The sequence below is a fragment of the Pristiophorus japonicus genome, chromosome 2 (genome assembly GCF_044704955.1).
Source record: "Pristiophorus japonicus isolate sPriJap1 chromosome 2, sPriJap1.hap1, whole genome shotgun sequence".
Classification (NCBI taxonomy): domain Eukaryota; kingdom Metazoa; phylum Chordata; class Chondrichthyes; family Pristiophoridae; genus Pristiophorus; species Pristiophorus japonicus.
In genome coordinates, this window is record NC_091978.1 from 353,163,426 (window position 1) to 353,278,233 (window position 114,808).

Sequence of the window (114,808 nt, forward strand, 5' to 3'; positions counted from 1 at the left end):
AAATTCATGGCACAGAAGGAGGCCATTTCGGCCCATTGTGTCCATGCCGGCCGGACAAACAGCTATCCAGCCCAATCCCACTTTCCAGCTCTTGGTCCATAGCCTTGTAGGTTATGGGACTTCAAGTGCACATCCAAGCACCCCTTTAATGTGGTGAGGGTTTCTGCCTCTACCACCCTTTCAGGCAGTGAGTTTCAGATCCCCACCATCCTCTGGATGAAGAAATTTCCCCTCATATCTCCTCTAAATCTCTTACCAATTACTTTAAATCGATGTCCCCTGGTTGTTGACCCCTCTGCCAAGGGAAATAGGTCCTTTCTATCCACTCTATATAGGCCTCTCATAATTTTATACACCTTAATAAGGTTTACACTCAGCCTCCTCTATTCCAAGGAAAACAAACCCAGCCTATCCAATCTGTCCTCATAGCTCAAATTTTCCAGACCAGGCCATATCCTGGTAAATCTCCTCTGTACCCTCTCCAGTGCAATCACGCCTTTCCTGTAATGTGGTGACCAGAACTGCACACAGTACTCTAGCTGTGGCCTTACTAGTGTTTTATATTCAAGCATAACCTCTTGTATTCCATGCCTCGACTAATAAAGGCAAGTATTCCATATGCCTTCTTCACCACCTTATCTACCTGGCCTGCTACCTTCAGTGATCTGTGGACCTGCATTCCAAGGTCCCTTTGTTCCTCTACACTTCTCAGTGTCCTACCATTTAAAGTGTATTCCCTTGCCTTGTTAGCCCTCCCCATGAATTCCAACTCAGGAAACTGGGTCAAGGCTCCGGCAGAGTTGGACAGGTGAGGGGAGGTGATCTTGAAGATGCTAAATTTTCGTAAAAACCCAACTGGTTCACGAGTGTCTTTTATGGAAAGAAGCCTGCCGTCGGACCTATATGTGACTCCAGTCCCACGCCAACGTGGTTTACCCTTAACTGCCCTCTGAAGTGGACTAGCGAGCCACTCATTTGTATCAAATCGCTACCAGCGGTTCAAGAAGGCGGCCCACCACCACCTTCTCAGGGCAACTAGGGATGGGCAATAAATGCCGGACTTGTAGGCAATACCCACATCCCGAGAATAAATATTTAAAAAAACCTTGCATACAGTTACTGAAGAATTAATTGTACCAACTGTGTCTTCATGGAGGTGAACTGTCCTCTGAAACTAGCTGTTAAGTATGCAATAAAGGTTCAAACTGAGTACTGTTTAACTAAGCAAGGTGCAACCTTGGCTCTGCTTTATTTAGGCCCAAAGTGCCTGACTCTCAAAAATGGCTAGCCTTTTATAGCTGAGCAGCACCATGTGTGTGCTGCTCAGTGGCCTCCAACAATGACGCCATCTGGTGACTACAAACAGAATGTACATACATGGCACTAGCCTGCTCTCACATGGAGACAGCAGTTAACAGAGGTCAGTTTAAACCTCTCCTCAACGATAGAATGCCTTCATACTGTATGTATTTGCACTGCTACAGACTCTCAAACGAAAACATGTTTCCATTTTTAAAAATCACAGAGCCTAGCCTCACTACAATTTAAATTTAAAGATAAAATATAGAAATTTTACTAGATAAGGAGGAATTTCTTCTCTCCGAGGGTCGTGAATCTTTGATATTCTCTACCCCAGAGAGCTGTGGAGGCTGGGTCATTGAATATATTTAAGTTGAAAATAGACAGATTTTTGAACGATAAGGGAGTGAAGGGTTATGGGGAGCGGGCAGGGAAGTGGAGTTGAGGCCAAGATCAGATCAACCATGATCTTACTGAATGGCAGAGCAGGCTCGAGGGGCCAAATGACCTACTCCTGCTCCTATTTCTTATGTTCTTATTTGAATATACATTTGGATTCTCACCTCTATCGCTCCGCACCCTGTTCCCCACCAACAAATCCGTTAATTGTTAGAGCCACTCACGTGGATTTGGTGAGCTTTATCTCAGGTGTCTTGTTCAAGTAGAGTGCCCAGAACAATGCTAACAAACCTCTCCATTCCATGGGACGCATCGAATGTACCTGAAAAGAATGAAGCTCCTGCAATCGACTGCACTAATAATTGGGCCTAATGTGAGGCAGAGAGGTTAGGTGCCTGGTCCCTGGCCCTTTAAGAAGGATCTTACCCCACCCTGAAGATTGGGATCAGACTGCCCTGCGCAACACTTGGCTTCCGAAATACCAAATTTCCCACAAGACAAAGCTGAAATCTTGAAAAATCTGAACACTTTTCTCTGATTACTACCTTGCAGCCATTCAGTGGCTCTCGCTCTCTCTGGATTTTAAGGTGGAGAGAGCAGAATGATAGATCCGTTGGGGAATGCCACAAATTATTATTTTCCAATTACTCCCACCTGATAGCAATTAGACAATGAAGCAAATGGTGTTTGTGCTGCTTATTCGAATACAACAACAACTTTTATTTCAGTAGCAGCATTGACGTAATAAAATGTCCCAAGGTGCTTTGCAGGAGCGTTATCAAACAACATTTGAAACTGAGCCACATAGGGAGATACTAGGACTGGTGAGAGGTAAGTTTTAAGGGGCGTTCTAAAGGAGCAGCGAAAGGCAGAGCGACGGCGAGGTATAGGTGGGGAATTCCAGAGCTTAGGGCCCAGGCAGAATCAGGAATACGCAAGAGGCCAGAATTGAAGGAGTGCGGAGGTCTCGGAGGGTTGTGGGGCTGGAGTAGGTTTCAGAGATAGGGAGGGGCGAGGCGGTGGAGGAATTTGAAAATAAGTTTGAGCATTTTAAAATGACACAGGGAACTAGCATCAGGGAATAGCAGGGAGAGAAGGACACTGTGCTGTGACTAAGATCTGCTCCATTTTCCAGTGTGCTGGAACATTTCCAGACACCATTACTTCTCAAGCCTCACATATTAGACATGTGGCTTATAGGCCTTAAGCCCCTGTCATGCTCTCACTTACAAATGTGCAACTCTTATGCCTAACCACTACTGTAGTGAATTAATTTGATCTCATCAAGTAAAACAACCTACAGTGTGTTAAATGCTTTGTTACACTGTGAAGTTCCAACCGACCATTGCCGTAGCTAACTCAGCACAAATCACGGTTTCAATCTAGGCCTCCCCTAGTCTCACTCTTTGCCCTCAAACGCACAATAAGCTAGTAAATCAGCTTATTTACTTAATCATATCAACCTGCTGAAACAGGGAAGTTTTAAACTGCATCTTTCTTACAGCTTTTGTGTGTTTTTTTTTTAGCATTGATCAATGTTTACTAACAGTCACTATATCGGGATGAATAATGTGGCTTACTAAATGCCAAACCCACTACAATGAATCCCACTATGGGTAGAAGGGTATAATATTGCTTAATGATAAACAAAGAAAGACTTGCATTTATATAGCACCTTTCACAACCACCAGACGTCTCACAGCGCTTTACAGCCAATGAAGTACAGTCACTGTTGTAATGCAGGAAACGCGGCAGCCAATTTGCACACAAGCAAACTCCCACAAACAGCAATGTGATAATGAGCAGAGAATCTGTTTTTGTTGTGTTGATTGAGGGATAAATATTGGCCAGGACACCAGGGATAACTCCCCTGCTCTTCTTCAAAATAGTGCTGTGGGATCTTTTACGTCCACCTGAGAGAGCAGACGGGGCCTCGGTTTAACGTCTCATCCAAAAGACAGCACCTCTGACAGTGCAGCACTCCCTCAGCTGCACTGGAGTGCCAGCCTAGATTTTTCGTGCTCAAATCCCTGGAGTGGGACTTGAACCCACGACCACCTGACTCATAGGCAAAGGTGCTACCCACTGAGCCACGGCTGACAATGAGTGGCATAATAGATGGTTTAATGGTGCTCATCCAGCAATGGAGCTGTGAGCATTTCATCAAGCCGTTAAAGAAGGCCTTTGCCAATGCAATTGGCTGTTCATACAGTCTCAATGGGGTGAATACTGGCAGCTCGTGGACAGTGGGATGAGACATTTTGTGCCACAGTTCTAATTTCTTTAGCAGGAGGGAAGAAGCCTGAACAAAGATTTTTTGAAGAATCCTTGAGATGTTTAAAACAGAAAGGGTTTTCTTACAATAAGCATCTTATGTCATTGCTTTTTTTGCTTTAATTTACTGCCAAGGTTTATTAGAAATGATTAACATGGTGAGGAAGCTGCTTTGCAGGTTTGCTTTCAATGTTCAATAATTCTGGCGATGTCTCATGGATTTTCCCATTTGCTTTTATGCATTCTCCATTATGCCCCATTATTTATGGGTAATTAAGGAGCCTGCTTGAAATATTGTTCCTTAAACTATGCCGTGTGGTTTCTTTGCAATTAAAGATAATTTACCGGAGTACAGCACATAATTGTGAACCATGAATTTACCAACCATATTTTGACTCAGCTGCGTTTCATTTAAACAGAACCTCTGCCAGCTAAGAGGATTTGCATTGTTGGAGGTGCCGTCGTTCAGATTAGACGTTAAAAGGAGGCCCCGTTTGCCTGTTTGAGTGAATGTAAACGATCCCATGGCGCTACTCGAAGAGCAGGGAAGTTGTGCTGCTGGTCCAGCTTTCCTGAGCTGTAGAACCTTCTATAAAGTACCCCATTTTTCTGCCGTGCTTTAATGGAGGAGCTGACTCGTGCTGGCCAGGACATCCTGGCCAACAGTTTATCCCTCAACCAACACCACCCAAATATAGATTACGCAGTCATTTAGCTCACTGGTGTTTGTGGGATCTTGCTGTGCACAACACATCTGCTTACAGAACAATAACTCACACTTCACATTGCTGTGAAATTCATTGGCATCTCCCGAGGACATGGAAGGTGCTATATCAATAACATTTCTTTCATTGCTCTGTAAAACTCATTGCAAAATGTAGTTGCCAGATTAGTTCATGAAAGCCCCCCTCCCCGCCCCAGGAATTCAGTGGAACAGACCGTTGCTTGGTTTGGGAGGAGTTACTTCTCAGCCAGGGCACCAGTAGGGTCAGGGAGGCCGAGAAACCAAACCACTCAGAATACTTGCTCCTCTTAGCTGCTCAGTGATCACTGCTGGAAAACATGAAAGTGTCAGTGTTGGGTGATGGCAAGATCAGTAACACTGGCCCCATGGGCAAAGCACCTGCTGGGATGCCTGTTTAACTGACCCGCAGCGTAAGTCAGCCCCCCCCCCAGCACGGGTCAGCCCCCCTCCCACACCCGCCACGGGTCAGCGCCCCCCCCACCCCCCAGCACGGGTCAGCCCCCACCACCAACCCCACCCCAGCACTGGTCAGGCCCCATCACCCCCCCGGCACGGGTCAGGCCCCATCACCCCCCCCCCAGCACGGGTCAGCCTCCACCACCCCCCAAGCACGGGTCAGCCCCCACCACCCCCCCCCCCCCAGCACGGGTCAGGCCCCCTCCTACACCCACCACGGGTCGGCCCCCCCCCCACCCCCCAAGCACGGGTCAGCCCCCACCACCCCCCCCCCCCAGCACGGGTCAGGCCCCATCACCCCCCCCCCAGCACGGGTCAGCCCCCACCACGGGTCAGCCCACCACCCCCAGCACGGGTCAGCCCCCGCCCCCGGCACAGGTCAGACCCCCCCCTCCCCCAGCACGGGTCAGCCCCCCCCCCCCCCAGCATGGGTCAGCCCCCGCCCCCGGCACAGGTCAGCTCCCCCCCCTCCCCCAGCACGGGTCAGCCCCCCCCCCCCCAGCACGGGTCAGCCCCCGCCCCCGGCACGGGTCAGCTCCCCACCCCCCCAGCACGGGTCAGCCCCCGCCCCCGGCACGGGTCAGCCCACCCCCCCCCCCCCCCCCCCCCAGCGTGAGTCAGCATTTTCAGTAAACACACAGGAAATATGGAATGGGGTACGTTATAGAAGATTATAACGCTCAGGAAAGCTGGAGCAGCAGCACGTTCAATGCCCCACACAGTCTATGCCTGCCTAGGGACAGAAGATTGCATCCAGTTTGGAAAGTATACAGAAAAAAATACCTGGGTCCTATTCCATGCTAATGACAACCTATATCCAGCCTGTCAGTATGTGAGGAGATTATGAATGGAGCAGCACCAGTTGATATGGGGGTACAGGAGCTGCTGCTGAACCCTACTTGCTAAATCCATCCAATAACTCAGTATGGATTGGCAGGGACAAACCCTCTCATACTGCTGAAGTGGATAGTCCCCCCCAGAGAGCCACACCATACTCAGTCACCGGTGTGCAATAACTCAAATACAATGCTCAGCATTCACTTGCTGAGCCAGGGTCACCAGAGCAGGTATTAAACCCCAGCAAATACCCCCTGGATAACCCAATGGCGCAACTCTGAGCTTCCACCAGTGTCATCTCTCTGGGATACACGTCCTTGTTACAGTTGCATCCATTCTTTGTGCTACCTTAGTGCCTCAAGTCAAAACACATTTAATCTGTCTCTGAATGGACTGATTCTCTTAATTACATTACACAACCATCAGTATCATGATCTCACCTTTTTGCAAAGTGTGCAGAAAGATACAGGTCAAGTTCACCAGCTGAAGCAGCAGCCAATTCAACACATTCTTTTGATTAAAGTCTTTGAGTCAATGTCAAGAATATATCAACTTTAAGTTGCAGTGACTTCAAGTTCAGTGCAACTGAACTTCTTCCTGCTATTCCTAAACTAAGAAAATTATTGCAGGGTGCATTCACAACAACAACTTATATTTATATAGCACCTTTTAATGTAGCAAAACGTCCCGTGGAATTTCACAGGATTCTCATCAGACTAAAGTTGACACCGAGCCAAAGAAGGAGTTATTAGGGCAGGTGACCAAATGCTTAGTCAAAGAGGTAGGTAATAAGTAGCTCCTTAAAGGAGGAGAGAGCGGTGAAGAGGCAAAAAGGTTTGGGAAGTTAATTCCAGAACTTAGGGCCCCAGGCGGCTAAAGGCATGGCAGCCAATGGCAGGGCCAAGGACTTGGGGGATGCACAAGAGACCAGAATTGGAGGAAAGCAGAGTTTTGGGATGGTTGTAGGGCTGGAGGAGGTTGCAGAGATAGAATGGGGTGAGGCCATGGAGAGATTTGAGCACCACAAGCCTATAGTCAGTGTGATGTGTTTTCACTCTGCACCAATACTGTAATTATAGTATAAATGCAGCCAGAATCCACCAGCATTGCAACACAGTGGAGTTAGTCTCCCTGGACAGGGAGTTTCACACCACCCTGTGTTAAAGTCACTTTCGGTCTTTATACCTAATTTAAACTCCACAAACTTAGCATCCCTGCAAAGAAAAACTCAATAACATTTTGACAACATTCGTGGTGTTAATCAATAACACGCAACAGGAACACAACGTGAAGGTTCCCATCGCCATTTAATCCTGCAGCTCACCGGAAAGAATTCGGTTGTGTTCCTCCCAATCCCTTTTCAAGACGCTGCCTAGGATTTGAGTACCATAAGTTCATAAGTAATAGATGCAGGAGTAGACCATTTGGTCCCTCGAGCCTGCTCCGCCATTCAATAAGATCATGGCTGATCTGATCATGGACTCAGCTCCACTTCCCTGCCGTTCCCCATAACCCTTTACTCCCTTATCACTCACAACTCTGTCTATCTCCGCCTTAAATATATTCAAAGACCCAGCCATGTTGGGTCAATATTTATAATGTGCTTACATGAGTTTCATGAAACCCTGGCAGGAGACGAGGCATTGAATCATTGAATTGTTGTATGCTGGATTGAATCCAGTCTTGGTTGAGATTTATTAATACAGCAGAAGTACAGTTTAGTACTCCATAGCTCAGCACATTGGTTCACCAACCCGCTGTGTCACAAGACCAAGCCCATAAATAAGTACATTTCTTCAGAACTAAAGTCAAATATCAGACACGGACCGTAATAGTGATGTATGGATTACTTTCATTGCAATAATAAAAGCCAATGCTATTAGGACTGGTAATAACGTAGTTAAAAAGTCCCAAGGCATGACACTGAGCCACATAAGGAGATATTAGGATAGATGACCAAAAGCTTGGTCAAAAAGGTAGGTTTTAAGGACAGCCTAGGCCCCCCCACCATTCCCCCCCCTCCCCCCCCGACTCTCGAATGCCAGACATGAGACTCCCAAAGCAAGCGCTCTACTCAGAATTCCTTCACAGCAAATGAGCCAAAGGCGGGCAGAGGAAACGTTACAAGGACACCCTCAAAGCCTCCCTGATAAAGTGCAACATCCCCACTGACACCTGGGAGTCCCTGGCCAAAGACCGCCCTAAGTGGAGGGCGTGCATTCGGGAGGGCGCTGAGCACCTCGAGTCTCATCGCCGAGAGCGTGCAGAAATCAAGCGCAGGCAGCGGAAAGAGCGTGCGGCAAACCTGCCCCACCCACCCTTTCCCTCAATGACTATCTGTCCCACCTGTGACAGGGACTGTGGTTCTCGTATTGGACTGTTCAGCCACCTAAGAACTCATGTTAAGAGTGGATGCAAGTCTTCCTCGATTCCGAGGGAGTGCCTATGATAATGATGAGGCAGTTGAAGGCACGGCCTTCACAGGATGCGCAAGAGGCCAGAATTGGAGGAGCGCAGATATCTCAGAGGGCTGTAGGGCTGGAGGAGGTTACAGGGATAGGGAGGAGCAAGGCCATGGAGGGATTTGAAAACAAATTTGAGAATTCTCTCATCTTCAATATTTTTAAAACTAAAAAAGTGTTCGAAGAAAGTGGGAAAAATTCACAATTGTGTTTAATGCTCTTATTTTTCTCCTGGGTTGCTCGCAGCAGTGGCTTGGAAAGGAAAGACTTGCATTTATATAGCGCCTTCCACGACTTCAGGTCATCCCAAAGTTCCTTACACCCATTAAAATACGTTTTGAAGTATAGTCACTGTTGTAATGTAGGAAACACATCAGCCAATTGACACACAGCAAGCCCCCACAAATTGCAATGTGATAATGACCAGATAATCTATTTTAGTAATGTTGATTGAGAGATAAATTTTGGCCAGGAAACCAGGGAGAACTCCGCTACTCTTCTTCGAAATAGTGCCGTGGCATCTTTTATGCCCACCTGAGAGGGCAGATAGAGCCTCGGTTTAACGTCTCATCCCAAAGACGGCACCTCCGACAGTGCAGTGCTCCCTCAGCACTGCACTGGAAGTGCCAGCCCGGATTTTTGTGCTCAGGCCTCTGGAGAGGGGCTTGAACCCACAACCTTCTGACTCAGAGTAGAGAGTGCTACACACTGAGCCATGGCTGAGATGAATCTTCCCATTCCTGGAGACTTCAGGACAATCTTGGGAGGCTCGGCACCTTACTGCTCCTTTCAACGTATTGTACGACGTACTTTGCCACCAACTCTTCCCAACTCACTTCATCCTCTTAGAGAGGTACACACAAGAGGAGATGCTGCAATTTACAGGTGGTGAAATGGTGGTCCATGAAAACAATAACAACTTGCATTTATATAGCGCCTTTAAAGTAGTGAAACGTCCCAAGGCACTTCATCGGAGTATCAGGAGATAAAACATTTGACACCGAGCCACATAAGTAGAAATTAGCGCGGTGACTAAAAGCTTGCTCAAAGAGGTATGTTTTCAGGAGCATCTTGAAGGAGGAAAGAGAGGTAAAGAGGCAGAGAGGTTTAGGCAGAGAGTTCCAGAGCTTAGGGCCCAGGCAACAGAAGGCACGGCCACCAATGGTTGAGTGATTATAATTAGGGATGCTCAAGAGGGCAGAATTAGAGGAGCGCAGACATCTTGGGGTATGTGGGGCTGGAGAAGATTACAGAAATAGGGAGGGGCGAGGCCATGGAGGGAACAAGGATGAGAAGTTTGAAATCTGGGCGTTGCTTAACCGAAAGCCAAAGTAGGTCAGCGAGCACAGGGGTGATGGGTGAGTGGGACTTCGTGTGAGTTAGGAGACGGGCAGCCAAGTTTTGGATCACCTTTAGTTTACGTAGGGTAGAATGTGGGGTGCCAACTAGCAGTGTGCTGGAATAGTCAGGTCTGGAGGTAACAAAGACATGGATGAGGGCTTCAGCAGTGGATGAGCTGAGGCAAGGGTGGTGACCGGCGATGGTACGGAGGTGGAAATAGGTGGTCTTAGTTATCCTGTGGATGTGTGGTCGAAAACTCATTTCAGGGTCAAATATGACACCAAGGTTGTAAACAGTCTGGTTCAGCCTGAGACAGAAATTGGGGAGAGGGATGGAGTCAGTGGCTAGGGAACGGAGTTTGTGGCGGGGACCGAAAACAATGGCTTCAGTCTTCCCAATATTCAAATGGAGAAAATTTCTGCTCATCCACACAGGCTTTGTTGGATCTATTGGCTCCTTTCCCTGTCCCAAAATATATGTCATTCTTAGACATTTCACTTTACATAAAATACGTCCCAGTTGATTATAGGCAACATTGTGCACATTGCAGTCTTAAAAAGGACGACTTCTTAAATCACAAAACCACAATATTGGGGGGAAAATTGCGGTCGGAGATTTCCTTCGTACGAACGCCTCCGACCCGAAAAAAATCTACGAAAGTACCTGGTGGTTTTGGAAGAACCTAGGATCCCAGTTGGAGGCCGAGATTTGCTGCGCAACGCATGGGAAAATGCCTTTCAGGTACAAACTGGAGTCACGTGGGCCTGGACATTATTCTCATTGATAAAAATGGGAGCTCTGTTTGTACAGTTCCCATTGCAATCAATGGGAAAAACACTTAAACCACCAAAACACAGAATAAATAAATAAAATGCCGCACATATTTAAAATGAATTGTATTTAAATGCTTACAAAAATGCTTTTTTAAATATTTTTTCTATATGTGTTTTAATAGGGCTAAAAATGAACTTAGAAATGAAATGGACAGGGTTTTTAATATAAAAATGAGTGTTTAAATTTAATTTTTATATGTTTTAAAAGTGTTACGTGTAAAGTCCTTGCACAACACCACAAATCCACACGGGGCACATTCTATGGACAAGGTCACTCTGTGACCTGCACCTTTATTCACAGGACCAAGAAGTGATGACCCTGCGTGGGACCTCCCTTTATATACCTGGATGACCAGATGAGGAGTGTCTCCCACAAGTTCACCCCTGTGGTCAAGGTGTGCATTTCTCAAGTATATACAGTATTGCAGTGTTGTTACATGAAGGTTACATACGTGACATTATGCTGGTAAAAGCAGTCGATACGCCTGCTTTACCAGGCGTAAAAATTTGAAGGACATTCACTGGGCATGAGTTGGGCAGATAGCCCAATCTCTCCCACACGGATATCCTTCTCCCGCGGATGCGGAGATTCTGTCAAAAGAAATTTTGATGGATCGGAAAAGCCGCTTCTCGGAGCAAGTGCATCGCAGCCCGAGAACCGGCCTTTGCGAGGCCTCGCCGGGTCTGTGCACACTCCGCACAGACCCAGCAAGGCCACAATCTTCGGCCCATTGTGATATTTTCATCATGTGGCAATCGACTGCCAGGCTGTGTCCAGAAGCTTAAACTCTTCATTCCCTTGTCAAACATAGATTGAGCCAGTCAACAGCGAGAAGTATATTTCTGTACAAATCTTTTTAAACAGGAAGCGATATTTTTTTAATAAAACATGATACTTATATACATATAGAAAAGCATTTAATTTATTGTTTGATATAAAATACAAAGGGTGTTGAATATTTGGGTTTGAATATTTCCCCCTTCATTTCACTGACTCATCAATCTATCAATGACAACAGTTTGCATTTATATAGCGCCTTTAACATGGCACAACATCCCAATGCTCTTCACAGATGTGCATCAGTCTCAGTTATGACAAAAGTAATTTCCTGAAAATGAATACAACGAAAGATAAATACAAACATTGTGGAGTGTGGAACTCTGGTTAAAAATGCTCAATTTAATCACTGGATGGCAGGTACAGCTTGTCTGCACAATGTCACGTCATCACATCACCATGATATCGTGGTGTGTGTTCACTTTTCCACATTTAAAGTCAAGCTGAGCAGAAAAGGCCACCAGCAAGGAAGTGGGCGATGTAACATTGAGCAACCAACTCATCACAAACGGCTGACTCCTTTCTCGTGATGCTTCACAAAATTGGTGTGCGTGCATGTGGCCATGCCTTCAGCTGCCTGGGCCCGAAGTGCTGGAATTCCTTCCGCAAACCTCGCCAACTCTCTCTCCTCCTTAAAACCTACCTACTTGCTGGGTTTTGGGGGTTTTGGGGCGAAAACGTAAGCGATGTGTGAAAATTACTGTTTTCGCTGCGTTACCAATTTAAGGCCCAACTTTCAGCCTTTGGGGTCTGCACCAGGCAAAAGGAGGTGTTGCACAATTACTCGCGGTGTCCTCGCCAACTTTAGTGCAGGGCCAGGAGCGCTGAGAGAGGCGCCTTCGGAGGGGGGGAAAAGAAATAAAAAATTTTAAAAACATTGCCGAGACCCTTACCTAATAAATCGCTAAAACAAATATGTAACTTACCTTTTTTGCAGGTTTTCTATCTTACCGCTGCCGGTAGGGCTGCCCCACTAGGTTTTACCTGTCGCTGTTTTGGGCAAGGCGTACGGGTCGGGCGAGAGCCGAAACTCGCACGGTAACGGAATCCGCGTCGTTACACGTCCGGCACTGCTCTCCCTGGCGGTACTTTCGAACTTCGCCGCAAACGAGGAGCCGAAGATCCCGCCCGGGCTTTGCAACCCGGGTTTTCGCCACGGAGGGTTAAAACGCGGCGAAAACCCAGTCGCAAAGCACCCGGAAATCCAGCCGTTTGGGATATTTGATTCATCTGTCCTAATATCTCCTTCTCCTTCTTTGGCATGGTGTCAATTTTCATTTGCTTTACACTCCTGAGAAGGACCTTGAAGGCACTATATAAGTACAAGTTGTTGTTGTGCGACTATCTACACTTGCATCATTGGTGACATGTTAGCTGAAAAGCTATAATCCAATTGAGAGATTCTGGCAATGTCCGAGAGTACAAGAGTGAAATTTGAATAGTCAGCATTAAAGGATAACACCTTTCAACAGTCTCCTTCGTACTTTGATACATTTTAAAGTAGAAAGGTATTTCAAAGTTATTGGGCAATCTCAGAGTTCAACAAAAGGTATAAATGAAATTAACTTGAGCACAAAAATCTAGGCTGGCACTCCAGTGCAGTGTTGAGGGAGTGTTGAACTGTCAGAGGTGCTGTCTTTCGGATGAGACATTAAACCGAGGCCTTGTCTGCTCTCACGTGGACGTAAAAGGTCCCATGGCACTATTTAGAAGAAGAGCAGGGGAATTATTCCTGGTACCCTGGCCAATATTTATCCCTCAATCAACATAGCTGTTATATATGCAGACTATAGATATACTCTCTGTGTAGTCACTGTATAGTTGCATAAGATGGAGACTTGTTTACCTGATGTACTATCAATAAGGTTTGCACTGTGTATATACATGCCGGCACCTCTAGAGGGTGCAACTGGTGCAGACCGGGGTTTCCTGCCCTGGTGGCAGGGGCTGTATAAAAGGGGAGCCACCATGCGACTGCCTCACTCTGGAGTTACGAATAAAGGACCAAGGTCACTACAGTTTGAATACAACGCATTGCCTCGTGGAGTCATTCATAAGTACATTACAGATATAACAACAAAAACAGATTATCTGGTCATTATCATATTACTGTTTGTGGAAGCTGGCTCTGTGCAAGTTGGCTGCTGCGTTTCCTACATTACAATAGTGACTACACTCCAAAAGTACTTCATTGGCTGTAAAGAGCTTTGAGACGTCCGGTGGTCGTGAAAAGCACTATATAAATGCTTTCTTTCTAACTTGACACACTAATAAGGTGGTCTTCTGAATCACACCACTGGGTTATGCTTTTAACTATTTCTGCACACACACGGCCCCTTATATTACGTGCACAGGATGTTTATTGATCCATTGGATCAAACTAATCCAAGAAGTCAACCCAAACCCAAGCATTCGGCATTTATGCAGAACTTGGGTGATCTTGTTGACTAAATACTCCATCCAACGGGTGCCTGACCCATTTCCCTTTTGAGGCCCCAGTTTTTATAGGAATACTTTTGTGTCTTTAAAATATTACAGGGGACATCCTATGGGGCTTCTCATGGAATCTGAGAAATTGGAGTGGAGCCCGGAAAAGAAGCTGAACATTGTAAACAAGGTGAACTAGGACAGCCAGCTGCAGGCTCGCTGTCCACCATGATCACACACGTGTCACAGGGAGAAAAAGCACCTCCCGCTATAATCCTGGTATTTGGCCTTCCACACACACATTCTGCATTATGTCCAACAGCTCTTTTAGTACACAAGCATATCACAGTCAGGCGCAGAGACTGAAGGGAGGCCATTTGATCCATCCAGTTCATCCTTCCATTTAAACATAAACCCCCGTCACTGCATTGAACTGCCGCTAGATTGACTCCAGAACTTTAACTCCACTATCCACCTCAGATATCGTTAATCACTTTCCTGACCCCAATCCTGAACTTGCCTTTGACTAACTGCACCAGGTCCTGTTGTTCTGCAGTTAAGCTTTAACTTATGTAATGTATTTTCTTCATGGGTTCTTTGCTTAAGAATATATAGCAATACATTCCTTTTAAGAACTAGTTGGTTTAGGATCAAAAGGTTTAACAATCACACTACATATTACCAGTTCATTCACCAGGCTCACAAGCACCTGCCTCATCGTGGATCCCTGAACCCAACTGGCTGGGGTTTTATTTACTCTTGTGGACATCACATGACTGGATAAGCCATTCCCAATTCAACAGTTCTACAAACTGTTGTGTCTCTGCACCTTGTTACAAACTCTCACGAGGCATGGATATATCAGACACGGTCACTCTGTGACCTTCACTTTATTCCCAGGACTAAAGAGTGCTGATTCTGGGTGGGACCTCCCCTTTTACACCTGGAAGCCCAGGTGAGGAGTTCACTCCCTGTGGACAGGGTGTGCATTACAAGGGTACAGGTACAGTATGCATGAGTTACAGTTACATACTTATAGTCATTGCAAGATGGTGAAATACATGACATCATCTCCCCCCTTAGGTCTTTAGTTTCAGAGGTTAAGTCTATCGGGTGGTCGACGCTCTCTCGTGGAGCGCCGCAGTTGTGGCTCTGGTGGCTGACCCTCAGCACGCGTCTCTGTCACTTGAGGTGATTCCGGCCTGTCCGGGCTGGCCGCAGGGACTGTGCATGCTGAGGGCTGTCTTTGTTGCTCGTGCGCTGGCAGTGGTGTGGGTGCTATCTCATCATGCTCTTCTTCCGGTTCCTCCGTGTCTGCACTGAACCTTGTCTTTACTTGGTCCAAGTGTTTGCGGCATATCTGCCCATTGTTTAGTCTGACCGCCATGATCCTGCTTCCTTCTTTGCCAATTACTGTGCCCTCAAACCATTTGAGTCCCAAAGCATGGTTAAGAACAAATACCGGATCATCTATTTCTATACACACGTGTGACCGGGCAATGGCCTTCATTAACACAATGCCAGGGTGCTCGCTGCGGAGTTCCCTGATGAACGCTTCCCTTCCTTCCTGGGGCCTGACTACCCGGCTGCCCCATAACAGGCAGTCGGCTTGGACGGAGAGTTCATCCATCCGTTTCTGAAACGGCCTGACTTCCTCGGGGCATGCCCTGTGTGCGGGCGCCCAGTCCCCAGTCAGGACACATTTCTTTATCATGGATAGGAGGGGGTCCCTGTTGGTCCAGAGTTTGATCTGGCAGGCTGTGATGAGGGAGTCCGCAGTGTCAAAAGCCTCAATGGCCATGACCATCTCGGTGCTCTGCTCCGACACCCCCTCGGTGGTGGCCAGTGGGAGCCTGCTGAGCGTGTCAGCGCAATTTTCGGTGCCTGGCCGGTGCCATATGGTGTGGTCATACGCAGCCAGCGTGAGGGCCCATCGCTGTATGTGAGCTGACGCATTAGCGTTGACAGCCTTGCTGTCGGACAATAGGGATGTTAACAGCTTGTGGTCTGTCTCTAGCTTGAACTGTCTACCGAAAAGGTACTGGTGCATCTTTTTCACACTGTACACACGCGCGAGTACCTCCTTCTCGACCATGCGTATCCACGCTCTGCCTGGGAGAGCGACATGGAGGCGTAAGCCACCGGTTGGAGTCGGCCGTCATCGTTACCCTGCTGCAACACACACCCAACCCCGTAGGATGACGCATCGCATGTTAAAACCAGTTTTTTTTACAGGGGTCATACAAAGTCAACAGTTTGTTGGAACAAAGCAGGTTCCTCGACTTATTGAAAGCCCGTTTTTGACAATCCCCCGAAGACCATTCACAACCTTTATGGAGGAGCATGTGTAACGGCTCCAACAATGTGCTTAAGTTCAGCAGGAAGTTCCCAAAATAGTTCAAGAGTCCCAGGAATGATCGCAACTCCGACGTGTTGCCGGGCCTGGGCGCCCGGCGAATCACCTCAGTTTTTGATTCAGTGGGCCGGATCCCATCTGTGGCAACCCTCCTGCCCAGGAACTCGACCTCTGGGGCCAAAAACACGCACTTGGCCTTTTTCAGCCGCAGGCCTACCCGTTTCAATCGGCATAGCACCTCCTCCAGGTTGCGGAGGTGTTCCTCAGTGTCTCGACCCGTTATAAGGATGTTGTCTTGGAACACAATCGTTCCAGGGATGGACTTGAGCAAGCTTTCCATGTTTAGCTGAAAGATAGCCGCTGCTGAACGAATGCCAAACGGGCACCTATTGTAAAGAAATAATCCTTTGTGTGTCGTGGTGGTCAGAAGCTTGGATTCTTCAGCCAGTTCCTGAGTCATGTACGCCAAAGTGAGGTCCAGCTTCGTGAACAGCTTACCACCTGCCAGCGTGGCAAAAAGGTCCTCCGCTCTCAGGAGTGGGTATTGGTCTTGCAGCGACACTCGGTTGATGGTGGCTTTGTAGTCGCCCCAAATCCTGACCGAGCCATCTGCTTTGAGGACGGGAACAATGGGACTTGCCCAGTCGCTGAATTCAATGGGTGAAATTATGCCCTCTCTGAGCAGCCTGTCCAGTTCACTTTCAAATTTTTCACGCATCACGTACGGCACCGCTCTGGCTTTGTGGTGCACTGGTCTGGCGTCCGGAGTGATGTATATCACTACTTTGGTGCCCTTGAACGTTCCGACACCGGGTTGAAAGAGTGACTCGAATTTTTGCAATACCTGCGAGCATGAACTTCGCTCCACGGATGAAATGGTGTGCACATCCCCCCATTTCCAATTCATCTCAGCTAGCCAACTCCTCCCCAAGAGCGCGGGGCCATTTCCCGGAACATTCCAGAGTGGCAGCCGGTTCTGTGATCCATTATGCGTTACCACCAAGTTTGCACTGCCCAGCACTGGGATGATCTCTTTGGTGTAAGTACGCAGCTGCTTCTCAATGCATTCCAATTTGGGCCTGCTAGCTCTATGTGGTCATAGTCTATCAAATTGTTGGGCGCTCATGAGTGACTGGCTAGCTCCGGTATCCAGCTCCATGTGCACCGGGATGCCATTCAGTAAGACTTTCATCATCATGGGTGGCATTTTGGTGTATGAGCTGTGGAGGTCAGCCACATGAACTCTCTGAACTTCAGCATCCATGGTTGTTCCCCAGGGCTCATCCTGCATTTCAGACCCCTCGTCCGGTTCCTCTGTCTCGCAGACTAGCCTCGCTACTGTCTTTTTGCACATCCTGGCCAGGTTTCCCCTTGACATTACAAATCCTACAGGTGTAAAGTTGGAACCTGCAGAGTGTGTCTGCTCCCACATCTCCAACATGAGCTGAGATTGCTGTTAACAAAAGGACTATTCCCAGGCATTTCTCTCTGATGGCCCTTTTGGCTGTTTCTAAGCCTTCTGATGGGGGGTGTTAATTGTCCCATCACAGAATGTATTGTTCCTCGTGATGGCATGAATTGCTGATCCCCTTTCCATTGTCCCTGTTGCCAGGAGCTTGTTGCTACCTGGGTGGTGTTGAATTGCCCTTGCCTGCCTGCCTGGACAGTGTCGAATTGTCCTTGCCTGCCTGTGGGGTTGTGTGTCATTTTTATAACATTGATTCCCTGGTTCAACGCAAGTTTAAAACCAGGGCTGTGTGCGTAAATTAGCTTGGTCTCGTCTTTCCCTGCCATAAAGTTCTGAGCTATCAACGCCGCCCCTTCGAAAGTCAAATCCTTCGTCTTTATGAGCTTCCTGAAAATGCAGGCATGATTAATGCCCTCGATGAAAAAGTCCCTCAACATCTCCCCCCTGCAGGCATCGGAGAACTTACAGAGACTGGCCAAATGCCGCAGTTCCGCCACGAAGTCCGAGATGTTTTGACCCTCGACCCGACGACCCGACCCGACGACAGTGAGAGTAGAACCGGTGCCGGGCCATGTGTACGCTACTTGCCAGCTTGAGATGCTCACTGATCAGCTGGCTGAGCTCTTCGAAGGGCTTGTCCACTGGCTTTTGGGGTGCGAACAGGTCTTTCATTAGCGCATACGTCTGTGGACCACAGCTGGTCAGTAGATGCGCCCTCCGCTTGTCAGCCGCTGCCTCTTCCAGCCAGTCTTTTGTGACAAAGCTCTGCTGGAGTCTTTCCACAAAGTCATCCCACTCCTCACCCACACAGTGGCATTCCTCTGTGCTGCCGGTGACCATCCTCGTGGTTCGGTGATTCCCGTTTCTCGTCGCCAGATGTGGTGTCTCTGCACCTTGTTACAAACTCACACGAGGCATGGATATATCAGACACAGTCACTCTGTGATCTTCACTTTATTTCCAGGACTGAAGAGTGCTGATCCTGGGTGGGACCTCCCCTTTTATACCTGGAAGCCCAGGTGAGGAGCTCACTCCCTGTGGTCAGGGTGTGCATTGCAAGGGTACAGGTACAGTGGATGCATGAGTTACAGTTACATACTTATAGTCATTGCAAGATGGTGAAATACATGACACAAACCTGTGAGCATACTCACGGGTGCATAAATTACAACTTAAAATAACATTCTGGATTAAACTTTGATTTCACTTTTCTATAACCTCCCCTCTCATTCACCTCCATTCAAGACTGGGGTCCTAGTTTCTCCAACTTTTCCTCATAACTCAGTTCTCTATCCTTAGCCTCATTGCTCTTCCTACTGGTGTTATTAAAACAATTGCTCCATTTGAACCGCACATAGTTTTATCAAGGCCAGGCCAGCAACGCTGAATAAACATCAGTCGAACTGGCAAAATATAAATATTTCTCAGGAAATCCAAAGTCACCTATGATAACCTATGCATACACCTGGACCAGTATTGTATAAAACCAAAGCACATAAATAACATTACAGTCCCATGTTTTAACCAAGTATTTTTAATTTGAAGCATAGCTTTAAACATTAATATTTGGTCTTTTTCAGCTTATTCTGTATATCTGTTTGAGCAAAAATACAAACTCAGATTTCCTTAGTCTTTGGGGAGAGCCTAATCAGAGCAGCAGCTTAATTGACTAGCCAATGAATCGATGGTCTCATTCCTTTAGGATCTGGGCTTTTAAGATGGAAATCAAGGGATAGAAAACTTGAAAAGGTTAATTACATTTTCTTCTTTTTCTGATCTTTAACAGAATATTGGGAAGACCGAAGCCATTGTTTTCGGTCCCCGCCACAAACTCCGTTCCCTAAACACTGACTCCATCCTTCTCCCCAACTTCTGAGGCTCAACCAGACTGTTTGCAATTGGTGTCAAATTTGACCCTGAAATGAGCTTTTGCCCAGAGGCTGGGTCATTGAATATACTTAAGGCAAAGATAGACAGATTTTTGAGCGATAAGGAAGTAAAGGGTTATGAGGAGCGGGCAGGGAAGTGGAGCTGAGTCCATGATCAGACCAGCCATGATCTTATTGAATGGTGGAGCAGGCTTGAGGGGCAAAATGACCTACTCCTACTCCTGTTTATGTTCTTATAGTCTTATAACTAAGACCATCTATTTCCACCTCTGTAACATCGCCCGTCTCCGCCCTTACCTCAGCTCATCCACTGCTGAAGCCCTCAACCATGCCTTTGTTACCTCGAGACTTGACTATTCCAACATGTTGCTGGTTGGTCTCCCACATTCTACCCTGCGTAAACTAGAGGTGATCCAAAACCCAGCTGCCCATGTCCTAACTTGGACCAAGTCCCGCTCACCCATCACCCCTGTCCTCACTGACCTACATTGGCTCCCGGTTAAGCAATGCCTCAATTTCAAAATTCTCATCCTTGTTTTCAAATCGCCTCCATGGCCTCGCCCCTCCCTATCTCTGCAATCTCCTCCAGCCCCACAACTCCCCGAGATGTCTGCGCTCCTCTAATTCTGCCCGCTTGAGAAACCCAGATTATAATCACTCAACCATTGGTGGCCGTGCCTTCTGTTGCCTAGGCCCTAAGCTCTGGAACTCCCTGCCTAAACCTCTCCGCCTCTCTTTCCTCTTTCAAAACGCTCCTTAAAACCTACCTCTTTGACCAAGCTTTTGGTCACCTGCCTTAATTTCTCCTTATGAGGCTCGGTGTCAAATTTTTTATCTCATAATACTCCTGTGACGTGCCTTGGGACATTTCACTATGTTAAAGGCGCTATATAAATGCAAGTTGTTGTTGTTGTACTTAGTGTAACTTAAAACAACTTAAAAAAAATACTTAAATTCTGGAACAGAAACAACAAGTTCTGATACAAAAGCAAAATACTGCGGATGCTGGAAATCGGAAATAAGAACAGAGAATGCTGGAAACACTCAGCGGGTCAGGCAGCCTCTGTGGAGCGAGAAACAGAGTTAACGTTTTGGGTCGACAACCCTTCGTGTTAACTGGGAAAAGTTAGAGATGCAACAGGTTTTAAGGCAGGGAAATGAGGGAAAGGGGAGGAAAGCACAAAAGGGAAGGTCTGCGATAGGGTGGAAGGTAGGAGAGATTTGAGAGACAAAGGGATGGGTGATTGTGCAAGGCAATAGGGCGTGGTAATGGGACAAGTAAAGAAACAAAAAATGCTGGAAATCTCAGCGGATCAGGCAGCGTCTGTGAAGAGAGAAACAGAGTTAACGTTTCAGGTCGATGACCTTTTGTCAGTTCTGCCTTTCATTTAAATTCTAGATGCTGTGAGAACACTGGGATTGATACCCCTGGCAAGAACATTCATCAAGGGCACCAAATGAATCCTTACTTTCTCTTCACAGATTCTGCTTGACCTGCTGAGATTTACAGCAGTTTCTCTTTTTATTCCAGATTCCACTGATGGGGGAAGAGTAGAACTAGAGGGCATGATCTTAGAATAAGCGGCTGCCCATTTAAAACTGAGATGAGGAGGAATTTCTTCTCTCAGAAGGTTGTGAATCTGTGGAATTCGCCGCCTCAGAGAGCTGTGGAAGCTGGGACATTGAATAAATTTAAGACTGAAATAGACATTTTCTTGAACGATAAGGGGATAAGGAGTTATGGGGAGCGGGCGGGGAAGCGGAGCTGAGTCCATGATCTTATTGAATGGCGGAGCAGGCCTACTCCTGTTCCTATTTCTTATGTTCTTATGTTCTTAACTCCTCGTCAAAGAACTGTCATGTATCTCACATTACTGTACATAACTGTATCTTACCATGCTATACATGACTGTAACTAGAGATGACCTGTAACCACAAGCTTACCTTACCACCAGGGGTGCACTTGCAGGAGACACTGGATACCTGTCCCAGACAGGTATATAAGGACAGGTCTCAGGCAAGTGTGGCATTCGAGAGCTGTGTAATAAAGGTGCAGGTCCTGAGTGACCTTGACTTCAGCATGTGCCTCGTGTGAGTCTGTACTACAGGGACAGGACTTTAGAAGAACCATCTTGGGTTTATCACCTAGTCTATGCCTCAGATTCATGATACCTAAATTTTGGCTAGCCGAACTTCTTTACATCAACCAGTTCAGATTATATCACTTACACTTCCAACTTCCTATCAGGATTCGTACAAGCTGCTGAGTGAAGGAATTAACTCTTTTTTTTGCCAATTATCAAGGAAATCAGACAAAATCAGGAACTAACAATTGTTTATTAACCTTAGAATGATAGTTAGCAGCACTTACACAATGAGTATGTAAATAGTTAGTCGATAGGGTTAATAAAAAATAATTAGTAACGGAGGTGATAAGGGTCTCAGTAATTCAACATTAACTAATTATAAATTTGCAGTGGAAATCAGTGGATGAGATTGAGATAAATTGGTGAGATTAATTTTCGATTAGACTCCTTAGATAGCTGACAGGTGAACAGCATTCGATAGACAGTCTATTGAATAGATAGTCTATATGCCTGCAGTTAGCAATGTTCCCAGAACTTACACAACCTCGTCCTTATGAGCTGGCTCCGGATGAACTGGTTTGCCTTGCCTTGCCTTTTCCTGGAAGGATAAACCTTGTGAGATGTCAGAGTGATGAACCTCTGTCTATAGAGGTCCCTCCTGGATCCTCTGCCCTCGATCAACTCTCCTTCCACACTAGTAGCTGTATCTGGACGAGGTGGCTTAAATCTCACCTTCCTTGATCTCAGAGAAATGTATACATCTATGTGACAGTCTTATATCTACCCTTATCTGGTTGGTATGGCCACACAATCTTAACTTCTCTCTGAGAGATGCACTTTCCAATTTTGCAGAGGTGCCTTTCTACATATATTAGACAAAGAATTCCTATACCTCTTACTATAAAGACTACTACAAGAACTACAAAAGGAGCTGGAACTAAAGTAAGAGCTGAGGACATTAGTGCCAAAACACCATCTTCTATATCATTAATTTCAAAGAAACTTCGTCAATTCTATTGACCAATGTGTTAAAAATGTTCAGCCCTTCTGATGTCAATCACCTCGCCCTGTTGGTACCACGATATCCTCCAAATCAATAAATCATACACATGCCAGGTTGCTCACTTGGGGCTCAATTTTCCTCAGTGATTTGCGCCGTTTTTTTGGCGCACGCCGCTTTTTTTGGCGTATGTTTAAAAAATGTAAGTTTCGCCAAGGAATGTGCACCAGCGTAACTCAGTTAGATATGATTTTTTTTTGGTTCGTTTTTTTTGTGTGTCATGGGGGCATAACCTGATGTCTGCGCCAATTTTTGTCAATTATGTAAGTTTGCCCCCCAAAATTCTCCTAGGTCGGCTATGCGACCACTCCCGAAAAACCTTCCGGTGAGTTAAGAAAAAGCAGCGCGCATTGAAAACTCGGCGCAGAAAGACGCCATTGTTTTTCAGCGAAGTTTTGGAGGGAGTCAAGAACACTTAAATATACATAATAAAGATTAAATGTTTTTACCTTATAACGCAGTAAATGGAAGTTTGATGGAATTCTGTAAGTTTTCATTTTTTTCAACTGTCACGCCCCCACCGAACGTCTGCAAACAGGACTCGAGGGTCAGAGCATCGGCCGGCAGAATCAGCCCTGCACCTAGACACGGAGACACGGGGGCTCGGGGCCTTGGCTGCAAAAGCCCGGGGGGGGGCAGGGGGGCCGTGGAAGGCATACGGAAGGCATCAGAAGCCTGCACTACGCATCAAATCAAACCCGGGTGGGTGGGGTGTTGTGGAAGGCATACGGAAGGCATCAGAAGCCTGCACTACACATCAAATCAAGCCCAGGGGGTTGGAGGGTGGGGTTGGTGTTCCCGATCACTGCTCAGACCTGGGTGTGGTCCATACAGACCTTGTGGGGAGAGAGAACAAAGAACCTTGTCCTGCCTGCCTGCCTTTCTGAGCTTCTTGCAGAGGTAAAATTTAATTATGGGAGCAATACTGACAATGCCATACCTTGTGCAAGCCTTTTGCATGATGGTGCTGCGGAGGAGACAACTGCATGAGGTGTCATGTATTTCACCATCTTGCAATGACTATAAGTATGTAACTGTAACTCATGCATACACTGTACCTGTACCCTTGTACACCCTGACCACAGGGAGTGAGCTCCTCGCCTGGGCTTCCAGGTATAAAAGGGGAGGTCCCACCCAGGATCAGCACTCTTCAGTCCTGGGAATAAAGTGAAGATCACAGAGTGACCGTGTCTGATTATATCCATGCCTCGTGTGAGTTTGTAACATGGTACAGAGACACTACATCTGGCAACGAGAATCGGGAATCACCAAACCACAAGGATGGCCACCGGCGGCACAGAGGAACGCTACTGTGTGGGTGAGGACTGGGACAACTTTGTGGAAAGACTCCAGCAGAGCTTTGTCACAATGGACTGGCTGGAAGAGGCAGCGGCTGACAAGCGGAGGGCACATCTACTGACCTGCTGCGTTCCAACAAACTGTTGACTTTGTATGACCCCGGTAAAAAACTGGTTTTAAGGTGCGATGCGTCATCCTACGGGCTTGGGTGTGTTTTGCAGCAGGGTAACGATGACGGCCGACTCCAAGCGGTGGCATACGCCTCCAGGTCGCTCTCCCAGGCAGAGCGTGGATACGGCATGGTTAAGAAGGAGGCACTCGCGTGTGTGTATAGTGTGAAAAAGATGCACCAGTACCTTTTCAGTAGACGGTTCGAGCTAGAGACGGACCACAAGCCGTTAACATCCCTGTTGTCCGACAGCAAGGCTGTCAACGCTAATGCGTCAGCTCGCATACAGCGATGGGCCCTCACGCTGGCTGCGTATGGCTACACCATACGGCACCGGCCAGGCACCGAAAATTGCGCTGACACGCTCAGCAGGCTCCCACTGGCCACCACCGAGGGGGCGTCGGAGCAGAGCGCCGAGATGGTCATGGCCATTGAGGCTTTTGACACTGCGGGCTCCCCCATCACAGCCCGCCAGATCAAACTCTGGACCAACAGGGACCCCCTCCTATCCATGATAAAGAAATGTGTCCTGACTGGGGACTGGGTGCCCGCACACAGGGCGTGCCCCGAGGAAGTCAGGCCATTTCAGAGACGGATGAATGAACTCTCCGTCCAAGCTGACTGCCTGTTATGGGGCAGCCAGGTAGTCATGCCCCAGAAAGGAAGGGAAGAGTTAATCAGGGAACTCCACAGTGAGCACCCTGGCATCGTGTTAATGCAGGCCATTGCCCAGTCACATATGTGGTGGCCGGGGATTGACTCAGAGCTGGAACACTGGGTTCGCAGGTGCACGACGTGTGCCCAAGCTGGGCAATGCCCCCAGGGAGGCCCCACTCAGCCCGTGGCCCTGGCCCTCCAGGCCATGGTCACGTATTCACGTGGACTATGCGGGCCCGTTCATGGGAAAAATGTTCCTGATCGTTGTCGATGCATACTCGAAATGGATCGAGTGCATCATACTGAACTCGTGCACGATATCCATCACTGTGGAGAGTCTGCGTACGGTTTTCGCGACCCACGGCTTGCCGGACATCCTGGTCAGCGATAATGGCCCGTGTTTTACCAGCCATGAATTCCAGGAGTTTATGTCGGGCAATGGGATCAAGCACATCCGGACAGTGCCGTTCAAGCTGGCCTCCAATGGCCAGGCGGAACGGGCGGTCCAAGTCATAAAGCAGGGCATGCTATGCATCCAAGCACCCTCCCTTCAGTACAGCCTATCGCGCCTCCTGCTGGCCTACAGGTCCCGGCCGCACTCGCTCAAGGGAGTCCCGCCAGTGGAACTTCTCATGAAACGCACGCTCAAGACGCGGATGTCCCTCATTCACCCAGCCCTGGCAGACATTGTTGAGGGCAAGCGCCAGTCCCAAACCGAGCTCCATGATTGATACTCAAGTGGGAGGTGTATAGAAATAGATGACCCAGTATTTGTTCTTAACCATGCTTTGGGACCCATGGCTTGAGGGTACCATAATTGGCAAAGAAGGAAACAGAATCATGGTGGTCAGACTAAACAATGGGCAGATATGCTGCAAACACTTGGACCAAGTAAAGACATGGTTCAGTGCAGACACGGAGGAACCAGAAGAAGAGCATGATGAGATAGCACCCACACCACTGCCAGCGCACGAGCAACAAAGACAACGCTCAGCATGCACAGTCCCTGCGGCCAGCCCGGACAGGCCGGAATCACCTCAAGTGACAGAGACGCGTGCTGAGGCTCAGCCACTAGAGCCACAACTGTGGCGCTCTATTTTGAGCTTCTTGCAAAGGTAAAATTTAAGCATGGGAGCAATATTGACAATGCCATACCTCGTGCAAGCCTTTTGCATGATGGTGCTGCAGAGGAGACAATTGTATGAGGAATCTCATAGCACGTAGGGTACTGGGCAGGAGGCCTTGCCCATATTGGGTATATTGAGACAGGCATTCGTACCTGCACTTGAGTGATGCAGACTGTGTCAGAAGACTGTGTTACTGCAAAGCAGTTGTAACTGAGATCTGAGAGTTAGTAAAAGCAGACCTGCAACCTAGAACCATTAGGAGGACTGCTATGTCAGTTGAAGTGAAGGTTACAGCCGCACTTTCATTCTATGCATCTGGATCATTCCAAGCTACAACTGGGGATGTGTGCGCCATCTCTCAACATGCAACACATATCTGCATTCGGCAGGTGACTGCTGCTCTATATGCACGGAGGAATGATTACATAAAGTTCCCCATGACCGCCTAGGCGTGACAGGGCTGTGGGCTTCTCCAGGATTGCTGGCTTCCCAAAGGTACAGGGCTGCACTGATTGTACCCACATCACCTTACGAGCACCTTTGGGGGATTCCGAGATGTACAGGAACAGAAAAGGCTTCCACTCCATTAATGTACAGCTCGTGTGTGACAACATGCATCATATCATGTCAGTCGATGCAAGATACCCTGGAAGCACCCACAATGCGTTAATCCTACGTGAGAGCGTTATAACTGCCATGTTTCAGCAGCAGCCAGAAGGGCAGAGCTGGCTACTGGGAGACAAAGGGTACGGCCTCGCCACCTGGCTCATGACGTACCCCCACATAACCCGGACGGAAGCTGACCAGGAATATAACATGTCGCACATTGCAACGCGCAGCATAATAGAGAGGACAATTGGCATCTTGAAACAGCGTTTCCGATGCCTGGACCATTCCAGAGGCTACTTGCAATACTCCCCTAAGATTGTCGGTCAGTTCACTGTTGTGTGCTGCATGCTGAATAACTTAGCCATCATGAGGCAGCAGCAGCTGGTAGTCGAAGACCCACCTGAGGTGAGAGTGGCTGATGATAATGATGAGGAAGATGCAGATGATGAGGAGGAGGAAGCTATGCAACTACCTGAACCTGGAGCACGACGGTGGAGGAGGGCGAGCCATCGTTCCCCTTTAACGATTGCTCGAGCCTTGTGCCAGCAGCTCATCCATGAACGCTTTGCTGCCTGAAGGCTCAGCGGCAACTATTGCACATGGACCATGTTTACTGTTTGGACCTGTTCCGTAATGTTGTGTTGTGTTAATGGAACAAATAATGGAAATTATTCTTGTTTACTTCAAAAAGTTGTGTTAATAATCAAACAAATAATATAAATGATTCAGTTATAATTTAAAATGTATTTTATTCAAAAGGTTTAACAAACATTTGTTTGTACTTAACATAACTTTAATAAACATATTCTTGTATCAAACTTTAAAGTTTACACTTAAGATCACTTAGAAACTTTATTACAAACTCTAAGATCACTTAAAAACTTTTAAACTTGTAAATTTACATAACTTACAAACAACTTTTAACAGTTACAACAGTAGCAACAATAATAATAATGACAACAACAAAGAAAATCTGCACCCATCTCTCCTTCATCCTATTCTAAGACCGCCCGCTGCGCTTGGTCTTGGTGACTCCACCCCTGCCCGTAGGCGGTGGTGCAGCGTTTCTCGGGTTGGTACCAAGCTTATTCTTTCGAACATCTCGGGTAATGCGCACTTGTTGATGCGGGCGGGGTAGCAGCCAGTAATGTGGAAGGCTCGGCTTGGGCCTCTTCAGAGGCTGGTCTGGGGATTGGAGTGGGAGTAGCAGTTGATTCTGTCAATGGGCACAGGGTCTGGGCGTGTTCCCTTATTGCAGCAGCTAACTCCAACATTCCCTCCCTCATGTTCTTCAACAGTGTCTCACCTACCTGTGACATGCCCTCCCTCATGTTAAGCAAAACTGTGTCAACTACCTGCAACATTCCCTCCCTCATGTTCACTGACAATGTTTGAACTACCTGCGACATTCCCTCCCTCATGTTCACTGACAGCGCATCAGCTACCAGCGACATTCCCTCCCTCATATGCACCGCCATTGTTTCTGCTGACTGAGATATTCCCTCCTTCATGTTCCCAGACAGCATTCCCATTTCCGTTCCCATTAGATGAAGGGACCGAGTGTAATGTAGTTAAGTTTGCTGATGATACAAAGATGGGTGGGAAAGCAAATTGTGAGGAGGACACAAAAAATCTGCAAAGGGATACAGACAGGCTAAGTGAATGGGAAAACATTTGGCAGATGGAGTATGTTGTGAGAAAATGTGAGGTTATCCACTTCAGAAGAAATAATAGAAAAGCAAATTATAATTTAAATGGAGAAAAATTGCAAAGTGTTGCAGTACAGAGAGACCTGAGGTCCTTGTGCATGAAACACAAAAGATTAGTATGCAGGTACAGCAAGTATTCAGGAAGGCAAATGGAATGTTGGCTTTTATTGCAAGGGGGATAGTGTATAAAAGCAGAGAAGTCCTGCTACAACTGTACAGGGTATTGGTGAGGTCACATCTGGAGTACTGCGTACAGTTTTGATTTCCGTATTTAAGGAAGGATATACTTGCATTGGAGGCTGTTCAGAGAAGGTTCACTAAGTTGATTCCGGAGATGAGGGGGTTGACTTATGAGGATAGGTTGAGTAGGTTGGGCCTAAACACACAAGTTCAGAAGAATGAAAGGTGATCTTATTAAAACTTATAATATAATGAGGGGGCTCAACAAGGTGGATGCAGAGAGGATATTTCCACTCATAGGGGAAACTAAAACTAGGGGACAGAGTCTTAGAATAAGTGGCTGCCCATTTAAAACTGAGATGAGGAGAAATTTCTTCTCTCAGAGGGTTGTAAATCTATGGAATTCTCTGCCCCAGAGAGCTGTGGAGGCCAGGACATTGAACAAATTTAAGGCGGAGATAGACAGATTTTTGAGTGATAAGGTAAGGGCTAAGGGCAGGGAAGTGGAGCTGAATCCATGATCTGATCAGCCATGATCTTATTGAATGGCGGAGCAGGCTCGAGGGGCCAAATGGCCTACTTCTGCTCCTATTTCTTATGTTCTTATGTTCCTCGTGAGAGTGTTGTTACTTCTCCTGACGGTTCTGATACCTTATCGCCCACCCCACTGATGGTATCCAGGAGTGATCGGGTAAGGTCAATGCTCTCCGCGCTCATTGCCATCAATGTGAACCACATCTGTTCGATCCTGCACCTCAGGAGAGTGCGGTCGAGCACTCCTTCCCCTCATCACCCTGGGTGTGGCTCGCATCATCCCAGTGGGACCCGCAGCCTAGGACAGTGGGGGCCTGCGTGTGCCTCACTGCATCCCACTGGGACCCGCAGCCTGGGGCAGTGGGGGCCTGTGCGTGCCTCGCTGCACCCCACTGGGATCCCCAGGTCCATGGAATGTCCCACCAACACTCAAACCACTACTCAGGGAAGGGGCTGGCACCTCAATGGGTGGCACTTGCACCTCTTCCAAAGTGAGTACAACAGTGGGGGCTTTGTCCATCCCCTCTCCCTCCCCTTCCTGGTCTGGAAGGTGGGATCGGAAGATGTTCTCCTCTTCAGGCTCGTCCTCGTCTGAATCTTCTTCTGCATCATCAGGGTTGGCCTCAAGTTCTGCAAAATATAACAGGACAAATGGTTAGCAGCAGAGGAAGGGGCAGGGTGGGTGACATGAGTAGGCTCAGACAGCGCAGGCAGCAGGCTGATTGGAAGGACCACGATGAATGATAGCACATTGCATCAACCGAAGCGTAGGTGATGGAGACATCCCCATGAACCGAAGCATGGCTAGCCCGCTCAGTATTTAACATTTAGCAAAGCCAGACTGTGGAATTTGCAGGACTTACCCTCTCCCTCGAGTGTGGGCCCAGCTTGTGCAGTGCTGGTTGCTTTTCTCCAGGCACGACCCATCAAAGCAGCAACCCAGTCTTCCAAGGGTGCAGATTTGCCGGGCCTCCTCCTGTTCGAGTTCTTTCTTGTTTGTTGTGTGCCACTTTCCTCTGCAAAGATGAAAATATAACTTTTTAGAGAGGGTGTCTTTCTGCTGGGTGGGACATACACAGATGGTCACATTTACAATTCCATTGAAAAATGAAAACATTACTTACACTAACTACTTGACCAAGGTCTTGCCACTTCTTTTTGCTCTGGCCTCCAGACCTCGGGGTGGTCACCATTGCACAGTAATCTTCTGCAAGTTGGTTCCAGTGTTTCTTCATTTCTTTGGGTGGTACTTTTATGTGACCTCTGCTGTATCCAACTCTTGCCATCTCTCCTCACTCACAGTAACTAGTACCTTCAATTCATCCTGTAAGAAATTTTTGGTCCTTGCGCTGTGTTGCATCTTGTATTACAGCTCCGATTTTTCCAATTATAATTAAAGTTTTCATGCAGCACTCAAAGTTCTCACACGCACAACTATCTCTTTAAAAATGGCTGATTGCATGCGCGGCCATAGGAATTACGTCAAAAACATCCTTTTTTTTGCGCATTGTTTTTTTCGGCACAAACATTAGGCCCCTCCCCCATTGAGCAGGGAAACTTGCCACATTTATTTTTGGAGCAGTTGTGGCCTAGAAAAACGGGCGTAACTCTGGTAATATGCCGAAAAAGGGCTTTGGGCAAAATTGAGCCCATAGTCCTTAGCTTTTCAGGTCTTTGCTCACAGAGGGACTTCAAACAGGTCTAGACAAGGAAGGACATCTTTATGTCTCACTTAACCAGCTTAAAGCCTGTGATCTTAATTTCTTGTTTTCTATCCCTGGTAAGAAATGTTTTGTTTGTTTGTAGTAGCCTGTGTGGTTTAATTAGCATTAGCCCTTTCCTTTCCCAGCATTCAATGTGACTACATTTTAAAGACACATTTAAGACAATTCTTAGGACATCCCTCAGACAACTTTTATTCAGAAACTGTTTCCAAACTTGAATAATGATACAAGCCTTCTATTTGCTGCTCTTGTATATACTTGCGATTGCAGTCCCAAACTGGAAAAAATATACAGTTTATATCTTTTGTTTCAGTCAGAGAAACATTAATTTAAAAATGGACTTCATTAGCTGTGGCTGCGACAGACTTTTATGTCTTGGTGTCATAGGAGAAAAACACAATGTATTAAAAGAGAGATAGGTCTACAGGAGGCAGTAGCCTCAGTTTTGGCAGTCTGATCCGAAATAAATCAGGCTAAGCCTTTTTCGTTAGGCTCCTCACACTTTTGAAATGATAATGTATATAAACTTGCGGACTCACGACAGCAGGAATGGTTTTAGCTATGGTCAGGTGGCCTGTGCAAACATATTAGCAGCTATTCACCCCTGACCTGTCGCTGTGGTAGAAATGATTCATTGGACCGATGACTGAGAAAGCGCCATTTTGCTTTTGGGTGTCTTTGGAGGTCCCAGAAAGTTACACAAGAGCCTCCTCGAGTCCCGACACCACATCGCAGTTATGGGATGCCGACAATTATATGGGCGAATTGCTTCAAGGAACAACACAGACAAACCAGGACAGACACACTAATCATCTGCCAGTGGATCAGACAGATTTGCCACAAAACAACACACAGACATGTTTGGATCTTTGTTATTTAAAGCTTTTGTTCTATTTGGGACTCAATGTATAAATTTGCTCAGGCTATAAAAATAAAGAGAAGACATTCATTGAAAACCCCAAGTGACAGGAAGACGTAAACAATGGCCATCAGGAAAGGACTGACGGACTAACATCCTCATTTCTCTTCAACTGCTTTCCTTCCCAACGATCATCTTGCTGTAGTATTTCTGCTGCTGTTCCTTCAAGTTGTCTTTAACTTTGGCTCTTTTCAGAGCTCCATCCCTAGACAAAAGGAAATAGTCAATCCCACCTTCCGAGATGTAGGAGTTTATAAGAACAAGGCTTGGATTCACTGGAAACCTCTAGTGAGAACATTTACTCCACATTAATACTGTGCCAGATACTCATCCAAAGATCAATTGTGATGACATCCAAATGCATTTGAAACAGTAATTTTTTGTTAGCTTCAGGATTAGGAGATTGTGCTACCCATGTTTGGGAGAATTTCCAGAGAGCTATTAATTGTGCCATCACAGTGATAACTAGGTTATTTAGCACAGTTTAATCTTCCACATTATTTTTAGATTCTCTGTCTCCACTACAGTTCTCCTCACCCTAGAGCATGGCAGAGGCTCCTTGTTTTGGGAGGGTGAGTGACAACAATTCAATATGCCCAGTATTGCACTCAGAAATGAAGTGCACTGGATAGCACTGGCAGAGACACAAAGCAACTTGGTGCCAGAGCTTGAGAGACTATGCTATCATCGCTTCAGCAACGCAAGGAATAGAACCGTGCTTCGCAATGGGATTCTTTAAAAGTTAATGGAACAAAGGAGGAAAAGCAAACTGACAAAAGTAAACATAAGTAATCAAGTGTGGGAAGGGAGAAATGGCTCTCAGACACTTGCTGTGGAGAAAATAAAACACAGGCAGTTCATCCTGAAAGATGATAATTGCAACAACTTGCATCCTTAACGCAAGGGATATCCCGAGGTGCTTCACAGGGTTTAAGGAAAGCATACACTGAGCCAGGGCAGGATGAGGTTAGTAGGGGTGATGGACAGCTTGGTTGAGGTGATGGATTTTGAGATTTTTTTTTAACGGAGGAGACAAGGGTAGAGAGATTTAGGGAGGGAATTTTACAGTGTAGGCCTCAAGGTGGCTGAAGGCCTAGCCACCAGTGGTGGGATGAATGGGCCGGGGGGGAGGGGGGGGGGGCGGGTAGTGAGTGAAGCACAAGAGGCCACAGTCAGAAGAACGGCATGTGAATGGGATGAGGAAGAGCTAGGGAGATTTCAGAGATAGGGTGGGGCATGGCCATGGAGGGCTTTGAAGTCAGGGACAAAGGTTTTAAGTTTAAGGCGTCGGGTGTGATATCTTCTTACGTCATCACTAAGAAACACAGTACACAAGATGGCTCCGATACAGAAACTATCATGTGATTTTGCCACATGACCCTTTTAATGTATTTACATCAGTAGTTGCATTACCACAGTATCCCACTAGTTGGAGCTCTATTACACTGAGGAAAAGGGAGCTAATGTCGATCAGCGAGTAAAGGGGTAATGGGCGAGCAGGACTCGGTACAAAACAGGATACGCCAGCAGAGATTTGCACAAGTTAAAGTTTATGGAGGGTGGAGTAAGGAAAGTGTTGGTGTCATTGTGTTTGGAGATGACACAGGCATGGATGAGTGTTTCAGTGACAGAAAGTTGTGGTGGGGGCAAGGCAGGTGACATAATTCCTCAGTGTACTGAGGAAAGATCATGAACTTGAAATGTTAACTCTATTTCTATCTCCATAGATGCTGCCTGACCTGCTGAATTCTTCCAGCATTTCCTGATTTTATTTCTCATTCCCAACATCTGATGCTATTTACATACAACAACAAACTTGTATTTATATAGCGCCTTTAACATGGTAAAACGTCCCAAGGTGCTTCACAGGCGCATATAGGGACCACAGATATTAGGGCAGATGATCAAAAGCTTGGTCAAAGAGTTAGATTTTAAGGAGCATCTTAATGGAGGAAAGCGAGGTGGAGAGGTTTAGGGAGGGAGTTCCAGAGCGTATGACTTTGGCAGTTGACGGCACGGCCACCAATAGTAGAGCAGTTAAAATCAGAGATGCTCAAGGAGGCCAGAATTAGAGGAGCGCAGATATCTGAGAGTTGTAGGGCTGGAGGAGATTAAAGATCATGGGCTTGAGTTTCCTATAAGCCCGCCAACGCCCGATTGCCGCCCAAAAGACCGCTAAGACTGTGAAGATTATTGCCGGCGAAAACTTGCTCAAAAAAATTTTTTTTTAAATCTGCCGAGCGAAAAACATGGGCCTTGCATGGCCCCATTTTGGGCGAAAAAGTGCAATTTAGGGTCGATTGGGTGGTTCGGAAACAAAATGGGCGAAAAAAAATTTAAAATCAATAAAAATTTGCCCCAAGGCTGCAGGTTGGGCCCAACACCAGAAAAACAATAAAATTAAATTTTTTTAAAACATCAACTAAAAAAAAATTTTTTTTAATTCCCTTTAAAACTAAATCACCACAACACATTTTTAAAATAATTAGTAAAAAACCAATTACTAACCTTTTTCTTGCAGAGGTACTCACCGCTGACCCTTGTGGCCGTTTAAAAAAAAACTTACCTATAGGTCACCGCTCAACCAAATATCGTGCCGGGGCGATCTGTGGACAGTGCACGCCGGCGGTTCGCTCCCCAGCAGTACCTCGAAACCGTCGGTGTAACTCAGGTAAGGAAATTTTCGCTCACCTGATTACCGTCCACAATGGCCAATACTGCCCAGAAACCAGGCGGTAAGCCATAGGAAATTCCAGCCCATAGAGAGGAGCGGTGAGGCCATGGAGGGATTTGAAAACAAATAAGGTGAAAGATCCAAACACTATGGGCTCAATTTTCCCCAGTGATTTGCGTCGTTTTTTTGGCACAGGCCGCTTTTTTTGGCCTAAGTTACAAAACATAAATTTGCACCAGCGTAACTCAGATAAGATTGTTTTTTAGGTGCGTGTTTTTCAGCCAAAGGGGGCGTAATCTGCCACCCGGGCCAATTCTGGCCGGTTAGGCAAACTGAGAGTTACTCCAGTTCTTCTTAGGCCAGTGTAAGTGGCCTCTGTAGAAAAACTTTGCGGTGAGTTAAGGAAAGCGGCACCGGTAAGTGCAACAGATGCCCGGACAGTAGCAGCAGGAGAGGTAAAAGAGAGGGGGAAGGGAGGGGGGGGCCTTTAGGGTATAGTTAGGTGCAGGGACCGGGAGGAGGAGGCCATTCGGCCTGGGATAGGTGCGGGGAGCGACTGGGAGGCCATTCGGCCTGGGATAAGTGCGGGGGAGCGGACTGGGAGGCCATTCAGCCTGGGATAGGTGTGGAGAGCGACTGGGAGGCCATTCGGCCTGGGATAGGTGTGGGGAGCGGACTGGGAGGCCATTTGGCCTGGAATAGGTATGGGGAGCAGACCGGGAGGCTCTTCGGTCTGGGATAGGAGCGGGGATCGGCACCGGCATCGGGGTGGGGGGGGGGGGGGGGGGCGGAACTTTAATAATTTAATGGAGATAAGTTGCTGCAATGTATTTGTGCTTGTGAAGTTGCTGCAAGGTATTTTAATGTGCCTGTGCAGGTTGCGAGCTGGCTGTCTGTTCCATTTTCCAGCCTCAGAGCGCATTGTGTCCCTGGTTACCATGGCAACCCGATCTTTTTGACGCAGATCAAGGCTCCACCCCCAAAACTAAAGGACAGGCTGGGCTGCGCCAAAATGAAGGGCAACATGGAATTTTTTTCTTGGCCTACTTAGGCCCCAAAAAACAGGCGTAACTCTTCAAGTACACTTAAAAAAAAGCTTTGGGGAAAATTGAGCTCTATGACACTCAGGCTACGAACATAAACCCCCTGGTGTCCAAACAAAAGCCCAGTGGATCAACTAATTGATAGGCTCTTAACCAGACAGCTGCAAACTTTCATTATCAAGTTTCATGTCACCAAAACTCCCAACATCTAATCCGGGTGTGTATTGTAAGCTCTAATATTCATGACTTGGATGAAGGGACCGAGTGTAATGTAACCAAGTTTGCTGATGATACAAAGATGGGTGGGAAAGCAAGTTGTGAGGAGGACACAACAAATCTGCAAAGGGATATAGACAGATTAAGTGAGTGGGCAAACATTTGGCAGATGGAATATACTGTGGGAAAGTGTGAGGTTATCCACTTTGGTAGGAAAAATAAAAAAGCAAAGTATTATCTAAATGGAGAAAAATTACAAAATGCAGTACAGAGGGACCTGAGAGTCCTTGTGCATGAAACACAAAAAGTTAGTATGCAGGTACAGCAAGTAATCAGGAAGGCAAATTGAATGTTGGCCTTTATTGCAGGGGGGTGGCGTATAAAAGCAGGGAAGTCCTGCTACAGCTGTACAGGGTATTGGTGAGCCACACCTAGAGTACTGCATACAATTTTGACATCCTTATTTAAGGAGGGATATACTTATATTGGAAGCTGTTCAGAGAAGGTTCACTAGGTTGATTCCTGAGATGAAGGGGTTGACTTATGAAGAAAGGTTGTGCAGGTTGGGCCATTGGAGTTTAGAAGAATGAGGGGTGATCTTATTGAAAAATATAAGATACCGAGGGGCTCGACAAGATGGATACAGAGAGGATGTTTCCACTCGAGGGGAAATCTAGAACTAGGGGACATAGTTTAGGAATAAGGGGTCGCCCATTTAGAACAGAGATGGAGGTATTTCTTCTTTCAGAGAGTCATAAATCTGTGGAATTCTCTGCCCCAGAGAGCTGTGGAGGCTGGGTCATTGAATATATTTGTGAAGATAACAAATTTTTGAATGAAAAGGAAGTGAAGGGTTATGAGGAGCGGGCAGGAAAGTGGAGTTGAGTCCATGATCAGATCAGCCATGATATTATTAAATGGCGGAGCAGGCTCGAGGGGCTGCATGGCCTACTCCTGTTCCTGTTCCTATTTCTTAGGTCCTTATGTAATCTCGGACATTAAGTAAAGCAGCACATGGAAGCAAGAGGTCAGGAAAATTAAACAAAATGTAGGCCTTCTTTCCCCTTCCTCCTCCCCGGCACCCCTCACCAAATACATCACAGAACTCAACTGCCAGCCATTCATTAAAGGAATTTGCTGCTCATCCCCTTTCTATTCACTCGGGTCGATAAAAATAAAATCAAACCCTACTTCTGAAAAGAGAAGTCTCCAAAAATCACTCCCTGTTATTATCCATATAAAATGTTTGCAAGAGTTCATTACCAGTCGAGATCCACCAGGCCTCCCTGCTGAGCTACAGCTGCTTTGACTCGATTGGCAAACTGCACAGCATGTTCCCCTTCCTGCAGAGTGAAGGGAGAAAGAAAAACATTACTCGCAATCGCTCAACGTCGGATGAAGCAAGCTGTTTGAAAGTTAGCTTTCAATGACAAAGCACAAGTCGACTGAAATGGCTCCAAGAAAGAAACAGCAACAGCATTTCATTCTCTAAATCGCAATTTCAGCACAGCGCTTGCAGACCTCCTGTGGCATTGCTCATGCAAAGTCAATGCAGTTTTACAACTGGAACGTTATACTACGCAACAAATGCATCCAACATACATCATCGATTTCCTGCAGCATTGTTTACAGATGAAAAGTAAAGGATTCAGACCCAAACTCCTTCTCCTATAGTACATAGAATTTACAGCACAGAAACAGGTTATTCAGCCCAACTGGTCTACACTGGTGTGCATGCTCTACACGAGCCTTCTCCCACAATACTTCATCTAACCCCATAAATAAAATCCTTCAATTCCTTTCTCCCTCATGTGCTTATCTAGCTTCCCCTTAAATGCATCTCTGCTATTTGCCTCAACCATCTTCAGCTGCTTCATCAGTGACCTTCTCTCCATCATGAGGTCAGAAGTGGGGAGGTTCACTGATGATTGCACAGTGTTCAGCTCCATTCGCAACTGCTCAGATGATGAAGCAGTCCAAGCCCGCATGCAGCAAGATCTGGACGACATTCAGGCTTGGGCTGATAAGTGGCAGCATGGCTAAATGACAGCAAAGAGAGAGTAGCGGAGAACGGTTGTTTTTCGGATTGGAGGAAGGTGGACAGTGATGTTGCCCCGCCCGGGGTAGGTATTAGGACCACTGCTTTCCTTGATGGACGCGACTGCTGCCAACGAACCGGAAGTAGATGCACATGCGCAGTTCTGGTGGGTTTTTTTTGTTTGTTGTCACAGACTTCCCAAAATGAGGAATAAAGAAGCGGATTCAGAGAATTCTGTTAGAAATGTTAATTTTAAATAAAATTTGAACTGTGAGTTTATTTTTTTTTAAGTTGTTGTTTGTCCTTTGAGACAGCTGTTCTTAAACTGGAAAAATCACCAGTAACATTAACCAACCTAGTAACATTAATCCATCCAGAGTAACATTAATGAAACAAAGTTAAATTAATCCAACCACAGTAACATTAATGAAACTTTATTAGTGATGTGCTTCAGCACTTCTCAGCTCCTCCATTTGTTGTGGTAAGCGTTTTTTTCAAAATTTAGGACCTGACAGTTTTGCGCAGAATGCTTTGACGCAGCTTCTGATAGCTTCCAGTTCATTGGCAGGAGTCACTCCATTTCTGGATATATATTAATGAGTTGGCCTTGGGTGTACAGGGGCACAATTTCAAAATTTGCAGATGACACAAAACTTGGAAGAATAGTGAACAGTGAGGATGATAGTGACAGACTTCAAGAGGACATAGACAGGTTGCAAATGAAATTTAAACGCAGAAAAGTGCGAAGTGATACATTTTGGTAGGAAGAATGAGGAGAGGCAATATAAACTAACGGGTACAATTATAAAGAGGGTGCAGGAACAGAGAGACCTAGGGGTATATGTGCACAAATTGTTGAAGGAGGTCGCAAGGGCAGGTTGAGATAGTGGTTAAAAAAAAGCATACGGGATCCTGGGCTTCATAAATAGAGGCAAAAGCAAGGAAATTATGAAGAGCCTTTGTTAAATACTGGTCCGACCTGGAGGAAAGATGTGAAGGCCTTAGAGAAGGTGCAGAAAAGAATGGTTCCAGGGATGAGGGACTTCAGTTACGTGGATAGACTGGAGAAGCTGGCGTTGTTCTCCTTCGAGCAGAGAAGGTTGAGAGGAGATTTGATAGAGGTGTTCAAAATCGTGAGGGGTCTGGACAGAGTCGATAGAGAGAGAAACTGTCCCCATTGGTGGAAGGGTCGAGAACCAGTGGACACAGATTTGAGGTGATTGGCAGAAGAACCAAAAGCGACACGAGGAGAAACTTATTGAGGCAGCGAGTGGTGAGGATCGGGAATGAACGGCCTGAAAGGGTGGTGGAGGCAGACTCAATCATGGCTTTCAAAAGGGAACTGGCCAAGGAAATAAATTTGCATGGCTACAGGGAAAGGGCGGGGGAGTGGGACTAGCTGAAGTGCTCTCTGCTCGACGGGCCGAATGGCCTCCTGTGTTGTAACCATTCCATGGGCCCGAACTTGGTCAGAGTTCCGCCCACAGTTGCCGAGGTTGCGCCTGAAAAAAAACATTTTTTTCCACAGATTCCTCACGTACTGCCCATCTGCCGCCCAGGTCCCGCCCGGCGCGAGATTCCTCGGTGAAGTACCGCCGACGCAACTTCCCAGCCGGAGACTCAAAAACAGGGATTTTCCTCGTGCACCATCCTCTAAGGTCGTGCTCCTGCCCGCCAGAAGGACCGCTGGCAAAAAAGGTGGTGTGAGCGGGTTGAGAGTCGGGCGGCTGGGAGAATCGCTCAAAGTGCTGCAGCGCGGCACATCCCGGGTAACGTCCCGATGCTGCACCATTATCAGAGGCTCAGAATTAGTTATCTTATCGACCTTAACCTGCTCTATGTCTTCCTGAATGGCCATGCATTGCTAGAGAATGGGCCGCTGTTTAAGATCTGTGCAAAACAACTGCCCATCGAATCGGTGGCAGCTGTGGCTCAGTGAATGGGAGTCAAAATACTGCAGGTTCAAGCCCCACTCCAGAGACTTGAGCACAAAAATCCAGGCGGACACTCCAGTGCAGTACTGAGGGAGTGCTGCACTGTCAGAGGTGCCGTCTTTCGGATGAGACTTCAAACCAAGGCCCCGTCTGCTCTCTCAGGTGGATGTAAAAGGTCCCATGACACTATTGGAAGAGCTGGGGCGTTCTCCCCGGTGTCCTGGCCAATCTTTGTCCTTCAACCAACATCACTAAAAAAAACAGATTGCCTTATCATTATCACATTGTTGTCTGTGGGATCTTGCTGTGTACCATGTTTCCTACATCACAACACTGACTGCACTTCAAAAGTACATCATTGGCTGTAAAGTGCTTTGGGACATTGAGGTGCTATAAAAATGTAAGTCTTTCTTTTAATTTAAATTCCCTCTCGGCTGTCTGTAGACAGCCAACCCAGCCTCTGGACAAACCACTCTCAGGCAAGCCTCTGCTTAAAATAGATTAAACCCGCTTAAGTCCAAATCTTCTTAAAAAAAAAAAGGAACAGAATCCTGAACCGTGACAGTCCTTTTATCTTTCAACATTTTTTGATCTCAACATCTCCTCGGAGCTCAAACAGGATTTACGTATTTCCTATATTGCTCAAACTGCCTCCAAAAAGTTCCGTTTCCTCTTTTGCTCAGGAAAATTCCTCGTGTGCTCAGCAATTCTTAGTTCTGGTTGGAGCCCAGGTCCACCTTTGAATAGCCCATGGTTTCTGTATCTGGGGAGATGCTGCACACACGTCTCGGACACAAGGCATAGCCTGTCACCAGATAAGTAGCACCTGTCTCTGACTCATTTCCTCCCAGCTCTTCAAAGCCGTCCAATTCTTTAAATCCTTCAACAATTTTATAGTCTTTTAATACCCAGGTTTGGTGTCACCAAATACTTCTCTCATTACCAATTCTCTTCTGCTCTTTCCGACCTTGGTGTAGTCTGCAGGCTTTCATCTTGGGTTCTTAATTTTTTTTTTAATAATTCAGTGAAAGGTTTGGTATAGCTGAAGTCAAAAATAAACCTGCTGATCTGCTGACAAAAACGAGGAACACCAGCAGCTGGCACTGTGCCCCATACCCTCACAGTACAAGTTCCTGTTTATTTAGCTGGGACAGGCTTAGTGGAATGTGAATACAATGAAACGGCAACATCGCCCATATTATTGCACTAACAGTTTGCTACTAAACAGACTTGGGAGTTAAGAAAAGATTCTACAGCCTTCTCAACTAAACTCCAACCGTTGCAATTTAAAACGATTTGGTGAATTAGAGGTTACAGGATGGCTGATGGGGTAGATGAAAAATGTCACACATGGGCAGATTGGGCTGTTCGAATGTTGAAGATGAGGTTTATTATTGGGGTGAATTAGTGAGAACTTTACTCTGTGTCTAACTTATACTGTATCTGCCCTGGGTATGTTTGATGGGACAGTGTAGAGGGAGCTTTACTCTGTATCTAACCCATGCTGTACCTGCCCTGGGAGTGTTTGATGGGACAGTGTAGAGGGAGCTTTACTCTGTAGCTAACCCATGCTGTACCTGCCCTGGGAGTATTTGATGGGACAGTGTAGAGGGAGCTTATCTCTGTATCTAACCCGTGATGGACCTGCCCTGGGAGTGTTTGATGGGACAGTGTAGAGGGAGCTTATCTCTGTATCTAACCCATGCTGTACCTGCCCTGGGAGTGTTTGATGGGACAGTGCAGAGGGAGCTTTACTCTGTATCTAATCCATGCTGTACCTGCCCTGGGAGTGTTTGATGGGGCAGTGCAGAGGGAGCTTTACTCTGTATCTAACCCGTGCTGTACCTGCCCTGGGAGTGTTTGATGGGACAGTGCAGAGGGAGCTTTACTCTGTATCTAATCCATGCTGTACCTGCCCTGGGAGTGTTTGATGGGACAGTGCAGAGGGAGCTTTACTCTGTATCTAACCCGTGCTGTCCCTGCCCTGGGAGTGTTTGATGGGACATTGCAGAGGGAGCTTTACTCTGTATCTAATCCATGCTGTACCTGCCCTGGGAGTGTTTGATGAGACAGTGTAGAGGGAGCTTTACTCTGTATCTAACCCGTGCTGTACCTGCCCTGGGAGTGTTTGATGGGACAGTGTAGAGGAAGCTTTACTCTGTATCTAACCCGTGCTGTACCTGCCCTGGGAGTGTTTGATGGGACAGTGCAGAGGGAGCTTTACTCTGTATCTAACCCGTGCTGTACCTGCCCTGGGAGTGTTTGATGGGACAGTGCAGAGGGAGCTTTACTCTGTATCTAACCTGTGCTGTCCCTGCCCTGGGAGTGTTTGATGGGACAGTGCAGAGGGAGCTTTACTCTGTATCTAATCCATGCTGTACCTGCCCTGGGAGTGTTTGATGGGGCAGTGCAGAGGGAGCTTTACTCTGTATCTAACCCGTGCTGTACCTGCCCTGGGAGTGTTTGATGGGACAGTGCAGAGGGAGCTTTACTCTGTATCTAATCCATGCTGTACCTGCCCTGGGAGTGTTTGATGGGACAGTGCAGAGGGAGCTTTACTCTGTATCTAACCCGTGCTGTCCCTGCCCTGGGAGTGTTTGATGGGACATTGCAGAGGGAGCTTTACTCTGTATCTAATCCATGCTGTACCTGCCCTGGGAGTGTTTGATGAGACAGTGTAGAGGGAGCTTTACTCTGTATCTAACCCGTGCTGTACCTGCCCTGGGAGTGTTTGATGGGACAGTGTAGAGGGAGCTTTACTCTGTATCTAACCCGTGCTGTACCTGCCCTGGGAGTGTTTGATGGGACAGTGCAGAGGGAGCTTTACTCTGTATCTAACCCGTGCTGTACCTGCCCTGGGAGTGTTTGATGGGACAGTGCAGAGGGAGCTTTACTCTGTATCTAACCTGTGCTGTCCCTGCCCTGGGAGTGTTTGATGGGACAGTGCAGAGGGAGCTTTACTCTGTATCTAACCTGTGCTGTACCTGCCCTGGGAGTGTTTGATGGGACAGTGCAGAGGGAGCTTTACTCTGTATCTAACCCGTGCTGTCCCTGCCCTGGGAGTGCTGGAGGCTGACTTTCGTGTCTGCCATTTTCCAGCACTGACACCTTGCACCTTGATGAGCAGAAAAATTCACCTTAAAAGGAAAAGTTTAGAAAAAGATCGGACTTTTTACATAGTTCTGCTCATGGAAAATGTACTTTTCAGTCATTTACTCACCACCCCCTCCCCATAACCTCCCACCTTCAGGTTCCAGGATTCAAAACCAATTGTCACCCACTGTACTGTCTTTCACATATGCTGCTGGTGGGGCAGGTGTTGCAAGTGGCCACTAGGAGGGGCTTGTGTGCAGAACAAGTCTCGTGCAGTTGAATCGGAGAAGAGAATGATTCCATTTCTGGGAAAGATGGTCAGTTATGCCTTTGTACAGTGAACTGCTCACATCAGTCAAGAAGAAAGAAGTTGCCATTGGCTGGGTACAGAGAGCCCAAGATCCACTCCTCACATGCCCTTACTGCATGGAGTAAGACATCCAGGGAGGGACAAATGGAAAGCAGAGAAAAGGAATCAAGGGTCAAGGCAAATATTAACACTACAGGAAGCATCATTGAAACAAAGGATTGATTGATGTGACATACAAGAACCATTTTGTTAAAACTATCTAGAAGGAAAAAGGCTCACTGTTGCTTGCAACAGCATCCTTACTGTGCTGCAAGGATGCACCAGAGGGCATTAAGAGTCTTTATAATGTGGAACTGCTATCACATGTAGGTCAGACCAGGTGTCCTTCCCAGAAGGACATTAAAGAACCAGTTGGGGTTTTTAATGGTAATCCAGCAGCTTGCAAAGTCACATTTCTGGTGCCAGGCCACAAATGACCAGAGTGTTCAAATTCACTTTCACAACTTGCCATGGTGAGATTTGAACTCGTGGGTTGCTAGACCAGTACCAGAAACCACGGGGCTACTGTACGTGGGTGCAGTGACATTGGGAACCTAAAAATTATGCTAAGAGCACTACAAACACGATTTACAATTTTCGTACAGAAGCTAATGTTTGAACGCCTCAGAAATATCCTTGAGTGAAAGCTGTACAGTGCCGTTCCTATATTTGAATGCTCAATTTATCAGAAGAGGTTACTACAGAATCAACTCCTTCCCACCCAACCAAAAACAGATCCATATTGTTTGTGCCTTTAATAGTGAAAAGTTTATAAAACACCACTGCAAATTTAGGTTCTTGTCATGCAGATATCTACAATATATTCAAAAATATGTTTGAAAGTCATACATTCTTTGCTTATTTTTATATTTCTAAAAAAAATTTCTACATTCACATTTATAATGGAAACTGCCTCTGTAAACTTGTCACACTGTAGTTACACCCTCCCACCAAGGATGGCGCTATAGCCCCTCAGTTTTATACCTCCCAGCCTGCACTGAAGTGAAACCTTCACGCTCCAACTAGCTCTACTTCTCTGCTTCCCAAGTTACCATAAAATTTGCTATTTAACTATAAATGATAATATATTAGCTAAAAATAAGGACAGAATATATGACTTTAAAATAGGAGTGAATAACACCTGTGTTCCCAGGTCCAATTATCGCCCACCCTCGAACCCCGCTTCACCTGAAGGCTACATGAGCCCTTGACAGTCCACATGCAATGCCACAGGAGGTCGATTAGTTGCAAACCAGTCAAGTACCTGTCTGGTCATTGGAGGCAAATACCACACGTTGCAGACTATGGCCCAGCTGCTCATCATTTGGAGTAGGTAGGTCACCATTCCGTATTTGCTGCTGTTCCAAAAAGCATCGCCGAACTGAGGATCATACTGCGGCAAAAACAATTACATCGGCTCAATAAAAGTCCCATTACCACGGTTAATGGTCTAAGATGGCAACAGCAGCCAGTGAAAAAGTTTGGTTTTCAAGGCTCCTAAATCTTACAGGTAAATGTGGGGAACTTCTGCTTATTCCCATGTTGCTGTCAGGGAGACGGGTCTGTTTTCTCTTCGTCCAAAACGTACTGAAATCTTACAGTTAAGCTTTGGAGGAGGGGGGTTGAAGGTGTAGAGAACAAGGAAAGAAATAAAGTCCTTGCAATTGTCTTGGAAACAGAACATTAATTCTATCACCAATGATAACCAAAAATTGGAGGCAGCCTTACTTCCTCATGAGGGGTTTTGATAGAGTAAATAAGGAATAACTGTTTCCACTGGTAGGAGGGCCGGTAACTAAAGGACACGGAGTTAAGGTAATGAGCTAGAGGTGAGATGAGAATTTTCTTTACACAGCGAGTTATGATGATCTGGAACACACGGCCTGAAATGGCAGCGGAAGCAGATTCAATAGTAACTTTCAAAAGGGAATTGGATAGAGATTTGAGAGAGAGAAAACTGTAAGGCTATGGGGAAAGAGCAGGGGGAGTGGGACTAATTGGAAAGCTCTTTCAAAGAACTGGCACAGACATGATGGGCCAAATAGCCTCATTCTGTGCTGTAAGATTCTATGATCACCTGAACTGCTACTTCACATCTCCTAAAGTCATTGACAGGACCTGGAATAAGTCATCCATTTGTCATTTAAACCGCTGGCAAGATTGGGAACAAAGAGCAGAATAGAGATTTGATATAACTTGCAAATATTAATAAAAGAATAAGACACGCCGACACATCATCATTGTTTGGCACATCTGACAGAAGCATAAAGGCCTGCAGACAACTTTGGATTGTTTGGTAAACTGAAAATAATAATCAAACTAAACACAACTTGGAACAAGACGCTAACTGCTTTCAGGAGAAAACCATTGTGGATAACTTCATATACTCTCAAAATAGAATAGATGTACTCTACACATCTCGCTGAGCAAAGCTTTAGACTAACACATTATTCTGGTGCACTGATATATCATGGGCATTCCCTCGTGGCTGAGGCACAGAATGACTACACGCGCACACAACTTGAGGCACATCTCCATGAACAGGAGAACTTATTTTTTTAAATAAATACAAGCAAGCAGAAGCAATTTCCTTCAATTGATTCTTACACCTGAAGGAATTTCAGGGATGTGGTATTTGCAACAGGAACTCCTCAATCAGTTTGAGCCTGGGACACACACAGACTGCTAAATATCTCAAGAGGTAAAACGTATTAAAAATCAAAACAGGTAACAGTCAAACTCAGAAAATCTCCACCAATTTACCTTGATTGCAACTGGATATATAATCCCTCCTATTTCAAAACTTCCTTTCTTAAACATCATGACAGACGTATTGTTTATGCAGGTACCTGGAAGCAAGTTGCATAATCAAGAATTAGATTGCAAATTTATACCAAATGGAAACAGCAGCATGTAGTGGAATCCACTGCTAATCAACCAAGAGAATGGGAATGTATTTGCTTCACAGGTTCTTTGCTTAAGAATTCATAGCAACACATTGTTATTAAGAACTAGTTGGTTTATTAACAAAGGTTTAACAGTCACACTACACATTGCCAGTTCATCCACTAGGCTCACAACTGCATGCCTCATTATGGATGACCTAGACTTAACTGACTGGGGTTTTATTGAGTCTTGTGAACATCACATGACTGGCTAAGCCACTCACAATGCAACATAGGTGCATACGTTACAGTAACAATCAGTCCGGCTCAACAACTGGCCTCGCTCAATATTCAACACAATATCTAGCCCCACTCAACATCCAACATCTTTCTAGGTATGACGTCATCCCCATTTGCTGCAATATGAAGTATACTGATGAAAGGAAAAGAAAATTGAACAGAAATACTTTAATGTAAAACTACTTCATTGATTTATCTATTTAGGAATCTTTATTTGTAAATGTATTATCTTGCATCCCAGGAACTATCTTCAGACCTCAGGCTCAACACAGAGTCACTCAGTTGGCATCAACTGTTGGCTGCGTGGAGTCCAGCAATGGTGGACATCCTTTCCAGTCCCACACTTCCATCAAGGCTCATAAAAAAACTATTTAGTCTTGGAAAGTATCCAGATCACTGAAAGGTACCCATACTGCTAATCTGAAGAATACGCCACCAAAATATCATTAAGTATACATGGAGGAGGGAGGAAGGTCTAGATTTAGCGCTTATGCAATTCTTCTACCACATTATGGAACACCTAAGCATAAGAACATGAGATAGGAGCAGGATAGGAGCAGGCCTCTCGAGCCTGCTTCATTTAATACGATCATGGCTGATCCGATCATGGACTCGGGTCCACTTCCCTGCCCGCTCTCCATAACCCCTTATTCACTTATCGTTTAAGAAACTGTCTATTTCTGTCTTAAATTTATTCAATGTCCCAACTTCCACAGCTCTCTGAGGCAGCGAATTCCACAGATCCATAACCCTCAGAAGAAATTTCTCCTCATCTCAGTTTTAAATGGGCAGCCCCTTATTCTAAGATTATGCCCTCTAGTTCTAGTCTCCCCCATCAGTGGAAACATCCTCTCTGCATCCACCCTGTCATACCCCCTCATAATCTTATATGTTTCGATAAGATCACCTCTCATTCTTCTGAATTCCAATGAGTAGAGGCCCAACCTACTCAACTTTTCCTCATAAGTCAACCCCGGAATCAACCTAGTGAACCTTCTCTGAACTGCCTCCAAAGCAAGTATATCCTTTTGTAAATATGGAAACCAAAACTGCACGCAGTATTCCAGGTGTGGCCTCACCAATACCCTGTCCAACTGTAGCAAGACTTCCCTGCTTTTATACTCCATCCCCTTTGCAATAAAGGTCAAGATACCATTAGCCTTCCTGATCACTTGCTGTACCTGCACACTATTCTTTTGTGTTTCATGCACAAGTACCCCCAGGTCCCGCTGTACTGCAGCACTTTGCAATCTTTTTCCATTTAAATAATAACTTATTCTTTGATTATTTTTCTGCCAAAGTGCATGAGCTCACACTTTCCAACATTATACTCCATCTGCCAAATTTTTACCCATTTACTTAGCCTGTCTATGTCCTTTTGCAGATTTTTTGTGTCCTCCTTACACATTGCTTTTCCTCCCATCTTTGTATCATCAGCAAACTTGGCAACGTTACACTCAGTCCCTTCTTCCAAGTCGTTAATATAGATTGTAAATAGTTGGAGTCCCAGCACTGATCCCTGCGGCACCCCACTAGTTTCTGGTTGACAACTAGAGAATAAACTATTTATCCCGACTCTCTGTTTTCTGTTAGTTAGCCAATCCTCTATCCATGCTAATATATTACCCCCAACCCTATGAACTTTTATCTTGTGCAGTAACCTTTTATGTGGCACCTTGTCAAATGCCTTCTGGAAGTCCAAATACACCATATCCACTGGTTCCCCTTTATCCACCCTTTTGTTACATCCTCAAAGAATTCCAGCAAATTTGTCAAACATGACTTCCACTTCATAAATCCATGCTGACTCTGCCTGACCGAATTTTGCTTCTTCAAATGTCCTGCTATTGCTTCTTTAATAATGGACTCCAACATTTTCCCAACCACAGATGTTGGGCTAACATGGTTTTTAATATCACACAACTTGTTAGTTCACAGTAATTTATTCTTGCACTTTTTAACAAAGCTTTTTTTGGCTTTTGAATATCTATGAAGAATGAAACAAACACTAAAATTGTCCTTACCTTCAGGAAAAATTAAAATTGGTAATTTTGTCTTATCTGCAACATGATCACTCAGTCTGTGAAGAAAGAAGAGAAGATTCATCATACAAGGGATAACACAATCTTCATTGGTCCTTTGAAACATAGAAACATAGAAAATAGGTGGAGTAGGCCATTCGGCCCTTCGAGCCTGCACCGCCATTCAATGAGTTCATGGCTGAACATGCAACTTCAGTACCCCATTCCTGCTTTCTCGCCATACCCCTTGATCCACCTAGTAGTAAGGACTACATCTAACTCCTTTTTGAATATATTTAGTGAATTGGCCTCAACAACTTTCTGTGGTAGAGAATTCCACAGGTTCACCACTCTCTGGGTGAAGAGGTTTCTCCTCATCTCGGTCCTAAATAGCTTACCCCTTATCCTTAGACTGTGACCCCTGGTTCTGGACTTCCCCAACATTAATAAGAACATAAGAACATAAGAATTAGGAACAGGAGTAGGCCATCTAGACCCTCGAGCCTGCTCTGCCTGTGATATGAATATATTCAATGAGCTAGCCTCAACTGCTTCCTTGGACAGAGAATTCCACAGATTCACAACTCTCTGGGAGAAGAAATTCCTTCTCAACTCAGTATTAAATTGGCTCCCACATAATTTAAGGCTGTGCCTCCTAGTTCTAGTCTCCCCGACCAGTGGAAACAACCTCTCTCTGCCTCTATCCTGTCTATCCAATTCATTATTTTAAATGTTTCTATAAGATCACCCCTCATCCTTCTGAACTCCAACGAGTAAAAACCAAGTCTACTCAATCTATCATTATAAGGTAACCCCCTCATCTCCGGAATCAGCCTAGTGAATCGTCTCTATACCCCTTCCAAAGCTAGTATATCCTTCCTTAAGTAAGGTGACCAAAACTGCACGCAGTACTCCAGGTGAAGCCTTACCAATACCCTGTACAGTTGCAGCAGGACCTCCCTGCTTTTGTACTCCATCCCTCTCGCAATGAAGGCCAACATTCCATTCGTCTTCCTGATTACCTGCTGCACCTGCAAACTAACTTTTTGGGATTCATGCACAAGGACCCCCAGGTCCCTCTGCACTGCAGCATGTTGTAATTTCTCCCCATTCAAATAATATTCCCTTTTACTGTTTTTTTTCCCCACGGTGGATGACCTCACATTTTCCGACATTGTATTCCATCTGCCAAACCTTAGCCCATTCGCTTAACCTATCTAAATCTCTTTGCAAACTCTGTGTCCTCTACACAACCCACTTTCCCAATAATCTTTGTGTCATCTGCAAATTATGTTACAGTACACTCTGTCCCCTCTTCCAGTTCATCTATGTATATTGTAAACAATTGTGGTCCCAGCATCTATCCCTGTGGCACACCATTAACCATCTATTTCAAACCCGAAAATTAACCATTTATCCCGACTCTCTGCTTTCTGTTATCCATCCAATTCTCTATCCATGCTAATATATTTCCTCTGACTCCGCGTACTTTTATCTTCTGCAGTAACCTTTTGTGTGGCACCTTATCGAATGCCTTTTGTATATTTTATTTACACCACATCCATCGGTACAACTCTATCCACCATGCCAGTTACATCTTCAAATAATTCCAGTAAATTATTTACACATGATTTCCCCTTCATGAATCCATGTTGCGTCTGCTTGATTGCACTATTCCTATCTAGATGTCCCGCTATTTCTTCTTTAAATATAGCTTCAATCATTTTCCCCACTACAGATGTTAAACTAACCGGCCTATAGTTACCTGCCTTTTGTCTGCCCACTTTTTTTTTTTTTTTTTAAACAGAGGCGTTACATTCACTGCTTTCCAATCCGATGGTTCCTCCCCAGAGTCCAGAGAATTTTGGTAGATTATAACGAATGCATCTGCTATAACTTCCGCCATCTCTTTTAATACCCTGGGATGCATTTCATCAGGACCAGGGGACTTGTCTACCTTGAGTCCCATTAGCCTGTCCAGCACTACCCCCCTAGTGATAGTGATTGTCTCAAGGTCCTCCCTTCCCACATTCCTATGACCAGCAATTTTTGGCATGGTTTTTGTGTCTTCCACTGTGAAGACCGAAGCAAAATAATTATTTAAGGTCTCAGCCATTTCCACATTTCCCATTATTAAATCCCCCTTCTCATCTTCTAAGGGACCAACATTTACTTTAGTCACTCTTTTCCGTTTTATATATCGGTAAAAGCTTTTACTATGTTTTTATGTTTTGCGCAAGTTTACATTCGTAATCTATCTTCCCCTTCTTTATTGCTTTCTTAGTCATTCTTTGCTGTAGTTTAAAATTTTCCCAATCTTCTAGTTTCCCACTAACCTTGGCCACCTTATACGCATTGGTTTTTAATTTGATACTCTCCTTTATTTCCTTGGTTATCCACGGCTGGTTATCCCTTCTCTTACCGCCCTTCTTTTTCACTGGAATATATTTTTGTTGAGCACTATGAAAGAGCTCCTTAAAAGTCCTCCACTGTTCCTCAATTGTGCCACCGTTTAGTCTGTGTTCCCAGTCTACTTTAGCCAACTCTGCCCTCATCCCACTGTAGTCCCCTTTGTTTCAGCATAGTACGCTCGTTTGAGACACTACTTCCTCACCCTCAATCTATATTACAAATTCAACCATACTGTGATCACTCATTCCGAGATTATCTTTTACTAGGAGATCGTTTATTATTCCTGTCTCATTACACAGGACCAGATCTAAGATAGCTTGCTCTCTTGTAGGTTCTGTAACATACTGTTCTAAGAAACAATCACGTATGCATTCTATGAATTCCTCCTCAAGGCTACCCCGTGCGATTTGATTTGACCAATCGATATGTAGGTTAAAATCCCCCATGATTACTGCCGTTCCTTTTTCACATGCCTCCATTATTCCCTTGATTATTGTCCACCCCACCGTGAAGTTATTATTTGGGGGCCAAAAAACTATGCCCACCAGTGACTTTTTCCCCTTACTATCTCTAATCTCCACCCACAATAATTCAACATTTTGTTCATTAGAGCCAATATCGTCTCTCACAATTGCCCTGATATCATCCTTTCCCTTCTTGTGTATCTTTCCGAATCGTCAGATACCCCTGTATGTTTAATTCCCAGTCTTGGCCACCCTGCAACCACGTTTCTGTAATGGCCACCAAATCATACCCATTTGTAATGATTTGTGCCGTCAACTCATTTACTTTATTTTGAATGCTGCGTGCGTTTAGGTAGAGTGTTTTAATACTAGTTTTTAAACCATGATTTTTAGTTTTGACCCTTCCTGCAGCCCCTTTATATTGATACATATTGTCCCTTCCTATCACCTTGTGGTTTACACTTACCCCAGTGCTACTCTGCTCTGTTGCCTCCTGCCTTTTGCATTCTTTCTTGGGGTTCTGTTCATCTGAGCTCTCACCCACTCTAACTAGCTCAGAGCCCTCTCCTGGGTTCCCATCCCCCTGCCAAGCTACTTTAAAGCCTTCCCAACCGCACTATCAAAACCACCCGCGAGAACATTGGTCCCGTCTCTGTTGAGGTGTAACCTGTCCGACTTGTACAAGTCCCACCTTCCCCAGAAGCGGTCCCAATTGTTCAAGAAACTAAAGCCCTCCCTCCTACACCAACGGGAGAGTGGAGAGCACCAGTTCCAACTGTCACAGGACAGAGAGTGGAGAGCACCAGTTCCAACTGTCACAGGAGAGAGAGTGGAGAGCACCAGTTCCCACTGTCACAGGACGGGAGAGTGGAGAGCACCAGTTCCAACTGTCACAGGACGGGAGAGTGGAGAGCACCAGTTCCAACTGTCACAGGACGGGAGAGTGGAGAGCACCAGTTCCAACTGTCACAGGACGGGAGAGTGGAGAGCACCAGTTCCAACTGTCACAGGAGAGAGAATGGAGAGCACCAGTTCCCACTGTCACAGGACGGGAGAGTGGAGAGCACCAGTTCCAACTGTCACAGGAGAGAGAGTGGAGAGCACCAGTTCCCACTGTCACAGGACAGAGAGTGGAGAGCACCAGTTCCCACTGTCACAGGACAGAGAGTGGAGAGCACCAGTTCCAACTGTCACAGGAGAGAGAGTGGAGAGCACCAGTTCCCACTGTCACTGGACAGAGAGTGGAGAGCACCAGTTCCCACTGTCACAGGACGGGAGAGTGGAGAGCACCAGTTCCAACTGTCACAGGAGAGAGAATGGAGAGCACCAGCTCCAACTGTCGCAGGACGGGAGAGTGGAGAGCACCAGCTCCAACTGTCGCAGGACGGGAGAGTGGAGAGCACCAGCTCCAACTGTCACAGGAAAGAGACTATATTATTTCTCTAATGCTTCAAAATGCTGCCTTTTTACTAGTCTTTGTTCAAGGAATGCTGTATGTAAAGAATGGACCAATTATTCATGAGTGTTAAGAACATCAAAAACTCAGGGCTACTTCAAGTCGCCTTCCTCGTCTGTTATCCTCATGAATAAAGGCCTTATATAACCCATGGCAGTGGAAACTGAAGACTGAGTGTCCAATGAAGAGAACTTTAATACAGATAGGACACGGATACAAAGTGTTGATGTACCGATTCACTAGAGCAGGAGCAGGCAGGTGGGCTCATGCCAGACACCTTCCACACAATCCCAGTCATGTCTCTGAAGGGTGCAGGTGTTTCCTGTCGAGGGAAACACACACTATGTGCCTGCCAATTGACAGCTATGCCCAGAGTGGCACAGAGACCTGGAAGTAAGCTGGTCACCTTTAATGCGGAGTAGTGCGCAGAGAACCGACTGCAGAGCAAGAGGCAGACTCGCTGCCACAGAAAGAACAGCAAAAGAAACGGCACCATGTCCAGCTAAGCTTGAGTTTTCAACAATTTCCACTGTCTAAATGCACAAATTTTTCCAACATCCAGGGCTGAAAGGGTTAAATTAGGAGTGTTGGCATAGACTAGGATAGAAGATTAAGGGGTGAACTAATTGAGGTGTTTATGATGATTACAGGAGTTAATAGTGCAGATACAGAGAAACTATTTCCTCTGGTTGGAGAGTCCTGAACAAGAAGCACAACCTTATAATGAGCGCGCGGTAGTTTAGGATGATGGCACTGCTTCGCACAATGGGTAGTGAAAATCTCTCTCAAACTCTCTCTCTCAAAATCTCTTCCCCCCCCCCCCCCCCCCCTCTCCTTCTTCCCCCTCCCCCAACAAAAAAGAAAACTACTGAGGCTAGGTGAATTGAAAACAGCAAAACTGAGATTGATAGATTTTTCGGTAAGCAAGGGTATTAAGGGATATAGAACCAAGGCCGCTCGATGGAGTCCAGATACAGGTCAGCCACAATCTACTTAAATGGCGGAACAGATACGAGTGGCTGAATGGCCAACTCATGTTCCATTGTTCCACTTACTGAGTGTATGACTGTTATACAAGGCAATTACTTACATTGTCTGCATGGTAGAATCTGGATTTGTTTTACTAAGATAGCAATTAATACAGATGCATTCAAGTTTATTTTCAATAAGCAGCAGTGCAACTGAAATGAAGATTAGCAAAACAGTTGGATCAGTTGTCTCCGGCAACAAGAGCAAACATGTTGAAGTGCCCTATAGACAGCTAGCATTCCCGCCAGACACCATCACAGAAACAGAAAGCTGTTCACATTGCACCCATAGTCCGTGAAGCAGTTCCAAGCCCCACAATCAGCTGCTTGTCGGAGAGGTTTCCGACCATTCAACCCAAAACCCCTCAGAAAGGGGCTACAAGAGCCATATTGTAGGGGCATAAACTAAAGAAAGACTTGAATTCATATAGCGCCTTTTGCGACCTAAGGACACACCAAAGTGTTTTACAGTCAATGGTGTACTTTTGAAGTGTCTTCACTCTTGTAATGTAGGATTCAGCCAATTTGCACACAGCAAGGTCCCACAAACAGCAACGTGATAAGAACATAAGAAATAGGAGCAGGAGTAGGCCATTTGGCCCCTCGAGACAGCTCTGCCATTCAATAAGATCTTGGCCGATCTGATCATGGGCTCAGCTCCACTTCCCTGCCCGCTCCCCATAACCCTTCACTCCCTTATAGCTCAAAAATCTGACTATCTCCGCCTTAAATATATTCAATGACCCAGCCTCCACAGCTCTCTGGGGCAGAGAATTCCATAGATTTACAACCCTCAGAGAAGAAATTCCTCCTCATCTCAATTTTAAATAGGTGACCTCTTATTCTAAAACTATGTCCCCTCGTTCTAGATTCCCCCATTAGTGGAAACATCCTCTCTGCATCTATCTTGTCGAACCCCATCATTATCTTGTATGTCTCACTAAGATCACCCCTCATTCTTCTGAACTCCAATAAGTACAGGACCAACCTTTCTTCATAAATCAACCCCTTCACCTCAGGAATCAACCGAGTGAACCTTTCTGAACTGCCTCCAATGCAAGTATATCCCTCCTTAAATAAGGAGACTAAACCTGTATGCAGTACCCTGGGTGTGGCCTCACCAATACCCTGTACAGTTGTAGCAGGACTTCTCTGCTTTTATACTCCATCCCCCTTACAATAAAGGCCAACATTCTATTTGCCTTCCTGATTATTTGCTGTACCTGTATACTAACCATGCACAAGGACCTCCAGGTCTCTCTGCACTGCAGCATTTTGTAATTTTTCTCTATTTAAATAATAATTTGCTTTTTTATTTTTTTTGCCAAAGTGGATAACTTCACATTTTCCCAAATTATACTCCATCTGCCAATTTTTTGCCCACTCACTTAGCCTGTCTATATCCTTTTGCAATTTTGTGTCCTCCTCACATTTTGCTTTCCCACCCATTTTTTATCATCAGCAAACTTGGCTACATTACACTCGGTCTCTTCATCCAAGTCATTAATATAGATTGTAAATAGTTGAGGCCCCAGCACCGATCCCTGCATCTCCCCACTAGTCACTGTTTGCCAACCAGAAAATGACCCATTTATCCCGATTCTTTATTTCTGTTAGTTAGCCAATCCTCTATCCATGCTAATATATTACCCCAAACTCCGTGTACTTTCATCTTGTGCAGTAACCTTTTATGTGGCACCTTATCGAATACCTTCCGGAAATCCAAATACACCACATCCACTGGTTACCCCTTACCCACCCTGCTCATTACATCCTCAAAGAACTCCAGCAAATTTGTCAAACATGATTTCCCTTTCATAAAACAATGCTGACTCTGCTTGACTAAATTATGCTTTTCCAAATGTCCTGCTACTGCTTTCTTAATAATGGACTTCAACATTTTCCCAATGACAGATGTTAGGCTAACTGCTCTATAGTTTCCCACTTTCTGTCTGCCTCCTTTTTTAAATAGGGGTGTTACATTTGCGGTTTTCCAATCTGCTGGGACCTCCCCAGAATCCAGGGAATTTTGGTAGATTACAACCAATGCATCCACTATCTCTGCAGCCACATCTTTTAAGACCCTGGGATGCAAGCCATCGGGTCCAGGGTCCACCTTTGGTCCCATTATTTTACCGAGTACTACTTCTTTTGTGACAGTGATTGTTTAAAGTTCCTCCCTCCCTACAGTCCCTTGATTATCGGGATGTGTTTAGTGTCTTGTACTGTAAAGACCGATACAAAATATTTGTTCAAAGTCTCTGCCATTTCCCTGTTCCCCATTATTAATTCTCCAGTCTCATCCTCCAAGGGACCAATATTTACTTTAGCCACTCTTTCCTTTTTATATACCTGTAGAAACTCTTACTATCTGTTTTCATATTTTTTGCTAGTTTACTTTCATAATCTATCTTCCCTCTATTATTTTTTATTTAGTTGTTCTTTGCTGTTTTTTTTTAAAATTTTTTTTAAAAAAAGTATCCCAATCCTCTGGCCTCCCACGAATCTTGGCCACATTGTATGCCATTGTTTTCAATTTGATACCATCCTTTATTTCCTGAGTTAGCCACAAGTGGTTATCCCTTTTCTTAAAGTCTTTCCTTCTCATTGGAATATATTTTTGTTGTGAGTTATGAAATATCTTCTTAAATGTCTACCACTGCTCATCAACCATCTTACATTTTAATCTATTTTCCCAGTCCACTTTAGCCAACTCTGCCTTCATACCTTTGTAGTCTCCTTTATTTAAGCTTAGGACATTGGTTTGAGATCCATCTCGCCCTCCAACTGAATTTGAAATTCAACCATGCTATGATCACTTTTTCCTAGAGGATCCTTTACTCGGAGATCGTTTATTAATCCTGTCTCATTACACAGTACCAGATCTAAGGTAGCCTGCTCCCTGGTTGGTTCCGCAAGGTACTATTCAAGGAAACTATCCCGGATACAGTATCTCCAAATTTGCGGATGATACTAAGTTGGGTGGCAGTGTGAGCTGCGAGGAGGATGCTATTAGGCTGCAGAGTGACTTGGATAGGTTAGGTGAGTGGGCAAATGCATGGCAGATGAAGTATAATGTGGATAAATGTGAGGTTATCCACTTTGGTGGTAAAAACAGAGAGACAGACTATTATCTGAATGGTGACAGATTAGGAAAAGGGAAGGTGCAACGAGACCTGGGTGTCATGGTACATCAGTCATTGAAGGTTGGCATGCAGGTACAGCAGGCGGTTAAGAAAGCAAATGGCATGTTGGCCTTCATAGCGAGGGGATTTGAATACAGGGGCAGGGAGGTGTTGCTACAGTTGTACAGGGCCTTGGTGAGGCCACACCTGGAGTATTGTGTACAGTTTTGGTCCCCTAACTTGAGGAAGGACATTCTTGCTATTGAGGGAGTGCAGCGAAGGTTCACCAGACTGATTCCCGGGATGGCGGGACTGACCTATCAAGAAAGATTGGATCAATTGGGCTTGTATTCACTGGAGTTCAGAAGAATGAGAGGGGACCTCATAGAAACGTTTAAAATTCTGACGGGTTTAGACAGGTTAGATGCAGAAAGAATGTTCCCAATGTTGGGGAGGTCCAGAACCAGGGGTCACAGTCTGAGGATAAGGGGTAAGCCATTTAGGACCGAGATGAGGAGAAACTTCTTCACCCAGAGAGTGGTGAACCTGTGGAATTCTCTACCACAGAAAGTAGTTGAGGCCAATTCACTAAATATATTCAAAAGGGAGTTAGATGAAGTCCTTACTACTCGGGGGATCAAGGGTTATGGCGAGAAAGCAGGAAGGGGGTACTGAAGTTTCATGTTCAGCCATTAACTCATTGAATGGCGGTGCAGGCTAGAAGGGCTGAATGGCCTGCTCCTGCACCTATTTTCTATGTTTCTATGTTTCTATGTAACTCTTCCTCAAGGCTACCTTGGCCAATTTGATTTGTCCAATCAATATGAAGATTTAAATCGCCCATGATTATTGCCGTTCCTTTTTTATAAGCCTCCATTATTTCTTGATTTATACCCCGTCCAACAGTGTAGCTACTGTTAGGGGGCCTATAGACTACGCCACCAGTGACTTTTTCCCCTTATTATTCCTTATCTCCTCCCAAACTGATTCTACATCTTGATCTTCTGAGCCAATATCATTTCTCACTAACGCACTGATCTCATCCTTTATTAACAGAGCAACCCATTCCTTTTCCTTTCCGTCTATCCTTCCGAATTGTCAAATACCCCGGAATATTTAGTTCCCAGCCTTGGTCACCTTGCAACCACGTCTCTGTAATAGCCATCAGATCATACCCATTTATATCTATTTGTGCTGTTAACTCATTTATTTTGTTACGAATGCTGCGCGCATTCAGATAAAGAGCTTTTCATTTTGTTTTTTTACCATTTTTCCCTGCTTTGACTCCACTTTCTGATACATTCTTATGTTTATACATTCTGTCCCTTCCTGTCACACTCTGGTTATCATTTCCCCCAGTGATATCCTGCTCTATTGCCTTCTCCTTGCTATTTGACTTTTTAGATTTCCGCTCACCTGAACCCTCCCCCCACCCCCCCGCCCCACTAAATTGTTTAAAGTTCTCTCTACAGCCCTAGTTATTTGATTCACCAAGACACTAGTCCCAGCACGGTTGAAGTGAATCTGTTTTAGTGATGATGGTGGGGGGGGATAAATATTTGCCAGAACTCCCCTGCTTTTCTTCGAAATAGTGGCACGGGATATTCTATGTCCACCTGAGGGGACAGGCAAAGTCTCGGTTTAACAGCTCATCCAAAAGGACCTCCAACAGTGCAGCACTCCCTCAGTACAGCAGTGTCATGTCAGCCTGGATTATGTGCTCATGTCCCTGGAGTGGGACTTGAACCCACAACCGTCTGACTCAGAGGCGAGAGTGCTACCCACTGAGCCACAGCTGACACTCTGAATAACAAACCTTATTGAATTAATGCTGGAGGAACATCAGTGGGTGCGGCCTTGATTTTCTAGCACTAAGATCAATCATTCGAATCTGCAAACATGTTGAGACAATGAAGCGACAAGTACATTTAGTAAACAATAAGTTAGACCATAATTACAAAGCAGCTCATCATCACTGTCCCAATGTTTCTCCACGATGACCCTTCAGTCCATTACAGGACTCCTGAAAACAGGGCCAGGGAAATCTGAATGAACGCAAGTTGACGAATGTTGCACGTAACAGTGGCGGCGCCTAACCTTTTTATTACGAGATGACGATCTTTCATTTCGGATCGTTCAAACCAGACGTGTGGGCAGGCCTTGACCATGGACCTCTGAATGATTCCCATCAGCCCACCATGCACCTGTCCAACCTATTGAGAAATGGGCCATTTAATTTTTCGCCGCTCAATTATTTTTCAGTAATTAACAAAGCACACAAAAATGGCAAACTGTAACAAGTCACCCACCTCTTAGTTAGACATTTCAGTAAAATTACCAGAGGGGTAGCGAATGAGAGCGGGGCGGAGAGAGAGGGGGAGATACAGAGGGGTGAAAGAGAGAGAGGAGAGAAAGACAAAGGGAGAGGGAGAAAGAGGCAGAGAGAGAGAAAAACAGATCCAATTTCCGCTATGTTGCTGCCACAGCCCGAATTCTTCCCATTGGAGGGGGTAAGGGAGAGTCAACACCTCTCTGGGTCTGCACATACATAGCAAGTAGCTCAAAAGTATTGGAAGCCTGGAAGCAGGTCACCTGCCTAACCTTTTGGCAAGTTCGTGCGTAGGAGAGAAAATAGCAGAGAAATGGAGACAAACCTTCATTAATAAAAGGAGAAGATAACTTGCCTAAGTGGCCCACAACAATTAAACTACTTCAAAGATTAATTCATTAATGTAAGGATTCTTAATATGATTTTTTTTTAGATATATTAAAAAAGGGGACAATTGCTTTATACGATCATCCATCTCACCATTGCATAGCCTCCATCATTGGCCAGTATGACGATGTCTATTGGTGAGGTGTGGTTTGCTACACATATCCCTCCTCGCTTTGGTTTGTTTTCCCTGCAATTACAAAGTATTTGTTCAGAGTCCTCCAACATTAATAATCAGCAAACCCCAGCACTTAAACCCGACACAGAAATACATTAGCACACGTGGTTCTGGCCCAACCTAATCTACACCAACCTTCACATGACTATCTCCAACAAGCAGGCTTACATCAAGCTTTCTTTCGAGCTGGTCACAGCCTAACTGAAGCCGCCTCCTCTACTGTGGGCCTATTCCATTGTGATGAGGGGAGCTAAACATCCCAACAACCACATCCTTTCCACCCAAGAACTGGATGGCACCAAGTTATAGATGGTGCATGTAAGCACACACCTGCAGTGTCCATTCATACCCTCATTATCGTCTAACCTGTGCCTTCCTCTCACACCAACAACTTGTATTTATATAGCGCCTTTAACATAGTGAAACATCCCAAGGCACTTCACAAGAGTATTATGAGATTTTTTTTTTTAAACTGACACTGAGTCACATAAGAAGAAATTAAGGCAGATGTCGAAAAGCTTGGTCAAAGAGATAGGTTTTAAGGAGCATCTTAAAGGAGGAAAGAGAGGTAGTGAGGTGGAGAGTTCCAGAGCTTGGGGCCTAGGCAGCTGAAGGCACAGCCACCGATAGTTGAGAGATTATAATCAGGGGGCGGAGAGGAATTCTCTGTTGTTTCTGTTGAGCAGAATTTGAGGAGCGCAGATATCTTGGGTGGAGTGGGGGGGGGGGGGGTGGTTGTGAGGCTGGAGCAGATTACATAGATAGGGAGGGGAGAGGCCATGGAGGGATTTGTAAACAAGGATGAGAATTTTTAAATAGATGCGTTGCTTAACTAGGAGCCAATGGAGGTCAGCGAGCACAGGGATGATGGGTGAGCGGGACTTGGTGCAAGTTAGGACACGGGCAGCTGAGTTTTGGATGACCTCAAGTTTACATAGGGCAGAATGTGGGCAGCCAGCCAGGAGTGCGTTGGAATAGTCAAGTCTAGAGGTTACAAAGGCACACCAACACACAAATGGAGGCAGCGCTGAACTAGGAACAGCAATGTAGCAAGCTCAACAGAAACAACAGAGAAATGACTCCACGCAATTCATTCAGTGCACCAGCATTTATCGCATAAATAAAAATATGCACACAAAAAATTAAAAGACAAAGACAAAAACTGTTTTTGTGAGTTTTTTAAAAAGTGTTCAATTTGACAGCAGCTCCAGCAAGCTCAGAAAGTGAAGTCCGACCGTTCGAAAGTGACAGACAGGAAAAGATCAGCTGGTCCATCAAGCTCCAAGATGCTGAGAGCATCGTGACGAGATACTTCCTACCCACAGCTCTGTAATCTCCTGCGAGTCGCAGCCAGCCAGGAAAAAAAAACTGGGCCCAAAAGGGGGGGTTGTGGGGGGGGGAGGGAATATGGAAAATTCCTCTCCGCCCCCCAAGTAATCGAAACCTCATAGATAAAACAGGGAAAGAGACTTCTAATTGAAGATCCATTTTTAAAAAAAAGATAAGTTGTCCTGTGTCTGTTGAACTGACTGCTCCAAAACATTTCAACTTAAACCATGAGAATGCAACATGCGGCAGAGCATTCATTCAGGACTGATGTCAGAAGATCTTCAGACAAGGAGTCAACAACAGCGAGTGGGTAGGATCTGGACTGCGCTACCTGAGGGTGGTGGAGGAGGTTCAATCACGGCTTTCAAATGAGAATTGGTTAAGTACCTAAAGGAAAAAAATTTGCAGAGCGATGGGGAAAGGGCGGGGGGGTGGGACCAGGTGAAATGCTCTTGCAGAGAGCCGGCATGGGCTCGAAGGGGCGAATGGCCTCCTTCTGTGCTGTAACCATTCTATGATTCTAACATACAGACCATCATCCAGAGTGAGCCCTGGAGGGAAAAAATTAGAATATTTTAAGAAGCCTCTGGCTGCGGTCACGTGGAAAGGGGCGGGGGGAGGGGGGGGGGGTCGTTGGGGTGACTGTTGGGTCTTACTGCTAGGATTAACCGGGCTAGGCCAAATGTCCCTCTCCAGTCCTTACCTATCAGGTGATTAGACCTCAACAGAATAATCATCTTACACCAGGACCGTACCAGAAGTGGTCCAAAACGGCCTCCTCTGTCCAGTAACAATAACCATCCTGCACTCCAAAAGTAACTCATTATATGAAGCACTGGGACGTTTTGGTGATGCAGTAGGGTGCTGTATAAATGCAGGTACCTCTATGTATACCACAGGCAGCAGACTCGATCTAAAACAGGACTCAACACTAAGCAACATCCTTATAACAGACACGCACTGCATGGACCATCGCAGTTTACTGTCTGCTATGTCTGCCACGACTATTCCCATCATTTTCCTGGTTTAATCGGGTGTGTGGGCAAACTGGCTCAAGCAGAAAGCAGAGGAGCTGACAGCAGGTCGGGCAAAATGTCCTACTTGACCTTCAAAGACCACCAAAGCTTTACTCTTGTAAATAATTAAAATGGAAATTGAAGGCCAGATTAAGCCCACACATTTCAAAGTGTGCAGCACTTGTTTTGGAATAGTTGCAGTTTGTTAAATCATGGAATAAAATGGCCTGCTGTGTTTTGTGTAATTAAATTAAAGAATAAGCTGACTAGGAACTCAGTGAAATGAGTAGGAAAACAGAAAGACTATTCAGAAACTGTCAAAGACGTTAAGTTCAGACAGTTAAAATAAGCAGATCTGGAGCCTAGCCAAGTGACAAATCAACACACATACACTCGTTTTCTCTCTATCTCTCTCTCACACACACACAGTCACACTCTCTCTCAAACACACACACTCATTCTCTCTCTCTCTCTCTCTCTCTCTCACACACACACACACACACACACACACTCATTCTCTCACACACACACACACATTCTTAAAAATGTGGTAATTCCAGCGATTACTATACAGATCTCTTGTTTTTCTTGCGAAATGCAGCTGAAGTGTAAGTATTTTCTCTCACACACACACACACTCATTCTCTCACACACACACACACCCACACACACGTCTGGATGTTTAGCAACTTGGCTAAATTCAGACTTCCTTTAAAATGATTGCCTAGTATTATCAGGACCTTAGTAGTTGTCGATTCCTGTTCCAATTCCATTTCCAGCTCTCTTGCACTTCTTGAAGATGCTCCTTTTTTCTAAAATACATTCTATATTTATCACATCAGTTAAATTGTTTTTTTTACAAAGTCTGGCTGTCCCAATACAAGTAGAAATTGTGCAGAAATTAAAATCAGTTCAGACACTGTACACCAGGGTGAATAATGCCCAGTTTGGGAATTACATTAAAAATACCCAAAAAGTTATAAATGTTTCGATCAGGCAACTTCCCAAAACCAAATTAATCATTGCTGAAAAAAAACTCAAAAGTCTTGAAGGAAAATGTTATTGCGTTTTAAAATAGTCCCAATAGTTTAAAATAGACATCAATATTCATGCCAGTGCTGCTGTTGTCAGCCCAGGTGTATGTCAAAGGTCCATTCTGTATAACATACAGTGCTGAATACTCAAACACATCATCATCATCATCATCATAGGCAGTCCCTCGGAATCGAGGAAGACTTGCTTCCACTCCATAGGGAAGGGGCTGATACCATTCACCCACAATTATGTGGTGAAAGACCAGGAGGTCACGGTGCTAAAAGCTTGTCTGCAGTGTGTACCATCTACAAGATGCACTCCAGCAACTCGCCAAGGCTTCTTCGGCATCACCTCCCAAACCCACGACCTCTACCACCTAGATGGCAAGGGCAGCAGGTGCATGGGAACACGATGAGCTCTAAGTTCTCCTCCAAGTCACATACCATCCTGACTTGGAAATATATCGCCGTTCCTTCATCGTCGCTGGGTCAAAATCCTGGAACTCCCTCCCTAACAGCACTGTGGGAGTGCCTTCACCACACGGACTGCAGTGGTTCAAGAAGGCGGCTCACCACCACCTTCTCGAGGGCACTTGTGGATGGGCAATAAATGCTGGCCTTGCCAGCGACGCCCAAATCCCGTGGATAAGTATTTAAAATACCTGCAACAGCACAGCAGACAAGCTCTAGGGTCCACGAACACCTTTACTGATTGTGACGCTTAACCTGGCTACCATTTTGTTCTTTTGATTGTCCAATAGTTATTTTCTACCAATGAAAACCCACTTCCATCTGCAGGCAGCCCGGGGCAGGGAAAAGAAGTAAAACATTTTGGAACAAGTTTTAAAATTAGAAAACGGTTAGAGAAGGTTGATTCACTACAGATGCAGTGTTTAAAAACTTGATAAAGTCAAAATGGGACAGAATTGGAAAGAAAGAGAATAAAAAGTACAAAAAGGCAAGGAGAATTGACGTACATTTTTAACATTGGTGATCGCTTCACTGACATTGGCCATTATATCACGAATATTGGCAAATATTTTACAAATATTGGCTTTATTCACCAACATCGGTGATTATATCACTAATATTGGCTTTTATTTCACTAACATTGTTGATTATATCACTAATATTGGCTTTTATTTCACTAACATCGGTGATTATATCACTAATATTGGCGATTATTTCACTAATAGTACTTCATTGGCTGTAACGCAATTTGGGACTTCGAGGTTGTGAAAGGCAATTCTTTTTAATATTGGCGATTATTTCACTGACATTGTCAATTATTTCAGAGTTATTGCATGAGCTGAAAAGCATTGCTGTGCAGGAACTTCCTTGAACCTGCTGGCAGTCTGAAGAGTTAAACTATCTCCACTGTTGAAATTCAGCCCAATCATTCATCCTCACTGCCTTCCACACGTGTGTATCAACAATGGGACTTAAACTAGTTAAAATAGAAAACCCAACACTATCCAAAATGGGTGTGTCCGAAGTGAAACAAAGAAGCACATGAACTAAAATATGTTGCATTGTGTTGATAAAAATACTAATAAATTATATTCTGCAACTATTAAATTCATTTGCGCTTTGTTAACTTTGGAATTCAATAACCTAGAGCGTTATTTAACTCCGAGATGAGTTTCCGATCCCATATCCTCTCCATCACCAAGATCGCCTACTTCCACAACTGTAACATCACTCCTGCTTCAGCTAAGCTGCTGCTGAAACCCTCATCAAAGCCTTTGTTACCTCGAGACTCGACTGTTCCAATGCTCTCCCGGCCGGCCTCCCACCTTGCATCCTCCGTAATCTTGAGCTCATCCAAAACTTTGCTGCCCGTATCCTAACTCGCACCAAGTCCCATTCACCCATCCCCTCTGTTACATTTCTACATTGGCTTTCGGTCTAGCAAAGCCTCAATTTTAAAATTATCAACTTTGTTTTCAACTCCCTCTATGGAGTCGCCTCTCCCCATCTCTGCAATCCCCTCCAGCCCTATAACCCTCTGAGATCTCTGCGCTACTCCAATTCTGGCCTCTTGCCCAGAGTTTAATCACTCCAAGATTGGCAGCCATGCCTTCAGCTGTCTCGGCCCTAAGCTCTGGAATTCCCTTCCTAAATCTCTCCATCTTTCGAACTCTCTCTCCTCCTTTAAGACGCTCCTTATAATCTACCTCTTGGACAAAGCTTTTGGTCACCTGTCCCAATATCTCCTTATGAGGCTGTGTCAAGTTCCAGTGAAGCGCTTTGGGACATTTTACTATGTTAAAGTTGCTATATAAATGCAGGTTGGTGTTGTTGTTTATATACAGAGGGTTATTAACAATGTGGTCCACAGGGTCACATCTTTGAAATGAAATATCACTTATTTTTGCAAAGAATTGCTCCAGTAGGTGGTATTTTGCATCTTCAGAACATTCCTCATAATGTCTCACTCGAGTGAAAGCTCCCCACCCTTAGGGTTTGTTCGCTACAGATCTCTTGCAATCTCAATATTCATTTGTACCGTTGCAAAAACAGGCAAATATCAAAACTTGGCACATCTACAATGACTAGTCACTAATAACACTACACCATTCTGCGCAATCTGAATAAACCCACACTTTGTACTGAAAAAGAAAAGTGCTATTGTGTCCAAAGGCTAGTACAACATTGTTCATTAACCCTCAAGCTCCACAGTTGCATTTTACATCAAATTACATTTCAACATGTTCCAATTTAGTAACTGGTATAATGGAAAAATTAAGATTGTGAAATAAGAGTAAAATATATATATAGTCAACATATTTAGTATAAATTAACTGCATTAATCACGGTGAAGTCACGATCTTTTCAAATTCAGATTGAAATAATTGTTTCGCTATTTCTTTCAAATTAAATGTTTTATTGAGCACACCGTAAAAACAAGGTAATGTTTCAAATTCTACAGTCTGCTTAAAAAAAAAGTAAAAACTTAAAGAAAACACATGCTGCTCTTCAACCTAACAGAAGCAACAGGCTCGTGGTGCGACCTCCTGTACTGTCCCTTTCACCTCTCCCAAAGCCAACAGTGCGATGCCAATCACTTTCCCCCGGAGGGCAACGTGAAACCAGAGCGACTCCAGGCAATGTCGAAGGATAGTATAAAAGGAGCACGGTGTGCAATGGAGCACAGGGGTAGAGTATGAATGCAGGCTGCAAAATGGCAGACATCCCCATCCACCCACACCCATGGTCAATAGTATTAGTATTAGGCAGTCCCTCGTATCGAGGATGGCCCGTTTCCACACCAAAAAGGGATGAGTTCACAGGTGTTTCAATGAGGGACCTGACATTCTAGGTCCCGAACTACATATTGAAGGGTGAAGGCTGCCTGTGCCTGTGCGTGGATTTTTTTTAACGTGAGATGGCTGTTGCGCACCAGCCACCACACGGCCTTGACAGAGCTAGGTCTTGATCCAGTGGCAAGGGTTAACCAAGACAACTGGAGACCAAGCTCTGCTGCACAGACCTAGTACGCACACATGCTCCTACTATCCATAGATCGCAGTGTGGGCTGGCCTGGTCAATACAACCAACATGTCGATGTGTTGTTTGCTTCTCAATGACAATAATGGCCAAGGGTATCATTCCTCAAGGTAGATAGCAGCAGCCACACTGCTTATTCATTTATTCAATATCACGTACAAGAAAAGTGCAGAATGCAGTGAGATTGTTTTGTGTGTTTAAACAGTCCAGAAGGCTACTTGAGAGTAGTTGCCAGCGCCAGACTCCTGACCCAAAAGCTCCTCCTGTATTCAAAGAGGAAATTGGAATTTTAAGCAATCAGTCGGATGTCACAACCTTGAAGCAGTTGTTCAGCATACTGAATGAAGTCTTGCACACTATTTACAGCACAGAAATGCTCCAGTCGAGCCTCCTCCCAACCAGAGGGCTATGGATGCTCAGTCTTTGAGTATATTCAAGATAGAGATTGATAAATTTTTGGATACGAAGAGAACCAAGGTATATGGGGTTAGTGCGGGAAGGTGCAGTTGAGGTAGAAGACCAGCCGTGATATTGAATGGTAGAGTAGGCTCAAAAGGCCGAATGGGCTACTTCTGCTCCTATTTCTTATGTTCTTAATCTCACCCCCTTCAATATATCCCTCTATTTCTTCCCCCCCACCTCCCCTCATGTGTTTATCTAGCTTCCTCTTAAATGCTTCTATGCTAGTTGCCGCAACTACTCCCCTTGTGATAGCGAGTTCTGCATTCTAACCACACTCTGGGTAAAGACATTTGTGCTGAATTCCCTATTGGATTTATTAGTAACTATCTTATATTTATGGCCCCTAGTTCTGGTCTCTCCCACAAGTCAAAACATCTTCTCTATGTCTTTCCTTTCATAATCTTAAAGATCTCGATCAGGTCACCCACCTCAGTCTTCTCTTTTCGAGATAAAAGAGCCCCAGTCTGTTCAATCTCCCCTGACAGATATAACCGCCTAAGTTCTGGGATCGTTCCAGTAATTCTTTTTTTTTTTAAACACCTTCTCCAGTGCCTGTATATCCTTTTTATAGAACTGTTCACAGTACTCCAAGTGTGGTCTCACCAAGTTTAACATAACTTCTCTGCTTTTCAATTTTCTCCCTCTAGAAATGACCACCAATGCTTGGTTTGCTTTTTTATGGCTTTAACTGGTGTCACTACTTTTAATGATCTGTATATCTGTACACCCCAGATCCCTCTGCTCCTCTACCCCATTTAGACAATTATTTTCCAAGGGACTTTCTTATTCTTCCCACCAAAATGTACCACCTGACACTTATGGATATTATGTGACAATTACACGCCGATTCTGCAAGTTTATTCATGCCTCCCTGTAGTCAGTCACAGTCCTCCTCTGGATTAACGACACCCCCAATTTGGTATCATCCGCAAATTTTGAAATTGTACTTAAAGTTAGCGAGTCCAAATCGTTTATGTGAATGATGAAAGCAGTGGTCCCAGCACCGATCCTTATGGACCACTTTCCCACCTTTTGCCAGTCTGAGTAACTGCCTTTAACCCCTACTCTCGGTTTTCTGTTTTGTAGTCAAGTCTATATAAAGCAGAGGAAAGCGTCTCCACTTCTGGTTTTGTTACTTGAAATTTAGATTGTGTGTGGAATAATATTGACAAACCGTGAAGTTGTTGCTGCACAATGTGGTGATGTTGTAAGATGTACTCTAGAGTTACATAATTCACAGCAATTTCTTCTCAATAGGATAATAGAAATGAGCTAGCGCTTTGTATTACCCATCTTCAATTATTAAGTATTAAAATATCTGTAGGAACAGAATCACTAATGATTTCCTTACTTAGGCATATTTCATTGGACAACATCTGACCTGGCGTACTATATTTTTCAGCAGTCTTGTTGATTTTGTAGATTCAAATCAGTACCCAAGTCATAATTCTTGCCAATCAGAAAAATGTTAGATTGAGGGCCTTTCCACACCAGCACTAGTGAAACATGATTTGTGCTACGTGTGCCTCAGAATAGGTGAAGCATGCTGCAAGAACAATTTCACCTATGCTAACGAATATGGCGAGGCAACAGCAGAAAGGGTGTTAAGTGTCCTGAATTTTCGTTGCAGTTTTAAATGTGGCAAAGAAAGACTTGCATTTATATAGCGCCTTTCACGACCACCGGATGTCTCAAAGCGCTTTACAGCCAAATTAAGTACTTTTTGAAGTGTAGTCACTGTTGTAATGTGGGAAACGTGGCAGCCAACTTGCGCACAGCAAGCCCCCACAAACAGCAATGTGATAATGACCAGATAATCTGTTTTTTTTGTTATGTTGATTGAGGGATAAATATTGGCCAGGACACCGGGGATAACTCCCCTGCTCTTCTTTGAAATAGTGCCATGGGCTCATTTATGTCCATTTGAGAGAACAGACGGGGTCCTGGTTTAACGTCTCATCTGAAAGACGGCACCTCCGACAGTGCAGCACTCCCTCAGTACTCCACTGGAGTGTCAGCCTGGATTTATGTGCTCGGGTCCCTGGAGTGAGACTTGAACCCACAACTTGCTGACTCAGAGGTGAGTGTGCTACCCACTGAGCCACAGCTGACACTCCAGTAGAGTAAATATATTCAACTGTCCAACTTTACTGAGATACACACACACACATACACACACACACACCTGGGTGATGGTACATCCTCTCTCCAGAAGTTCACTGGGCGACTGCACTCTCAAAATTGTCTTAAAAGTGGCCATTGCCACTTTGCGACTATTGTGTTCCTAACACAGATGAGGCTGCACACAGGGAGGTTAAAGTAACAGTGACCTCAGTCTTTAATAAGACACTCCAGAGTGAGGAACAGGCCTTAGGGACCGGCTTATATACAGTGCTCCCAAGGGATGCTGGGATCCCTTGGGACTTCATGGGATGAGCTCCCTGGTGGCGGAACACAGGAGTGCATGCTTTACAGATACACATCAATCCACCCCTCTTCCCCCCCCAAAGTGAAAACTATTTACAAGGTGAGGCGGTCGGGAGCCTCTCTTTCCCTGGTGGACCGCCTCGGTACAAATGTCTGTTCTGGTGTGATGGCTGTGCCCTCGCTGGGCTGGTGTCTTGTTGGCCCTGCAGGGCTGCTGGGTGAGCCTGGCCTTGATGGGCTGTTGGGCGTGATGAGTTCCTGGTCCGGCGTGGTGTCATTGATCCTTTGGGTGTGTGTTGTGGGCTCGAAAAAGGTGGTGTCTGCTGTGGGTTGTTCAGGGCAGTCTGAACCGCAGCCTCGTTTGGTCCAGGTGCTTTCTGCAAATTTCTCCATTGTCTAATTTGACTACAAACACCCTATTCCCTTCTTTAGCTATCACCGTGTCCATGATCCACTTCGGACCATGTCCATAGTTTAGCACATACACAGGATCATTCAGTTCAATTTCCTGTGACACAGTGGCGCGACCATCGTTTACATTTTATTGCTGCCGCCTGCTCTCTACCTGATCATACAGGTTGGGGTGAACCAGCGAGAGTCTGGTTGTAAGTGTCCTTTTCATGAGTTGCTCAGCCGGGGACACCCCTGTGAGCGAGTGGGGTCTCGTGCGGTAGCTGAGCAGTACTCCAGACAGGCAGGTTTGGAGTGAGCCTTCTGTGACTCGTTTAAGGCTGTTTGATGGTTTGTACTGCCCGCTCTGCCTTCCCATTGGAGGCTGCTTTAAACGAGGCCGAGGTGACATGTTTGATCCCATTGCGGGTCATGAATTCTTTAAATTCGGCACTGGTGAAACATGGCCCGTTATCACTGACCAGTATGTCAGGCAGACCGTGGGTGGCAAACATGGTTCTCAGGCTTTCAATGGTGGCGGTGGCAGTGCTTCCCGATATTATTTCACGTTCAATCCTTTTTGAAAAAACATCCACCACCACCAGGAACATTTTACCGAGAAACGGGCCCGCATAGTCGACATGGATCCTTGTCCATGGTCTGTAGGGCCAGGACCACAAACTTAGTGGTGCCTCTCTGGGCGCGTTGCTCAACTGAGCACATACGCTACATTGCCATACAGAGTCGATACCGGGCCACCACACGTGGGATCTGGCTATTGCTTTCATCATTACAATACCCAGGTGTGTGCTGTGGAGATCAGAGATGAATGTCTCCCTGTCCTTTTTTGGTAGCACTACGCGGTTATCCCACAACAGGCAGTCTATCTGAATGGACAGCTCGTCCTTTCGCCGCTGGAACGGCTTGATTGGCTCTTGCATTTCAACGGGGATGCTGGCCCAGCTCCCATGCAGTACACAGTTTTTTACTAGGGACAGCAGAGGATTTTGGCTGGTCCAAGTCCTAATCTGGCAGGCCGTGACAGGTGATTTATCATTTTCAAACGCTTCCATGACCATCAACAAGTCTGCGGGCTGCGCCACCATCAATAAGTTTGCAGGCTGCGCCATTTCCACCCTCGTGGTGGGCAATGGTAGCCGACTGAGAGCATCCGCACAGTTCTCAGTGCCTGGCCTGTGGTGGATGGTATAGTTATACGCTGATAGCGCGAGTGCCCACCTTTGTATGCGGGCTGAGGCATTAGTATCTCCTTTTGTTTTCAGCGAACAAGGATATGAGGGGCTTGTGATCGGTTTCCAGCTCAAATTTGAGGCCAAATAGGTACTGATGCATTTTCTTTACCCCGAACACACAAGCTAATGCCTCGTTCTCAATCATGCTGTCGGCCCTCTCGGCCTTAGACAAGCATAGGCGACAGGTTGCAACTTCCCCGCAACATTAGCTTGTTGTAATACACACCTGACTCCGTACGACGACGTGTCACATGCTAGCACAAGTCTTTTACACGGGTTATACAATACAAGCAGCTTGTTGGAGCATAAAATGTTTCTGGCTTTCTCAAAAGCAATTACTTGTTTTTTTCCCTCACACCCAGTTCTCACCTTTGCTCAATAACACATGTAGGGGCTCTAAAAGGGTGCTTAACCCCAGTACGAAGTTACCAAAATAGTTGGAGTCCCAGGAACGACCGCAGCTCCGTGACGTTCTGTAGCCTGGGCGTGTTCCTGATAGCCTCTGTCTTGGCATCTGTGGGCCGAATGCCGTCCGCCGCGATCTTTCTCCCCAAAAATTCCACTTCTGTTGCCATGAAGACGCATTTCGCCCTCTTCAGCTGCAGCCCTACACGATCCAGTCGCTGGAGGACCTCCTCCAGGTTTTGTAGGTGCTCGGCAATGTCCCAACCCGTGACCAATATGTCATCCGGAAAGACCAGCGTGTGTGGTACCGACTTGAGTAGGCACTCCATGTTTCTCTGGAAGATCGCTGCAGTCGACCGAAATCCAAACGGGCATCTGTTGTAGATGATGAACAGTCCCTTGTGCGTGTTGTTGCAGGTGAGGCCCTTCGAAGACTCCTCTAGCTCTTGCGTCATGTAGGCCGAAGTCAGGTCGAGCTTGGTGAACGTCTTGCCTCCTGCCAGCATCGCAAATAGGTCGTCTGCCTTAGGTAGCAGGTATTGGTCCTGTAGCGAGAAACGATTAATAGTTACTTTATAATCGCCGCAAATCATGACCGTGCCATCACTTTTAAGTACTGGAACTATCGGGCTGGCCCACTCGCTGAATTCCACTGGGGAGATGATGCCCTCACGTTGCAGCCTGTCCAGCTCGATTTCCACACTCTCCCTCATCATGTGAGGTACCGCTTGCGCCTTGTGGTGAATGGGTCGTGTCTCTGGGACCAAGTGGATCCGCATCTTCGCCCCAGAAAAGTTTCCAATGCCTGACTCAAAAAGGGAAGGAAATTTGGTAAGAACCAGGGTACATGAGGCCTCATCGACATGTGATAGCGCTCGGATGTCATCCCAGTTCCGGCGGATTTTGCCCAGCCAGCTCCTTCCAAGCAATGTGGGGCCATCACCCTGGACAATCCAGAGTGGCAGTTCGTGCACTGTGCCCTCGTAGGTGATAAGCTCTTTGGCGTACATTCTGTTTCGTGTGGATGGGGCTCAGGACTGGTCTGAATGCCTTGTTGCACCACAGTCTCTCAAACATCTTTTTACTCATGATGGATTGTCTAGCGCCAGTGTCCAGTTCCATGGCTACAGGTAAGCCATTCAATTTTAAGTTTAGCATAATAGGTGGATATTTCATCGAAAATGTATGCACCCCGTGTACTTTAGCATCTGCCTCCTCTCGCTGAGGCTTGAAATTGCTTTGATCCACCATGGAGCGATCTTCCTCTGCCACGTGGTGGTTAGCAGGTTTTGCAGAGCTTGCAGCTCGTTTGCAATCTCGTTGGAGGTGCCCCATTGTTCCACAGCTCTTGCAAACATACCCTTTGAAGTGGCATGAATAGGCTGAATGGAAGCCTCCACAACGCCAACAAGGTGTGAATTGCCTTGCATTCATCCTTTGTTGGGGACTCTCAGTCATCTGGGTCACCTGAGGCCTGCTGGCGGTTGCAGACTCGTGGGTTCTGCCCTGTACATTTCTGCTCGCAAATACAGTTCCAGTTAATTTATGAACATTGCTAGCACTTGTGTGCTGAGAGATTTGTTTGGTGTTATCACTGGTGGACATAAACGCCTGTGCTAATGTAATGGCCTTCCTGAGGGTTAGTGTCTCTACAGTCAAAAGTTTTCATAGGATGGTCTCGTGGCCAATGCCCTGTACAAAAAAGTCTCTGAGCATTTGCTCCAGGTCGCTATCAAACTCACATTGTCCTGCAAGTCGCCTTAGCTCGGCGACGTAGCTCGCCACTTCCTGACCTTCAAATCGCTAGCACATATAGAACCGATACCTCGCCATCAGCACATTCTCCCTCGGGTTAAGATGCTCCCAAACCAGTGTACACAGCTCCTCATACGACTTATCTGTGGGTTTCACCGGAGCCAGAAGATTCCTCATTAGGCTGTCGGTCGGTGCCCCGCAGACCGTGAGGAGGGCTGCTCTCCTTTTTGCAGCGCTTCCTTCTCCGTCCAGCTCGTTGGCTACAAAGTACTGGTCTAGCCGTTCGACATAGGCTTCCCAGTCCTCACCCTCCGAGAACTTCTCCAGGATGCCCACAGTTTGCTGCAGCTTTGCGTTGGATTCGTATTCTCGTCGCCAGTTTTTGTGTTCCTAACACAGGTGAGGCTGCACACAGGGAGGTTAAAGTAACAGTGACCTCAGTCTTTAATAAGACACTCCAGAGTGAGGAACAGGCCTTAGGGGCCGGCTTATATACAGTGCTCCCAAGGGATGTTGGGATCCCTTGGGACTTCAGGGGATGAGCTCCCTGGTGGCGGAACATGGGAGTGCATGCTTTACAGTGCATGGGAGATACACAACAGCGACCGACTACCATTTCCACGCTATTCCGTGTTTCAGTTCGACACAATTTCACGCTGAGGAAGTGGTTGTTTTCCCGCTGAATCTGATGAATAATATTGTGCTGAAAGTCACAGATCACCGCTGGTGAACTGAACACTTTCACTCCCCTGCTACATGAAATGCTTCCCATCGATAGGAGAGCAAAACAGGAATTCCTGGCTTTTCCAGTTAAAACTAACAGGAAATTTCAGGCCAACGTCATGATCAAGCACCCCCCGGGTCTGATAATTAATCGGACAGAGACAGAGCAACTCTCCCTTCTGCCTCAACAATCTGCTGCAGCAGAAACCCAGTTTTTTTGAATTAGCAGTTCCGTGCTCTGGTGTTGTGCCCTCGAGGGACTGGAAGCAGTTGAGTTTGGCCAAAGTCCTGTCACGTGGGTACATACTGCTATTGGAGAGAGACGATAATTCCATACTTCAAAAGGCAGGTCCCAGAGGATACAGAACTGCGTGCTAATTCACTGTACCACCCATCCTGAAAACTCTTCTCGTAATAAAGTGAATCTTTTACAGAACTTCTTATATTAATTAAACAGGACTTCATACTTTTGCATTATACCCATTGGCCTTTTCTACTTCGATGAAACTGCCCCACTTTTCTAAATTCTCCCGTTTTTAAAAAAATCATTTCTATGGACTTTCGACTGTTGCAGACTTACTTGTTGTGGTAGTGGATGGTCGCAGACAGTCCTCTTGCACAAATTCTGTAGCACATCAAGTGAACAAGCTCGCTGAGCCACACCTTCACACTGAGGAGGAAAGCAAAAGAAAGACTTCAAGATGATCTCCCCCTTTAACTTCATGACCACAGCAAACGAATTGTATGAGTTTGAGCATTCATTCATATTAGGAAAGAGGTTAATGAAAACATGGTGAGTGTTCCAATGTGGCCGAGAGCGGACTTTGGTACATGCTTAAAAACTCAAGCATAGCAGGTCAAAGTAACTTGTGTACAGTGGTGCGGTGAGCCGAATTCCTGTGATTTTACTTTTGGAAGCTGGCTTCAAGTGTACAACACAGCAAATCACAAAAATCAATACAGTCAGCTTGTGACCATTATAGATCTGCCACGGTTACAGCAATGAAGGGCAGTGTTTTATATTATTCTATATGATCAGTGATTTGTTTTGAGACTAAGCATAGCAATTCCTGTTGGTAATAATAATTTAATGCACATTCTTTTGTCTGCTACTTCAACTAAAGTGCTTACCCCTTTGAATGGGCAGAGGAATATCACACCTTCATACTAATAACATACCATACTAAACTTCAATTAAATCATACCATACCATAGTTTCAAAATTATCTTTGTTATTAATAGTTCTATTTCACTGTACCAGCACTGAAATGAAGGGCTTTTTATACCAAGTAATGGATGAAATTCTGCATTGCGAGAGCCAATATGTATTGGAGATTCAGTGTCAGCTGTGGCTCAGTGGGTAGCACTCTCGCCTCGAAGTCAGAAGGTTGTGGGTTCAAGTCCAGGAACTTGAGCACATAAATCTAAGCTGACAATCCAGTACAGTACTGAGGGAGTGCTGAAATGTCGGAGGTGCTGTTTTTTTTGGATGAGACGCTAAACCGTCTGCTTTCTCAGGTGGATCCTGTGGCACTATTGCGAAGAAGAGCAGGGGAGTTTATCCCTGGTGTTCTGGCCAATATTTATCCCTCAATCAACATCACTAAAACAGATTATCTGGTCATTATCACATATCTGTTTGTGGGAGCTTGCTGTGCGCAAATTTGCTGCTGTGTTTCCTACATTACAACAGTGACTACACTTCAAAAAGTACTTCAGTGGCTGTAAAGCGCTTTCGGATATCCTGAGGTCATAAAAGGGGCTATATAAATGCAAGTCTTTCTTTCTTCTTGTGTAGCTGCATCTGGACACGCCTCTGCATCAGGGTTCATAGGTCAGCCAAGTCAACACCTACACCACACACTTAGTTGTAGCTCATGAACTGGAGCAGGTCACAGCAACAGAAGACAAATTGCGAGCAGCTTCTGTCACTCCTCCCCAAACAATGTATTATATGTGGCTCCACTTGCACATTTGCCCGTTAGCTACAAACAGCATCCCTTGAGGTTTTCTCCCATGGTGTCTCAGTCTTAATATTTTACAAGTCAGCTCTCTATTCCCTCTGATCCAGAGATGTCCCACTCTCTCACACTATCCCACAATTGCTACCTGCGGTCCTTAACCAGATCTCTCCACCACTTCTCTCGACCCCTTATTGGTCTCTAAATTGTCAGACTCCTTATCCGACATCCAGTACTGGATGGGCAGAAATTTTCTCCAATTAAATATTGGGAAGACCGAAACCATTGTCTTTGGTCCCCACCACAAACTGCGTTCCCTAGCCATTGACTCCATCCCTCTCCCGAGCATCTATCTCAGGCTAAACCAGACTGTTCGCAACCTAGGTGTCATAGTTGACCCTGAAATGAACTCCCGGCCACATATCGGTGGCATGACTAAAACCGTCCATTTCCACCTCCGTAACATTGCCCGCCTCTGCCCCTGTCTCAGCTCTTCTGCTGCTGAAACCCTCATCCATGCATTTTTTTAACCTCTGGACTTTACTCCAACGCACTCCTGGCTGGGCTCCCACATTCTACCCTAGGTAAACTTGAGGTCATCCAAAACTCGGCAGCCCTTGTCCTAACTCACAAGTTACGATCACTCACCATCTCTGTGCTCACTGACTTATATTGGCTCTCGGTTAAGAAAAATTCTCATCCTTATTTACAAATTTCTCCATGGCCTCGCCCCTCACTATCTCTGTAATCTCTTTCAACCTCACAACCCCACGAGATGTCTGTGCTCCTCAAATTCTGCCCTCTTGAGTATTCCTGATTATAACTGCACAACCATCGGTGGCCGTGCCTTCAGTAGTTTGGGCCCCAAGCTCTGGAACTCCCTCCCTAAACCTCTCTATCCTCCTTTAGATGCTCCTTAAAATCTGCTGTAATTTCTTCTTCTGTGGCTCGGTGTCAAATTTATCTGTTTTTGTCATCTCACTACTGTGAAGCTCCTTGGGATGTTTTGCAGTGTTAAAGGTGCTATATAAATAAAAGTTGTTGTTGTTGTTGATTGAATGGCCTACTCCTGCTCTTATTTCTCATGTTCGTGTGTCGATTACTTTCTCCGTCTCTCTTGTTCTGTATTTCTCTGGCTGTGGAATTTGAACGTGTTTGCTCTTGCTTTCTCTAGCTCGAGAACTAAAAAAATCAGGAGATTGCGACCGAGGCACTGAGAGCTCTTTATTAAAACCCACAGACACAGGCTCCACGGACACCTCGGTGAGTTTCACGATCAGCAGCTGAATCATGCGCACCAGAAAGGCTCCAAGCTCAATCAATCTTTGTTGAGCTAACAGAAATCAGGGCATGCAGTAGGGGTGCTACAACTGGCCTCAGTACCCCGAGATTGGGGGGGGGGGGGGGGGGGAAAGAGCAACGCTGGAGTTCTCTCCTCCTGATTGCGATCAGTGACCCTTGCTGAAATTGCATGCACACAATACGATAGTCACACCACTTTACCTGCTATTTGGCAGCTGTCCCACTAAACTGGTCCCGATCACTAGCCAGCTAATGCCGATCAGACCCAAAGTGATCCTGCAGGAGAGAACAGGTTAGAAGGGCTAGTTAAAATGGGTCCAACGAAGGAAACCAAATGTAACGTACAGGACTCAATTCATTCAGTGTTCAGCGGAACGTTCAATCACATCAGGAAATAATAAAAATGGACACATACTTTGTGCAGATGATCAGCCGATCAATAGTTTCTTTTGCAGAGTTACAGAATTTCAACACTATTTGACTACAGTTATATTGCGGGCTCTTTTTGTTTTATTCGTTCTGGGATGTGGGCGTCGCTGGCAAGGCCAGCATTTATTGCCCATCCCTAATTGCCCTCGAGAAGGTGGTGGGGAGCTGCTTTCTTGAACCACTGCAGTCCTTGTGGTGAAGGTACTCCCACAGTGCTGTGAGGGAGGTAGCTCCAGGATTTCCACCCAGTGACGATGAAGGAACGATGATATATTGCCAAGCCAGGATGGTGTGTAACTTGGAGGCGGTGTTGTTCCCATGCGCCTGCTGCCCTTGTCCTTCTAGGAGGTAGAGGTCTCAGGTTTGGGAGGTGCTGCTGAAGAAGCCATGGCTGCAGTGCATCTTGTAGGTGGTACACACTGCAGCCACAGTGCGCAGGTGGTGGAAAGAGTGAATGTTTAAGGTGGTGGACGGGGTGCCAATCAAGCGGGCTGCTTTGTCCTGGATGGTGTCGAGCTTCTTGAGTGTTGTTGGAGCTGCATTCCTCCAGCCAAGTGGAGAGTATTCCATCAAACTCCTGACTTGTGCCTTGTAGATGGTGGAAAGGCTTTGCTGAGTCAGTTTGAGAGCAGTATCTGCTTGGAGAGTGGTGGGAACTGGCAGGACCAAGTTATACTGCCAGTTCTGCACTGCTCTCAAACAGCTAAATGCATCGCACTATGTTAACCAGCACTCCAACATCAGGGGATTTTTTTTATATCGAAATGTCTCGTCTAGTTGGCTCTTCACTGACATTGAAAACATAAAGTACCATTTTCACTGATTGCAGTTTACTGCAGATTGTGTGAAGCCCATCTGTTGTGCCGCCACTTTTGATTGTACATTTGGTGGTTTAGATGACGCGTGAGACAAAATGGTTGCCACTGTGATCCACACTACTAAACCCCTTTCGGCCTTTTAAATGTATAGACTTAATAACCACACTTTCAATTGCATCCTGGTGCCGATGACTTTTTGCTTCGGCATGATTTAGGGACAAGTATCATTTCAAACTCAAGTCACGATCGAGGGGGAAAGTCAAAGCACGCAAGCAGGCAGAGAGCTGGAAACAAATAAAACACTGTCCGCATACTGTAAATCGGGTGTACTTTTCAGCACCTTGGAACGTTTTTACTACATTAAAAGGCGCTATATAAATGCAAGCTGTTATTGGGCTTGTCACAATGGTACCAAATTTGGACAAGTCTGATACCTGGCAACTATCTGGGAAACAGTGACAATAGCAAGCCTAGGCTCACGGGTCAGGAAATCGGTGTACCAGAGAACACAAAGTACTGAATTATACAAGCTTCAATTATAATAGCACCATCTGATCCGGAACAAAACGCACATCTAATTGGAACCAGACTGCCCGGGAGAGACCACTGGCTAGTGAACTAACATGGAATTCCGACCACACTGGTTAGAGGTAAGCTGCAATGTACAACAGCAACCCTCAACATGAGCCTCGGGAAACGCTATCGCGTTTACGTCATGGCCCAATCAGTGGTGGTCTTCCCAGACCTACCCTATAGTTCAATGGGCAATAAAGCAACAACAAAAGAGAGGGCAGACACATCCTGCGGAGTTCACCCTGTAAATCATCGTTCTGGTACAAGGTGAAGGAAAGTGGCAAAACATTATAAAAAAAAATTCCAGAAAAGCCCATACAACAAACCCCCTCACAAACCCCACAACTGTTCCCTGCAGAGGGAGGGGCCTATTAATGTCAGACAGACAATGAGAGCATGCTAACTTGCTGAGTGGCCCAGCCCTCCTATAAATGCTATGTTGACAATATATACCATTCCTGCATCTTGGACCCCAGTCCGGGGTGATAAGGGAATAAGGGGCTATGGGGAGCGGGCAGGGAAGTTGACCTGAGTCTATGATCATATTAAATGGCAGAGCAGGCTCGAGGGGTCATATGGCCTACTCCTGCTCCTATTTTGTATGTACTTATGGTACCGGGCTAAAAGGGTTAAATTATGAGTACCGGTTGCATAAACTTGACTTGTTTTCCATTGAGTTTAGACGGTTGAGTAGAGATCTGATAAGTGTTTAAAATGATAAAGATATTCAATAGGGTAGATACAGAGTAACTATTTCCTCAGATGGGGGAAATCAAGAACAAGGGGACAAAATCTTAAAATTAGAGCTAGGCCACTTAGGAGTGAAATCAGGAAGTACTTCTTCCACACAAAGGGTAGTGGAAATCTAGAACCTGATCCCCAAAGACCAAGGATGAGGGCTCAATTCAAATTTTCAGGACTGAGATCCATAGGTTTCTGTTAGGCATGGGTATCCAGGCAAATGGAACAAAGGTGGGTCGATGGAGTTGAGGTACAGATCAGCCATGATCTGTTTGAATGGATTCGAGGGGCTGAATGGCCTACTCCTGTTTCTGTATTTCTGCAGCTTGCATACAATTCCTGCATCAGATGTGGAAACTAGTGGAATGATTTTTCAGCAAAATCAGTTAAAGTTTGCCCATTTTCCTGTTCCAATTTGTAAATTGTTTGTTTCTAATAATTGGCTTCTTGAAAGAAACTTAAAGGAGAAGGAAGCACATAGCCTCCCATTCCCTCCCAGATTTTACAGACTGATGTATGAATGCAATTATTTTCTAAACTTCCAACGTTAGATCTACAGCTGATACACCAGCAAGTAGCAAGAGATGTATGCTGAGGCATAGGAAAGGCATTATGAAAATTCTAAATGTTTTGATTATTCTGGGATTTTACAATGTTACAGTAACCGATAACAGTATGGAGTTCGATTGCAGTGATCCACCATTCAATATGTTTCCTCTGGCTACAAAGCAGAAGAAATGGCTTACATTTACTTAAATTTCCTGAATTGGGCCGTTGTGTATATGTTGCATCTGAACCCGCATTTATCATTCCAAGAATAACCACCAACTTTTATAAAGCATTTGCAGCACAATTTTGGGAACTCCAGAAGTATTAGCCTCGGGAGATGTACTGGCAGAGCTAGGGACAAAGCTGGGTCTCCGTAAACAACAGCGTGGAACCAGGCCATCCAAGAAAAGCTAATTTGGCCAAAATTCGTTCAAAATGATGTCAATTGTATATTCAACATAGATCAAATCTTGGACTCCAGTTAGTCTAATGAGCAGGCAACTGTTGACATCTCACTGGTCTTCCCCAGCACAGGAGGCTCCGAAAGGAGGCAGTGTAGAACATCTGCCATCTGTCCTGTGGGGGGAGGGGGGAAGCGAGTCCAAAACTAGGGGGTCAAAAATACAAGATAGTCACTAATAAATCCAATAAGGAATTCAGGAGAACCTTTATTACCAGAGAGTGGTCAGAATGTGGAACTCACTACCATATGGGAGTAGTTGGGGTGAATAGTCTAGATGCATTTAAAGGGAAGCTGGATAAACACATGAGGGAGAAAGGAATAGAAGGATATGCTGATAGGGTGAGGTGAAGTAGAGCAGGAGGAGGCATTGTGTGGAGTATAAACACCAGCATGAATCAGCTGGGCAGAATGACCCGTTACTGCAAATTCTATGTCTCTCCTGTTAATACATCTCACACACTACATGGAACTCAGCCGAGATCAATTTGTCTCAACAGATGGAAGTGAGGAGAGGAGATGTTAATCAAAGGGAATCCCAACGGCCATGGGTCATGCGAAGCAAAAAAAAAGACAAAGTGGAAAAGGTGCACCATCAACAATTGAAATGGACAGAAAGCGGGAATATGGTGTTGAGGTAGAGGATCAGCCATGATCATATTGAATGGCGGTGCATGCTCGAAGGGCCGAATGGCCTATTACTGCTCCTATTTTCTATGTTTCTACATCAATAGAAAGTGAAGTGGAAAACATGACACTCAGTGAGATTGTAAAATTGAGCAAATGTGTTATGTGGTCTGTAATAGATGACTGGCTAAACCCTACAAACTTCAACAAGCTGTAGCATTTTGTGATCGTAAGCACTTTTGTTCAAATCCATTTCTCTCAAGTGAACGATGTGCAGATCCCCTAAAAAGCCTTTATTTCCCCCCGCCCCCCAAGTTGAATTGTATACACAAATGGCAGTGTTCTCCTTTAAAGTACCGCACAAAATCTCTGGGCTTATTTTAGTTTTTTTGCACTTACCGCAGAGGCAGGAGTACCCCATAGCGAATCACGACTCCCAACCCCCAGAGGATGGTCAGACGGACACTGATGTGCTGGAAGTTTTTGTTTGTCCTCGTTAACAGGTTCCACAAGACCAACTCTTCAGAGCTGAATCGAGTGGTCACTTCGTCCTCGACAATAGCCTCAAATCCTTTCTTTGAGAAGTAGAACACATCAGAGAGGTCAAAGTCCCCTTCAAGTGGTTTGTTTTTATTAGAATACCGTCTCAATTCCGTCATCTCTTCTTCCAGCGAAATTTTATCACGCTTCTCGATGATTTCTTTAAGACAACAATAAACACGGTTATATTCTAGTGAAATGGTTGTCGGAGAGAGCAAGAGCACAAGATCAAAATGTGTGCACATACAAATGAGAGAGGGGTGGCGGGGGGTGGGGGCATGTGATGGAGCCTCTCCTACATTGCTAAATTAAAATGTGGAAAATGCATTTGCCTAAGGATTATTTAAAGGCTTTAATTTCTCAAATATACATAATTCAAGAAGTCAAGAGGATTGAGAAAGAGAGAAGAAGGAATAGGAGCAGGAGTCGGCCATTCGGCCCCTCGAGCCTGCTCCGCCATTCAATAAGATCATGGTTGATCTGATCATGGACTCAGCTCCACTTCCCTGCCCGTTCCCCATAACCCTTTACTCCCTTATCGCTCAAAAATCTGTCGATCTCCGCCTTAAATATATTCAATGATCCAGTTGATCCAGCCTCCACAGAGCGCGAAGAGAAAGAGAGAAAGAAAGAGAGAAAGAAAGAGAGAAAGAAAGAGAGAAAGAAAGAGAGAAAGAAAGAGAGAAAGAAAGAGAGAAAGAAAGAGAGAAAGAAAGAGAGAAAGAAAGAGAGAAAGAAAGAGAGAAAGAAAGAGAGAAAGAAAGAGAGAAAGAGAGAGAGAGAGAGAGAGAGAGAAAGAAAGAAAGAAAGAAAGAAAGAAAGAAAGAAAGAAAGAAAGAAAGAAAGAAAGAAAGAAAGAAAGAAAGAAAGAAAGAAAGAAAGAAAGAAAGAAAGAAAGAAAGAAAGAAAGAAAGAAAGAAAGAAAGAAAGAAAGAAAGAAAGAAAGAAAGAAAGAAAGAAAGAAAGAAAGAAAGAAAGAAAGAAAGAAAAGAAAAGAAAGAAAGAAAGAAAAGAAAGAAAGAAAGAAAGAAGAAAGGAGATAGGGGTTCGACTTACGAAGATGGTTGAGTAGGTTGGGCCTATACACATTGGAGTTCAGAAGAATGAGGGGTGATCTTATCGAAACATATAAGATAATGAGGGGGCTCGATAAGGTGGATGCAGAGAAGATATTTCCACTCACAGGGGAAACTAAAACTAGGGGACATAGTCTCAGAATAATGGGCCGCCCATTTAAAACTCAGATGAGGAGGAATGTCTTCTCTCAGAGGGTTGTAAATCTATGGAATTCTGTGCCCCAAAGTGCTGTGGAGGCTGGGTCATTGAATATATTTAAGGCGGAGATAGACAGATTTTTGAGCGATAAGGGACTAAAGGGTTATGGGGAGCGGGCTGGGAAGTGGAGCTGAGTCCATGATCAGATCAGCCATGATCTTATTGAATGGCGGAGCAGGCTCGAGGGCCAAACGGCCTACTCCTGCTCCTATTTCTTATGTTCTTCTTATGTTCTTATGAAACAAAAAGATGGAGAAAGAGAGTAAGAGTGAAGTAGAGACAAAGAGGAGAGGGAGGGAGAGGGAGAGGGAGAGAACGCGAGAGCGAGAACCCAGTGTTATACCAACTTTCATGTCCGCAGGATGTCCCAAAGCACTTTACAGCCAATTAAGTAATTTTGAAGTACAATCACTGCCATAATGTAGGGAAACACAGCAAGGAGATACAAACAGCAGCATCATCATCATCATCATCATAGGCGGTCCCTTGAACAAGGATGACTTGCTTCCACAAGAGTTCACAGATGTTTCAATGAAGGACCCGATGTTCCAGTCCTGAACTCCAATTGAGGGGGTGGAAGATGTCTGTAGGTAGGATTTTTTTTAACGTGTGGTGGCCGTTGCACACCAGCCACCACACGGGCTTGACAGAGCTAGGTCTTTATCCAGTGGCAAGGGTTAACCAAGACGACTGGAGATCTGCTCTGTTGCACGGACCTAGTGCACACATATATTGCAGTGAGGGCTGGCCCGTGCTGCTTCTGGGCCTCGTACCCTCATTCGTCGCACCTCCACCATGATCTCTGTACCCAGTATCAGCAGGGGAATACTGGCCCACCAATCAAAACATTAACAGTTAACTTTTCTCCCACCCGCTTCCTCTTGGTGCCAATTCATATTGGGGCTACATAAGAACATAAGAATTAGGAACAGGAGTAGGCCATCTAGCCCCTCGAGCCTGCTCCATCACTCAACAAGATCATGGCTGATCGGGCCGTGGACTCAGCTCCACTTACCCACCCGCTCCCCATAACCCTTAATTGCCTTATTGGTTAAAAATCTATCTATCTGTGATTTGAATACATTCAATGAGCTAACCTCAACTGCTTCCTTGGGCAGAGAATTCCACAGATTCACAACCCTCTGGGAGAAGAGATTCCTTCTCAACTCAATTTTAAATTGGTTCCCCTGTATTTTGAGGCTGTGCCCCCTAGTTCTAGTCTCCCCGACCAGTGGAAACAATCTCTCTGCCTCTATCTTGTCTATCCCTTTCATTATTTTGAATGTTTCTATAAGATCACCCCTCATCCTTCTGAACTCCAACGAGTAAAGACCCAGTCTACTCAATCTATCATCATAAGGTAACCCCCTCATCTCCGGAATCAGCCTCGTGAATCGTCTCTGTACCCCCTCCAAAGCTAGTATATCCTTCCTTAAGTAAGGTGACCAAAACTGCACGCAGTACTCCAGGTGCAGCCTCACCAATACCCTATACAGTTGCAGCAGGACCTCCCTGCTTTTGTATTCCATCCCTCTCGCAATGAAGGCCAACATTCCATTCGCCTTCCTGATTACCTGCTGCACCTGCAAATTAACTTTTTGGGATTCATGCACAAGGACTTCCAGGTTCCTCTGCACCGCAGCATGTTGTAATTTCTCCCCATTCAAATAATATTCCCTTTCACTTTTTTTTTCCCCCAAGGTGGATGACCTCACATTTTCCGACATTGTATTCCATCTGCCAAAACTTAGCCCATTCGCTTAACCTATCTAAATCTCTTTGCAGCCTCTCTGTGTCCTCTACACAACCCGCTTTCCCACTAATCTTTGTGTCATCTGCAAATTTTGTTACACTACACTCCGTCCCCTCTTCCAGGTCATCTATGTATATTGTAAACATGTATATGGTCCCAGCACTGATCCCTGTGGCACACCACGAACCACCGATTTCCAACCCGAAAAGGACCCATTTATCCCGACTCTCTGCTTTCTGTTAGCCAGCCAATTCTCGATCCATGCCAATACATTTCCTCTGACTCTGCGTACCTTTATCTTCTGCAGTAACCTTTCGTGTGGCACCTTATCGAATGCCTTTTGGAAATTGAAATACACCACATCCATCGGTACACCTCTATCCACCATGTTCGTTATATCCTCAAAGAATTCCAGTAAATTAGTTAAACATGATTTCCCCTTCATGAATCCATGTTGCTAGGTTTACAGGTGCCAGCAACCAACCTTGACCTGAGCCAAGTGTTTGTGAGAAGCAACGATTGACAAACACTCATCATGCCTTTGTTACCTCTAGACTTGACTATTCCAACGCACTCCTGGCTGGCCTCCCACATGCTACTCTCCGTAAACTTGAGGTCATCCAAAACTCGGCTGCCCGTGTCCTAACTCGCACCAAGTCCCGCTCACCCATCACCCACTATGCTCGCTGACCTACTTTGGCTTCTGGTTAAACAACACCTCGATTTCAAAATTTTCATCCTTGTTTACAAAGCCCTCCATATCTCTCTAATCTTCTCCAGCCCCACAAACCTACCCCCTCCCCCAGAGACATCTGTGCTCCTCAAATTCTGCCCTCTTGAGCATCCCTGATTATAATCTCTCAACCATCGGAGGCCATGCCTTCTGCTGCCTGGGCCCCAAGTTCTGGATCTCCCGACCTAAACCTCTCCACTGCTCTCTCTCTCTTTCCTCCCTTAAGACACTCCTTAAAACCTCTCTCGTTGACCAAGCCCCGCCGTAATTTCTTCTTATGTGGCTCGGTGTCAAATTTATTTGTTTTGTCTTATAATACTGCTGTGAAGCGCCTTGGGCAATGAGATAATGACTGTGTAGTTTTTTGGGGGGATAAATGTTAGCCAGGACAGTGAGAGAACTCCTCTGCTCTTCTTCAAATAGTGCCTTGGCATCTTTCACATTTGCCTGAACAGGCAAATGGTTTAACATCTCATCCAAAAGAAGGCACCTCTGACAGTGCATCACTGAAGTGTCAGCCTACATTACATTGCTCAAGTCCAGCTCGAGGACAGCCCTCTAATGGAATGTAGTTTTTCATGTACATAAAAGTAGGAGAGAGAGAAAATAAAACATTGTTTCAAAAGAACAGTGCAAGTATACAGCCATGTGTATTATCAACTTGCCTGACTGGTGGTATTTGGTTTTGTTTATTTCAGCGTTGGGTTTCTCAATATTTCGCACACTCTTTTGCAGAAGCGGTTTGTGAGAAAGTGATTGCACATGGATTATGAAGCCTACGATTCTGTATAAATGGCTGGGAGTGAGGGGGAGATTTGAAGGAAATATTTGTGCTCATTCTCAGCAGATACATCTTTGGGTCAATTAAAAATAACAAATAGGTCAGAAACATCTGACTGAAACAAAGTCGCCCTTTCAGTATCTGTGCAGATGGTGCATCAGCGCGGAGTTTGCAGTAGAGCATTTAAATACACAAATATAACAGGTGTAGCACAAATATCAAAGGAGAATAATTACCAATGGGAAATTATAAACACTCTCTCTGGTAACAATTTCTGAATATCTAATTAATTTGTGCTTGAAAAAGCAGCTGTGCTTTTTTAATTAATTGTTCATTAATTGTTAATTAATGTAAGCGACGCTGACAAGTCTGCATTTATTGCCGAGTTGCCCTGAGAAGGTGGTGGTGGGCCTGTGGTCCTGGTACTCCCACAGTGCGGTTAGATATTGACCAAGGATGAAGAAGGAATGGCAATACTTGTTCAAGTCAGGATGGTATGTGGGGCTGGGTGGGGAACGTGGAGATGATGAGATATTGTCACTCATGTCCTTCTCTTGTCCAGCATCTACTACACCACTTCAGTCATTCATCTGCATCACTCCCAAAAGTCTGAATATCATCATAATTCAAATTCCTCAGACCACAGGAAGGCACAATCACAGGAAGCCTCAACAGCAATGACCCAGGAAGGGCAAACAGACTTGGATATAAAAGGTGGCCGTGTGGCTCTCTCTCTCTGCTTCACCCCTACAAGAATCTAACCCTCCGTATTGAGACGGAGATAAGAAACCAGAAGAGACACCTTTTCATCGGAAGAAGTGGTGAGTAAGCCAGTGAAATCGGTGAGCATTTTATCGTCAAATCTTTTAAGATCACAGCCACGGTATGAGGGGGTATCGTGCGTTCTCCCAACCAAATTCTTGGGGGTTTACAGTGGGGGTGTTTTAGACGTGGGTACCTCACGTTTAGGGGCCTGTTAGACAGGCCACGCTGTATATTGTACTGCATTTGTTTGTTTTACACACCAGGGTGTGTGTGGTTTTACAGGGTGCAGGTGTGTGTTTAGCTTTAATAAAGCATTGCCGGTTGAGAATGAGGTATTTGTCTGTGACTCATTCATCTGTTCAGTACAGTAATCACTCCCAGGTCTAGAACTAGTGTAACATGGGGGTGTGTCGAAAACACCTAAGGGAAACCATTTACATATCCACATTATAATGGAAACTGCCTGGGTAAACTGGTCACGCAATAACTACACTCTCAAGCCAGTGGAGACAATAGGTGCACGCAGCAGAAGGTCCCTGTTGAGGGATCAGCAGGATGCTGAAGGCAAATGGAATGTTGGTCTTTATTGCAAGGGGGATGGACTTTAAAAGCAGAGAAGTCCTGCTACAACTGCCGTATTTAAGGAAGGATATACTTGCATTGACGGCTGTTCAGAGAAGGTTGATTCCAGAGATGAGGGGGTTGACTTATGAAGATAGGTTGTGTAGGTTGGGCCTATACACATTGGAGTTCAGAAGAATCAGAGGTGATCTTATCGAAACATATAAGATAATAAGGGAGCTCGACAAGGTGGATGCAGAGAGGATATTTGCAATCATAGGGGAAACTAAAACCAGGGGACATAGTCTCAGAATAGGGGACCGCCCATTTAAAACTGAGATGAGGAGGAATTTCTTCTCTTCGAGGGTTGTAAATCTATGGAATCCTCTGCCCCAGAGAGCTGTGGAGGCTGGGTCATTGAATATATTTAAGGCGGAGATGGACAGATTTTTGAGCGATAAGGGAATAAAGGGTTATTGGGAGCGGGCAGGGAAGTAGAGCCGAGTCCATGATCAGATCAGCCATGATCTTATTAAGTGGCGGAGTAGGCTCAAGGGAACAGATGGCCTACTCTTGCTCCTATTTCTTATGTTCTTATGTCCTTTGAAGACAGCCCTGGAGTCAGACCAGTTGTAGCAGAGTAAGAAACTGGCTGGGACAATGAAGCCCATATCGCCTGGTGTTTTGCCCAACTACTGGCAGAGACCATTCAGACCTTGGCTGAGTGACAGATAACCCGTGTATACATTGATCTCATTTACTCAGGGAGGTGTTGGGTTGGGCCACTGCAAGGGTTACACAGTCTTGCTGCAATTACATGGGGTTCCTCAGCTGGACAAAAAGCACAAAAGAAAATGATCAAACTCCGGAAACCTGAATGACACCGGCGACTTACTCAGGTGACTTCGGTCCATGTTGCACCTAAATTTTGGGGCGTATATCAACGGCATCACATTACTGGCGTAAATGCAGCAAACTCGCGCAAGCTGGTCTTCTGCATGAGAGCGGGGCTATGTAAATGAGCGGCGGACGGACCTTCGGAGCCGGCGCAATCAATCGAGGAAATTCGCGCATTGCGTAAAACCAGCGTAAATCAGTTTCACCTGGATTTCCTCAACGATCCGCCGCTACCCGACTTGTACACCGCAGCTCTGCTGAAACATTCCAGGACATTACAGGCCATTTAATATTGAGACCATCATAGTCGCCTATGTCTGCTTCGATCACTCGGGCCCTTGACAGTCAACTAGCCACAGCTTCTTTCGCCTGTCCCACAGCATTCATTTTCTCTTGCTTTATTCTTGGGATGTGGGCGTCTCTGGCAAAAACCAGCATTTATTTCCCATTTCAGTTGCCCTCAAAGGTGGTGGAGGGCATTCTCCTAGTAGCAGTTTGATGCAACTGAGTGACTTTGGTTGGTCACTTCAGCGGACAGTTAAGCTGTGGGAGTGGAGTCACATGTAGGCCAAACCAAGAAGTCGATGGCAGGTTTCCCTTCTAAAACACATTAGTGAACCAGCTTCATGAGCACTACTTTATTTACAATTCAAAGTCTCAACCTGCCATGGTGGGATTTGAACTCACGTTCTCTGTATTATTAGTCTTGTCTCCAGCTGCTTCATCAATGACCTTCCCTCCATCAGAAGGTCAGAAGTGGGGATATTCGCTGATGTCTGCACAGTGTTCAGTGCCATTCGCAACACCTCATATAATGAAGGAGTCCATGCCCGCATGCAACAAGATCTGGCTTGGGCTGATAAGTGGCAAGTAACATTCATGTCACGCAAGTGCCAGGCAATGACTATCTCCAACAAACGAGAGTCTAACTACCGTCCCTTGACGTCAACAGCATTACCATCGCTGAATCCCCCCCCACCACCATCAACATTGAGGGTCATCATTGACCAGAAACTTAACTGAACCAGCCACATTAACTGAACCGGCAACAAGAGCAGGTCAGAGGCTGGGTATTCTGCAGTGAGTGTCTCACCTCCTGACTCCTCAAAGCATTTCCACCATCAACAAGGCACAAGTCAGGAGTGTGATGGAATACGCTCCACTTGCCTGGATGAGTGCAGCTCCAACAACACTCAAAAAGCTAGACACCATCCAGGACAAAGTAGCCCGCTTGATTGGCATCCCATCCACCACCTTAAACATTCACTCCCTCCACCATTGCCGCACCGTGGCTGCAGTGTGTACCATCTACAAGATGCACTGCAGCAACTCGCCAAAGTTTCTTCGGCAGCACCTCCCAAACCCGTGACCTTTACCACCTAGATGGACAAGGGCAGCAGGTGCATGGGAACTCCAGCACCTCCAAGGTCCCCTCCAAGTCACACACCATCCTGACTTGGAAGTATATCGCCGTTCCTTCATCGTCGCTGGGTCAAAATCTTGGAACTCGCTCCCAAACAGCACTGTGGGAGTACCTTCACCACAAGGACTGGAACGGTTCAAGAAGACGGCTCACCACCACCTTCTCAAGGGTAATTAGGGATGGGCAATAAATGCTTGCCAGCAACATCCACGAACGAATAAAAAAAGATTAGCATAACCACTATGCTACCATGACCCCCGCGGGCAGTTTCACCAGCAAGAGGAAGAAAAAATGATTTGCAGCAACCAAAACCACAGCTGGTGCCAATTTACCTAATCATAGCATCTCTGCACCTATCCATATTGCACTCAACCTTTTTTTTCACAAAACAGGACGAGCCTGTCTCGCAGTTCCTCCTTTAATGCAACAATTAACCTGGTTAACAAAAAGCTCAGAAAGCATACGCACCAATATGCAATGTGCATCCTTTTAAAAGAAATCGAAGGGTCACATCATGCTAGTAAAAGGAGAAGCAACTGTTACGTCTGTAATGCACTTATGAATGACTCCACGAGGCAATGTGTTGTACTCAAACTGTAGTGATCTTGGTCCTTTATTCGTAACTCCAGAGGGAGGCACAAGCATGGTGGGCAGCCTTTTATACTGGGCCCTGCACACCTATGCAGGTGACACTCAGGTCTCCCACCGCAGTGCCCTCTGGTGGACAGCCTCTGCCACAGGGGCAGGAAACCCCAGTCCCCATCAGTTGCACCCTCTAATGGTGCTAGCATAGTATATGCACAGTATAAACCTTATTGATAGTACATCAGGTGACAAATCTCCATCTTCTGCAACTATACAGTGACTACACAGAGAGTATATCTATAGTCTGCATATATAACAGCTACAATGCAGATAGTCCCATTGCTAAAAAAAAATCAATGGTGGTGGGGAACGGGTTAATAAGCAGTTCCTGCTTGCACAACAGCAAGGCAAAGCTGATGCCACTTCATGCTCCCTCTAATTATTCAAGGATAACCAGTGAGAGATGTTTGGTTTGATGTTTATAGTAGGAAACAGGGGCAGAATTATCTCCATTGTATTTAATTTGGTCTGTATTTGTATAGTAGACACCTCAAGTCACTGGAGAAATACCACCAACAATGCCTCTGCAAGATCCTACAAATTCCCTGGCAGAACAGACGCAGTAACATTAGCGTCCTCGACCAGGCCAACATCCCCAGCATTGAAGCACTGACTACACTTGATCAGCTCCGCTGGGCGAGCCACGTCGTCCGCATGCCAGGCACGGGACTCCCAAACAAGCGCTCCACTCGGAACTCCTTTATCGCAAACGAGCCAGAGGAAACATTACAAGGACACCCCAAAGCCTACCTGGTAAAGTGCAGCATCCTGGAAGTCCCTGGCCGATGACCGCCTTGGGTGGAGGTGGTGGATCCGGGAGGGTGCTAAGCTCCTCGAGACTCGTCGGCGAGTGCATGCAGAAGACAAGCGCAGGCTGCGGAAGGAACGTGCGGCAAACCTGTCCCACCCTCTCTTACCCTCAATGACTGTGGCTCTCGCATTGGATTGTTCAGCCACCTAAGGACTCATTCTAAGAGTGGAAGCAAGTCTTCCTCGATTCCGAGGGACTGCTTATGATGATGATGATTTGGAGACGTGTGGTGAACGGCAGTTTTACCCGAAACCAACACACTAACTTCTGCTCTGGAAAACTGCAAACGCAGCACAAAAAGGTAGCCGGTGATGATGCGTACAACATGACTTTTGTCGGATTAAAATGCAAGTTAATAACCCTCACTAATAATCATTTAAAGCACTGAACAATGCAGATTTATCTGATCACATTCTCCAGTGCGGTTCAAGGTACACCTCAAATATGCACCCAATGTTTCCTCCTCAGCTCTGTGTGTAGGCCAACCGCGATCTGCTGCTAGAGGCGATTCATACCAATAGTATTTCACTTTGCCTTCGGCAGTATTGATGCATTACAAACAAGGTGGCACAGGAGTCTCCAAAGGCACCGAGACCCACCTCCTGAGACCTCTAGACGTGAACATAATTTGGCAAAGTGGATCCCCCCAATGGGCCGATTGCTCAGCTCAGCCAAATAGGCCAGAAGTGTAGTCTGCACATCACTGATATGTGGAATTACTCACAACTGGAGAGACACACAGCCTGGAACACACTCTCATGAACACGGTGTGTATGTTGGTGTTGCTGTCGGCAATATAAATATGGCCAGTAAAGGACAGTTCGCCATTCACAGAATTTATTAAAACAAAATATGGCACAAGATGTGATCGGTGACTGGGCAACATCATGTAGCAAATCGCGTCTCTCTTCCTTTATAAACACAGTAAATCCAAAACACTGATAGCGCTTCCCCTGCAAATTCATCCAAGGCATCCAACTGCCTTTTAAATGGAAATTAACAATACACAAGCCAGTTCCTCCAATGTCAATGCTTTCTGAGGTCATCTTTTGGAGGAGACATTAAACCGAGGCCCCGTCTACTCTTTCAGATGGACATAAAAGATCCCAAGGCACTATTTCGAAGAAGAACAGAGGAGTTATCCCCAGTGTCCTGGCCAGTATTTATTCCTTAATCAACATCACTAAAACAGATTATCTGGTCATTATCACATTGTTGTTGGTGGGACCTTGCTGTGCGCAAATTGGCTGCCGCATTTTCTATATTACTACAACAGTGACTACACTTCAAAAGTACTTCATTGTCTGTAAAGCACTTTGGGATGTCCTGAAGTCATGAAATGCGCTATATGAAGGGGAAATCATGTTTGACAAATTTGCTGGAGTTCTTCAAGGATGTAACGAACAGGATGGATAAAGGGGAACCAGTGGATGTGGTGTATTTGGACTTCCAGAAGGCATTTGACAAGGTGCCACATAAAAGATTACTGCACAAAATAAAAGTTCACGGGGTTGGGGGTAATAGATTAGCATTGATAGAGGATTGGCTAACTAACAGAGAACAGAGAGTTGGGATAAATGGTTCATTCTCTGGTTGGCAACCAGTAACTAGTGAGGTGCTGCAGGGATCAGTGCTGGGACCCCAACTATTTACAATCTATATTAATGACTTGGAAAAAGGGACTGAGTGTAACGTTGCCAAGTTTGCTGACAATACAAAGATGGGAGGAAAAGCAATATGTGAGGAGGACATAAAAAATCTGCAAAAGGACATAGATAGGCTAAGTGAGTGGGCAAAAATTTGGCAGATGAAGTATAATGTTGGAAAGTGTGAGGTCATGCTCTTTGGCAGAAAAAAATCAAAGAGCAAGTTATTATTTAAATGGAGAAAGTTTGCAAAGTGCTGCAGTACAGCGGGACCTGGGGGTATTTGTGCATGAAACACAAAAGAATAGTATGTAGGTACAGCAAGTGATCAGGAAGGCCAATTGAAACTTGGCCTTTAATGCAAAGGGGATGGAGTATAAAAGCAGGGAAGTCTTGCTACAGCTATGTAAGGTATTGGTGAGGCCACACCTGGAATATTGCGTGCAGGTTTGGTTTCCATATTTACGAAAGGATATACTTGCTTTGGAGGCAGTTCAGAGAAGATTCACTAGGTTGATTCCGGGGATGAGGGGGTTGACTTATGAGGAAAGGTTGAGTAGGTTGGGCCTTTACTCATTGGAATTCAGAAGAATGAGAGGTGATCTTATCGAAACGTGTAAGATTATGAGGGGGCTTGACAAAGTGGATACAGAGAGGATGTTTCCACTGGTGCGGGAGACTGGAAGTAGAAGGCATGATCTTAGAATAAGGGGCCGCCCATTTAAGACAGAGATGAGGAGAAATTTCTTCTCTCAGATGGTCGTAAATCTGTGGAATTCACTGCCTCAGAGAGCTGTTTAAGCTGGAACATTGAATAAATTTAAGACAGAAATAGACAGTTTCTTAAACAATAAGGGGATAAGGGGTTATGGGGAGCGGGCGGGGAAGTGGAGCTGAGTCCATGATCAGATCAGCCATGATCATATTAAATGGCGGAGCAGGCTCGAGGGGCCATATGGACGACTCCTATTCCTATTTCTTATGTAAGTCTTTCTGTTTTATTTAAAGATGTTACATTGGACACAAGATGGTTACAAATTTTATAGATGATGCCATGGAACCTGCAAATACTTTTCTTGTGGCAGATAGTATGACAATCCACAATATAGTATAATTAAGAGATGCATTGGAACAAGGATATTGAATTCTACTCAAATTTTTAAAAATCTCCTGCATGCACTGCTTCTCTTGCCTGTAGAACGCTCTCCCAGACAGGCAATGTTGTCCCTGATGGGCTGATCCAACGGATAGAGTGAGCCACCATCCACTGGATAAGGGCTATTGGAGATTGCACTCCAGGAGTACATATGCAGGTCTGTTGGCAAACCCCGTTTGGCTTATTGTATTCCCAGCAATTATTATGGTTAGTTCTGGTAGAGGCAACAGTTTGCTTCCACTGTCATCTAACAAACAAACTGAAAAAAAAAATCTTCCTTCCCACATGTAATCCTCAGGACAAAATCTCAAACACAAGAGGAACTGAAAGCTCCCGTCATCGGGTCAGTGTGTAACCTAGCAATCAAAGAGGTTGTTTTCTTTGGAACGGTGGAGGCTATGGGGAGATTTAATCATGGTGTATAAAATTATGAGGTGCCTAGATAGTGTGGATAGGAAGGACCTATTTCCCTTGGCAGAGGGGTCAATAACCAGGAAGCATAGATTTTAAGTAATTGGTGGAAGGATTAGTGCAGAGTTGAAGAGAACTTTTCTCACCCAGAAGTTGATGGGGTCTAGAACTCACTGTTTTAAAGAGTAGTAGAAGCAGAAACCCTCAGCACATTTAAAAAGTACATGGATGTGCATTTGAAGTGCTGTAATCTACAAGACTATGGACCAAGAGCTGGAAAATGGGATTAGGCTGGATAGCTCTTTGTCAGCCGGCACTGACATGATGGGCCAAATGGCCTCCTTCTGTGCTGTAAATTTCTATGATTCAATGCAGTTGCTTTGAAATTAGCTGTTACCCCCTAGAATAATCTGAGGAACTTGTATGGCAACACTGCCACAACAATTCAGGGAACGGCAGGAGATTAAATGCTACGGACAGCTATTAAATGAAAAATATACCCCTGAATGTAATTCCAAACAGTTTTGTTTGAATCCACTTGAAATGTCTGGTCTCCAATTGGAGTATCAGTCGTTTGGTGTTTCCAAAGTTATATCTTAAAAACGTGACATATTGACCCAGATTTTGCGGTCAGCGGTGAAGTAAAGGCGCTTGCTGCCGGCCCCAAAATAAGCTTCACACAAAGATCTCGCGAGAATTTTGGGGTTTCCAACACGTAATTCAAGTCAACAGAAGTTAATGGGGATTCCCAGCGAAGAGCTGCTGTGACATCAACCAATCTTAGCAGCCAATCAAAAGGCAGAATTCTCACAAACAGCGAGCCAGGAAGTGGGTAAGCTCCTAAAATCCTAACTTTTTAAAAATGTTAGAGAGCGCAAAACAAGGATTGGGGCTCTCACATGGGGGAAAAGGCAAACCTGACATAAAAGTGAAAAAACTTTTTTTTTTTTAAATTAAGTTTCTTAAAAAACTTTATTTTATTAAAATGGACAAATTTGACACAGCACAAAACTTAAATGAGTTTTCAGGTCCATAACCTTTGTTTAGCAGTCAAAACCCCAGTTACACCTAATCCCTTTGCGTCTAACTTTTAGCGGGGAATATAACAACGTACTTACTGCAGAGGAGCTGAAGTTGTCAGTTTCCCTGATTTGAGAGATTTCACTGATTGCCGGCTCTGTGGGGGGGGGGGGGGGGGGGAGGGGAAAGAGGGGGGGGTCCACAGTGCAGCCTGTGGAGGAACAGTAAATGACTGACCACAACTTCAGGATTTCCGCATTAGGCTGCGCATGCGCTAATTTCTGAAGTTGCGGTCAGTTTCAAAATGACGCCGAGCGCTGCAAGTTTGCTGTCATCGGGACTGCAAATTCCAGCCTGTTATCTTTTTGCTATGGCTCCCAGCACTGCTCCCCACTGATGACTGCGGTGAGCGGAGAAGCAAATGGGGCTGGGATTGAAATGAAACCTGACATTTCTGATTCCAGCACTAGCTCTGGCTCAGATACTCCCTTACCACTGCAACAACAACTTTTATTTATAAAGCACCTTTAATGGAGTACAATGTCACAAGCCGCTTCACAACAGTGCTATAAGACAAAACAGATAAATTTGACACGAGCCACACAAGAAGAAATTAGGGCAGGTGACCAAAAGTTTGGTCAACATTGTATGTTTTAAGGAGCGTCTTGTCTTGAAAGAGGAAAGAGAGGTGAAGAGGGAGAGGGGTTTAGGGAAGGAGTTGCAGAGCTTAAGCCCAGGCAGTTGGTTGAGCAGTTATGATCAAGGATGCTCAAGAGGGCAGAATGTGAGGAGCGCAGACATCTCGTGGGGTTGTGAGGCTGAAATAGATTATAGAGATAGTGAGAGGGAAGGCCATGGAGGAATTTGCAAACAAGGATGAGAATTTTGAAATCGAGCGAAAGTGGGAGTGTGCGGAGCAAGGGATGGAATGTCACCGAGCCAGCTAAAGGCCAGAGAGCGACACTGGTCAAGACCCCACAGCAAGACCCCCCTTCCTGTCCTCATGGTCAAACGATGGCACATCCCTCACAGGGCGCAGCTTTAATACATCGGGGCAAAGAGAAACAGGATGCTTTCCTGGCAGAGAACAGACTGGCTAAGGTGCTTCTGGTAATTCCGGAGTTTCTTTTACTTTAGATTTGTTCAGTTCAGAGGAAGTTTGTTAGTGAGCACATTAACTACAATTTACAAGAGAAAAACATCAAACAGTACACCTTGTGTATGCGTCATGGTGTTATCGTAAAATGGTCACATTTCCGTGCCTTTTTGCAACATAGGCTGACGTAGGTTACCAAAGAGAGAAAATAAACCTCACCATTGGAAGGAGAGTAAGGGTGGCCAGGCTGCTCCTGCGCTCTTTTTTGTATTTTACGAGTGGCCCACTGAAAGAAAGCAGACAGCACTTCAGTTAGGGGAAGCCCAAGTCAGTGTGTCCCCGCGGATTGTAATTATATATTCCCATTCTATGGATCATCATGCTTGCGTGATTCACACTGAACCGTCGTGACTCCCCATCAAATCATTACACTCTCAAACTGATCAGTTACAGAGTTTCTTTCCACACCAACTCCCAGGCCTCTGCCCTATAAGCGACCATGGGTGGTGTGGGGGTGTGTTGGTGTTGTGGTAGGTGGGTTTGGTGGGGAGGGGAGTTGGAGGTGTGCGTATATAAGGTGGGGGGGGATGCAAGGGGAATGCACAACTGGGCGCGTTGTGGGGGGGGGGTGGGGGGAGGTGTTGGGTGCTGATGTGCAAGGTGGGTGTGCGGGGGAGGGGTGGGGGAGATGTGTGTGTCGGGGGCTGATGTGCAAGGTGGGTGTGCGGGGGAGGGGTGGGGGAGGTGTGTGTGTTGGGGACTGGTGTGCGAGGGGGATGCGAGAGGGCAGTGCTTGGGGAGGGGGGAGGATCGGAGTTGTGCACGTGGGTACATGGGGCAGGGGGAGGGGAGTTGGTTTGTGAGCATGTGACGGCAACCTAGATACTCTCCAACTTTCCTTCTTATCTTGTCTTTATCCAGCATTGCTTTCAAATATTTTACTGCAATCAAGTACGATTTTTTTTAAAAATCACAGACAGCAACCTGTCCTACATTATGAACAATTTCACTACCTCAGGAGGTTAGTTGGCTTTTTTTAATATATACACAAGAGCAATCTACAATTTAATTCCATCTGAGTTGTTGCGTTACCAAACGCCAGTCACAAAATTACATCCCACTCCACTGTAACTTTCTCACAATAAAGAGGGCTGAAAGATTGAATCATTTATCTGTTCAAGATTTGTTTCCCAGTCCTGGGCTTACTAGCTGCATTGAAAGTTTAAAATAAACTGTCAATGTGTCAAGAAAAACGTGCAGCAAGATTCATCAAGGTCCTTTCCCGTTTCAGAATGTTCAAAGCATGTTAATGAGGTTAAGGACCGAATGTAATTTTGGGATAAAGGGCAGATTGTAGGTTCATGAGGCTAAAACTATATCCAAGTGGCAGTTTATATTATGGAAGGTTTTGTAAGCAATCTGTCTTTTTATTTTGGACAGATACTTTTATTTTTCTTTGGATAAAAGAAGAACTGCATGAAAGAAAAACTTCTTTACAGGTCATATTTCACTTAAGAACTGTTGTGACAAGAACAGACAAATGTATGATCAGTTCATCTGGCTAGTTCTATCATGTCAGTCCTTCATCTTTTTCCCATATCACTCCTGAGGAACGCAATGGTAGATGTAAGATCGGCTGAAAGTGGGGCAGCGGCCGGGAAGGGAGGGGGTGGGGGAAAGTAGGCAAGTGGGCGGGGGGGAAGTGGGCGAGTGAGAAGTGGGCGAGTGGGCGGGGGGGGGAAGTGAGCAGGGGGGGGAAGTGAGCAGGGGGGGAAGTGAGCAGGGGGGGGAAGTGAGCAGGGGGGGGAAGTGAGCAGGGGGGGGGGAAGTGAGCAGGGGGGGGGGGAAGTGAGCAGGGGGGGGAAGTGAGCAGGGGGGGGAAGTGAGCAGGGGGGGGAGAAGCGGGCAGGGGGGGGAGAAGCGGGCGAGTGGGCGGGGGAAGCGGGCGAGTGGGCGGGGGAAGCGGGCGAGTGGGCGGGGAAAGCGGGCGAGTGGGGAAGCGGGCGAGTGGGGAGCGGGCGAGCGGGCAGGGGGGAAGCGGGCGAGCGGGCGGGGGAAGCGGGCGAGTGGGCGGGGGGGAAGCGGGCGGGGGGAGCGGGTGAGCGGGAGGGAAGCGGGCGAGCGGGCGGGGGGAAGCGGGCGGGGGGAAGCGGGTGAGCGGGCGGGGGGGAAGCGGGCGGGGGGGGGGGAGTGGATGAGTGGGCGGGTGGGACGTGGGCGAGTGGGTGAGTGGGCGGGGTGAAGTGGGCGAGGGGGAAGTGGGCGGGGTGGAATTGGGTGAGTGGGTCGTGGTGGGCGAGCAGGTAGGGAGGAAAGGGGAGTGGGCGGGGGGGTTTAGGGAGGAAAGGGGAACGGGCAGGGGGGAAAGTGGGAGCAGGCAAGGGGGGGGGAACATGGGAGCAGGCAGGGGCGGGGGGGAACGTGGGAGCAGGTGGGGGGGGGAAAGTGGGTGAGCGGGCAGGGGGAAAGGGGGAGTGGGAAGAGAAGCGGGGGGGGGTGGTAAAGTGGGGGTGCATCACCGCAGAGCCAAGTCCTCTCAGCCAACATCCATCCGTGTGCTTTTCCAGATGTGGTCACTGGATGGTAGCAATGGTAAGCCTGTCTGATTTACTCTTCCTAACTCAGGAGCATTAAGAGCAATTATAGCAACCCCCACCCTCCCTCCCCCTCCCCAAACCCAGTTGAAATCAGTTAACCCAGCAAATAACCTTCAGCAGACCTGAATTATGAATAGCTCAGCTGCTCACCGCACTAAATCGGGGCAAATCAGTTTACTTTTAATATGATCATTTCTTTGAAATATCCTCACAAAAAGGCAGAGTGCTTTTAAATTGAAGTATATTCCACCATACATACATGAGATGTCTTAAGAGAGACCACAGATGCAGGAATGAACAGTAAGAGCCAGGCAGCCTCAAACTGAAAGGGGTTCATGTTCTCACCAGGTCCGCTCGTGACCTCAAACTTGAACTTGCCTCTTCAGAAATGCCTGTTGCCAACATTTTCTTCCAATATCAGGCACCCGTCCCATGAGCAAAGCGAAAGTATCTCTTACTGATCCGCGACGTATCCCTTATTGAACAAAGGCCCTTACCTCAAGAGTCTTGACCAGAATCTTCATGTAAAGCTCTGTTATTCCCAATGACACTCCAAACATGGCTGGCAGCATAATGAGAGTGATGCCTAGGATCAGCCATACTGACAGCAGCTTCAACACGAGTCCCCAAAGGTCCTCCATCCACCACCACTCTCTGCTCTCCGCAACCGAGGTGCACAGAGGTCCAGCCCTGGAGACAACACCAGTTGAAAGGGAGTTATGGACCACCAGCAATGGGGACACTCGTCCCACGCGCACAGCAGCTACCACTTTAATATCCCAGTCCCCTCAGTGTAAACCCAAAACAACGCTCCCCCACACACACACAACTTACATTTATATAGCGCCTTTAACGTAGTAAAATAGCCTAAGGCGCTTCACCGGAGCAGTATCAGAATTTGGCACCGAGCCACATAAGGAAATATTTGGACAGGTGAGCAAATGCTTGGTCAGAGGTAGGTTTTAAGGAGCGTCTTAAAGGAGGAGAGCGAGGTAGAGAGGCAGCGAAGTTTAGAGAAGGAATTGCAGAGCTTAAGGCCTAGGCAGCTGAAGGCACAGCCACTAATGGTGGAGCGATGAAAATCAGGAAAGTGCAAAAGGCCAGAATTGGAAGAGTGCAAAGATCTTGGAGGGTTGTAGGACTGGAGGAGGTTGAACTCAATCCTCAATAATGTGTAAGAGGAGGAACTGGCAAACCCAAACCCCTCCCCCCACCCCCACATGTAGAACTGAGGACCCAAAGCCACAGCAATACTTCGCACAATTAGGGATGTAATCCCAATACTGTGTAGAAGTGGAAACCAGCAATATCTCTGCCTCAAAACAGACAGCAGGAGTGAAACCCACCCCAAACATAATGCAGGATTGGGGACACCCCTACCCTTGCCCATTGGGAAATGGGAATGTCAATGTGGGGATGAGGAACTGGAGAATCCCAAACCCTGCCCTGTGGCAATTAGGGACTGCGGACTGGTGACACCCCACCCTCTCGCGGTTCCCACTGGGTGCTGAAAGCATCTTTTAAAAAAAGGGGACAAGTCCGACTGCGGCAACTACAAAGGAATCTCCCTGCTGTCGGCCACTGGGAAAGTCATCATTAGAATCCTCCTCAATCGTCTCCTTCCTGTGGCTGAAGAGCTTCTCCCAGAGTCACAATGCGGATTCCGTCCCCTAAGGGGTACAACGGACATGATCTTCACCACGCGACAACTACAAGAGAAATGCAGGGAACAGCACCAACCCTTGTACATGGCTTTCTTTGACCTTACAAATGCCTTTGACACTGTCAACCACGAGGAACTATGGAGCGTGCTCTTCCGTTTCGGCTGCCCCCAAAAGTTTGTCACCATCCTCCGCCTGCTCCACGACGACATGCAAGCTGTGATCCTGACCAATGGATCCACCACAGACCCAATCCACGTCCGGACTGGGGTAAAGCAGGGCTGCGTCATCGCGCCAACGCTCTTCTCGATCTTCCTCACTGCAATGCCCCATCTCACTCTCAACAAGCTCCTCGCTGGAGTGGAACTAAACTATAGAATCAATGGGAACCTGTTCGACCTTCGACGCCTCCAGGCGAGATCCCAAGGTCGTCCCATCCTCCATCATTGAATTACCGTATGCGGACGACGCTTGCGTTTACGCACAGAAGCTGAACTCCAAACCATCGTCAAAATCTTCACCGAGGCGTATAAAAGCATGGGCCTTACATTAAACATCCATAAGACAAAGTTCCTCCACCAACCTGACCCTACCACACAGCACTGCCCCTCCCCCCCCAAAATCCACGGCGTGGCCTTGGACAATGTGGACCACTTTCCATACCTCGGGAGCCTACTATCAGCAAGGGCAGACAACGACAACGAGGTCCAACACCGTCTCCAGTGTGCCAGTGCAGCCTTCGGTCGCCTGAGGAAGAGAGTGTTCGAAGACCAGGATCTCAAATCTGACACCAAGCTTATGGTCTACATGACTGTAGTTATATCGCCCTCCTATATGGCTCATATACATTAGACACCTCAAAGCGCTGGAGAAATATCACCAACGCTGCCTCCGCAAGATCTTGCAAATGCACTGGGAAGATAGACACACCAACGTCAGTGTTCTCGATCAGGCCAACATCCCCAGCATTGAAGCACTGACCACACTCGACCAGCTCCATTGGGTGGGCCACATCGCCCACATACCCGACCCAAGACTCCCAAAGCAAGCGCTCTACTCGGATCTCCTACACGGCAAGCAAGCCCCAGGGGGACAGAGGAAACGCTTCAAGGACACCCTTAAAGCCTCCTTGATAAAGTGCAACATCCCCACCAGCACCTGGGAGTCCCTGGCCAAAGACCACCCTAAGTAGAGGAAGAGCATCCAGGAGAGCGCTGAGCACCTCGAGTCTCGTCGCCGAGAGCATGCAGAAACCAAGCTCAGGCAGCGGAAAGAGCGTGCGGCAAACCAGACTCCCCACCCACCCTTTCCTTCAACCACTGACAATCCCAACTGTGACAGAGACTGTAATTCCTGTATTGAATTGTTCAGTCACCTGAGAACTCACTTTTAGAGTGGAAGCAAGTCTTCCTCGATTTCGAGGGACTGCTTGCTGGGGGCAGGCTTGGGGACTGCAGACCACCAAAAAAAAACCCTGCGTGAGAAAGGGTCTCACACTCTGACAGATACACACTATGGGATTGGAGAGTCAGCCAGCCTCCCTCCTCTCCTCCAGCCCACCACAGGAGGTTGAAGGAGACACGGCACCAACTGACCAGCAGCTGCTGTGGGGAAATATTCGAGCCTGCCTCGGTTTAACAGGAGCCTGGCCACAGGGCAAAGGCAGGTCGACCAGGAAGAGTGCAGGGGAGCTCCGGCAACTGCCTCTCTCACTCCGGGTTCGCTCCTTTACTCCTACCCCTCTGGCTCCGGCTCTTACTCCTGTCCCCTGTCAGTCCGGATCCCGGTCGGGGCTCTGACTCCTGTCCCTATCGCTCCGGTCCAGAGTTCATCCACACCTTACCCCGCCCTACCCGGAACTCCCCGACTTACCGCGGATCGGCGGCCAGCCGCTGGGTGGCGGAGTGAGTCTCCGCCTGGAGTGTGTGAGTGATCGCCCAGCGGAAGGGGCAAGCGCTTGTAGGCTTCACTGCCTCTCTTTACTCAGATATTCTCAGTGACTTTTCACTCTTCCCTGTTGTTCCTCTGCTTTTTCTTCCTCTCCTGACTTTCTGTCCTTTCCCTCTGTCGCTTTCCCTTCCTCGCACAATTTTAAAATATTTTTTCCTCTCACTCTTTTCAGGCTGCAAACCTGAAAATTAGGGACAAATCGTGGTCACGTTATTTAATATCCTGTGAATATTCATCTAACATAGAAACATAAAAAAATAGGTACAGGAGCAGGCCATTTGGCCCTTCGAACCTGCACCACCATTTAATAAGATCATGGCTGATCATTCACCTTAGTACCCCTTTCCTGCTTTCTCTCCATACCCCTTGATCCCCTTAGCAGTAAGGGCCATATCTAACTCCCTCTTGAATATATCCAATTAACTGATATCAACAACTCTCTGCGGTAGGGAACCTAGTACTGTCAGTTCGATTTTTGTACTATGTGTTTCTAATGAGTTTAATGCATTGGTTTAGTTCCGACAAATACAAAAAGCATATTAAACACCTTTCATTTAAAGGTTTTTTTTTTGGACTGGCTAACGCCTTAGCCTTATGTGTTTATATTTTGATAGATGTACATTTAAGTATATGAACTAAGCCGATACTGCAGTGCAGTACTGAAGGAGTGCCATATTGTCACAGGTGCTGTCTTTCAACAATAACATATATTTATATAGAACTTCTAATGTAGTAAACAACTCAAGGCACTTCACAGGAGTATTATAAGACAAAAGATTGACAGTGATAGGATGTTAAACTGAGCTACCTGTCCCATGGCACCGAGATGTCCTGGCCAATGTTCCTTTTAATTTTTGGGGGGATGCACAGCTTAATGGGAATATTGGTGCTGACCAGCACTTCCCTCAACCAACAACATCAAAACAGATGAACTCACATTCTTATTTCCTCTTGCTGTGCACAAATTATCCATCACATTCCCTAGCCAGGAACAGCGAGAGTACTTCCAGTGTGCAGAATTTCAGCAGGTCCTGAGGATGTGATAAATGCTTTATAAAAGCAAGTTCTTTCTTTGATGTGACATATCTTGAACCTTAAACTATATAACAACAAAATACAATACGGGTTGACACTCTCCGACTGAGAAAGAAAGAAGAAAACATGAAGAGAGAATTGCATTTATATAGCACCCTACACCATCTCAGGTCGTTCCAAAGCACTTTACAGCCAATGAAGTATTCTTGAGGTATAGTCACTGATGTAATGAAGGAGAAGTGTGGAGAGTAACAAATTAAGCACATTTCAGACTTTATCCCCCAGCTCATGTATCACCAAAATGACCTGCATGAGCTTCTCTCTCATCAGTGACCTTCCCTCTATCATAAGGTCAGAAGTGATGATGCGCATTGATGACTGCACAGTGTCCCATTCCATTCACAACTCCTCAGATAATAAAGCAGTCCATGCCTGCATGCAACAAGACCTGGACAAAATCTAGGCTTGGGCTGATTAGTGGCAAGTAACATTCGTGCCACACAAGTGCCAGGCAATGACCATCTCCAACAAAGGATAGTCTAACCACCACCCATTGACATTAAATGGCATTACCATCGTCAAATCCCCCACAATCAACATCCTGGAGTCACCATTGACCAGAAACATAACTTAACTAGTCACACTGTTGCTACAAGAGCAAGTCAGAGGCTGGGTATTCTGTGACTCGCCTCCTGGCTCCCAAAAGCCTCTCCACCATCTACAAGGCACAAGTCAGGAGTCTGATGGAATACTCTCCACTTGCCTGCACTCCAACAACACTCAAGAAGCTCGACACCATCCAGGACAAAGCAGCCCACTTGATTGGCACCTCATCTACCACTTTAAACATTCACTCCCTCCACCACCAGCACACAGTGGCTGCAGTCTCCCATCTACAAGATGCACTGCAGCAACTCGCCGAGGCTTCTTCTGCAACATCTTTCAAATCCAGGACATCTATGACCTAGATGGACAAGGGCAGCAGGCGCATGGGAAAACCACCACCTCCAAGTTCCCCTCCAAGTCACACACCATCCTGACTTGGAAATATATTGCTGTTCCTTCATTGTCACTGGATCAAAATCCTGGAACTCCCTATCGAGCAGCATTGTGGCAGCACCTTTACCACATGGACTGCAGCAGTTCAAGAAGGCGGCTCTCCACCACCTTCTCAAGGGCAATTAGGGATGAGCAATAAATGCTCAAAGTAATTATTTGTACTGTACTTTTTTGACAGACAGCCCCCCCCGTCCATACTGCACTTTCTTTGACCAACAGGTGACACGCCCTGCTCCTGTCAAGCTCCACCCCCGTCCCCGAATCATTCCCTCCACGTGGTGCCGAGAAGCAGGACCTGAGGCCCGAGACTCGCTGAGGTCCCGGCTCTCTTTCACCACTGATTCCCTGAGCACTTGCCCTCGCTAGGTCCCGACTCTCTCCCCCTCCAGGACTCGCTCAGCCCCGACTCGCTCCCTCGCCGATAGCGGCGGGCCTGGGCATGAGAACGGCCGGCGGGGAGGGGCCGAGAACAGCGGGCCTGGGCCCGAGGGGGGGAGAGAGTCTGGGGGAGGGAGAGAGAGAGAGAGACTGAGGGGTGGAGAGAGAGAGAGAGGCTGGGAGGAGGAGAGAGAGAGGCTGGAGGGGAGAGAGAGAGGCTGGAGTGGGGAGAGAGAGAGAGACTGGGGGTGGGGAAAGAGAGAGGCTGGAGGGGGGAGAGAGAGAGACTGGGGGTGGGGAGAGAGAGGCTGGGGGAGAGAGAGTTTGGGAGCAAAAGAGAGGCTAGGGGGGGAGCAGGGGAGAGAGAGAGGCTGGGAAGGGAGAGACAGGCTGGCAGGGGAGAGGGGCTGGGGGGGAGAGAGGGGCTGGGGGGCAGACAGAGAGAGGCTGGGGGAGAGAGAGTGGGGGGCTGACAGTCTGGGGGCAGACAGAGAGTCTGGGGGGCAGACAGGCTGGGGGGGGAGAGAGAGGCTGGGGGGGGAGAGAGGCGGGGGGGGGAGAGAGAGACTGGGGGGAAAGAGAGAGAGGGGCTGGGGGAGAGAGAGAGGCTGGGGGGGGAGAGAGAGGCTGGAGGGGGGAGAGAGAGAGGCTGGGGGGGGAGAGAGAGAGGCTGGAGGGGGAGGAGAGAGAGAGGCTGGTGGGGGGGGAGAGAGAGGGGCTGGGGGGAAGAGAGAGAGAGGGGCTGGGGGGAAGAGAGAGAGAGGCTGGGGAGAGAGAGACTGGGGGAAGAGAGAGATTGGGGGGAAGGGAGAGAGAGGTTGGGGGAGAGAGAGAGACTGGGGGAGAGTGAGGGATACGGGTGTGGGGGGGAGGGGAGACACGGGTGGGGGAAGATGGATCACATGCTTCCAACCTACAAGGGATATCGTTGGAGTAGATGATGTCCAGAAGTCACGACACTCACTATTCACTTCATATGTAATAAACCTGTTAACAATCCGTACACAATGCCTGCCCCATCTATGGTGGGGGGAGGGGGAGAATGCACTTGCGCTGGGGTAAGGTACTTTGGCTGGGGGAGGGGTGTACTTGGACTTGGGTAAGGCACTTTGGCTGGGGGAGGCACTTCAGCTGGGGGAGGCATGTACTTGGACTGGGGTAAGGTACTTTGGCTGGGGGAGGCACTGGGGTATGGCACTTCAGTTGGGGGAGGGATATACTTGGACTGGGGTACAGGACTTTGGCTGGTCCTTGCCGTGTTCTGTGGAGCTCTGTCCTCTGTAGCTTCAGGAAGTCAAAGTGGATCGAGTTACAATTTGCAAAGTCAGTGAGACCTTGGGATGGGTGGATCCAGTTACACATTCCAGTGAAACGTCAGGGTGTAGCTTATCCTCCAAGGGAACCAATCATAGACAAAGGGTGGCGCATGGTGGCCATTTTCACAGTACAAATAAGTGCGTCCATAAATGCTGGCCTTGCCAGCGACGCCCACATCCTATTAATCAATAAATAAATAAAAATAAATCTTAGGAACGGTCTTAAGCTTGAGTTAAAGTTAAATATTAAAGTTCATTTTTGAAGTTCAGGAACGTCACACCAAACTCAAACAATGGGAGGAGTTTTAAGTGGACCCATCAATAAAAACAGTTGAGAGATATAACTAGCAATTTGAGAATTAAGAGAGAAATAGTAATTAATTAGTTCTTTCTTCCACCAAAATCATTTTATAGACTCTCAGAGTTTTCCATGTACCTATTCATAATTAGGCTGTGGCCTTCTGTGATTAATCTCTGATGTACCAAAGTATCTTCAAGATAGTGGCTTATTTGTCAGTCAAACTGGGCAATAAGTAAAGGCTGTGAGAAGTCAAACTGTTTACTTTGGATGCATGCACATACCTTCACATGAAATTTCACATTTACTTATTTAATTGGTGTTTCTCTTCATGGTAATGAAATAAAAAAAACAAAATGTAAATATATCATTTCAATGCATACAAGTCATCAAGCTAAAAACAAACCGCTTTGCTAAACTATTTATTGATTAAGTCAAGCCCCATCCACTGGAACTATATCTCATTGTTATAGTGAATGACAATGTTCTCTGTGTCATAGAGGCTCATTGTGACGCAAAAGGCAAATTAGGTTTGTAACAGTCCCACCCATCTCTAAATCGGTTATATATTTGTGAATGCAGTATGACCTTTTATCTATCACAACCTCTACTGCAATTGTAATATCTCTGTATCATTTTACAGAATTTGCTTAAAGTCCCAGTAACTGTTCCCTCTCCAAGATCTCTTTACTCCCAGCTAATTACAATGTAGATTTTTTTTTGCTGTATTTGAAATATTTGCTTAAGATGATTGTAATGTATGCACCTGTGAATATGTTCATAGGTTAGAGCTGTTGTCAGCCCGACTGCCTGCCTCTCTTCCACGGTTACATTGGAGCCAGGGTGTCCCTGGAGATGGAGCACGAGGTGTCCACCGGTACGCTCGCGTCTTTCCGCGAGAGGTGGGCGCCGGAAGGACTGGAGTGCATCATCACCCCCGGCGAGCAAATTTTAATTAGATTCTTTAATGTTAAAAGTTTAATTTGTGAGTTTTAGTGCCCCTTTAATAAGGGGCTACTTGATTTATAGTTTTAACTAAAATAGTTGTCGAGCTGTTGATCATTCCATCCGACTGCCTGCCTCTCTTCCACGGTTACGTTCGAGCCAGGGTGTCCCTGGAGATAGAGCATGCGGTGTCCACCGGTACACTCACAGCTTTCCGTGAGAGGTGGGCACCGGAGGGACTGTAGTGCATCATCACCCCTGGCAACCAAATTTTAATTTGACTGTAGTTCAAAAAGTTTAATTTGTTCAATTTGTCGGTTTTAGTGCCCCTTTAAAAGGGCACTTAATTTTTTGTTTTACACCAAAATAGTTGTAGAGCTGTTGACCTCTACGGCCGCGGTTTTAGGTGGCAGGCAGATGAGAGGGCTGTGTTTGGCAAGGTGACCAGGGTCAGGGACTTACTGGATGGCGGAGGAGCGGGTTGAATGGCACCAGAGGAGCTGGCGCAGCGCCTATCCTGGGCCGACATCCGGCATGCGGCTAAAGCCATCGAGTCGCTAAAAGTGGCACTAGGCCCTGAATTCACTAGGTGTATCGAGGAAGCTCAAGCACGTGGGGTGATCACGTTGAACTGACCCCCGTCTGGACGGAATTCCTCATTGGCGCGAAACCCCGAAACCTCCCTCAGGAGCAGGCGCCTCACAACTTGAACCTCCTCCGGGAAATCCCCTCCGTGCCTTTCAGTTCTGTGCAGAGGAAACATAGAAACATAGAAAATAGGTGCAGGAGTAGGCCATTCGGCCCTTCTAGCCTGCACCGCCATTCAATGAGTTCATGGCTGAACATGCAACTTCAGTACCCCATTCCTGCTTTCTCACCATACCCCTTGATTCCCCTAGTAGTAAGGACTTCATCTAACTCCTTTTTGAATATATTTAGTGAATTGGCCTCAACAACTTTCTGTGGTAGAGAATTCCACAGGTTCACCACTCTCTGGGTGAAGAAATTCCTCCTCATCTCGGTCCTAAATGGCTTCCCCCTTATCCTTAAACTGTGTCCCCTGGTTCTGGACTTCCCCAACATTGGGAACATTCTTCCTGCATCTAACCTGTCTAACCCCGTCAGAATTTTAAACGTTTCTCTGAGGTCCCCTCTCATTCTTCTGAACTCCAGTGAATACAAGCCCAGTTGATCCAGTCTTTCTTGATAGGTCAGTCCCGCCATCCCGGGAATCAGTCTGGTGAACCTTCGCTGCACTCCCTCAATAGCAAGAATGTCCTTCCTCAGGTTAGGAGACCAAAACTGTACACAATACTCCAGGTGTGGCCTCACCAAGGCCCTGTACAACTGTAGCAACACCTCCCTGCCCCTGTACGGGCTGCTCTTGCACACTTTCCACTTTGCCATCCTCGTCTGCCGTCCGGACACACCATGGTGCACCATCTTGCCGTCCGGAGGAGGCAGGGGTTCCCAATGGAGTGCTCTCTATGCAGAGTCCTCCCTTTATTTATTGGGGACTTGGCCTGGAGGGTGTTGCATGGGGCAGTCCCATGCAATAAGTTTTTAAGTCGGTTCACGGACTCCCAGGTCGCCTGCAATTTCTGCGGTCAGGAGGAGTCAGTGTTCCATGTTTATGTACAATGTGTGAGGTTGCAGCCGCTCATCCATTATTTGAAGGGGCTGCTCCTTGATTTTTGGCTGCACTTCAGTCCCACTCTCCTGATCTTTGGGCACCTGGGCATGGCCAATGTGACCATTAACTGGTCCAGACAGCGGGCGGTCAAGGGGGTCGTTCAGCCCGACTGCCTGCCTCTCTTCCGTGGTTACGTTCGAGCCAGGGTGTCCCTGGACATGGAGCACGCGGTGTCTACCAGTACACTCGCAGTCTTCCGCGAGAGGTGTTCACCGGAGGGACTGGAGTGCATCATCAACCCCGGCAACCAAATTTAAATTTGACCATTTAGGATTCAAAGTTTTATTTGTTAATTTGTCAGTTTTGGTGCCCTTTTAATAAGGGGGCACTCGGTTTTACAGTTTAATTAAAATAGTTGTAGAGCTGTTGAGTTGGGAGTGGCTTAGCCAGTCACGTGATGTTTACAAGACTCAATAAAACCCCAGCCAGTTGGGTTCAGGGGAATCCACGATGAGGCAGGTGGTTGAGAGCCTGGTGGATGAACTGGTAATGTATAGTGTGATTGTTAAACCTTTTGCTAATAAATCAACTAGTTCTAAATAGCAATGAGTTGCTATGAATTCTTAAGCAAAGAACCCATGAAGCAAATACATTACAATGGTTTTCTCTTTTCGCTCCCTCCCCAAAATCTTGCTCCTGGTTCATTATTTCTTACATGATGATAAAGTATTTTTCTCCCTTTTAATTACCACTGTTGACCTGCAGTTCTTGCTGAAACAGTTGTTGGTGTGGAACAGCCCACTGCAGAGCCACTGAGGACTTGACACCTGAACCGTCCTGGTCCAGACTTGGCTGACCTCTGCCACAATGTGCCACATCAACACCGCATAAATATTCCTCTCTGGCCCTGCTCAACAACACAATAAACTTATTTCCAGACAACATAGTTAGCTCAGAATTTTTATTTAATGGCCGAAACTCTATAAAACACTGAAAAGGTGCAATCTTTGCTATATATCCCACAGGTATTTTATCCATAACTTTAAGGGAGTGGGGAGATTTTTTTATTCGTTCATGGGATGTGGGCGTCGCTAGCAAGACCAGCATTTATTGCTCATCCTTAATTTCCCTTGAGAAGGTGGTGGTGAGCCGCTTTCCTGAATCGCTGAAGTCCGTGTTTTTTTTAAATTATTTCAAAATATACTTTATTTATATAAAAATTTGTACAGTACATTCAAAAGCAGTACATTGTTTTTTTTTTAAAATTTTTCGTAGCCAATCTTTCCAATTCTTTGTCAGATCACAAACGCCAGAGGTCACCTTGCACACATCAAGGATCACCCTGCGCTAATGCTCTTAGCCAAAAGGCCTAGAGCCCAAGCACCGTTCCTGGAAGTACTGCAATACCAGGTTCGTGCCATGGAGGTGGATGGGTCAGCAACCCCACACACCTCCGTGGAGGTGGATGGGTCAAGCCACCCCACCCGCCTCCTATTTCAGTACCATTGTTTTTTTGTTTTTTTTCCCGTAGCCAATCTTTCCAATTCTTTGTCAGATCACAAACGCCAGAGGTCACCTTGCACACATCAAGGATCACCCTGCGCTAATGCTCTTAGCCAAAAGGCCTAGAGCCCAAGCACCGTTCCTGGAAGTACTGCAATACCAGGTTCGTGCCATGGAGGTGGATGGGTCAAGCCACCCCACCCACCTCCTATTTCCAAAAAGCATAGGAGAACCACCTTCCTGATCCAGGGAGAACCATGTTGGGGTCATGGTTACTCCCCTGTCAGGTCAGTTACGCATGATCTTAGCCAAAAGGCCGAGAAGCGATATTTCAGTACCATTGTGCTGAAGGTACTCCCACAGTGCTGTTACAGAGGGAGTTCCAGGATTTTGACCCAGCGACAATGAAGGAACGGTGATACACTTCCAAGTCAGGATGGGGTGTGATGTGGGAGGGGAACTTGGAGATAGTGGTGTTCCAAAGTGCCTGCTGCCCTTGTCCTTCTAGGTGGTTGCGGTCATGGGTTTGCAAGGTGCTGTCGAAGAAACCTTGGCGAGTTGCTGCAGTGCATCTTGTAGATGGTACACACTGCAGCCATGACGCATCGGTGGTGGAGGAAGTGAATGTTTAAGGCGGTGGACGGGATGCCAATCAAGCAGGCTGCTCTGTCCTGAATAGTGTCGAGCTTTTTGAGTGTTGTTGGAGCTGCACTCATCCAGGCAAGTGAAGAGTATTCCATCACACTCCTGACTTGTGCCTTGTAGATGGTGGAAAGGCTTTGGGGAGTTAGGAGATGAGTCACTCGCTGCAGAATACCCAGCCTCTGACCTGCTATTGTTGCCATAGTGTTTATGTGGCTGGTCCAGTTAAGTTTCTGGTCAATGGTGACCCCCAGGATGTTGATGGTGGGGGATTCAGCAATGGTAATGCCGTTGAATGTCAATGAGCAGTGGTTAGACTCTCATTGGAGATTGTCAATCTGGCAGTTGTGTGGCGCAAATGTTACTTGCTATTTATCAGCCCAAGCCTGAATGTCGTCCGGGTCTTGTTGCACTGCTCCATTATCTGGGGAGTTGTGAATGGAACTGAACACTGTGCAATCATCAGCGAACATCCCCACTTCTGACCTTATGTTGAAGGGAAGGCCATTGATGAAGCAGCTGAAGATGGTTGGGCCAAGGACACTGCCCTAGGCAGTCACATCCTCTTGCAGCAAACACTGAGAACAATGATAGCCTCTCACCATAAGGTGCTGCAGTGCGCCAAGCAGAGTCTAAGAGGCTATAAGAATATCTTTGATGACTAACAATTTGAGTGCAGTGAGGGTACAATAGCGCAATATTCTTTATTTCCATTATTGAGAACATTGATAGTAGTGTCTCAAAACATTAAGAAATTTTAAATTACTGTATTTTTATTGTACTTTGTTTGGATGAGGTCGATGACCGTCTATATAAACAGCTTTGTTTGAATGAATAAGCCAATGCATCTATCCATAAGCTTGTTCCTGTTTATTGTTGAGGAATCTAGTTCTAATGCAACCAAAGCGAACGGCAAAGCAGAAGTTTGTTGATTATAATTGTGAAGATACTGTGCAATATAAGCAATGTAATTGTTTCAATTTCAATTGCATTACAAACTTGATGCAGATTTGCATCCACTCTATTTCCTTCAGAGAGATTACTAACTGGCTTTGATGCTTGCATATTATGCCATGTAAATGTGTGCCAAAACAAGCTTTTTATTTGGTTTTGTATTGCTTTGGGGAATCAGTGCTGGATCTTGTTGACACTGCACAATAATCTCACTACAGTATTTATAAACCAATTATTTTATACTGCGCAATGAGTACTGGAATAGCTCTGAAATATGTAATATAAACATCATGTTTAGTTAGCCAACCCTAGAGCAACTGGAAACTGTTCAGCTGATCCAACATCTGGATGTAGACATGTAACTAAAAGCCAAAGGAATCCTGACTAGAATGTGAGGGTAGTGTAAGAAATCAGTTAAAAAATAGGAAAGCGAGAGTACGAGAGAGAGAAAGAGAGAGAGAGAGAGAGAGAAAGGTCTAAAGCAAAGTGAAGGAGGAATTGTTGGACCCCTGTTGTTTCTGTTGTACATCAAACAGTTCCATTACAAACCCAAGCGTAATGTTAAATAAACACTGAAAATGCTGGAAACATTTAGCAGATCAGGCAGCATCTGTGGAGAGAGAAACAGAATTAATGTTTCAGGTCGATGACCCTTCCTCAAAATTGGAAGATGATAGAGATGAACAGGTTTTAAGCCAGTGAAAGTGCAGAGCCAGGGAGAAGGATAGAAGGGGGAAGGGGTGGGACAGGAACATAAAGGAGAGGTCTATGATAGGACAGGAGTGATTAAATGAAAAACGGGATGGTGCAAAAGATGATAATGAGTCAAGTATAGAAATAAAAAATGAGGAGATGTAAATTGTTATGTCTTTAGATACTCTGATAATGACTCCATGAGGCAATGTGTTGTACTTGAACTGTAGTGACCTGAGTCCTTTATTGATAACTCCAGAGTGAGGATCACACATGGTGGCCTGCCTTTTATACTGGGCCAGGCACACCTGTACAGGTAACTTACAATTCTTCCACTGCAGTGCCCTCTGGTGGTACATCATATGTAATGGTACCAGCAGTAAACATGTAGGATACATGACATCAATGGTTGCAGCAAAATAGCAAATGGGGAGAGAAGCATGGAAAATCTGACAAATAGGAGAAGGCACCCATGCCTCATGAATGAGGCGGAAGAAAAGCAGGTAGATCACAAGGGTGCGGACTAACCAACTGGCCATCTACTGATAGGAGATCCCTACTCCAAGCACCAATGTCCACCACCTCCACTCTCAAGGGCTCTGGTACAGCACCTGCTGGCCAAGAGAAAATGGGAGTGCTGGTTAAGAACTAAAGTTGTTATACTCAACGCTAAAGAAGTAAGGCTGTAAAATGCCTAGTAGAAAGATGAAGTGCTGTTGCTCAAGCTTGCGTTTGAACAGTGAAGGACAGAGAATGGGAGTGGGGTGGATTATTAAGGTGACAAGTGACCGGGAGCTCAGTGTCATGCTTGCAGACTGAACGGAGGTGTTCAGCAAAGCAATGACCCAATCTGCCTTTGATCTCCCCAATGTAGAGGAGACCACATCGTGAGCAGCGAATATAGTATACTAAGTTAGAAGAAGTACAAGTAAATTGCTGTTTCATTTGAGGGCCTGGATGGTGCGAAGGTGAAAGGGCAGATGTTACATCTCCTACCCTTGCATGGGAAGGTTGCTGGGTGAAGTGGAGCAGGCGTTGGTGATGATGGAAGAGTGGACCAGAGTATCTTGGATGGAACGATCCCTTCAGAATGCTAGAGAGGAAAAGAAAGATATAGCGCCTTTCTCGACCTCAGTACAACCCAAAGTGTTTTACAACCAATGAAGTATTTTGAAGTGTAGTCACTGTTGTAAGGTAGAATTTGCGGAAGCCAATTTGCACAAAGTAGGCTCCCACAATC

General features: G+C 46.0%; 1 protein-coding gene and 1 pseudogene across 3 annotated transcripts; both read right to left on the reverse strand.

The window, feature by feature from the left end:
- Positions 1–30,944: 30,944 nt before the first annotated feature.
- On the reverse strand, positions 30,945–103,008 carry gpat3 (glycerol-3-phosphate acyltransferase 3). 3 transcript variants are annotated; one of them, XM_070872379.1, is made up of 13 exons: positions 102,922–103,008; positions 99,999–100,191; positions 97,124–97,190; positions 81,791–82,091; positions 77,396–77,470; positions 74,512–74,601; positions 59,546–59,639; positions 58,834–58,949; positions 48,255–48,310; positions 45,809–45,894; positions 44,310–44,438; positions 36,895–36,974; positions 30,945–31,903 (listed from the first exon to the last, which is right to left on the reverse strand). In XM_070872379.1, the coding sequence occupies exons 2-13, from the start codon at positions 100,140–100,142 to the stop codon at positions 31,807–31,809; spliced, it is 1,335 nt and encodes a 444-aa protein (XP_070728480.1). In that variant the 5' UTR covers positions 100,143–100,191; positions 102,922–103,008; the 3' UTR covers positions 30,945–31,806. The 3 variants fall into 3 exon arrangements, with proteins under 3 accessions (XP_070728480.1, XP_070728474.1, XP_070728472.1); XM_070872373.1 differs by having other exon boundaries at positions 102,758–103,005; XM_070872371.1 differs by having other exon boundaries at positions 102,901–103,004.
- An 8,397-nt stretch (positions 103,009–111,405) lies between these two features.
- LOC139251630 (U2 spliceosomal RNA) lies at positions 111,406–111,607 on the reverse strand (annotated as a pseudogene).
- Between the last annotated feature and the right edge of the window lie 3,201 nt (positions 111,608–114,808).

Excerpts from the sequence above, each read along its gene's own strand:
- gpat3 (XM_070872379.1), bottom strand. The coding sequence starts at position 100,142 with ATGGAGGACCTTTGGGGACTCGTGTTGAAGCTGCTGTCAGTATGGCTG. Across the intron at positions 44,439-45,808 it reads TATATCCAGTTGCAATCAAG|TATGATCCTCAGTTCGGCGA; the intron begins GTAAATTGGTGG and ends TTTTTGCCGCAG. Across the intron at positions 36,975-44,309 it reads TGCCTCCAATGACCAGACAG|GAAGGGGAACATGCTGTGCA; the intron begins GTACTTGACTGG and ends TTCACTCTGCAG.